The sequence below is a fragment of the Lepidochelys olivacea genome (genome assembly GCF_965140295.1).
Source record: "Lepidochelys olivacea isolate rLepOli2 genome assembly, chromosome: 1".
In the NCBI taxonomy this organism is placed as follows: domain Eukaryota; kingdom Metazoa; phylum Chordata; order Testudines; family Cheloniidae; genus Lepidochelys; species Lepidochelys olivacea.
Window position 1 is genome coordinate 225,602,142 of NC_140411.1, and position 121,896 is coordinate 225,724,037.

At 42.5% G+C, this 121,896-nt stretch overlaps 1 protein-coding gene across 4 annotated transcripts; it reads left to right on the forward strand.

The window, feature by feature from the left end:
• The first annotated feature begins 21,663 nt into the window (after positions 1 to 21,663).
• On the forward strand, positions 21,664 to 120,201 carry DUSP16 (dual specificity phosphatase 16). 4 transcript variants are annotated; one of them, XM_084617302.1, is made up of 7 exons: positions 21,664 to 22,096; positions 70,229 to 70,822; positions 72,039 to 72,177; positions 97,470 to 97,633; positions 109,147 to 109,306; positions 111,305 to 111,428; positions 115,933 to 120,201. In XM_084617302.1, exons 2-7 carry the CDS (start codon positions 70,592 to 70,594, stop codon positions 117,110 to 117,112), a joined length of 1,998 nt encoding a protein of 665 aa, XP_084473428.1. In that variant the 5' UTR covers positions 21,664 to 22,096; positions 70,229 to 70,591; the 3' UTR covers positions 117,113 to 120,201. The 4 variants fall into 4 exon arrangements, with proteins under 4 accessions (XP_084473428.1, XP_084473431.1, XP_084473430.1 ...); XM_084617305.1 differs by lacking the exon at positions 21,664 to 22,096 and adding an exon at positions 22,269 to 22,341; XM_084617304.1 differs by lacking the exon at positions 21,664 to 22,096 and adding an exon at positions 44,706 to 44,785.
• The last annotated feature ends 1,695 nt before the right edge of the window (positions 120,202 to 121,896 follow it).

Genomic DNA, 121,896 nt, shown 5'->3' on the forward strand with positions numbered 1-121,896 from the left:
ATAGACTCACTGGACAACAGACAGCTTTATTCCAAAGAAGAGAATTTATGCAAATGGAGATTGAAAGTTTAAAAAGGGAGATTAGTGGTGTTAAAACACATATGAACATATTGGTAGAAGCAGTGATACAGGATAAGCAAAGCAGCCACAAATGGAGGAAATATCAAGGACAAATTTGAGTGAAACGGCGCCTGAAGAAAGTACAGGAAATACAAATGATTTGTTGATTGAAATCATACAGAGTGTAAGAAACATTGAGCACCAACCAGAGCTACCATGCATGAAATTTGTAGATGAGCAAAGACTGGATAATACAGTGCAAGCATTGAATGAAGCGCTTAAGGAAGCTTAATGAATATTAGCCAGATGAATTACATAATTTATGCTACAGCAACAGTTATACAGGGGTGCTGTAACTACATGTACTCAGGGTGTGGCACCACCCCCTGGCTTGAAGTGGTTTATATCATATACAGGGTTTATAGTTTTGTTCAATGGCTTTTGGCACCCCCCTACAAAAATTGTTCCAACACCCCTGCAGTTACAGCTCATCAGCTTAACATCAAGACAGCTGAAGAAGTGACGCATCAGAAAATTCCCTGTATTCAAAGAATCTCCATGGAACAAAGGTTAAACCAGAAGGTTAGGTTTTTATATCGCGATATTAGCCTATTGGATGAATTTGAGAAAAATCATTTGAAGAGAGAACAGAAGCAAACAACCCTGGAGATAAAATATCCACTGAATGAATGGAATGTGAGAGTTGAAAAGCAAAAATGTAAACAGAAACTGATCAGACAGACTCAGAGGACTGAAAGATATTCAGCAGAAAGCTGTCAGTATCAAGAGAACAAACTATTTGTGAGAGATCAGAAGAAATTCTTTGATCAGATCAACAGTAAAGGCAGAATAAGAAAAATTAGAGAGCCAATAAATAATGTGGAAGAGTTCCAGTGCTACTGGAAGGAAATCTGGTCTGAGGATGTACAACGTAAACAGACAGTGGACTAACAATATGAGAGAAAAATGTAAAAACCAGACAGTAAGGGAATATATAGGAATATCAAAGAAAGAAATAGATGATGTACCTAGAAGGATGAAAAATTGGGTAACCTCTTGGGGTTTAGAGAGCACAGCCCCTTTAAAACCTCATCCTGAGGCAGAGGAAGTGCTGGTTGTTCCTGGAAAAGGGAAGTCAAGAGACAGAGACAGTGACGGGGCATGTGTGTGTCTATAGCTTCAGACAAGATGTCCTACAGCAAGCAGGCCCTTACGTAGTGCAGCCCCTGAGAACCAGCCAGAAGCCTGGGAGGGACAGAGCGACCCCCGGGGGACACCCTAGTACGGGAGCCAGGAGGAGCACTGTGCCAGGAAAGAATCAGCTGAGAAGGACACACCGGAGCTGGACCCAATGTCACCACCACACAGAACTGTGGGGCTGTGAGTACTGGGGCTTGTGACTCTGCATTGGGAATAAGGAAAGAGGCTGTAGCTAGCTCAGTGGGAGGTTGTCGCTCTGTGTAGGTTTGCAGAATGCAGCAAAAGAGGGCACCAGAGGGGTTTGCTGGGGAAAGTTTACTAGTACCAAAGATGACCAGGAGCACCCAAGACTCACTGCCGGATTGGAACTCTGCCTCCTGAACTCTGAGTCTAGATGCAGCGCTCAGTGTCTATCCTTTCATATTGTGGAACCACTGGGCCTGTGGGTCCTTGTGTTGGATGTAACCCGGTTCTACCACTCCCCCTATCTCTTCCCCCCTGTTGTTTTACTCCATTCATCTGTCTGTAAATACGTATGTCTCTTTCCTATATTATCTGTAGTATTCTGGGGGGGTATGTGTGTTTATTCTGGGGAGAGTTGGAACAGGGTTGGAACAGGGTTGGTCGAGGGGATTTTCCCTGCTACATTCCTGAGTGTACCTTTTCTTGTCCGGAGATGCCCCATAGAGCAGACTCCATCTTGCCCAAAAGGGCACAACTGGAAAGCACACAAACCAAATAGGGTGCGGGGATTCTGGCTGAAATGCCTAACTTCCTACAATTGTTTACATGAATAACTTAATAAATGTTTGAAGAACAGATGTCCAAGACGGATGGTGACAGGGACAGTGGTCCTCATACAAAAAAAGAAAGAAGGCCAGAATGATCCTATGAATTATAGACAGATCACATGGTTACCAACTATGTGGAAACTTCTCACAGCAATTCTGGGAAAGAAGAACTAGATAGTGCTAGCTCACAATGGAATAGTGCTTCCTGAGCAAAAATGTTTCATAGTAAACATGAAACAGGAAAAAAATCTCCTCAAGTTGAACAGGAGGATCACAGAAGATGCAAAACAAAAGAAATATTCAGAGATGGTGTGGACAGACTACCAAAAAGCATATGACAGCTTCCCACACTTGTGGATCATTGAGACACTGCAAATGCACAAGGTTCATCCAAAGACAGTTTCCTTAATGCAGCAATCTATGACTAACTGGAACATTGGACTCTACCTGGAAAGGACTCTCATTGTTGAGGTCCAGATTAGAAGAGGAATGTTTCAAGGGGATTTCATAACACCAATGCTGTTCATGGTAGCGATGCTGCTGCTGACATGGACGTTCCTTGAGATAAACTGTGGTTGTCATAACAGCAAAGAGCAGCAAGCAGGTAGCCATTTGTTATATATAGATGATCTGAAACTACATGGATGGCCACAAAAGGAAATACAGAGATTTATAATATGATAACATTGAAAAGTTTGGTGAAGATACAAAGCTATGGGTGGGCTTGGATAACTATATGTCAGCATCTGTAAAAAGGAGCCAGCTGCTACAGTCCGATGGCATACAAGTTGACGAAGGTACTATCCAAAATGTCTCTTAGCATGGCCCTGGAAATACTTTGGAATCAGGAAACTGCCAGTATTTCAACATAAGGAATTCAAAGAAGAAGTGAGGAAAAAATATTACAGATGAATAAGAAGTACTCTAAGGACAAAACTTAACTCAAAGAATTTTACCCAAGTCATTAATACGTGGGCAATACCAGTAGTACATTTCACAGCTGAAGTGATCAAGTAGAATCAAGAGAGGAAGAAAAATTTGACATCCAAACAAGAAAATTCCTGGAGATACATAGAGTAATGAATAGCAATTAACACGCGGACAGGTTGTACATCTGATGATGTCATAGGGGAAACGGTCTGCTATCTATGAAGGAAGCAATTCACAATGAAAAATATAACATCAAAATATATGAGGATATAGCCAGAGTAAAAGATCATCTGATTGCGATAACAAGTGATGGCTGAGCATCAGGGCCGGATTAAGACCTTTAGAGGTCCTAAGCACTGAAAAGATTATGGTGCCCCCCCATATGTAATTCAAAATAAAAACAATACTATACCATAAAATAACATTTTATTTTTCAAAATGACACAAAACTTACATGTGTGCTGAAATTAAAATAGCTTCTTTTTAGATTTTCTGATTGCAAAATTCTGGATAAGTTCATCAAAGCTGACTCGACGAAGCATGTCTGCTTCCATACACAATAGGGAAAGTGAATCAAGTCTGTCCTGACACATTGTTGTTCTCTGAGGGTTTTTTATTCTTTTCAGCTGAGAAAAAGAGCCTTCTGCGGAGCAGTTAGTAATCATCAATGTTAGAAAAATATATAGTGTGATCTCTACATTTGGAAATACACGTATTCCATCTTTCAATATTGTGTCATGAAGATCAATGTGACTGAATTTCATTTTTCCTGTTTCATTAAACTTTGCATGCATATAACAGTGGAACTGCCGTACTTCTCCACAGAGATTCATGTTCAAGTCAGCAGGGTATGAGTCAACTAGCTTTTGGGAACCTTGTGAATATTGTTCGTCAAATAAGTCCATATCGTTTAGAAAAGAAAATCTACTTGATGCTTCTTTGTACACTTCACCTCCCTCTTCATATGAGCTTCAAGTTATCAATTATAGCGTTGTAAGTAGATACGCAAAATTTGTCTCTAGGATTCAGTGATGTTTCTGTTGCACTGCTATCATTTGTTTGTTTTTTCCTGATTCACTTGTGGGACTGGGCTTCTTTGTAGTTAGTATCAGGCAAGATATCTTTTGATATGTCTTCAGATCTTCCGAAATCATTCCTCAAAGTGTGTAAGTAGTCTGCTAATGATTGACAGAGGCCTGCACGTGTTTTCAAATCCAATTCTTTTTCTTGGAGAGCTTAACTTGTGTGGTAAAAGTGTTGTAAAATTGCATTCCACATAGTGAAAAGAAAACAAACTCTAGTTCTTGCATCTTGTTTGCAATGTTTTCTGCTTCTTGTATAGTTTCATTCTTTTGTGATTGGTCTTCAGCTATACTTTCTAATGCATCCACAGTCTTTGAGTAGGACTCCAGAATTGCACTTGTTGCCACCGCATGTGCCTCCCAGCGAGTATTAGAAAGAGATTTCAACACACGATCATTGCCCAAATATGTTTTAAGAACTGCCCATCGGTGTGTTGAGGCAGAGAAAAATGTATAAAGTAACTGGACTGTGGAGAAAAAACTTACTGCCATGGACAACAATCAATAGGACTGCGGCCAACAAGATTGAGAGAGTGTGCAGCAGCTGGTATGAATATGGCATATTTATCTGTTCTAAAAGCTTCTTCTGCATTCCTTGATAACGCCCTGACATGCTGGCAGTGTTGTCATAAGACTGACCTCTGCACTTTGAGAAATCTATTTTCAAACTTGGCACAGATAATGCAGTACTTGATTTGCCATTTCTTCACCAGCGTGGCTTTTCAAATTGAGGAATGTTATAAATCGTTCAACTGGTTTTCCATCTGTGGGAGACACATATCTCAGTACAATGCTCAATTGATCAATATGTGAAAGATCAGCTGTAGAGTCAACAGATAAACTGAAGTACCCAGCAGTACTTATTGCATCCACAATAGCTGAACAAACTTTGTCACCCATTAGACCAATGAGTTCATCACATATTGTCTTGGATAAGTATGATGGGTTACCTTTGCCAGCATTCCCATATTTTGAGATATGGCCTGCTAAAAATGGGTCAAACTGAGCCACAAGCTACAACAATCCCAAGAAATTTCCATTCTGCAATGATCCAAATGTGTCATTTGATCCCCGGAAAGGCAGACCACGTTCAGCTAATGTTTGAATAACAGCTATAACATGCTGCAAGACATGTTGCCAGTATTCACACTCCCCTTTGATTTGTTCTTCCCATTTTTGTGTCAATCCAAAGCCCTGTCTTCAATTTAAATATGTCAACATTGAATCTCTGTGAGTAGTGCTATTTTCATGTTGTTCAATTAAAACAGTATTCCGCCAGTCACTAAATCCATCTGCAGCAAACCAGGATGTTGAAGGTTTATATGCAAAAAGTTTGCAAACAAAACAGTACACAGACCCTGTTGACAGTGAATACAGTAGCCATTCTCGAGTGTATTTCTCACCATTCGCTTTCATGCCGAAAAATATTTTTTGTGGACAATATCTTGTTTGTTTGCGATTGGTAAAAGTCCAATGTGATTTCTCCAGTGGCCCAGTGTGGTGTTGACAGTCATTTGGTCCGCGATCTATCCAGTAAGCTACATCATCAGTACTGAAATCAACCCACATACCAGGATCTTTTCTCCTATTATTTACAGCATGAGCAGATTCAGTCTTTGACACATCCACACCTTCTAGAACAATGTCTGTTTTACCACCAGGAGTAAGATGACCAGTTACAAGTCTCTGACACATCCACATGTTTTGGAATGGTGTTTGTTTCACCAATAGAAGAAGGGTCAGTCTCTGAAACACCTACAGGTTTTGGAACGATGTCTGTGCTACTGAGAGAAGATGTTGCTTCTTATGGATTCGCTTTGGAAAATGATGTCAGCTTTGGAAGATTTTGGAAAATTTCACTAGTTTTGTTTCTTTTCTTCCACCAGTTTACGTTTCTGTGCTCCACTCAGTTGGTTTTATTTCATCCTGCCCCTTATCTCAGTTATCTGAACTTAAAAAAAATAAAAATTACACAATATAAACTATTTTTATGTATATATATAATATAAATATAAGAAAGAAAAAAATGAACCAAGTACGTATAACTCAGAAGAATATATCAATAATAAAACATACATTTATTGCAATACATGACAGGATCTGATTGCTTCGCATTATTTCAATCTACATTAGTAGAACGCCCCCCCCCCCCCCGGTTTAGGTGGGGATAAGTAATAAAAACAGAACAGAAAAATGGGGGAAGAGTGTGTAGTGGACTGTAAGGAAGTCTAACAAAGTTCTGATTTTTCCCATGATGGCTACTTTGATGCTTTTTTTGAAATATCAAATATCAATTTTTTTCAAAAAAAAAATCTCATTTATTTTGGTGCCCCCTGCTTTGCTGGTGCCCTAAGCACGTGCTTAGTCTGCCTATTGGGTAATCCAGCCCTGCTGAGTATGCATCCCAAAGAAGCATAAAAGAAAGGAGAAAGCGAATCTCTGAAGAAAAACTCAAAAGATTTACACAGAAATCAATACACAGACAATGGTGGCGAGAGATCAAACCCACTGGTGATCGAAGATTAACAAACTCATGGCTGGCAGATGGATATCTCAAAAGAGAGAGAGAGAGAGACTCATTATCAGTTCACAAAAGCAGTCCTTAAGGCTTAATTATGTTCAAAATAAAATTGACCAACAGAACTGCTCCCCGAAATGCAGAACATGTTCTGAAGGAGAAGAGATCGTGAAGTATGCATTGAGCACCCGCAGGAGCGTGGCTAGGAGAGAATATATGAACTAACAATGAGGTAGCCAAGTGTCTGCTTTGGAGCATCTAGGGCAAGTATGGATTTAAATGCACCATGAGGTATTATGACCACTGAATTGAAAGTGCTCTAGAGAATGAAGAGGCTAAGATTTTATAGCATCTGGCAACTGTCACATACCAGATAGTGCAGGCAAACAGGCCAGGCATAATTGTTGTAGAAATGAAGACAAACAAGACCACGTTAATTGATATTGCCATACCAACAGACAGAAAAATCGAAAAGAAACAAGAAAAGAAGATGGCAAAGGATAAAGAACTCTGCCATGCAGTGCAACAATTACAGAAAACTCGAACAAAGACAATCCCAGTGATTGCTGGAGCACTTGGAGCAATCCCCAAGGGGATGAATGAGTGGCTCAATAACATGGTAGGACCACAAGCCATCATGATCATTGACCTCCAGAAGATAGTAGCAGAAGATAGTAGCACTAGACCTACCACAGAACCACTAACCCAGGAACCTATCCTTGCAACAAAGCTCGTTGCCAACTGTGCCCACATATCTATTCAGGGGACACCATCATAGGGCCTAATCTCATCAGCCACACTATCAGAGGCTCATTCACCTGCACATCTACCAATGTGATATATGCCTTATGTGCCAGCAATGCCCCTCTGCCATGTACATTGGTCAAACTGGACAGTCTCTACGTAAAAGAATAAATGGACACAAATCAGATGTCAAGAATTATAACGTTCATAAACCAGTGGGAGAACACTTCAATCTCTCTGGTCACTCGATCTCTGACCTAAAAGTCGCAATATTACAACAAAAAGACTTCAAAAACAGACTCCAACGAGAGACTGCTGGATTGGAATTAATTTGCAAACTGGATACAATTAACTCAGGCTTGAATAGAGACTGGGAGTGGATGAGTCATTACACAAAGTAAAACTATTTCCCCATGTTTATCCCCCCCCCCCTCCGCCCCCACTGTTCCTCATACGTTCTTGTTAACTGCTGGAAATGGCCCACCTTGATTATCACTACAAAAGGTTTTCTTTCCCCCTACCCCCCACCCCGCTCTCCTGCTGGTAATAGCTCATCTTAAGTGATCACTCTCCTTACAGTGTGTATGATAACACCCATTTTTTCATGTTCTGTGTGTATATAAATCTCCTCACTGTATTTTCCACTGAATGCATCCGATGAAGTGAGCTGTAGCTCATGAAAGCTTATGCTCAAATCAATTGGCTAGTCTCTAAGGTGCCACAAGTACTCCTTTTCTTTTTCCAGAAGATAGTAGCGCTATTAGGCACTGTGAGAATTTTCAGGAAAGTCAAAGGAGAACAAGTGCACGTGAGCACCTAAAATGCAGAAATTCTGCAGCGGGTTTAACTGACTACTCAAATCTACAGAGTCCGTTGGTGGGCAGGATTTACTGATGACTCGTGGGGAGAAATTTTAGACAGTAGCCTAACACTTTGTATGCTTAAAGATCTTGTACGTTGTAAAGGCTTTTTGTTGTTTGTCTGGGGGGTTTTTTTTTGTTTTTTGTTTTGGTTGATAAATTGTTCTTTTTAATCCCCATGATGTAAACTGAGGGATCCTAATAATAAATGACTTTGGTCTCATTTGTGGTGATTTTTCTGGGCTGAGACTAGCTGACCTTCTTGTCCACTCAGATAATTTGACAACATAAACAGAGCTGTTGCAAGTTGTAGATTGTTAAGCAGAGAAATTACTTGTAAATTAAAATCTCTACATTCTGCAGCAGGAATTAGCTGGTTCACACTCAGTAACTAGCTACCAGAAGCAAAAAAGCAAGGGTCAGACTCTCCATTGCTTTGCAATTTTACTTATGCAAGTGTAAAGTTGGTGTAAACCACAATCATTCTGAGTAAAAGACAGTGGTGAATGAGACCCAGCCCAGTGGTGAATGAGCCCCTTTGGAGCTGTTAGAGAAAGACATGTTACTAATGTGGATTTTGTTAAGAATTGAAATTACTCAAAGATAATGAGATAAAGCAAAGAACAAACCAAATCATTGATGGAAAGGTTGGTAGAAGGGTGGTCTGAAGCTCAATGAGGTAGTTAAGGGAACAAAAAATTATCTCATTGCTGAAACTACAAACAAAGCAGAGCAGTACAATATGCCACATTCAGGAATGTCCTGGCCATGTTGATATGTGTATCTGGCACTCAAACAACAGAGAATTATTGCGGCTGATATGGTAATTGCAGAGGTATAGAAAAAAGTGGGTGGGTCATGTGAAATTCATGACATACTTGAGGTGAACTCACAGCAGAAGTATTAGTCACTTTTTAAATTGTGTACACGGATCTCTCTGTGTGACTTGTTTTGTAGAAAGCATATTGTTCATTCTCAAGAGGTTTAAAAATCTGCTCCATCTCAGTGCTGTTTTTTGTTCTAGAGATATTTTGCAACATGCTTTCACTCCTTTGGCCTACGCTGACAAATATGCCTACATATGCATACCTATTAGTGCCAGAGAAAGTCTGTGGTCTGTAACTGGCCCTTTCAGTACTAGTGCTTGTGGTTGTATTGTAACCATGTTTAAAACTATTTTTGAACAGTTTTCCCAAACATGGTTTATGTAACATGGGCTGTGTTTACACTCAGAATATTTACAAAGCCTGAGTCTAATATTGCAATCCTATCGAAGGACATGTCCAAGATTTCTATATGGTTTGGAAACAGAGTTAAGGCTCCCTCCATACTACAGGATGGAGCTGTGTTGTAATCAGGTCATGCCATATTAGGCATGCCTTCACTAGGAAATCTTACCATGGTTCTGTACTGTTTGTGAGGAGAGGAGTAATGTGGAGTAAATGCTTAATGTAACTTGTCTTTGTCTACACTGATTAGTCCATCTTAATGGGCATCATGTCAGTGTGAACTAGACTCCTTGCAATCATGTTTAAGCTTGATAGGATTTCCTTGCGAAGTCAAACCCACTGTAACTGTGTCGCCTGACATGACGGTAATCGTAGATGAGTCCTCATCCATGGGATTAAGCCCTGCTGACATGAGTAGTCCATTGACACCAATGGGACTACTGATGCGAACAAGGATTACTTATCTGGTCAACACAGTATTACAACCATCTCCGGAAAATGTATTGATTTCACTGCAAGTAGCATCTGACATTTAAAATCACCAGTCAATTCTAGCTTCCAAATTGTCAGATGAAAAAGGTAAGATACAAGGAAAAAGAAGTACTAATGTGAATAAGTATCTGTTAACTTTATTTTGTTCTCTCTTTCTTTTTTAAATTGATTTTAGCCTCCAGACTGTCTGAAGCTTGAAAGCATAACTAATTTGCTAGAGGTGTATTTTCAGTTTTGGGGAGTTAAAGGTATAAACGCAAAATAAATTTAAAAAAAAATGGTAAGCAACAGTGAAATAAACCATTTGATTTTTTTCTTCTTTTCTTATCTAAAAGGACCATATTTAAACCAGAGAGTCAACTGTGGAATCACTTTTGACTTTTCAAAGTTAAAATACCCCTAACTGAAATTTCAGCCAAAGATTTGGTCAAAAGCAGGACAGTAGCCTTTGCCAAAAACTAATGTAATTTAGAATAAAGCTGCCTGGTTTTTGATTGGTGCTGTCTTACCATCTGCTTCAGGAGAATTTAAGAAAGGCACATTTTATTGGTGTGAAGGGGCACAGAAAAGTCATCAAATGATCTTACTATGAGCTCCTAAAGGTGTCCAAGTTTAAGAACAAAAATATGCAGAGCCCATTACACCCACACTGCCCACCATGTGCCAGGTAACTCAAGGTCAAATTGCACACAGTGTATCTGCCTGCAGAAGAGGCTCTCTATAGCATTTCCTCTGGATCCTATGGCGGGTCCAGCACCAGGAACTGCATATGGAGAAGCTTTAGTAACTCCTGAATGGATCCCCTTCTGTATGGTGTATTCCCATACCTCTGCTCCTTCCCCACCTCCACCCTGCCCCCCCGCCACACACACACCCCATATGAAGGTACCAGAATTACTGCCCACAAGGAAATAGGGAGCTGGAAGAAAGCTAAAAGGTTCCATGAGACAGTGCAGAGGCTCAGGGCCTATGCATTGATGGTTTCTTTACCCAGAGAATCCCCTGAGACCCACACTCTGGTGGAAGAAATTGGAGGATGCTCCCACGCTCTCATGGTAGAAATTGGGGGATGCTCCATGGATGGAACTCACTGAGTTTTCTCCATGGATCTTTTCACCAGTGTGGGGAAAGCTGGGCTTGAGGAAGGAGCACACCACACACGTAGAGTGTCACTCAGTTGTCACTTCAAATACTTCAAATGGCCAACTTAAGAGGATTGCCACCAGTCAGATGGGTATTTTGCAGTAAGAAATACAAGTAGTTGTTTTCTCTTTTTCAGTTCTTTACTCAAATGAGCTATTTATTAACTGACCACCTCATTGCTACAATGTCCAGTGTATAAACATTAACCAAGGAAGTGATGAATCTACCCAGTTGCACAGTTGACTGCTGACTTTTCAGCTTGAAATGTTTATCGTTCATACAGTATCTGCCAGGTGAAGATATACAGTATCCTCATCCAACCGAAATAAGAGCCAACCACGTAGAGTTGCAAACTTTCCCATTTTCAGTGGAACCATTCCCTTTCTCTATAAACTTCCTAGAAAATCCTGCCTATTTTAGACAGGGAAGGTCCCATTGCTAAATCTCTAGCAGTCCTGCTATGGAAAATTCTCCCCTGACCCTCTCAGAAATGTCATTCAGAGTCTCTCAGATAGCTTTCAGCATTCTTAAGGGCGACACATTTCACCCTTTTTTCCCCCTGTAATATTTAAAGCGGACAGGTGGCAACCCAACTGGTGGCAAATTCCGAAGTATTTATATCTTTTAACTCACAAATGAAATGAAGATGTAATTGGAAATGTCATGCATTGAGTGCATGAGTAATGTGCCCACAAATCAATCATCCAAAATAAACTGGGTTATTATGTGCATTTGTTTGTAGTGCACAGTAGCTATTTGCAGACAGACAAGCTGAAAGCACTGGCCTGATTCTCCGTTGCCCTGCCCCTTGTGTAGAGATTTAGAGCCAGATTCTCTGGTCTGCCTAGTTCACTTTGTGCCGCTTATGCTATGCTCAGGCACAGTGGAAAATCTAGCCCTTATACCAAACTGGGCATAAAACGCTTCCAAGTCAGAATTCTGTATTCTATTATATCAGCATTTTACACCCACTTTGGACTCAATACAAGTGTAAATGACTATGCTAGCTACAAGGCCGTGGAGAATCAGTTCCAATGGGCCAGCTGATGTAAACTGGCATAGCATGTGGCCCAACCTGTTTAAAGAGAGTCAGGATTTTAAAAATGAAATTAAAAAAAAACAACAATAAAAAAACAAAAAAAACATGCTTGTGTTGCTAATTTAATGTTCAATTATTAAAATAAAAAGAATTCACCAGGTAAGGCTGGTAGTTTACTATTTTGCACCTCGATCAGCTTGGATAATGAAACGGGAGTTGTCAGTTGATTTTATTTCTAGTGTCTTTCACTTCCTGCCATTGCCTTGATGTTCAAAACGTGTCAGGAATATTTTTTTTTAAATGTTTTCATTGGCAATTTAAAAATATATATGCAAACATTCCTATTTATATGATGTTTTGTAAAATCCTCTTTTGTTTTCTTTTGAAACCCAAATTTGAAGTCAATGGCTCTGTTCCCACAAACATGTGTGTGCTTCACTTTAAGTACATGAGTAGTTCCACTGCAGCCACTAGAAACAAATACTTAAAGTTAAACCCATATGTAAGTGTTTGCAGGATTGGGGCCTAAAATTGCTGGATAATGCCTCTTTAAAACATTTAGAACAGCCTAAATGTCTTACAAAAATCATCTTCATTTTACATAAATATACTATTTTGTTGCTTCATGTTTAAATGTATTTAGCTTATAAAGCACACCAATAGACTGAACTCTCATTGTAAAACACTAAAGAAAGGGGCCATTTTCTAATTTTCACTAAGGCCCTTTTACACCATGCCAGCAGTGTAAAGGGGCCTTAAAGTGAATGTAAATATATAAGAATTTTATAACCATTTTAAAGCCCCTTTATACTGCCAGAGTGGTATAAAGGGGCCTCAGTCTAAATGAAAATTAGGCCCAGAAACTCTTTAGATATGCTAATGATGTCTATATAGTAGACTAAGCCCACTTTACACCACTCAAAGAGAGCCCTTAAAGGGGATATAAATATAATTTACTACCACTATCAGGCCCAATTATAAAACACAAGAAGTTATATTGGGCCAACAAAACCCAGGAACTACACTACATGGTAGAGATGCCACAAAGGAAAAAATATGGAAAAAAATCTAATGTGTCTTTAAAAATCAGTTTACTCTAATCTGGAACTACTAATGCTAAAATGGTTTATTCATCATTGTATGATTATTGCATAACTCACTTCACTACAGAGTTAAGGTTGTCTAGCTGGGCCTTTATTACCTTAACTAGTTTGAATTTCATTTATGTATAGATTTAACTCTGCATTTTCTGAGTTTATAATGCTTGGTTTGGGGATAACAACACCATCCCTGCAATATTTTTTTACTGTTAAGTTACTGGTACATACCTTCAACCTTAACTCCATCTTAACATTGTTTTTTGTCTGGAGGTTCTGTATATATCTCCTGTAACCATGCTGTAACATTTGGTAGGTAAATATTATTCCCATTTTCAGGTGGGGAAACTGAGGCATAGAGTGAGTAAAGGACTTGTCACAGGTCACTGAGTGAGTCAGTGTCAAACGCAGGAATAGACACAGGAATCCTGATACCCAGTCACCTGCTGAAACCATTAATTAAACTTTATTTAGGATGCCAAACTCAGTTATAACAATGAATGGTTTTTTAAACTTGAAAATATGACATCGTTTGACATAGCTCCTTCTATAAAAATAAGAAGTGATTCAACATGCACTTACTTGAAACTAATAATTAGATGAGACCATCCCAAACATTTCCATTAGAGAATTATTTTTCCATTTATACTTTGGGAGCCAAATTACATTTAATTTACATTTACATTTATATTATTTTACTAAATAAATTACATTTACTTTACTATTCCAACTGATTTGTACACGAACAGGATTTATCCTTATAAGGGTATTCTTTGGTGCATCTGCTGACTAGTCTAATTTTTTTTAATGTCAACGGTTCCCAGGAAACACCTTAAAAAGTCCTTATCCTCCAGCTGGAATTTCCCATCTTGGAAATTCCCCATCCCCAGTTGATTTCATGTTACTTTAATTAGGATTTTTGATAATCACAGGGATATTAGTCAACATATTTTTATCTGGAACTCATCCTCATATGGTCAGTGGGCTGAAATGAATTTTCAATGACTGGAGAGTCAATGGACAAATTCAGATCTGAGGTAAGCATGTGCAACCCCAGTAAAGTAACTGGAAGTCTATGGAAGATCCAGAAATAGAAGATAGAGCTCCTAACTTCCAGTCCTGTACTTTAACCTTAGGGACATTTGGGACATTCTTTCTCTTCTCTTTACACCCAAAACTCAAGTCAACCCTTTATAAGGGTGTTTGTTTGTTTTTTTTTAATAAAGATCTACTTTTGTACCCCACTGTTTTTCACTTTTTAACACCTCTGCACTTTTTGGTTCTAGCCAGAGATGAAAATACAAGTATCACTATACAACCAGGAAGACTTCTCTTGATATATATATATATAGCCTAACTGGAAGCAGGGAGTACTGAAAATCTCTTGATAAAGTCCATTCTTGTGAGATTTCCAACCCAGCTTTCTAGCCACTAGATAAGAGTATCTGTTTCTAATACAGAGGAGTAAAATAGTTCCTGCACATCTGAATGGCAATCAAGAAGAGAGAGTAAAAATAAATGATCAGTCCTTCACCCCACCTCCACCTTAGATTTTTGAACTCTTGAATGTTTCTAAAATAGGCATGAGTTAGCCTTGCACCCTGAGAAAAAAAATTCCAGGCTCCAAAATCTTCACAAGCTTTTTTTCCATGTAACCTGATATTTTCACCTGTCTTTCCTGACATGCTCTACTGTCTGTTATTAGCAATTGGTCTGGCACCAAATTGAAAATGTTCTTGCTGGTGCATTCACACAATGAGGTGCTCTTCAGAGAGAACAGTGACCTTTTCTTACTGTGTTTTTGCTGCTGAGGTCATAATACTGATTTTTGGGTGTTCTCTCCTTTATTGTTTATACAAATGAAAGCATACAAATGAAAGCAAGTTACTGTTCAGAGGAATTCATGCCTTTCTTTCCCACATTAACCATGAACAGTAACTCGCTTTTTTCTTTAATAGATCTGAGGTTATGTCTACACTACAAGCATCGCAGTTGCACAGCTGCAGCACTCTTGTTACGGGGCTATAGTGCTGTAGTGTAGACACTTCCTACAGCAACAGAAGGAAGCTTTCCATCACTGTAGTAAATCCACCTCCTCAAGAAGTTGTAGCTAGGTTAATGGAAGAATTCTTGTATTGATCTAGTGGTGTCTCCACCAAGGCTTAGGTCAGCTTAACTATGTCTCTCAGGAGTGTTAATATATTTATCAGGTGACAGTAGATTTATTTCCATAAAGTACTTGTATATGCTGATTCTTAAGAACAATTCTTTATTATGCTGTTCTTTGTAAATAATGTTTGCTATACTCTCCACCTTCAAATGCCTTCTCCAGATGCAGTTGTGCAGTTATACCTACAAGAAACCATGATGTTTGATGGTGATTTGACTGTTCATCAGTCAGAACAGATGATTTTATTTTATGTATTTATTTAAAAATCTAAGCTAATAGGGAACCATTAGGAATCCCCATAGTTAACGTATAGAATCACGTGATTTTATTTTCTTTAGCCTCATCCTCCCTCCCACCTGCAGTTGTTTGTCACACCTACATGTTGTTTCTTGTCTCAGATTGGCCCTGATCCTTCAAGCACCTGTTTAAATGCTTAATTTTATTAACATTAGTAATCCTATCAACTTCAATGGGACTACTCATGCAAATAAAGTATGCATATGCCTAATGGTTTGCAGGGTGAAGGAATTTAGTTCTTCAGGGCACAGATTGTCTCTTACTGTGCTATAGATGCTGTCACATATAAGTTGTTATAGTGCTTTAGATGAATGTTATTTTAAATGCCCCCAAAACACCGTTAACATAGGGTTACGGTTGCCCAGTGGTGCCTCGTGCCCTTCCAGAATGTGGGGAGTGGCTAGACTTAAACCTCTGAAAACCAGGAAACACAAAGTTAAGCTACACGCCACCTTAATTCCTCTCCTTGGAGCTGGCAATAACCCCTGGGAACGGGTCAGTAAGGAGAGTGTCACGATAAGTAGATAGGAGGAAATTCTAAGAGAATGTGCCATTGTTTGTGTGGCGCTCCATGGGTTTGAATTCCAGCATTTATCTACATGCATTCCAACTCCCTTCACTGTGTTAGGTGTAGCTGTAAGGAAGGGTGGAGGGATTAGTTGAAGCAGCTTGATAGAGCTGTTACTGTGACATTGCAAGCGGTGTATGTGCATTTCGAAGGATTGAATATTCCTCGTTTCACCACTGAGTTTTGTAGATCTGCTGAGGTGATCTTCTTGCCATGGAGATTGGTGGCAGTCCAATGGCACACAGGACAGTGGTCTCCAGGGTTCAGTGATGGGTAAGTGAAGGCAATGTCTCAGCAAGAATCCTTTAGGCAAGGGTGAGGGCATGGTAACATTTATCAAGTCTGGGGTGGTATGTGAGGAGTAGGCTCAGCATCTGAGTATAGGCCAGGTATAGGTAGCTCCTGTTTGCTATGCCTGACCTAAACCAAAGTTTTGCCTTTGCAAAGAGAAGGTGTTAGACTGTGTTCTATAGGGCTCATGTGATCTCTTCCCAAAGTGTTATGTGTAACATCTGCGAGAGTAGAGTACTAGCATGTGTGTTACAGATGTATTGGGGCATTGCTCAAAGAGGGTAGACTTAAGGTTGTGTTGTGGGGGTGGTGTGTAACTTAACTTTGTATTTCCTGGTTTTCAGAGGTTTAAGTTTAATCACTCTTCACATTCTGGAAGGGCACCAGGCACCACTGGGCAACGGGGCATTTAATTTCCTTGTTTTCTAAAAAATGCTCTCTCAGCATCCCCATTTACCACAGCCCAGCTCTCCCCCTCCCCGGCCTCTGGCTCCCTGGCAATGATTACCCTGGCCACAGAATGAACTGGCTGCATGTTAGTCCCTTCACCACCCCTGCATTATCTTCTTGTCTCCCATGTCTCTTGCCTGTCAGGCACAGCCTGGTTCTCCCTCCCGAGCTGTCCTCCCCACTGACAGGCAGGTGCCAACGTGGCATACACCGACTGAGGAGTGGAGGAGAGGCTGCAGGAATTCTGTAGGGAGTAGCATGGAGTCAGTGGGCACAGTTTTTGAAGTGGGTGGGGGCAGACATCACAGGAGCATGAGAAGAAGGATGACCCGGTAGGTAGGACCTGGGGCTTGGAAAACCTGGGTTAAATTCCCTGATCTGCAACAGACTTCCTGTGTGACGTATGGGGATGATGGCACTTCTCCACCTTAAAGGGGTGTTGTGAGGATAAATACATTACAGAGTCAGGTGTTCAGCTCCTATGGCACTTGGGGCCAGCCACCATATGAAAAAGGAGCAGCTGTCATTTGTTGATGGTTGGGTACGTTAGACCTGGGGGGACAGATCTGAAACCCCTCCAACATCTCAGCACAGCTCTGACCACTTCCTCTCCACCCCACTCTTCCCTGCACTCTTCCAACACTCCCTCCCCCGCACTGCTCCAACCCTTATTTGCCCAACAGCCAACCCCAACAGCTCAGAAACCCCTGTCACTGCTCCAATTCCTCCAACAGTCCCTCCAACACGTCCATTGCTCTGAGCCCCTCACGCACAAACTGCTGCTGCACGTCCCACTCCCACATCCCGAGTGCTTTAAGCCTGGCTACACACTCCAGCTCCTAACCCTCCCACCTCCCCAACTCCATTCTCCTCACCACTCCACACCCCTGGTAAGATTGGAGGGACCATAGGGTGGTGGTGTCACTAATCCCCTTCACTACCCCTGCCACCACCCCCATGCTATCGCTCCCACTTCCTCGCATCCCCATCCCTTCCCCCTGACCTGAGTTCCCCCAACTCCTCTCCCTCACCACCCTTTCCAATTTATTCCTCTCCCTCTAATCCCTTCCTTTCTCTTCAATCGCAAATCCCTCTCCCCTTATTCCCTGCTACTCCCCCACTCCCAATGTCCCCCCCTCCTCTCCCAACCCTCACACTCTCAGCACTGGTCCCTCAGACACCCAGTGCTGCTCTGTCTCTTCCATGTTCCCTAGCTTGGCCCCCAAAAAGGTATAAGAATTTAAAAATGTTATGAGCATCTCATGTTAAGGGGACTGCGTATCAGGAACCGCCTGACTCAGTTACATTGTTCATTGTACATTGTATTTATTATCTTTCAGAAAATAGTTAGAGCCTCTTCTAAATTTGCAGTGCAAAGTGAAAAACCCAAACCCTTAACAGAAGCAGAGAGTAGCAACATTCAGGCTGCCTGGAAAGCATCTTGCTGCAGTCTTGTTGCACATGCACATTCAATCTCTCTGATTCATGAGTTTTAGCATGTACTGTTCTCAAGAGCTAAATTCTATGGTCAATAACATTTTCAATATTGCTTCGCCAAAGGGGCAGTGGCATGTGCTAGTGAGATAAATGTCAAGTAACTGAAATCAGTTGGGGGACAATCAGACATATTTGGAGCCCAGATGTGTGCAAAAAAAGCATTATAACTTAGAAGAACCAATAGTTTTTATAAAATGCTGTTCTTTCAGGGGCTTTATCTCAGGAACACCTTGCTCAAATGACCCCCCAAGTCTGGACCACTAACACTACTAAGCACCCCTAAGAGACACTGAAAGTTTCAAGACAATCCAAGTAAGCATGCAGATTTTAGAGTACTTAGAAGTATCTACCTCTAAACAGAACCTGCTGCTCAACCTGGACCATACAAAGCTGGTGCTTCAGTATAATAGAAGATAAATTAGGCACTACTGTTGATTTTTTTTAAGAACATAAGAATGGCCATATTGGGTCAGACCAATCGTCCATCTAGCCCAATGTCTTGTCTTCCAACAGAGGCCAGTGCCAGATGCTTCAGAGAGAATGAAGAGAACAGGGCAATTACCTGGTGGTACATCCCTTGTCATCCAGTCCCAGCTTCTGGCAGTCAGAGGTTCTGGAACAAGCAGAGAATGGGGTAGAGTCCCTGACTATCTTGTCCATTGACCGACCTACTCTCCATGAATTTATCTAATTGAATCAATGTTGCAAGAGACCATTCAAAGGTGAAACAAGCAGTTAACATCTCTACTGTAATAGGACAGAGGAGGGTTAGTAGGTTACAAATTGTTGTAATAAGCTGTAAATCCAGTGTCTTTATTAAGACCATGATTTTTGGTGTCTCGGAGAGTTATGAATTTAAGTTCCCAGGCTTATCTTTTGAATCTGTTGCACAGGTTTTGTTTGAGGACGAGGACTGAGAGGTCAGATATGGAATGATTGTTTTGTTAAAAGTGTCCACCCACGAGTGATATGGTGGTTTTGTCTTTTATTATTTTTCTGTACGAATTCACTCGAGAGCATAGTGATTGTCCGGTTTCACCCACATAGTTGTTACTGGGGCATTTAGTGCACTGGATGAGATACGCTACACATGGTGATAGGCATGTGTAGGACCCTTGGATTTTGAAAGGTGTCTTGTGGGGGTTTTGATCATCAGAGCAGGTGGTATCTGCAGGTTTTGCATCTGTTGATACAGCAGAGGTGTGATGTGTAATGACTTTGTGTGATATAAAAAGTATATCTAGATGTTCCAGCTTAACTTTCAATTTCTTTTCCTCAAGGTTTTATTGTTGTTGTTTTAAATAAGGAATTTTTCTTTAAAGAAAAGTATTTCTACGCTCTTGGCCCTGATCTTGCAACGATGTCAAAAGGGCTCCCTGCAGACACAAGGATGCTCTACTGGGAAGTCAGCTGAGGGACCAGGAGCCTTGTGGCTATTTTTTTGTTTTACTTATAATTTGATGTAAAATCATTTGAAATTGATAAGTACACATTTTGAAAAGTCACCTGAAGCGATTATTGCCAGGGAGAACAATTATGATTAGTTATCATTTATCTAGCACAGCGTGCAGTGTACCGTGAGGTTATTTTGAATTTGTTTTGGGACCTGTGTCACAATAAAACAATTAGTTTAAAAAATGTGAAGAATGAACAGAAAAGGGAGGGGTAATTAATTCCCCCTTTTAGGGCTTGATCCTTGTTCATGCTGAGTTGTACTTTTACTCCATGAGTAGTCCCATTGAACCAATGTCTACACCACCTTGTCTACACTAGGGGCTTGTCTACTAATTCAAATTAGAATGCTGCAGCAGCACAAGTGTGCTACTGTAGCGCTTCAGTGAAGACACTACCTACACTGACGGGAAGGATTCTCTTGTTGGCATAGGTAATCCACCTGCCCACGAGATGGTAGCTAGGTCAGTGGGAGAATTCTCCTGTCAATCTAGCGCTGTCTACACCAGGGGCTAGGTCAGTTGAACTGTGTAGCTCAGGGGTGTGGATTTTTTACACCTCTGAGTGACGTAGTTATACCATCCTAATATCCTAGTGTAGAGCAGGACTAGGGTTCCTGAGCATGGCCCAGTGGTTAGGGCACTGGTTTAGGATTTGGGAACGTTTGGGCTCAATTCATTGCTCCACCACTGACTTCATGTGTGACCATGGGCAAATGACTTAGGGCTGATCTACACGAAGAACTGACATCGGGATAGCTGCGTCTCTCTGGGGTGTGAAAAATTCACACCCCGGTGAGATGTAGCTATACCAACCGTACCCCCAGTGTAGACAGCACTAGGGTCAACAGAGGAATTGTTCCATTGCCTTAGCTACTGTCTCTCGGAGAGATGGATTCCTTATGCCAACAGGAGAACCCCTCCCATCAGCGTAGGTAGTGTCTCCAGTGTTACACTACCACAGCTGCAGCAGCGTTTTAAGTGTAGACATACCCTTAGTATTTCCATTCCTCATCTCTATGATGGGCTTAATAGCAGTCCCCTGCCTTACAGGGGTGTTGTGAGCATATAATACAAGGGCTCCTGCTTGTGTTAAGGGTACCGTTGAATTGGGGCTGGGGCTGGTGATAAACTTCCCTAGTGTAGACATGGCCCAGCTGACACTTAGCAGGGTTGGTTTCAAGGGGCCTGTGAGGGAGAGGGCGGGAAAGGGAGACAGAGGAGGATGGAGAAGGGGCTAGATAAAGCCCAGGAGAGAGAGAGAAGAGGAAGGAGAGGGGGAGGCAGGGAGAGCAGTAGGCGGGCAGGAGAAGCAAAGGGAGAGAAGAAAGGAGAAGGCAGGGGCTGGGGAAGACGGTAGGAGTGAGAAGGGAAGGATGGAGAGATAGCAAGGAAAGGAGGCGGGAAAGAGGGAGGGAGAGGAGCAGCCGCAACTCATTTGAATAGCTGCCTCATTGTATCGCGGCTCTCCAGGCTCCTCCCAGGGGCTGCCTCAGAAACCAAGTATTCAAACAGGAGTCCAAGGGGAAGAAATGTGAATCCCGCCCCCTTTCAAGCCGAGAGAAAAAAGCCAGACAGCACTGCCGTGACACCAGCATTAGGTTCACTTCAAGCATGTCCTGGGGGTGGGGGGGAGACACAGCAGAGTTGGGGTGGGGGAGAGAGAGGGAGAGAGAGAGGAGTCGAGGCTGCTTTGCCAGAGGTGGCTGCTGCTGTCTCCTTATCCTGCTCCTCTGCCCCCCCCCCCCGGCTGAGTTCATTCACTGGGATTGGTTTCAAATGACGCCATCTCTTTATTTTTACACCAATGACCTCATCCCAGCAGCTTGAAGTTTACTGACCAGCAAAACTCTCTCTCTCTCCCCCCCCCCCTTGTGTCTGTTTGTTCTAGCCATTTATTAGTAATTGTGTGGTTCCTTTTGGAAACCTCAGCCTTTTAAACTTTCTTTTCCCTTCGCAGCTTTTTTTCTTCTTCTTCCCCCCCTTCGTTTTCTCAAGCCATCTGGAGGGGGGGGGGAGAAAAGATCCAAACGTTTCCTCTCTCTCCTCCTTCCCCCCCCACCCACCCCCCCCCCTTAAATAGATCAGAATAAAGTTTTAAAGAAGAAGAACAGCCTGGAGCTTCCCAGCGGCTGGAAGGAGAGAAAGTTGGGTCTGGCAGCAGCTCCAGCAGCGAAGAAGCTGGTGGTAACTTTTTTTTTCCTTCTCCAGGAAACAAACCGGGGGGGGGGAGTAAGTGTTGAAAAGAAAGTAGAGGAAGGAGGGGGCTGGCAAAAGGGTTTGGGGGAGTTTTCTTCCTAGGTTCCTAGGGGCAGCCCCGCACAAACAAAGGTCACCCCCTGTTTAGCTCCAGTGCGATAGGGACACCACTCTAGGGTGGGCTGAAGATGCGATCTGTGATCTCTTTGCAAGCGATTTTTAAGATCTCCGAGGTGGGTTGCTCCTCTTCCCCAATGTTTTGCTTTGTAGTTTTCTTGACTTGTGTTCTTTTGGTGGTGGTGTGTATGTTTCAGCGTGTAGGCCCTAGGAGAAGAGAGAGATAGCAGTTCAGTGAATTGGGGTGAGGGAAGGTGGTGGAAGCTCCTAATAGTGATGGGACTATGGTATTATTTCATGCTCTCTCCTCATCTTCCCCACAATCCTTTTATTCCCCCCTCTTTTTTTTTTTATTGGAAGGTTTGTTTATCTGGCCCTGGCAGTCCCCTTCCCCACCTCATATGGGAAGAAAGGGGGGACAGATGAGCTGCCGGTGAGAGACACTTTTTAGGCTTTAAAAAAGTACCAGATCCTAACTGTTGTGGGGTTTTGATTCTCTTAAACACTGCAAGCTGTTTTGTGGTTGTGTGTGGTTTGGTTTGTTTTGTTTTTAAATTCACCTTTGGAAAAAGTACATAGCCACCTGTCTTAAATCCCAGATTTTAAAGGAGAGGGACAGAGAGAGAAAGCAGGGCTTCCTTTTGTGTGAGGAAGGAAAAAACATGATTTTTAAAACAAGCAAAAAATTAGGTCATTTGTTTACATTAATGTGTATTAAATAAAACAACCTTTTAGGGCTGTTTTGGGAATTTGTTGACTTTTTTTGTTTTTGCTTCCAGGAACAATAAGTGCTTCTGACCCTTTCAAATTTAGTAAACAGTATTTTGAATTCATGATTTCAAATGTTTTTAATTATTTAAAACAATGAAGTTTAAAAAAAAACATCTTGTTTTACAGTACTATCCAAAACTTTAAAAATGAGTGAAAGTACTGCCTTGAACTTTACTAAATATTTTAAGTAAGCAAGCCAACAAAATGGAGGTTGATGTAGAATCTAAAAAAAAAATTACCTGTGAAACGTTAGTTTGATTCCATTTTAAATATAGTGATTTTAAAACGAGCTTGATTGGTGTTTTATATTACTTCAAGCCCTCCCTGGAATCTTTTTCTGAATGTTTTAAGAAGCCCTGGGAGAAGGAAACACCTCCACACATCAACATGTGCTGAATAAGGTGTATGTGACAAGTCTATTGCATAACCTGACCAGCAGTGGTGTTTTCAGTGTTCAACACTAGTAAACTACATCTAAGATGAAGGGCACTAAGCTGTAAAACAAACAAACAAACAAAAAACGTAATATGTTTTTGTACGTTATTTCAGTTCAAATTGATTATACATGTGTTCTCTTGTCCCTCTCTTTCTCTTCATCTTCCCCCACCCGCCAGATGAAAGGGGCATCGCTACTACATTTTACTGTTTCAGCTATGGCTAATTGTTGCTCAAACATTCGGTGTATATCCATTATAACATAAATATATATGCACACTTTAAACTTGCTGGAGGCATTTTGAGCTGTTTCTCATTGAAAAGATGTTTTCAGTTTCTCTCTGTGATTTTTTTTTTTTTGGGTGATCTTGCTTTTAGAATGTGTTTCTGTTCCTGGCAGCATATGGTTTGGTGGACACAGACTTATGAAGTGACAACTGAACAAGCAGGAGTTGGATTTTAAATGGGTGTATTTTTGGGGAGGGTGGAGAAATGTTAAGGATTAATTTCTTTGTGTGGTTGGTGTTCACCTTGCTGGCTCACTTGAAATTGGAGCGTTCACAAGCCTATTCCTGAGATGAAATATGAGGGAAGTGTGTATGTTTAAAAAGCATATAGAGGTTTTTTGGTGGTGGGAGGAATCGGGAGGAATCTCCCCCCCCCTTCCCCCCCCTTCAGCTTTTAGAAACTGGAGACAATTTTAAAGAATATGCTATCCCAAAGAGTTCATATAATGACCAGATATGCTTGTTGGTGGTGGTAGCAGACATTCCATACAAAAATAGAAATTTGCAAGAGGTTTAATGTATTCTATGCAGTAAGCTTCCTATTACAGTGGTGCTTGCATGTATCCTGATAGAGTGAGTGTGTTTGTGTTTTTTTTTTTAAATACAGCAAAAGTAATGGAGAAGGAAGTGTAAGTTCTAGGTGACAGCAGCAGGATTTTGTGGGGCGGAGTTAATATTAAATGTGCTAATGTCTAAAAAGACCGTGCAAGTTTCTAAAAATCCAGTGTACTTTATTCCTTCTCTAGATCAGGGTTTTGTGGGGTGTTTGGTTTTTTTTTTTGTTTGGTTTTTTTACTCAAAATAAATATCTTTGACGGGTCCAGTTTTCTGTTTCTAAGTGGAAGTATTGGGACAAAATCAGTCCATAGTTACTCTGGTGCAACTGTGGAAGTAAATGGGCTTGTTTCATCTCTGACTGCGTGAAGTGCACACTCTTGGTCCAGTGGGGATGGCTATCCTAGCAGGGGCATTGGACCTTGGTAGAAAGTAGTTTTAACCTTCCATAGGAGCCCATCTGTCAGGGGATGTGCTACCACTGCTGGGCACACTGGATGTCCAGCCAAAACAACGCACTTTCTCGTCACTGCCAGTCACAGGCCCTTTGGTGGAGTTGTGGTTATAGCTCCCCTATGCAATTGTAAACTCCAGCACCAAACATGCTTTCTGCCGTGAGAACCCTGTGCTTCAGTTTCTTCCAGCAGAAGCTGGCGGTACGCAGGGTGAATGGAGCCAAGTAAAGTTTCTGGATTTACACTGGTGTAACCAAGAGCAGAATATGCTCCTCCTTCTCTCAATCTAAATAATTCAGCTCACTAAGGCTTTGGAGGGCTAATTTAGGGTCCCTTTAGGATCTCTGGAAGCCTTATTATGTCTCAAATGTACTGTCCAGCTGATAAACTAATTTCAGCTAATTTTCAGGCTCCTGTACCTGCAGGTGAGGCAAAATCCTGTTGCTAAGCAAACAAAAACTTGGTGTGGAAAAGTGAAATGTTGTTGTTTACTGCTATAAGGCTCGATACTGACCTGCACTTAAAAATTGTGGCTATGGTGACTGGCCAGTACCTTTGCCCTCAGGCTGAAGATGAGAAGTGGCTTCCCCACCTCAGATTCCATGTAAACCCTACCGAATGGCAAAAGAAACGGATCATTTCCCTCCCTAGGTTCTGATCCTGAAATGAACTCTAGAACTTGGGATTCTGCCCCGACACAGCCCATTGCACCATTAGGGTATTCTGTTAAATTATTTCTCTGTCTATACTCAGTCCCGTGCATCCCCATGCTGCATTTTGAGAAGAGTGGTTAATTAGTGATGTGCCCCATACTGTATTGTGTGATTGCAAAACTAGTGTTTGGCAGTGCTCACCAGGAAACCGAGGCTGGGGAGGCCAGTTTTCACTCCATTATTGCCTGGTGCTGTACTAACAAGTGGGAAATCATGGGCATTGCCCTGAATGCTGACCACCACAAGTGGACAAATCACATGACAGACCATGGAGGTTGTTAGGGCGAATCAAGATCACACCAGGTGTACTGGTTCAGAGTTATCTTCCTTAGTTACTCGTGTGGCTTGGTTTATTATTAGTAGTTGTTGTTGTTGGTTTTTTAAAATCATATAACCAAGGGAGCAACTAGCCCCAGAGCAGAGCTAAATGAAGTAAGGCAAGCTAAAATAAGTGCATTTCTGAGGGAGACAGGTCCTGGCAGGGGGTGGCATTGTCACCTTTAAGTCATAAGTCCCAGGCTGTCAGTACACCTTTTGATTTTAAAGTACGTCAGATCAGCAGCTTCCTCTTCTAAGAGGGGATACAGAACATAACTCTCACCCCCATTTCCCCCCACCCCCCCGCCAAATAATTCATTTGGACTACTTAAAAAAACAACAATAAACTGAGAAACATCTTGTCCAACAATGAGATTGGGCCAGATCAGATGCCTTTATGAAAATGCCTATATAGGAACCAGAAAATTCCATGTAGGAGAGTATCTGAATTCCCTCTGTATTCTTCTACTGGGGGAGTTTGACCAGTGGGTTGGGGGGTCAGAATTTGCACATACCCTCCCCTACTACACAGTGAAAAAACCTGCGTTCTGTCCCACGAGCCACATGGATTGTGTACAGAGGGGCCCCTTAGTATGCCGATCCCAAGGGTATAATCTAGCTCGTGTCTGTCTCTATTTTTTATTTTTAAATCTCTTGCGTCCTTGTGGCTATTTTGTTGGGTGTTGCCTGGCCATGCCCTGGTTTTCTAGATGTTTGTGTAGGAAGTAGCATGTCTCTGTATGTTAGAGTAGAAGATCATTCACCCCCTCCCCCCCAAGACTTCTGGAGTGCATTTAATATGTTTGAGATAGAGAGTTGATTGTGTGGAATATGCAAATATCAGAAAGTGTTTTTGCATTCCATGAGCTCTATGAAGAGAAATACTTTGAGTAAACTGATCATCAGGTAATGGCAAATTCATTTTTCATGACTATTAATTGTTGGCCTAACACACGTGGCATGTGTGTAAGTCTGCATAGTCCTCCTGCATGAATAAAAGTTGGGGTCAAAAGATGTGGATATTGTGTGACACTCTGATATAAAGCCTCTTGTGTCTGGCTCTGGTTTCAACCCAGCTGAGGACAGTAATGTTTGGAAGTCATTGCCATCTCTCTGAGGTGGGTGAAGTGTGAGTGAGTGGTCTTTGTCATGTTTCTAGTAGATACCTGAAGGACCAAATCCTCAATTCTGTTACATCAGTTTTATATAATAGTGTAGCTCCATTTATTTCAGTAAAGTTACCAGAATACAACTGGTGCAGCAGAGTGGAGAAACAGGCTTGGAATCTGAACTGCCTTCACTACTAGAGGTGGTTCTGAGTTGAAGCACATTGCTGGGCTAAGGATGTTCCCACTACTGCTGACCTTGCTGTATCTCTGGATAGACATTTTTGGTCTTCTGGGCTCTCTAGTACTTTCATTTAACGTCTGAAGAAAAGGAAACGTATTTTAAGGGACAGTTTGGCTCCATCCTTTATAAATTTCTGTAGTTTAGTCAGAGCATCTCTTAGTTTGCTTAGGGATATGGCTTGTTGGCAGCTGCTGGCATCTCTAGTGGTGACCTTGTTGGCCACCAGTAAGTTATTTTTCCTCAGTGCCAGAAGCAAGTCGGCATCTAGAGGAGGAAAGAGGGGGGCAAGGCCTTGAGTCTCCTGCTGCACTCTGTAGTTTGCTACTGAGCCAAGACTGACCTACTCAGAATTGGCTCTGAGAAGATTGGCTTTGTTCCATTTTGTGTCCCTATGAAATGCTCCTGTAATTTAGAAACAAAGTGTAATAATTGGGCAGGCTAGAGAAGCAGGGAAGAGAGAGCGAAAGAAAGTTGCCATTGGTGCTAGAAGGTTTGCTGTGACACTGCACTGTGTGGTTGTATCTTTTTAAACTTCTGAGGTGCAGTGAGGTAGGCAGAATGATCCTTTCTTAGTTTTGTTACCCTTCCTCCATCTTCCCAGTCCCACACACTGCAGTTCTTCTGATTTTTCTTCTCTCACACTGTGTGAACTAACTGAATCATTAGCTATAGCATTTATGGTCCATAAATATGCCAAATTAATTGGTGAACAGGGTGCTTTAGCTGAGGAAATCCTTAGTTAAATCTATGCCTTTATTTGACACAACACGAGCCGTGCACCTTCAGCAAACTTTTTAAACATTTCTCTTCAGACACAATATTAGAATTGTTATATAACAGATTGGGTAGATATAGTTTTGATGATCCTTCTTCAGTGACTTGACTAAACCCCCTACACATAGGTTCTTTCAAATGTGTTTTCACACCCTTTTGTTTATAATATTTCACGTTTAAGTTAAGACTTTCTCAGTTTTCTTTTTACGTGTAACAAATATTGATCTGTTTTTGTTCCATCTCCTCTGACATAATAGTTTTAATTTTTCTAGATAAAATGATAGTACAAAATACAGCCTGTTGATTTCTTATGATAAATCTCATTTAAAATATTGAATGATAACCTACAAAAATTAGAATATGAAAGACATTCTCCATAAAACTATAACTATTTTAAGTTAGGTCAAATTTCAGCCCTAAACTACTGGACAAGGTCTCCTAATGTTGAGCTCAAACTATTGATAATTAGTTTCATTGTGCTGTATTTCATTTTGCTCTGTGCATGAAATGGGGCTGTTTAGTGACTAAATTACAGTTTAATGTGTTTCTGCACATATGGTCTTTCATTTAAATGCTCTTGCGTATTTGTCTTCAATGTTTTATAGTATTTAGTGGTGATGGGAGGCAAAAAGATTGACCTGAGTGCTAAATGGTAGCAACATGTGACTGAGAACTTTTGCAGAGAGCATAAAATGAAGAGGACAACAGAGACTAATTGAATGAAATTCCTTTTATGCACACATTCTTGGGTTTGAATGACTAGTATGTATTCAGCCTGCTGGATTAGAAGGCTTTGGCTCTGCATGGATAGCATAGATGTTGCTCTCAAAATAGGAGAGAATTTGTAGGCAGCTTCCCCCCACCCCTTACTCCTGATAATTTAGATTCTATACTTCATTTTTCTTCAGTTTTTCCTTAGTTTTATAGTAAGGCTTGTTTAAGGCTAAATCACTATTAATTACTGGAATAGCGACATCCTATTGCTAATATTTTTTTTAATTTTTGGACTGATCTGTATAATTCACTCCTGGTTTGAAAGGCTCCTGTTTCATGCCAGGATTTGGGTTTCAGGCCAATGAAGATATTGCAGTGTACTATGCATGGGGGAGAGGTAGGGCTGGGGGCAAGTTTAGTGCCACATTTCAGATAAGATGTTAAGGTCCTGCTTGGCTCTGGGTGTCTATAAGTAAGAAGCTGCTGAGCCCCCAGCCGGACCTCTTGACCCTACCCGCCCACACCAGGATGAACCAGCCAGTGATACTGCTGATGCTGCTGGAACCCCCCTGCTGCAAGGTAATGAGGACACCATCTACCTGCAGTATCCCCTCGCTGCGGACATGCTCATCTGCCTCATCTGCTCTCCGCCCCAAAGCTTCCACCTCCTCGGTGGCGTCACCAGGCACCTGAAGAGATGCCACAGCAAGCGGGTCGCCTTCAGCTGTGCCCTCTGCAGCCTGCCCTTCGAGACGCAGAAGCAATGCAAGACGCACCAAGTCGCCTGCAGGAAACGCCTCAAGGGAACAACAGAGTCTCCTGCCCTGGCTCCCAGCCCTCCTGCTGCACGCCGGGCCGCTGCTCCTGAGCTTCAACAAAGAAAAGCGACCTTGCAAGAAGCCTGCCCCTGTCGCCAGGCCAGCGGAACGGGATGCTGCGATCGAGAAGGTACCAGCTGCCTCAGGGAACATCACACAGGTTCTCGCCAGCAGGAGGCCCGTCTCACCCTCTCATGTCGCCAAGCAAATCTCCATACTGAGACGACTCAGTGCTACCTTGCCACCTGTCCAGCACGTCCCCATCCCCAGAAGGATCAGCGCCCCACCGCACATAGCTGCTCGAGATCCTGTCGCCGGAAGAGCCAGCGCCGCCCCTCAGACCGCCCTGCAAACTCCAACCACCAGAGGAGCCAGAGCCACACCTCAGACTACCCTACGATCTCCAGCAGCCAGAGGAGCCAGTGCCAAGCCTCAGACCACCCTGCGAGCTCCAGCCATCGGAGGAGCCAGCACCATGCCCCAGATCGCCCTACAAACTCCAGACGTTACTGGAGGAACCAGCCCTGCAGCCACAGCAAAGCACCGGGCCTTCGTTGCCAGACGGCCCAGCACGGCCCCCAAGTCCATTCTGCAGGACACTGCCTACAGGAGATCTCACACTCCAGCAGCAACCGCCCAGGCAGCAGCCACTCATAGAAGGATCAGCAGTGTCCCAGCAACCTCCGAGCCAGACTGCGTCTCTCCGACCTCTAGCAACACCAGCATCCCGCCAGAGATCCCGCCCCAGCACCCAACCGAAGGGAATCCTGACCCATGAGATAGATGGCAGGCTGACCACGCAGGCTTTGAGCCTGCACCAGATGAGGTCGAGGACCATGAGGGCCAGCAGCCGATGGTGAGGGCTGCCACTCCGTGGCAGACTGCCTGGACCGAGGAGCTACAAGCGGCAGCTTCCTTTGACTACTTCGACCTCCTCATACACAGGCTCACCCAAGAACTGTCTGCAGAAATCGCTCCCAGGAGAAGTTCGAACCAGGAGAACGCCCCACCTGCCCACAGAACGTCTGATGCAAACCACAACACCACCACCAGGGGAGCAGAAGTAGAGCCAGCCGCCGCAACGATCCAGTAGCGGCTTCAAGGATCCAAAAGCTGTACCGGGCAAACCGCTCCAAGGCCATGAGAGAGATCCTAGATGGGACCTCGCCCTACTGCATGATCCCATCTGAGTGTCTCTACAGCTACTTCAAGGATGTATTCGACCACATAGCCCGGAATGACGTGCAGCGCCCAGAGTGCCTCTGCCCCCCGCCCCACGTCGACAAAGCAGGTGTCCTGGAAACTGACTATACGCCCAAGGAAGTGATGGCCAGACTCTCAAAAACAAAAAACACAGCTCCTGGGAAAGACGGCATCCCCTACAGCCTCCTGAAAAAGCGAGATCCCGGCTGCCTGGTCCTTGCCATGCTCTTCAACCAGTGCAACCGATTCTGCCGTACTCCCAGCTCCTGGAAGAAGGCCATGACGGTACTGGTGTACAAGAAGGGCGAGTGGGATGACCCCAGCAACTGGCAGCCCATCTCCCTCTGCTCCACGATGTACAAGTTCTATGCCAGCTGCCTGGCGTTGAGGATCACGGAGTGGTCGGTGAGCAGGGGAGCCATCAGCTCCATCCAGAAAGGCTTCATGTCCTGCGAGGTCTGCTATGAACACAAATTTGTCCTCCAAACCACCATCGAAACAGCCAGAAGGGTGCGGAGGCAGTGCACGATAGCGTGGCTCGACCTGGCTAATGCCTCTGGGTCCATGCCCCACCACCACATCTTTGCCACGCTCCAGGAGTTTGGGATGCCAGCAAAGTTCCTTTGTGTGATCCGAGAGGTGTACGAGGGATACAGCACCACCATTCGCTCGGTCAAAGGGGAGACCGCCGAGATCCCGATCTGGAGCGGAGTTAAGCAGGGCTGTCCCCTCAGCCCCATCATCTTTAACCTCGCCATGGAGCTATTGCTGCGAGCGATCTCCAATGTCACAGATGGCTTCAATCTCCATGGTGAGAGAGTGAGTGTCCTGGCTCATGCGGATGACCTGGTCCTGACTGCGGATGATCCAGAGAACCGCCAACATATGCTAGATGCCACCAGTCGAGCTGCCAATTGGATGGGGCTCCGCTTCAATGCAAAGAAGCGCGCAACTCTCCACATCAACGGCAGCAAAAGGGACTCAGTGCAGACGACAGAGTTCCAGATCCAGGGCGAGCCCATCATCCCCCTGGCAGAGGGGCAGGCGTACCAGCACCTCGGCACGCCGACGGGTTTCCATGTCCAGCAGACACCCGAGGATACCATCCAGGAGATATTGCAGGATGCCACCAAGATTGAAGCCTCCCTGCTAGCACCGTGGCAGAAGATAAACGCCTTGAACACCTTCCTCATCCCCCGCATCTCATTTGTCCTAAAGGGATCTGCCGTGGCGAAGGTGCCCCTCAACAAGGCAGACAGGATCGTCTGGCAGCTGGTGAAGAAGTGGCTGTTCCTTCCCCAGAAAGCCAGCAACCAGCTGGTCTACATCACCCACAGGCATGGTGGTGCCAATGTTCACCGCATGGGCGACCTGTGTGACATCGCGGCGATCACCCTCGCCTTCTGCATGCTGACGTGTCCCGACTCCATGGTAAGGAACATCGTGGCAAACGCCCTCCATGACACAACAAAGAAGTGGATTGGCAGAGCCCCCTCCAACCAAGACACCGCCACCTTCCAGAGCGGTTTCCTGGATGGCGAATTCGGACGGGACGGGCGCAACATCGCTTCACTGTGGTCCTGCGCTCGCAATGCCATACATCGCCTGGGGAAGCGCATCGGCTGCCGCTGGAAGTTGTGCGAGGAGTGCCAGGAGCTGGGAGTCCTGGTGCTGCAGATTAGGTCCAACGACAATTGTCACCCCGAGCACCAGGGGCATGCTGGAGGGGACCCTGAAGGCAGCCATCCACTCACTGTACATGGAAACCCTGAAGTGTAAACCGGACCAGGGTAAAGCCTTCGAACTGACCAGCAGGTGGGATGCCAGCAACCACTTCCTCGCCGGGGGCGGCTTCACCCGTTTCGCCAACTGGTGTTTCATCCACCATGCCCGGCTCAACTGCATCCCGCTCAATGGAGCCGTCCGCCACGGGAACTGACACAAGCGTTGCAGGAAGTGCGGCTACTCCAACGAGACCCTGCCCCATGTCCTGTGCAGCTGCAAGCCCCACTCCAGAGCCTGGCAGCTGCGCCACAACGCCATCCAGAACTGTCTGGTGAAAGCCATCGCACCGCGCCTGGGGGAGGTCGCCGTGAACTGTGCCATCCCCGGTACTGACAGCCAGTTGCGACCTGACGTGGTAGTCACCGACGAGGCCCAGAGGAAGATCATCCTCGTTGATGTCATGTCTCCTTCGAGAACAGGACCCCGGCCTTCCATGAAGCCCGAGCTCATAAGCTGGAAAAATACGCCCCCCCTGGCCGACACCCTGAGAGCGAAGGGTTACGAGGTGCAGATGGATGCCCTGATCGTCAGAGCCCTGGGCGCTTGGGACCCCAGCAACGAGCGTGTGCTGTGGACCTGTGGGATCAGTCGACGCTATACACGGCTCGTGCGGCGCCTCATGGTCTCGGACACCATCCGATGGTCCAGGGACATATACATCGAACACATCACCGGCCACCGACAGTACCAGGAGGTGTGAGCCGGTACGACATCATGCATCAACTGAAAGGGAAAGGGACTGAGAGGCTTTTTCCATTGGACCATATGAACTGGAACCATAAACTCACTGAACATTAAATCCCACCAAATGAGGGTAAATCTATCCTCCTCATCGTATCCACTCCTTAATACTCCACACCTGAACATAGCCATTATATGAACAACATACCCCCATATCTCAATGTCTGTACTTTGACCCATTAAACTTTTACCCCCAATCGGAGAGATTGCAGATTATGTATTCCTTACGCCACCCGTTCCTAAACTGAATTTCGCACCCCTTGATAATCTGTACCTTATTCCCTGGTAACCAGAAACTTCTATGCTTAAAATCTGTACTGTTTTCTTTTTACTTCAACATTATCTTAATAGAATAATAATTCTAACAGTCTAGGATAAATCTGACTGTTCTGACTAACTTGCTCTCTTCCCCATTGAAACCGGTTCTAATTCTGAAGGCTGTGTGTGAGAACTGTTTAAGAGCCTCTTATGACTTCAGTGTTTCCCTAAACATCAACAATGCTACCAATTTTCAGTTTATGACTGTAATGCTTATTTGGAATATATGAAAGGTACTATATAAAATCTAAATTGCACTCTAATTCAAATTGTATAAAGAGACATCAGTTAATGAGAAATAATTCTATAAAAAGTAGATGTGCTTAATGATACTTTCGTCATCCTCCTTCCTCCTTTGAATTCAATGCAACCAATTGCTAAAAGAAAAACTAGCTGTGGCTACACTCGATTTAAAAGTTGATGTCTCCGCCTTACCCCACTTAGACCATAACACAACAACGAATAGACAAGTAAATTAGGAATAGATACTTCCCAGAGCAAAAGAGCATGGCCAGCAAAACAACAGTATCCTAGTATTATCCTATTACTCTTGTTAAAAGTATTTTAAAATTACAAAGTACGTTAGAGCCAAAATTTTAAGAACAGCTTAAATTTAGTCATCACAATTGATATTTAAGAAGCTGCCTGACTTCCTGTAGAGCTGTCAATCCAATGGCTTCCATTCATGCTGGATTTTGGTCTTCTAGGCTCAATGTTTCTTATTTGAAGAGGAGCCAGACCAGAAGGGTTGGTTAAGGAACATTTATGCTTCCTTTCACTTCCCAGAAATATCATCTCATTTCATTGTGTCACTCACATATTGTCAGTTAAACCTGCTTAGTCATTGTGCTGCCTTGTCACTTTTTCTTAAGAGCCAGAACTTTAAAATTTTGCCTTGGAACAATCAACTTCCCTTGTGATGACAACAGAGTTGAAAAACATATGGTGCCTTCCAGAATATTTTTGAAGAGCACTACGTTCATTGTCCGTTCTGGATTTTGTAATGATCCTGGGGAATCTGTTTTTGAAGGCTTTCAGCCTTTTTGTCTGATTAGCAAAATAGTTTGGAGAAAAGAGTTAGATTTGATGTGTGCCCCCTCCCTCCAAAACCTTCCTTTGGTAGTGGTAGGTATGTTCCTCATCAGTACATTAATTGCCCTCATTGGAAGAGTTGCACTAAAATTGGAGAAAATTAGAGGTATCTTCCAAATAAAATGGTCAGAGCAAAGAGTATAAACATGAACTCAGTTTAAAAAAAAACCAAACCAAAACTACTCCCTTCTCAAGTAACTCATAAAGCTGTCCTGACTGCTGAGCAAGGGAGAAAAACATTTAAGAGAAAATATAGATGCCCAGTCTTAGCACAGAGGCTTAACATATTGTGAGTTCCATATAACAGTCCAAAGATCAAATCCAGAATAGCAGAAGACAAATGGCAAATCAGCTATTCATACTGTAGAGCAGTAGGCACTTTGAAAAAGTTTTGCCTGGGGGTGAGATTGTATTGATTCAGCGAGACACACGTTTTGGGCCTAAACAACATAATCCAGTGGCTTTCTTTGTTTTGTTTTGTGTGTGGTGGTGGCTGGTTTTTTGTTTTGTTTTTGTTTTTTGGACAAACTTGAGTAGCCCTTAAATCTTTTTTTACCCAGTGAACCAATGTGGTATGATTTGACAACACAGTGCAGGTGTGACCTATTCTGGTATGAGGAAATGCAGAGTAATATTCTATCAGCTGCTTTTGTTGAGATGAAACCTATAGAAAAGCAATGGGGAAGTTTAGGTATTTTGTTTGTCTCTAACAATGTTATGAGTTATTAATGACCTCTGCCTGTTAAGGGACAAAAAAGTTAATGGCAAGTCCTTTGTGTGCTTTATTTAATGGTGTAGTAACCAAGCACATTTAGCTACTTTTGTCCAAACAGTCTGTATGGCAACATCTGATTTAGGTGGGTATGAAATGTCTGCATTGCTAAATGAGAACACATATGTCCTTTAACTCAAACCTTGAGAGGGGGTGGGGTGGGGATGTAGTATTTTGAGAATTTTTTTCTCTTTGAAATTATTGAATGACTAACCTCTTTCTAATCCAGCTGTGGCACAAATATTCCAGATTTTACACAAAATAGGCAGGATATTTCTTGATCCATTGGCTTTTAGGTCTCATGTTCAGTCTATAATTAAGATTTTGTAGAGTAGGAAAGGATGGGGGGTGATGGTGGTGAAATCTTATCACTGACACAACTGAGAGCTAGCCTCCAACCCTTATTCTAATAAGAAACCTCTGGGTTGTATTGCTTGGAGTTGTATGCACTTATGAGGCCATCACTTAGCAGCACCTAAAAATAGCTGAGTATAGTGACATTGTTAGCAAACACTAGTTTTAAAGAGACATAATTGTTTGTTTGGGGAATTTTAAAGAGTACAAAGTTTTCTTTCAGAACTCCATCTGCTTTGCCAGAAAAATGGCCTTTAGGGCATTTTAAACCAGGGTGAAATCTTTAAAGGCTTAGGTTACTAAAATTCTTTAATTAAAATAAGCAATTTTTGTGCGGGTCTGGGTGAGGGGTTTTAAAAATTCCTTAGCAAGAGTCCATCCTTAATATGGACAAGTGCTGTCTCTGGCCTTAATTCAGCAAAACATATAAGCTCGTGATTAACGAAACAGTGCTCAAGTCCTATTGAAGTCAGTGGGTTTTAGGTATAATAGGCTCTTTACTGAATTGGTGTATCTTTTAAAGTTTGAGAAAATGTTGTTTTGAGATGTATCTGAAAATAAACAATGCTTAGGGGGGCAGGACACAGATTTTTGGAACATTTATGTCAGAAATCCCTTGCACTGGTGGATTTTTCTGTGTTGTTTGTCCTATGTGGTAACATCTCTTTTCCGGAGGGCCAGTCATTATTTTTAGTGAAATATTTGCTGCTTTTCTGTTCTCTCTCTTGTATTAATATGGGGGCAAATAACTCTCCCCCCCACCTTCCTGAAAGATCTCTAATTGCTGTCAGAAGTTGGCTGTCATATGCTACAGTTAGGCTTGAAAATTCTACTTACCTGTGGAAAATAGGAGTTTTTAAACAATCCCCCCCCTCCCCGTCAGATACCATCCGCTTTTGCAGAATGTAAGCTACAGTAATTAAAAACAAAACATCTGCCCTCCCAACAAATCAAAAACACAAACAAAACTGCTACCACATTCTTTTACCTCCATTTCCCCCCCCCCCAAAGCTTTCTAGCCATTATGGTTGTGTAGATAACTTTGCAAACATATTTAAGTATACCTTGATGTACAGTACTATCTTCCCATGTCTGCAGATTGAGCTTCAATGCCTCTGCTGCTGCTCAGATTGTTGCCAAGCTTCAGTGGGGTGGAAATGGCTCAGTATTTCCAGTTTCTTCTGTGGCTGTCCACAACCAGGTGGGCCGTGGTGAAACTGACAAAAATAAAGCCAGTTTGACTTTGCTGCTGCTGTTTAGGGTAATGGGGATGAATTGGGTGGGAGGAGAACAAGTAGGGAACACAGTTTAGAGGAAGAGAGGATGTGATATAAGTAGACCAAAAAGAAGAAACCGACAGTGGAGACAGTGCAGGAAAAGATGCACTATGATCTAGTACGGGAAAGAAAAGAAGAAAAGTAGAGTGAAAGCTGGTGGGCAAAGGAGAAAAAAAAAGCTATTAAAATGGAATGTTGTTTGAGAGTGTTGTCATACAATTGGGCTTTGTTCCTTTAAACTATAGGGAGTGTGGTTCTAGGTTGGTGACAAGGCAGGTATTTTCATTCTGATTAGTAGCCTTGTGCTAGTAGGTATCGAGTAAGGTTGTATTTCTCCCCCCCCCCCCCCCAAAAAAAAACAAACCCAACTTTGGTATGGTATTTTAACATAGGTTTTTTGCAATTAATATATGGTAGTCACTAGATGTAGTCCAACAATATTTGAGGAAGTATAGGAAAGTACAATTTCTGATAGGATCAGTATTGCAAATACTACAGGTCCAACTAGAGAATGTAAGAAAACTTTAATACTAACTTGCTTTGAGTGGGAGTTATGTTTAAGAGCATGCCGTTTTTGTAATCCTAGTTCAATTTAAATCATCATAATATAATAGGCACACTCAAAATCCTGCATGTGGAATTGGGATATGTGATTGCTCTTGGGGAAGGGTGTATTTTTTCCTTGTCTTGTGATATGGATTTTAAACAGTAAAACTTAGAAAGGCAACCAACAGATTAATTGCATTTCAAATGCTACACCATAAAAATAGCCTACCTCTTCATCATCTGGAGAGGCCTCTATTTATTTAAGGCCCAAGGACAGTAGGCCACAAATAACTTGCTCTCAGGCACCTGTAAAGAAGTGTCATAGATGCACCTTGGGGGGGTGGAATGTATATATCAGTCTTCACTAATTGATTTCTTGATGAATGCATGATTTACCTCTCCCCCCCCCCCCTTCACTTATCCTTGGATGTTTACATCTGTACAGAACATAAGTATGTGGTTAGTTCGGATGGAAGAGAAATTTTGCCTTTAACATGACTTAAACTTTAAGTGATACGGTATATGTGACTAGTGATCTGGAGTGCTTCTAAAATATCCAATCCAGGAGACTGATGCCCTCTAGACACAGCAGGCACAGTGGTGCTTGTGTTAGCTTCCACAGACCACCCTGCTATTGTTTATTTAAATAAAAAAAAAACAATCTAGTATTATATTGGGGTTCACACTGAGTGATGTACAAACACATAAAAGAAATGGTCACTGCTCCAAACAGCTTTAATCTAAACACGCAAAACAGAAAAATTTTGATGCCTTATAAGCAAAATATCAAAGGTATAAAACTTCTCTAGATGTTAAAATAAATATTCCTCAAACCATTCTCTCTCCCTCTCTGTTCTGATCTCCAGCCAGCCTGCTCTTCTATTGCTGACCAAAGATCAGTGGGCAAGATTTTCAGCTGAGGTAAATTAACTTAATTTCAGTGCACCAGCTGACAGTCTGTCCTGCTTTGTCTCTAGTCTGTCCTGGAGGGACCATCAAGGCATGAAAGGTTTCCCCTCTCCAAACCTATTCAATGCTTGCCTCTCTGCTGAGACAGCCAATAGTTGCAGTTGTGGCTTTGTGATTGGACATGTCTGCTAGAAATGAGACAGAAACAACAAATTCATTTCACATATTTCGTCTAATGGCAGCTATTATTGGTCACTACACACCAGGACTGGATTGAACTGGCTGCTTTTTAAAGTCTGAAGGGTTCTGTAATCCATTTTAAATCTCTTGGTCTCCCAAGAGTTAAGAAATTACAAATAGTCTCCACATGAGGATGAATTTCAGTTCCACTGCCTTAGTTAAAATTACTGGCATTTTCTTCTTTGCTTACCATATGTAAAGCATGTTGGAATATTTTGAATGAGTGCTATATAAAACCATAGTCTAAATAGATCTAGGGACAGCACGTTACAGGAAACTGTTTAATATTAGTTTATTTAAGCTTTTTTTTAACCGTCTTGCAGACCTATCCTTTTGGGCTGTGTTTTCTTCACATTTCACAAGCTGAGCAGGGTTGGGCTGAGATTCAGACAGCACTTGGATATGGGGTCTCAAAGGAACATTTAGGAAATGGTGCTGGTGATTCCATAGATAGAAACACAGAAATTGCTGTACTGGATCTAGTCACTCTAATTTAGTATCTTATTTGTGAGTGTGGCCAGCACCTGATGCTTCAGAAGAATGTGCAAGAAACCCCAGAGAGGACAACTAAAAGTCTTTCTTTTTTAGATCCGACTTGATTTGACTGTTCATTTTCATTCAATCTCCCTGTGTCCTTGCATTTTGAGAATAGGTAAATAGGAGTGATTGACTTTACCTTGTCCATACCATTGTTTTGTATACCTGTAACGTGTCCCCTCACCAAACAAAATGGTACTAGTCTTTTTAGTCTCTCTTCATATTGAAGTCTTTCCATACCTGTAATAACTTTTCTTACCTGACTCTGACCATATTAAAAAATATAGTCAGAGACAGACTAAAATATTATTAGATATAGCTATAGCCAGAGACTTAATATTTATCTATAAAATATTGTGCGCGTGAGCGAGAGAAACCAGAACTGAACACAATACTCCAGGTGAGGCTATGCCATTGATAATACAGTGGTATAATATTTTCAGGGTGTGTGTGTGGTGTTTTTTTTTTTAATCTTAGCATTTAGTTTTTGAATGCTGCTGCATTTGATTAGACATTTTTCAGTGAGCAGTTCCACAATGATGCCTGGATCTCTTTTCCATGAGCAGCCACAGTTTAGAAACTGGTCATTCAAATTATTCCTTCCAACCTTGCTTTTGTAAACACTGACTTCAATCTGTATTATGCTGCCCATTTACCTAGGTTGGATAGGAACCTTTGAAGTTCGTCACAGTAGCCTTGTCTAATCTAAATTTTGTCACTAGCAAACTTTGCCACCTCACTGCTTGTCCCCTTTTCCAGGTCATTAATAAATGTTAACCAACATTGGTCTAAACCAGAAGTATGTGGCAAAAACATTAACCCTGCTGTTAACATTTTTGCTAAGTTAACTACTTTGTCTTGTCTCTTTGTCTCTAATCTGTGGTGATATTTTATCTCTAGCTCCATGATTTAGATTCCTTCTATAGCCTTTTGTTAGGGACTCTGTCAGATTTTTTTTGGAAAGTCCAAATAAATCCCATCAAATAGTTTTTTTTTTTTTTTAGACACTTGTTGACGTACTCAAAATCTAATATGTTAGAGGGGCATGATTTTCCTTTGCCAAAGCGGTTTCGATTTATCATGTTCTAAATGTTCTATAATTCTGCTTTTAGTTATTTCAGCAAGTTCACTTGGTACTAAAGTAGAGCTCACTGACTTACTTCTCTGGATTACTTTTCGTACATTTGCAAATATAGGTACAACATGTTCTCTCCAATCCTTCTGAAGTACCCGATTTTAAGGAGAGAGTGCATATTTTTCTCAGCTCAGTCACTTCATTTTTTACTTCCCTCATAACTCTTGGCTGTAGATCCTGTGGATACGGTGACTTACTACTAGTTAATCAGGTTTCAGAGTAACAGCCGTGTTAGTCTGTATTCGCAAAAAGAAAGGAGTACTTGTGGCACCTTAGAGACTAACCAATTTGATGAGGCTCTAGTGTAGATCAGGCCTAAAATACAGGAGTTTCTGGTTCCTGCTATTGTGCTCACACCACACCTGTCAGGTTTTACACAAAAAATAAAGCTGGTATGGGAGGGAAAGAAGATGGGTGAAGTGGAACTTACATGGAGGACATACTTCCAAGCTTTAGAAGTAGGCTGGATGATTTAAATTGACTTTAAATAAATTTAAAAAGGTAAAAAAACAACAAACCAACAACAACAACAAAAACCTATACTCCATTTGTGGTGATAGATCACTGTTTTGAAAGGACTTGGAAGATGCCAATAAAAACCCCCCACCTAAACAAAAAACTCCACACACTGCACAAAGCAGGTTCCTTCTCCATTCCCTTTCCCTATAGAGAACCAGACACACAAAAGAATCCCACCCCCCTCCAGAGAAACCACCCCTAAGATTTTACTTAACATTTGCTCATACGGGGCCAGATCTTCAGCTAGTATAAACAGGCAGAGCTCCATTAAAAAAAAAAATATCAAATGACTACATCAATTTACGCCAATTGAGAATCTGTCACCCCTAGCTACTATGACATCCCAGTGTGGAGATGCAGAAACAACGATGACATCATAACTAAATTATTTAGAAGCTTGTGTGTGTATTGGACAGAGTGCCACCTCACACAGGCAGAAGACAGAGACATAAGGAGGACTTGGAAAATTTACGGTACCTTTCTAGCCTGAGGAATAAGCCTACTAAACCCAGGGGAAAAGAAGTTGCTTGTGCTGATCACCCTCTCCCCCACCCCAAAATTCATAACAGTGCAGCTGAAAAGGCTATATGTGGTTTATTCTGTACTATATTCAATTCTATTTAAACAAATGTTTAAAAAAAATACGAGGGACTGTCAGATAACTATTTCAGTGTAGGAAAGGCTCACGGACAAGAGGGGAAACAGACTGAACAGACAGGAGAAACGAACTACAAACATTGCACTGTCAATGCACACAGTAACCACAACCGAAATGGATTTTTCTAAACAGATAGTAATCGTAAGTGTTACTTTGCAACAACTGATGAAAAACCTCAGACTTTTTTTAAAAAAACTGGACATGTCTCTTTAAATAGGGATCCCTGTACAAGAGAAGTGACACAGATTAATCAATAATTCATGCCATGTTACTGCACACACCTAGTTCTGGGCTCTCATTTCCCTATCTGCAAAACCTGTGTGTATGCATGCATGCAAGATTGTCTCCATTTCCTCCTCCTGGGATAGCGATCAGGTTTTGTCAGTGCTCAGCACACCTACCAGGTGACACAAACTGTAGGTTACAACAGCAGTTAAAGATGCTACATGATGGAGGTGAAGTGACATTACAAATGCTACAAAGAAGAGATGGTAGGGAAATAAAGTGTGAAGATTTTCATAGATGAAAGTGTAGGGAAAACCCCAGTCTCTTCCCACCTTGTCTAGTGTGACTGGTAATCCCTGCTTCAGGGGAGGGAAAGAAGGAGTGCATCTGAATGATTTAAAGAACACTGTGTTAACCTGCACAAGAACTAAGAGGTGGTTTCAAATGGTTTGGAATCTTGTTTCATTATGATGTATAAAAGACAGCCTGAAAGGTTGTGGGTTTTCCCCATTAAAAAATTCATGTTTTATCTATCCTGATTTCCTGAAAGATTATGGACATCGTAACAGGCTTATGATGCCACAAATACCAACCAAATACCCCCAGCCAATTAAGAGAAGTGATTTTTACACATACCATTTTAAAAAAAGGGGGGGGGGGTTGCACTATTTAATTCCTATGATTAACAAATAGTTTCTTCAGTTAGGAATGACAGTGCCCTCATGTCATATCTCTGGGGCCTCCAACTGACAGCTTCAGCAAAAAACATACTAATTTTTAGGAGTAAAATGTGGGGGTGGGGGGGAACACACAGACACACAAACTTTCAAACCTTCTATAAATCAAAATGAAGCAAAAAAAAGTGGCACAAATCTGCTCTTCCTTCATTCCCTCCCCCTCCCTTTTCAGGTCACCTTCCAAATTGGCTTCAAAGTCAATATGAATAAGCTGGGAGAGGGGTCACAGTTCACTTTAGTTTCAGGCAAGGTTGGGAAGTGATTACAACCAATTCATTTAATTAAGGCTTTTCTTACAACAGAAAAGCTGTAACATAGGGGGAGTTTAATGCCATTCAAGAATGGTTTAACAAGCTACAAGAGTAAGAAAAATCTGCCATGGGGCTGGTGATTTTTCCACATCTATGCTCAGAATAGAGGCAAGTCTCTACACCTGCCTACTGATCCTCATGCGATTGTTTTGCATATTTTGCTGTTAGTTTACCTCTCCACCACAGTGCACACAGGGCTCAACATACTAACCTAGTAATTATAAACTACCCAATTTCAAAACCATTGTCTCATGACCTGCTTGTAACTTGCCGTATAGTCGGAACCTTACCTAGGGCTCCTGCATGACAGCTTGGTTTGGAATTTTAACACATCTTCATTACAAATGTAGTTAGTTGTGTAATGGGGGCCTTGACTCTTCTTTTTTTAGCAGCATGGACTGTTCAATCTCTTTTCTTTACTCTTTCACCACTGCCAGACTATTCACATCTAGTCACCCTGCAGAAGAATATCCTTTCTAATTAATGGAATGTCAGGGTCTACTAGCTAAAGCAATTTCCATTACAGAGGAAGGCTTCTTGGTAAGGGGTCCCTGATATCAAATGCATTAAACACCACAAATAAAGATGGAGCTATTCTGGTGACGGTGCGGTACAATTCTATTTTGAACGTATGAGGTTGGGAAGAGATTCAGAAGTCAAAAGTGAGGAAATTAAAATCCTTAGTCTCAGCATGGAAGCTACTTAAACAAACCATAAGCGTTACAGAAGGTGTGCATACCACTTATCAAGAAAAGGAAGCAGGAAGGCAAGAGGGGAAAAACATTATGGTTAAATAGCAACATCCAAGGGGTTATTCATGACAAATGAGTATGCCTCGGAAAATGGAAATCCAAACCCAGTGGAGCAAATAGAAAGGAGCATAATTCAACCATGGCAGGTGAAATGGAAGTGTAGGAGACGAAAAAGTTAAAGATATAAAAACACTAGCATGAAATTCTTTAAGTACACAAAGATTAGAGAAACAACAGTTGCACTGGACCACAAAGGAGCAGTTAAGGATAACAACAGTATTTCTGAGAAAGTGTGCGAGTTTTTTGAAACAAGCTTTACCACACAGGACACTGGGAAAATTCTTTCCTGAAAATAGTAGGCCCAAAGTAGGTTAGATGAGGTACTGTTAGACATCAAGGTGTTAAAACAAATTGATTAACTAGTAAAAAGAAAAGGAGTACTTGCGGCACCTTAGAGACTAACCAATTTATTTGAGCATAAGCTTACACTAAGCTTCATCACATTGAAGTGAGCTGTAGCTTCTGAAAGCTTATGCTCTGATAAATTTGTTAGTCTGTAAGGTGCCACAAGTACGCCTTTTCTTTTTAGTAGAGCCTGACTTATACATAAAGTTGCACTGGTTTAACAAAAGGTGTGCTCTGCAGAGCAAGATAAACAGCTACAGGTTTAAACCAGTTGAACAGTGCCCAGGCAGGGATTTGCAACAGTTTAATTAATCCTTTTAAAACCAATTTAAGTTTAAACCTCTGCAACTTCTGTGTGTAGACACACACACACACACACACACACACAAAAGAGTGTGTGTGTGTTGGCTAACAAAATTTTAAGCATCTTTTAGCACCTACTGTAGACCGGATTTAACACCATCTTGTAAAAAACATTCTAGATTTTTTTTTTTTTTTTTTATTTAGGTCAGAAGGGACCATTATGATCATCCAGTCCGACCCCCTGCACAACACATCTTCATTAGATGCTCAGTAGTGTTTAAAACCTTGTTTGTTGTTGTTTGTTGGTTTGTTATATTTTGTAAAGAATAAAGAGAATCCAAACCCTTCAGACACACCTAGTCATGGTAGACACCCCAGTCTAGATTAGATTTTGCTATTGATTCTGACACAGTCTCTGTGCCCTAGAGTAAGTTGCTTACCTTTGGTGTCCAGATGCCGCCTCAGTGAAAAAATGGGACAAGAAATACTTCGCACAGCTACCAAGGGACTGACTGATATTTGGAAAGCTCTGTGAAGATCAACATTTCTAGGTATTTGTTATTGTTAAAAAGTTTCAATCACTGTGTAGTAACTTGCTTTCCTTAGCAGATTTTTCTGATTAACAATGGAAACTGACCATGGTTCAGGGAACTTGGTAAATGAAAACATTCTCCTTGCTGCTTTTTCGCACTTAATGGCTCCTCTTTGCACCTGATTTGCTTTGACTTTGTTACTTTCACTGTGGGTTTTTTCTTTTTTTAAAAGGATTGTGTCTTTTCAGCTTTATGACACTTAAAGGGTCTCTTCCCACTCTCAAAGTGGGAAAACTCCGATTGATTTCAATGCTGTGTGTGAGGTCACACCACACAGAGGATGCCATTTTGAAGAGCACCTTGCCAGCAGGACCTCGTGTGTGTGTGTGTGTGTGTGTGTGTGTGTGTGTGTCTGTGTGAGGTCCTGTCAGCAGGAGCAGGGCACTTTTCAAAAGGGCGTCTTCCATGCATGTGACCAGATAAAATCATGTTCAGTTTTGTCTCGGTACCAGACGAGGAACAAACGATAGAAAAACAGGACTCCTCAGCTTAAATCAGGATGGATGGTCTGCCTACTCCCTTCCTTCAGGTGAAACGGGGACTCTTGTTTCATGACACTATCACTCAGTCACCACCCAGCCCTCCGTAGTCAGTGCAGGCTGGGTCTCTTTCACAACTCCCTCCTAGGTCCTATGGAAAGATAATACAGCCCAAGACTACATAAGCTTTTCTCCACCATGTGGTTCCCTGGAAACTGTGCCGCCAGATGGTAATCCCTGCTATCATGACTCCAATGGATCTGTGCTGGGGGTGGGGGGACAGAGCCTGTGACTTGAGAGACCTGGGTTCAGTTGCCTGCTGTGCCACAGACTTCCACTGTGACCTTGGGCTAGTCACTTAGTCTCTCTGTACTTCAGTTTTCCAAATGTCAAATGGGGATAACAGCACTTCCATACCTCACCAGGGGAGTTGAGGATAAATGCATTAAAGACTGTGAGATGCTCTGATACTGTGGTAAAAGGGGCCAGATATGTACCTTGGAGAATGGAGGGGGTGCTGCAAGTGACCAAAGTTGGTGCAGGGCCTCCATGTATGTTCCTGGTATCCCACAGATCCAGGGCGGGGTGGGGGAGGGAAAGGGAGATCTATCAGGTTAGAAAGAATCTTGTCTACACTCCACCCCTGGCAAAATAGTTTGAGGTAATCACCGCAAGAAAGTCCATGTAAAAAGCACCCACCCTACCACTGCCGCTTTTGAAATGGAAAGACTCCTTTGGGGTTTTTTTTGTTTTTTTGTTACCACTTGGGCCTTGTGTAAACACACAGGTTGTACCACTTTAATTATATGGGTATAGTTAATGCAGTACAAAGCCCACCCTTTAGCGTGAATGTAATTGCAGTGGTGTACTTATGCTTATACTGGTACAGCTTATTCCCCTTCCCATACAGAAATAAACTACATCATTAGAGGCACATGTACGCCAGTATAACTGCATATTATTTAAAAATCAAGCCAGTCAACCCCCCCCCCCCGCCCCGACACAATTATACTGGTACAAAAACTGTGTGTAGACGAGGCCTCCTTCCACTCTGAGGCTTAATTAACACTGCGGAGGGGGGGGGGGGATGTTTTTGTTAAATGCAATGCAACACATGTGCTCCTTCTCAGGCATGGAGACTCACTATATACCTCTCCTGAGGAACCCCTCCACTCTTAAGAAGTTCTCCAGCAAAACCAGGGAAGAACAGACTTGTCATTCCTGATATTTCTAGTTATGTTTTAAAAAATACCCCATCTTGTTTCCCTGTCTTTTGAAGGGGATAAAATAAAGTTTCTAGGCCTAGTTTATATACACACCACACTTTATTATTATTATTATTATTATTTATTACTATTTTTTTTAAAGTTTTTTTTGTATTTTTTTTGTTTTTGTTTTTTGCATATCACTTCTAAAATCAGTGGGACTGAAATTTGTCTTTTAAAATTTGCTGTGTTTTGAAAATCGATTTGAATAAATGTGTGGGGCTGGAAATTTTTTGGAAGTGGGGCTACTAGACTACTATGTTATGAATGGCTATGATGAAAACCCCTAGTATCATAAAACCAATCCTTTCAAAATGGACCTGAGCTAAATATAGCATTAATATTTGGTAGGACTCCCAAAGTGTTAAATAATTGTTCAGATGATTGTGTTTGGGGGGTATAGATATTACTGGCTTTGGCCTCTAAAGCTGATGTTACAAGTTGTTGGTTTTTTAAATGTGTATTTTCTGTATGTTCCTTTTCCATATTATGTGTCTATTAATTTAGCACCTATGAGCCCTAGCCCTGGAACAGGACCCACCACTGTGCTAATTGCTGTAGAAACACAGAACAAAGATGGTTCTTGTTCCAAAAAGCTTATGGTCTTAAGTATGAGATAACAGGGATACCGACAGGGCAGTAGGGGGAAACAATGAGACAGTATTGGTCAGCATGATTAGTAGTGGTCTTTGCATACCAGGAGCCTAACCATTGTCTCGTTTTTGTAGGCCTCGTGGCAAAGGAGGGTTTTAGGTAGAGATTTTGGAGGAGGAGGAGGTAGCCCTGTGGATGGTTGCAAGGAGCTCCTCCAGCATGAGAGAAAGCACAAAGGTGCTCATTTGAAAATGTAATAAGTGAATGATGAAGGCTGACATCACTGGCCGATTTGGAGGCAGGAGCTGATATCTTAATAGTGAATGAAAGATGGTGGGTTGAGTGGGGGTAGGCCAGGAAGAGCATTGAAAGTGAAGACAATCAGCTTACTTTTAATGTGATAAAGAAGGGGACACCAATAAAGGTATGCAAAGTCAGGGGTGATATAATCCAAGTGACAGCTAGGAAAATGATCTTTGCAACTGCATTCTGATGGATATGGATTGTATTTGTCAAGGACAGAGAAAAGATTGTTGCAGTAATTAAAGATGTGAGTTGATGAGAGCCTGGACAAGAGGTTTTTAGATGTGTGGATGGATAGGAAAGGCCATATTGTAGATATCTGATGCAGAAAGAATTGGCAAGATTGACATAGCCTGGCTGTGAGGACCTAGAGGGAGTTTTGAGTTGAGTTGATGTCCAAATTACAAGAAAGCAGGTGGGAAGGGCTATGCAGAGCTGTGGGTCTTCCGTACAGAGATGGTAGCTGAATTTGTGTTTGCGGATGAGATTACCCAGTGGTAAGGTGTACAGGGAGAAAAGAGGGATCAAGGGACAAAGCATTATGGAACCCTCCTCCCCCAACCCCTCCCGTCCCTGAAACTTGGAAGGGGATTGAAAAGGATTCTTCAAAGGACACACAGAAGGAGCAGTTTGAGAAGTAGGAGCAGAATTAAGAGAGGATAGAGTCACAGAAGTCAAAGGAGGACAAGATTTCAAGAAGAGGAGCATGATCATCTGCATCACTTGTGCCTGACAACTTTAGTCAAAGAGGATGATGCACTAGTTCAGATCTTTGGCTAGGAAGAGGTAGCTCAAAACTTTGAGAGACGTTTTCAGTGGACTGTTAGGGGTGAAAACCAGATGGGAGCGTGTCTTGGATGGAACTAGAGATTGGAGAAACAACATGTTCAGTGAGCTTAGAAGTGTAAGGGAAATGGGGCAATAGCTGGAGAGGCAGGTGAGATTTTGAAGATCTGATTTTGAGATGACAGTATGCTTGTACTGTGAGGGGAAAGAGCCAAAGGAAAGTGAGTGTTAAGTCTGAGTGCTGAATGCTAAAGATTAGAAACAGGCCTGACTGCAGATTTAATGACCTCTTTTATACCTAACTGTGACAGAAAACTTTGAGATAATGGTGATGTCATTAGCTAATGAAATAATTCTTTTAGATTGGCCAGTGATCTCAATCTTGTTTTTTCCCTTACCATCTTTAATTGCAAAACAACTGGATGATTAAACATCCAAAAGAAGTGTGGGTTTTTTTTCAATGGTACAGTGACTATTTTCACCACTCTCCATTAGTTAACAAAGGGAAACTTTAGCAAAAGTTGGGAAAACTCCCAACAATTTACATGCATGAACTTCTAAAAGATTTATGTTCAACATCTTTTTTTAAAAAAACATCAACCACAGTTCATGCAGTTAAATCTTGTCTTTCCATCAATCCTTCTTCCAGTCTGTTGTTGCAAAAAGTGAACGTGTCCTTAGCCAAATCCAGTCTTGTGATATCTGGTTGTTACAGAGCCAGCTTTTGAGACAGTCTGATAGCAATGTCACATGGGGCACCAAACCGTAAAGGGCAAATTTACTACCAGGCTCCAAAAAGTAGCTTGTGAGAACTTGCTTCTGTTGCACATGACCTCATCTCTTTTGGGTTGTGTTAATATCATATATTTTTGTGGTGCATAGATTCTGTTTGGGGAGTGGGTTGTTTTTTGTTTTGTAAGACTCTGATAGGATGGCATATCTGTGGGCAGAATTGAGATGAGTTAAGCCGACTTTTCAGACCTTCAGAGGCTTGGTGAATTGAATGAACCTTGGCTCTGAATTTCCTGTCTTTCCGACTGCCCTTTTTTGTTGTTAACTCCGTTTTTGAAAGAGTTACTCAGAATCATACAGGTGCATCTGCAATTCAACATTACCTTAATGAAGCTTTTTGTATGGTACTCTGTGGTCTCATTTGTTTTGCTCTATATTCCTGTCAATTGCAAAAGCTTTGGCTGTTTGTTTAGATTTATAACTGGTAAAAGTGCTAGTCTCTAAAGCAGATCACTTTCTCAAGTACTAAAAACAGACTGCCAAATAATGCAAATGTCATTGAAATTACTAGGGCTTTGGAACTTTAGCATCTCTTATCTTGTATGGCTCAGTTGATACCGTGGTATCTTTAATGTGAGTGCAGAGCAGATGGGTCCTTGGTTGCATAACCACCCATGCACTGAATTGGGCAGGGTTCTTAGTTTAATTACATGATCACATACTACTTTTCCTATCATAATGCATATGCACAAGGGGGCTGAATTAAGGTTGTATGGAGAACCTTAAACTGTGACATGGCCTAACTTCTGAATGCTTGACTTTACAACTGTATTATTTTTTTGATGTAGATCTCTTAAGTAATTCCCAGGAGCAGCAATTGCAGGGAAAGTCCTTGCTCTTGATCTGGATGATGGTACAAATAAATAACTACTGATTTATTAAAAAATCAGCATAGTATAGCTGCCATGGGTCTTCTACCTGCTTGCAGCTCTGTGGGGCATACTCAGACCTATCAATTGCTGGCTCAGGAATATACTTTTTTTTTTTTTTTTAAACATGGGCAAAACATACTTTTCCCCTATCTTGCTGAAGAGCCGTCTCATTTTGTTCTGCATCCACAGCTGCAGGCGGGTTAGCGAGACCTCCCTCTGGATTGAAAAGTGTTTTTTCTCTGAACTTAAAAACAAATCAAAATCTTACATTTCTGATGCAATTTGGCTTTAATTTGGCTGGATGTGTGCCAGACATTCAGCTTGTGGTGTTTGGGTCATTTAATTCTTGGCTTCCAGCAGCATGTGCCCTGGCATGTTGCTTCTCAGTCCCAGTATGGTGGACAAACAAGAAAAGAAGCCTGAAGGGAAAAACCTGCTCTTTCTGCACCTCTTCCCAGGGAAACCAGACAGTGAGCTTTGCTGGAATTGTGGCTGAGGGGAAAATGACTCCCCCTTCCCTCCTGCATATCTTGACCCATTCCACAAATATGTCACCTAGGCTTCCAACCTCTGAGTCGGGGGAGAGCTGAGCTGAGAAGACAACCTCTCATTTCCAAGAGGACCTCATCACCTAGACTTTCCCATCCAAAAGGCATCTGGCATTTATAGGGAGAGACTGGTTCTCCCAGTGTAACACCATTTTTCTTTCCCCACAACCAGCTGACAGTCACTGCTGGGGACAGCAATCTTGGACTTTCTATCCTCTGCAAAATTCCCAGCAGAAAAGCCCAGGAAGATATCTGAATAGATGGAGAGCTGTCTAGCTGATATTTTATTCACTGGATCTTGGCCAACTACTTCCAGGGTACTTATCTCTCCTGTAACAATTTAAAAGGCATACCTTTTTTTTTTTTTTTTTGCTCCCATGTACTTGCCCTTGGAAAATCTGTCTTGCCATTTGGTTTGTTTATACTGTATAATGAAGCCTTGAAACAGAGAAAAACATGAAACATTATTAGTTTGGAAGAGCCAGATTATTGGGTCTTGGTTTCCCTCTATTCTGTATGGCTAGTTTTCATTTCTTTGTATTCCGCTATGGTTGGAGCTGGTCAGTTTTTCAGAAGAAACAAGTATTTGTCAATTCACTTTTGTGTGAGATTTTTTTCAGAGAAAATACCACTCCCCCCCCCCCCCCCCCCCGAGCAGTCCTAGTTATAATGTAGTTTAGCAGGACCACAGTTTTTCATTGACCACTCTACCAATGAAAGAGAGAACTTAAATCTTATCCATGCTGCAGCTGACACTGGTGCTGGAAACAGCCCTGATCAGCCTGGAGTTTTCCGCATATAGTGGGAAGGGATATTTTCCCCTCCAATTGCGTGCTAAGGAACCCATGCTATAGCATTGCACCACAGAGTAGACTATGGTATGGATTTATGACATCGTGTCAGGAAAAACAAACCTGGACTAGCATCACTTCATTACTAGTGTGGACCCTGGACAAGGTGTTTAGTAGACTGTTCTATTGCACTTTCCTTTACACTAGGGATTGGCAACCTTTGGCACATGGACCATCAGGGAAATCCGCCTGCGGGCCGGGACGGTTTGTTTACCTGCAGTGTCCACTGGCCAAAAGTGGTTCGCTGTTCCAGGCCAATGGAGGCCGCGGGAAGCGGTGTGGGCCGAGGAATATGCTGGGCACGGCTTCCTGCAGCCCCCATTGGCCTGGAATGACGAACTGCGGTCAGTGAGAGCTGTGATCGCCCAAAACTGTGGACGCTGCAGGTAAACAAACAAGCCAGGTGCCAAAGGTTGCAGATCCCTGCTTTACACCCTCATGTATGTTTCAGTGTTGGGAGTCTCTGCTTCTTTTGTCATTAGAAATAAATAAATCCGTTTTTGTTAAGACGCCTACAGCAATAGATAATTCCCCCCGCTTCCCTCCAAAAAAAAAAAAAAATTGCTACTTTCTTTGTAACTGGCCAGATACCCAAAGTATTTTTCCGCCTTAGGGCCTGATCCTAAGCCCACTGAGGCCATTGGGAGTCTTTCCATTGACTTCAGTAGGCTTTAGATCAGGCCACCAATGACCAAAGTTTAACTGTTAAATCCGAACTTCACAATATACCTGCAGCCACATAAACCATCCCTTATGCCAGAATCCCCTAAGTACTTTACAAGAACCTGGGCAAGATCTGTGTCTGAAACAATAAAGATAGAAAAACTAAATTTGTTTTTTGGTTTAAAAACATTATATAATCAACTGAGTTTGCCTCTTTTTCTTTTTTTGGGGGGGCCTGTATGCAGAGCGTCTCCAAACTAAGGGCCTAATCCTGTGAGATGCTGTGTGTCTTCAAAACTCATTCAGGATTTTGCTAGATCAGGCCATAAAGGTTAAAAACAACTGGAAGCACCTGCTTCCTAGGTGTTCTAGACTTGCAGTTTAGGTTTAAGTCAATAAAGCACTACCAAAAAACCCCCACCAACCTCTCTGTGCAATATTTGAGAGGAAGCCAGCGTAACTCCCTCGAAACTGAGGTGGCATGCCTGAGTCAGCTTAGTATGAGCTAAGCATCTGGCAGCAGTGTTAAGGTTGAAAGAGGCTCTCAGGAAAGCTATATGCTGCTAAATGTGGCATGTTTGAACAGGAGACTGACATCATTCTGAGTTCATAGTCACCAAAGAACAAAGTATCAGCCATAAATTGAACTGACCTATTTTTAAGTCACTTCTGAAAACTTATTAGTACAGCATGAAGCTTTTGTAAGCTGCTTATTTCCATTCTAGCCTCTTGATTAAGCAACAAGTCATCCATTTCTCAGAGAACTTTCTAGTTTCTTTTTTCATAGGTTTTCTTCCTTGCCATTCTAGCCTCTTGATTAAGCAACAAGTCATCCATTTCTCAGAGAACTTTCTAGTTTCTTTTTTCATAGGTTTTCTTCCTTGATTTTTCCTATTTTGGCCTCATTCTCCAGATGGAAGAAGTGATTAGAATGACCACTTGTGGTATACCTGATATTCCAGGATCAGTCTCTAGGAAGTAGAGACTGGAGGTATAACAAAAGACATATGCAGCTCATACGTGCCTATCAGCTTCTTAGAGTGAAACTAGAAATCTTTTTAAAAAGATGTAAAATATTCCCACCTTTTGTGAAACTCAAGAAAAGTTTGACTGAAATGTAACTGGCTTATCGTAAATACCTTCTGAGCAAGTCAACTAGGCAAATTTTAAAATTGCATTGTCAAAGAAGCTCTTTATCTTCTTAAGGTTTGTAATGATTCCTCTGGAGACTTAACTCTGAAATGTTTCTGTCCTAAATTTTGTTTCCCTTCATCATAAATATACATGTTGATAAATACACATGAATGTTGGCACCGGTATTCTGGGATTTTTCTTTATGAAACTGCTTTTGGGTTTTGTTTGCTTTTGTTTTTTAACTTATAAAAAGTACACTCTTCCCAGGATGTTCAGGTCATGTGTGATCAAGTTAATAAAATGCAAAGGTATACGTGAGGTAGCTTTAGAGAGAGTGAAAAACTTGCCTCTCTCTGGTGGTGAACAACCAATCCTTCCCCCATTTGCTAATTGCCTGCTAAGTTGCTGGGCCTGGCAATTTAGGGTGAGCTTTTCAAAAGTGTTTTGCATTGGCCTTACTCTGCTTCCATGGAAGTTAATGTTTACTTTTTTTTTCTTTCACTATTTTATTTGTTCTTGTAGAAGTAAAACATTGAACTACTAATTATAGCATAGAACTATTATTTATTTGTATTAGCATTGCACCAAGGAGCAGGAGTCAATGGATCAGGACTCCATTGGGCTAGTATGAAGTCCAGTATACTACTTCATTTGTCATTGAGAACAAATGCTCAACAAAATAACAGCTGCTGACCTACAGTTGCTATTAAAAAGGGATCTGTAAAATCATTCATTGTGTAGCTGGAGGAATCTGAGTAAATGTAATTAAATCCAATGTTTTTGTTTTTAAATTCTTTTGTATATATATTTTATAGATGGTGTAGACACTTACAGGCGCACTTCGGACAATGAGTATGTCATGTAAATGAATAATAGCCCACGTTGTTCCCTGCATCTTCAAAGCTCTGTGGCAACATTATTGTGTTATCTGCTGCAAAATTATATAATCCCTGTGGGTAATAGATGCTCTAGAAAACACTACATTTGAAAATATTAAATGCTTCCAAACTGAAAGTGTAGTAAGGGAGCCCGACAGATATTTTGAGGGGGGAAAATTGTACGGTTATGGCATTCTTCTATATGTATCTGTTACTCTATAGAGAGATAGATAGACTTGGCGAAATTCAATTTGTATTTTTTGATTAAATTGAAGGATAATAGCAATGCTTGTTTTAAAGTTTATTTTTTATTAACTTTCACAGTTGTGGGAAAGTATTGGTGGTGGTGGGGGGAAGGGTCAGACAGTAAAAGAGCGTGACAAATGTTTCCTGACAGTAGGTATTAAAATTCAGAAAATTAAAGCTTTATGACAATTTTGTGTTTTAATGGTTAACATCACATGTCAATATACAAAGTGAATATCCATTAAATCAAACTCTAAGTTTCTTTGGTAACAGAAATTTGTAGATAGAGAATGGAAATATTTTGTCTGTGTATGCCCAGTGAAATAAACATTTACTGATTAAAAAAATGTAATCCTTGCAAGCCTATATATATGGTGCCATAGAGAGTTGCAGGTGGGGAACATAAAGCAGAGTCATATGGCTGGAAACAGTAAACCCCTAAAAATTAAATACAAATTCTGTGTTTTAGCATTCTGACTACCTAAGGGACCTGCCCATTGTGCCATGTGCTCTGGCAAGTTAAATACTGTAGTGGCTTTGAGACTACTGCTAAACTTGAACCCTAAATGCAATACCAAGTAAGGTCCTAGCACCTTTCATACAAGCATCTCGAAGCACATTACAATAAGTACATGCTGTGTGCTGTCACAGCCCTCTGTATATCCATTGTACTCACAGATTTTTCTATTACTGATGTCATTCAAATGACAAATTGGAAGTAAATGGCTGATGGGGAACAAGAAGTATCCCTACAAATGATGTGCATGAGGCTAAACTTGCCTGGAAAATGTTTTCAGTTCTGATTTTTCTGAATTATCCTCTCAGAAGTGAGTGAGTGTTGGTGGAAGGGGCAATGGTAGGAGTTTGGCCCCTAATCTTGCATCTGAGGACCCTCATGTAGACGCTCTCCGCATTGCAGCGGTGAAAGTAAAATTGATCTCTTACCGGTACGGGGGTCAACTCCGGCTCCCAGAAGGGACAGGGCAGAAGGGGTGGGGTTGGGGGTCAGCGTCCCGCAGCCATCCCATCCGCGCTGCCCGGCCCGCGCCCCCGGGGGCTCCAGTAGCGATTTAAAGGGCCCAGGGCTCCAGCTGCTGTCGCGGTAGCGGCAATGGTGGCCTGGGCCCTATTAAATTGCCGGCCCCGGGGCAGCTGCTCCTTTACGCCTGCCCCCACCCCAAACCACCAACGGGGGAGGGCAAAAGGAGCAGCATTTTAAGCAGGGTCCAGCTTCATTTCTTTGCTTGATAGGGATGAGCTTAAGCACATGCTTAAGTGCCATTGCTGGACCCAAAAATATCCCTTCAGATCAGAATGGCACATACTGGTAGGGACATCTTGCAGTAGCTGCTCCGTTAACAGAGGGCTTCCCCTGGACTCTCCCTAACACTTCGGCTTTGTCTACACTAGCACTTTTGTCGGTAACATTTTTGTCGTTCAGGGGTGTGAAAAAAAACACACCTCCAACTGACATAAGTTACACTGACAGAAGTGCTGGTGTGCACAGCGCTCTGCCAGCGGGAGACGCTCTCCCGCCATCATAGCTACTGTCGCTCGTTGGGGGTGGTTTAATTCTGCTGGGGGAGAACTCTTTCCCGTTGGCATAGAGTCGGTACGCGAGAGATCATGTGATGGCACAGCTGTGCTGCTGTAAGCTCTCTAGTGTAGATGTAGCCTTCGCCTCCGTTTTAAAAAAAAATTAGAACAATCTTCATTTTGGGGTAGACTTGTGGAGTGTCTTGAACTTTGTTAGCTATTAAATGTAAGTTACATCTTATTGTCAATCTGAAACGTTACTTGTGGTAATAAGATTGCTTTTTCTTTTTTACATATATTTTTGGGTGCCGTTCCTAAGAGCTGACTAGACACGTGCAATACTGTGTTTCCAAACACAAGGAGGAAGAAGCAAGCTATTAAAGCTGACCTACTATTTAAAAAAAAAAAAAAAAATCCCTGTAGCTTTTCTCATGCCCTGGTGTGAATGAGTTGAATGCTCGTTGCCCTCTGAGAATTAGTTCACTTCCTCAAGTGGGTGAATGATCATAGAAATTAACCCACTGTTTACCACAGTGACAATGTTTAATGCATTTTTCAGTTTTTAAATGAGGCCTGCTTCTCTTGTGAAGGTGATACTTTGTTTAGAACTATTCCTGAAAAGTCACCCCTCCCCCCAAAAGTTATTCTATTTTTCTCCCACAATAAAACCACCATTATGCCCTCTAGGCTACTTGGTGAAGAGTTCAGCACCATCCTTCCACTTGCTCCCTGAAGTGGCCACAGAAAAAGATACTTTCTTTTGCTGGATCATTGCTGGGGCTTGCCTCTGATTCACTCTCTCACAAAACATCCATCCATCATTACACTTGCCTACAAGGCTTTTTAAAGAAAGCTAATCACAACTATAAGCTAATCACAACCCTTTTACTATACCTGCGATCCTAATCTTAAAGGGGGCAGGCATTATCTAAATTCTCTGGGGTCATGCTGGATAAGACAGACTAGTGAAAGAGGTGTTGTACTGGATAAAACTGGAAATACTGTACTTAAGTTTTTAATTTAGCATTCTTCCGCAATCCACTGGCTTTTTTGTTTTTAACTTGTTCCCTAGTAAAGATGTTATATAAAATCACCGTTTACACTGGTCTACCCAATTAGGGTGGTTCTTGTGGAGCAGTTGTATGCAATTTGATTGTATTGCTTATATATAAAAACCTTGAATGCATTGTAATTGCCCCCATGTTGTAAATGAGTGTGTGGTCTATGCTGCTAAGACATAGGAGTTACTGAAATATAAAGAGCTCAGAGCTGCAGAGTAGTTGGTAACTCTAGTCTGTATTTGTGCATTTTAGGTCTTTGAATCATATGCTAAAATTTTGAGATGATAAACCACAGTGTTACATTTTTGGAATGTATGTGGCCAGTCTCCACATCCTGTGGGATCGCATAAATGAGACTCTCTTAAGTATTCTATGTAGGGTTTATAACGGGAAAGAGGCAACTACCATCGACCTCCCAATTTGGATATTTGAGGGTAGCTGTAAATCCTTAAATCCGCCCTACATCCTGTAACTTAGGTCTCGAAAGTATTGTCTTTTGAGAGGAGGATTGTGTGGAATCAGGCAGATAAGTCTTACGGCTGGGTCATTCTGCTCCAGCTAAACAGTCTGACCAACTTTATATCAGACCCTTACTAGGCAGAGGATTAAACCTACATGGACCAAGACAAAAGATGACCGAGCTCATTGTTAAGAGGCAGTGCCCCTCTAGCTGCGAGAGGAAGAAAGGGTGCTGGGATTCCTACAAGGGTGCTGTCCCTGAACCATGCTAGAAGGCTTGGTGTCTCACATCAGCTTTTAGTTAGTGACACATTTGAAGCCACACCATTCAACCCTAGTGGCTGCCGAAAGAGAGAGGAGAATTCTGTCTCTTTTTGTTACAAGATTGCAGCACAGTAAAAACTGACCAGCTTGGGAAAGCTTTGAGTAGCAGCAGGGTTGAAAATATCCAAATTTTTGGTGCAAGATACAAGCAGAACATAGTACAGTAGAACCTTGGAGTTATGAACACTTCGGGAATGGAGGTTGTTCGTAACTCTGAAATGTTCATAACTCTTTCAAAAGTTGTTCTTTCAAAAGTTTACAACTGAATGTTGACTTAATACAGCCTTTGAAACTTTACAATGCAGAAGAAAAATTTCCTCTTCTTATTTTTTTTGTCTGTGTTGCTGCTTGATTGTGCATTTCCGGGTCCAAATATGATGTGTGATTGACTGGTCAGTTCATAACTCTGGTGTTTGTAACTCTGACGTTCTATTGTATTAATAATAATTTTAAAAGGCTTGAAGGGTTTTCTTATGTACCATAAATAAGCAAAATAATAAACTTATGTTTTACAAGTCACCTTTATTTACTGTGTATTAACTTTTCTAGTATCAGCAGAAAAATCCCTCCTTGTCCCAATGAACAAAAACTATTAAGTGTGACTAACTGAAGTTTGCATTTTAAACTCAGGGGTGTCTCTCACATTTTGCTTAATTATAATATAGCATCCTCCCCTCCCTCCCCCTCACACCAGGCTCAAGAGGAGAATAAAATGCTTCCGAAAATTACAGGAAATGTCTGTTCCTGCAACAACACTGCCAGGGAATTTCCAAACGCACTTAAGTGTGGTTATGAACGTTGCCGGGGCCCAAGCAGTCTCCAGTCATGAGCAATTCCTATTTTAAACATGTTTTACTGGAAAGAGGTAAAGTGCTTTGAAACTGCTAAGTGTGTCTGTTTGTTTTTTATCTGGTGTTCTGCAGAGTGCATGTTGTCTAGGTGTAGAGTGGTACGCTGGAATTCAAGAGTTCTCTGTTTCATTGTATATGCCTGGCCAGTATACTTAGCGTCTCTGTGCCTCATTGCCCTGTGTGTAAAATGGGGAGAATGCTAATCTAGCTCCGCATGGTGCTGGTTAGGTTTAATAATTGTTTGTGAGGACTTTGAGGCCCATGGATGAAAGACACTGTGTATGTGCCGAGTGTTACTAACTACACTATTGTGATGGTTATCTGAGGCATTGTGAGGGAATTTGCATAAGAGGGATTAAGTCAAGACTTTGGCAACCACGCACCATGGCAAAAGGTGTCCTGGGACTATTCCAGTACTGACTCTAATAAAGTTTTCTCTAAGCAAAACCAAAGGTGTGTGAAGCACTAGCACCAATTATTAATAGGCTGTTTCTAGCCAAATGCTGAACCAAGACTGCACAAAAAGCTTTCACTTCTCTTGCCTCTGTCCCTACCCCACTGCCTTCTATTGGGATCCCACGTGGTGGGGAAGAGGGGGAGCAAAGGGAAGAGATTTGCAGGTTTAATTCCTGTGGGGGCTTCAAAGGAGCTCTGCTGGAGCGAGCAGGTGTGAGGACATGTTAAATTGGCACAACACTGAATAGATTATCTTGTGCTGCTGCTCTTGGTGTGTACTGCCTTTCTTCCCCCTTTTCCCCGTTACACACGTGTATGTGCATGCAAGTGTTGCATCCTTAGCCTGGAATTGTGGAGGAGTTTCTGCCACCAGGGAACTTCTGCTGGCATAAATTCAGCCCTTGGTGGCTAACATACTTTTATAAAACTTACCTACCCAGTGCTCCCGCGGACAAACTACCTGCTAACAAAACAAGTTAGAGGTTGTGGGTATTGTTTTACTGTATCATGTGCAAACATGTCATATTTTTCAAAGATTTTAATGCCTGTTATCACAAAGTAGAGAGGTCATTCCTGCAGGTCCTTCCAATGCAAGATGGCATTAATTTGAGAGAATCTGCAGCATCTTTCAGAATGAGCTCTGCCCTCTTTTGTGATGACTCCTTATGGTTTTGTTAGATTGTATATGCTACATGGTTGAGAACCACTTCTGGATTTCATAATAAGGCAATACTTGGCAATGGTTTGTTATGACAATTAAGTAGAGTTGCCAACTGTAGATAGTGATTTTTGTTTTCTTTAGCCTCCCAGGATCTGTTGAGTGTGGAATGAGCATTAGTGTCTTTATTTTTACTTCGTTATGATCCTTACTTCCACTTAATCATCTTTCAATAACCACAGGTACTTGTAGAGTTTATACAGAAATTAGTACATATGCTTTAAACTCTGAATAAGCTAAATATTGGTTCTAGGTAGTTTCCGCTATTGGACTAAGTTGCAACGTGATGGAATTGGGAGCAGTTAGTTACCATTTCATATTCATCTGTAGCCAAAAGACTGTCAGTTAACTTTATTAATAGACATTAAACATGCACCTCTGTGGGCCCTTGTAAATGTTTATATGGGATGCAGTTGTACCGGTCTGAATTTAAGAACTTTCCAGCAGGAAGGTGGGTCAGCCCACTGTTCATAAAGCATTACATTTGCTTTAATGTCCAGCTTTTCATTGTAGTCAAAGGCTAGGATGTTTGTCTCTAGAAAATAGCAGTTGAATCCCCCCCTAATCTCTTCCATTTTAATGGGAGGAAAAAAATCACATTTCTATATCTACAAGTGTTTTTTAATACAGAGAGTTGTGGGGAGGGAGTACTGCAAATTATTGAGAGTTGGAATCATCATGTGTGTTTGCTTTTGACTTTGTTTTATGTTTTAGGTACTTTCTTCTCAATGATGTGTAGGGTGGGGGAGTATCCCACCTGACCAATGTAGAAATTGGCTTAGATTTGGGTAATCATTGGCAATTGCAACATCCTGATAAGTGAATTGATGATGTTCATACCACCTCTTGACTTCTTACATTCTTTTAAACTTTTTCATAAATTGTAACATTGCCAGGTGAAAGTGAATTGGCTCCCAGGTACCTCTGGTGTCTAGAATGAGCTAAATTTTGAATGTTCTTATGTTTAAAGATCATGTTGGGCTAGTGAAAATCAGTTGTAAGTCTTTGCTGGTTGTCTGCAGTTCCCTGAAGATGGGAAGCTTAAAAATTTGTACTCTGACATTTGGCGTTGAAGCAGATTAGATAAGCTGTCAGAGCAAATGACACATGCTCTCACCCAACAATGAGAAATGTTTCCATCTGGAAACAACTTATTGCTTGGGTGGATTTGGGGAGGGAGGCCAAGAAATAAACTGGGTGTGTGAGCTGCAGATTATTGAGCGAAGCACTATATCAGCAACATTCTTCAGTGTTTCCCATGACTTCATATTATAGCAATCAGGTTTGTCTGCTATAATAAACACTGTAAATAAGCCTAATTGATCTTTGGAATGAAATAAACAGCTTGACTTCTCAATAAGAGCAAGTGAATGATAATCAATTATGGCCACTCTGAGTTGGTATTCGTGCATTAGGAGGCCTCTCAATAACATTACACATGGATTGAGAGATAAATAGGACAGTAACAGACAGTTGTTGAGAAGCATGCTATGTCACTTGTGAAACTGTTTTAAATGACATTTGTATAGTGCGCAATATCCCACCATTGCTTAAAAGTAAACTCCACCCATCTTGCTTAGCTCAGCTGTCTGAATCTGCTGGTCGTGAAAAGCACTTCAATGCAGAAATCAGATGAGAGGTATTTTGAAAACAAAAGGCAAGACTTTGCAGACTATAGACCGCAAGGTGACCCGAGTGTGAATTTGAGTGAAACTTTTCAGCTGATCCAGGTAAAATGAAACAGTTCACAAATTCGTGTTAGTTGCGGCAATCGTTTTGGTCAAAATGAAAAAAGAAAACATTCAGAACTGTCAATGTCAAAACGAACCACTATCAAAGCTTTGATTTTTCAGGCTAGATTCACAAGGGGATTTGTGCACCATTCACAAAATGTAGGCGATGGTAGTGGTGGAGGTGAGGTACCCCCTTTTACCAAACGACCCTGTGGTTAGGGCATTCACCTGGATGGGGGAGAACTGGGTTCAAGTCCCTGCTCCAGCTATTCTGAGGCGAGTCCCTCTCAGTCTCTCCCGTTGAAGCTGTTCTATGCTTTAAAAAATACTTAAATATTAATTGGAGCAGAGACTGGAACCTGGTGTCCAGTACTCCATGTACTCTATACAAAGCAGAACAGCTTCAACAGGAGAGATCGAGCAATCCCCACCCCAGAGTAAATGAGAATTCCAAAAAGCTTCAGTTTGACCCACACCAATTTGTGTTCCAATTTCTGAAATTGCCAGCTAACCCAAAATTTCACCTCTACACAGGAATTAGGCACTTTGTAAATCCTGTCGGGTGCATATCTGCATTGTTAGGCCCGAACAATACTTTTTAAAACTCTAGCGCCAGGTCTAAGGTTTGTAACTACAACTTTCCAGTTAGTGCTGGTAATGGCATGCTTTCTGAAAAACGATATTGTTTGGGGCTTCAGACTGCAGCATGTGAGACTAACTACATTTCCAATAAATACCCAAAATAAAAAAGAAATTGTAAGAGGTCTTTTTTAAATGTTTCTATTCTGCTTTCTATAAAATCCAAAAATTTGGACAAGAACTTCATAAATCACTGATGTAATGCTCTGGAATATGGGAATTTATTGGCAGGAGAGTCAGGCATACAAATTATAATTTTAAAATATAAATTTCAGATACATTCTGCATATTCATGCAAAGAAGGTGCTTTTCCTCCATCCCGGTCTGAGCTGGGCAGAACAAGATTTGTCCAAAAGTCACTTAAAACTCCTAATCACAACTACTAGCAATTACTGATCAAAAAGCATGAAGAACAATTTGCTGAGCAATGATGCATTGACAGAAAAGTGTCTGCAGAGCATTTCCGCAATGAATTGCATTTCCCTTTATCATAAACAAGCATTCTGTTTATCAGGTAATCAAAAATGCATGCTATCTGCATTAGAGTTGAGCAAACATCCTGGGTTTCACTGCAAAATCTGCCAAAAGGGGGAAGTATTAATTTAAAAAAAAAAATGCACAGCATCAAATTTTCACTTATAGGCACCCTCTGTTCATGCAAGCCATACCACTTTACTAAGACAGACAATACAGGTGAGTCGCATCATACGCGCATTTAACTTACACAAATTCAACTATACGTGCTTGACAAAAAAAAAGAAAAATAACAAGATACCTGTAAATTCTGGCCACCATTACACTCAATGAGTGTATGCCCCGGAGTGAGCGTGAGATGGGAGACGTGAATTGGCTGTTCCCTCAATCGATCTCCGTTCCCATGTGCCTCTCATAATATGAGCATCTTACCGTGCTGAGTGTGATTCTAGTGGTTAAAGATTTGTATTTTTCATACAACATGGCCCCTAAATGCAAGCCAACTACTTCATCTGGTGCTCAACTGAAGAAACAGCGATCTGTTCCAACGCGGGAGGAAAAACTGGCTGTGATGGACTTATTGAGAGACAGTATGTCGGTCTGCAACGTGGCGCGTAAATATGGCTGCAACGAATCTAGCATCCATGCCATCAAGATTCGAGAGAGAGAAATTCATCAAGCCATATCATCAAGTGCTCCAATAACTGCTAAGATGAAGAGCCAGGTGTGTGATAAGATTTCAGTGAAGACTGAAAAGGCATTAAACTTATGGCTGGAAGACATGAACCGTAAACGTGTGCCTATCGATGGCAACACGTTGCTAGAAAAGGCTCTTAGCCTCTACACGCTGTTCAAACCTCCCACCGAAGAGGGACAGCCTTCTGATGAGAAGGAATTCAAAGCCAGCCAAGGTTGGCTAACAGTTTTAGGAACCTCTTCAACTTCAAAAACGTGCAGACTACTGGTGAAGCTGCATCTGCCAATGAAGAGGCAGCAAATGCCTACCCCAAACAATTAAAGAAAATCCTAGAAGAAAAGGGCTAGCTTCCGGAACAAGTTTTTAATGCTGACGAGACTGGGCTCTTCTGGAAAAAAAAATGCCCAACCGCACTTACACTTCGAAATCAGAAAGACAAGCCCCTGGCTTCAAAGCAGCTAAAGACCATGTGACTGTGTTGTTTTGTGGCAATGCAGCAGGACATTTGGTAAAGCTGGACTTGCTCTACAGGGCCACAACAGCCTGTGCCCTAAAAGGCAAGAACAAAAATCTCCAGCCTGTGTTCTGGCAATCAAATAAAAAAAGCTTGGGTGACGGCAGCATTATTTCTGGATTGGTTCCACAAGTGTTTCATTCTGGAGGTCAAGCGGTACCTCGAAGAAAAAGGACTTGACTTTAAAGTGTTGCTGATCGTAGACAATGCTCCTGGCCACACTGCGGCACTCCGGTTTGTGCATTGACGTTGAAGTCGTCTTTCTCCCCCCTAATACCACCTCCATCCTCCAAATCTCGACCAAGGCGTGATTCCCTGTTTCAAGGCCACATGCACGAGGCTTATGTTCTCACGGATATGTAGTGCTATGGATGCTGATCCCAGTCTTAATGTGATGTAGTGTTGGAAGTCCTTCAACATTGCCGATTGCATCACTTATATTAAACAGGCCGTGTATGCAATCAAGCCTGAAACAGTCAATGCATGTTGGTGAAACCTATGGAAAGAACGTGTGAATGATTTTAAGGGCTTCCCGACCATTGACAAAGAAGTGAAACGCATTGTTCAGGTGGCCAGGCAAGTGGGTGGTGATGGCTTCGTCGACATTCTTGAGGAAGAAATTGAAGAATTAATTGAGAGCCATAGAGAAACATTGACTAACGAAGAGTTAGAGGAATGGATAAAATCGTCTACAGAAGACGAAGATGATGACTATGACGAACAGGAAGTCAGCAAGTTCGAATCTTCATAAATTTGCTGAAGTGTTCCAAGCAGCGAAACACTTAAATGATTTAATTTCTGAATATGATCCCTCTATGGAACGACGCACCAAAATCACACGTGGTATTGAGGACAATTTGAGACCATATCAAGAAATGTTTGAGCAGCTCAAGAGACAACAGCGACAGTTGCCGATCACCATATTTTTCAAGGAAAAACAACCAGCAGCAGATGAGCCTACAAAATCAACTTCTCGAGCTGAACCAGAGCCAATCACTTCGTCTACGACTCGCTCTCCGTCACCCAAGCTCTCTGTCACCTCCGTCTCCTGGATCGACATCAAGCCCTGACAACCCCCGTAATTAAAAATACAGTACTGTAAAATTATATTTTGCATATGTACTCTATTATGTAATGTACATTACTGTATTCATATTATTGTACAGGGTTGTATACACAAACATGTACAGTATACTGTACTTTATGGGCGATTTAAGGGATTTTCAAGGGTAATTTTGACTATACGTGATTTTCGCCTTACGCACTGACTTTAGAACCGAACCCCCGCATAAGATGTGATTCCACTGTAATGCACTTGTATTCTGGCTCTAGATGGTTCCAGACATGAATTGCAGATACACTGGAGGAAGGGCAGGCAGGAGCATGTGAAAGTTTTATCTCTGTGCTCAACCACAAGTGCCCAAGTCACTCTTGAAAATAGTACTTGGGTTCTGTGGGCCTGAGATGCTTTTGAAAATTTTTACTTGAGGTCCTCTCTCTCCTTGTCTTCCTTACTTCTCTTTACTATTAGACCAATTTAGAATGCCCTAGTGGGGTAGGGCAAAACCTACATCTTTCCATGCTCTGTGCTGACCTTAAAGCTTAAGTTGGCCTGTTGTATTCATTCTCTCTGAAGCATCTGGCACTGGCCACTGGCAGAGAGAGGATACTTGGACCATTAGTCTGTCCCAGTATGGCCGTTTTTATGTTCTTAAGAGGTGAGTCTGAGTAACAATGGTGTTGCTTGGGTCATCTGCAGTTATTGAACCCAGGCCCTGTAGGTCTAAAAGCATGAGCCTCTACTACTTGTTCTAATGGACCTAGTCCTTTAGGTCACAGGCAACAGCAGACTCCTAAAAGTCTATGGGTTCATCTATACTACAGCATGGACGTTTTGGCTCCAGCAGAGACTTGGGCTAGTCAGACCGGTGAGTTGGATGGGCTTGAGACCCCAACCTGCTGCCTGAGCCACAATGCCCATGCTGCTGCTGTTTAAAGCGCCCTAGCTCCCATTGGAGCTAGTGTAAGTCTGTCTACCCGAGCTGGGAGGCTCACTTTCCAGCTGCAGTGTAGACATCCCCTCTGCGTGGTCTAGGCAATGGGAGGAAATGGAGAACCATAACTTGTTAGCATGAATTTCATACGTGACACACAGACTTTCTGCTCTTTTATGCAGCTGGCCTATAGAGTTAATATGTTGTATCTTGCACCATGGATTGAAGTTGATGGGAGATTTCCCACAGGACTTCCCTTTGAGCAGGATCCCTTATGCTCCACTCCTCACTGGAAATCATCCACTCCTCCCCCACATACATACAGCTTCTCCCTACTGGTGGATAACAATCCGATCTAGCCGTTTACTGTTGTTTCTGTTGGTCTTGAATTGAAATATACCTCCAACTGTATGGGTAATAGACTCCTTTCCAGAACAATTTTCATTCCCATTTTTCTGCGGTCAGTGTGGGGAGACCTCTAGTTGGTATATGGCCCATAATTTGAAACTTGATTTCGATGCAGTTTTGCTTAAACAGCAAAGGTTTTTGCCTTGAGTATTGGAATGTCTTGTTCAGTCCCCAGATAATCTCTTTAGAATGCTGTTGATCACGTGTCTAGGAGAGAACTTGTAAAACAGGTTGCAGAAAGTGGAATTTACCCTAAAACCTATAGATGCCTGACCTCTGCCCATGTATTATTTTGTTTGGATCCATGACCAAAACTAAACCTCATTTTTTTTCATCTTTTTGCAAATGGCAACAGGAGAAAATCCACTTTTTAAAAAAAAAAACTTTTTGAAACGCCTTCCTTACACAGGTTTCAGAGTGTTAGTCTGTATTAGCAAAAACAATGAGGAGTCCTTGTGGCACCTTAGAGACTAAAAAATTTGTTTGGGCATAAGTCTCTAAGGTGCCACAAGGACTCCTCGTTGTTCTTCCTTACACAGTTCTACCACATGAGCAATACCTGTGATCATCCTGTAACTTGGGTTTTCTAAGATGTTTCCTGGTCCAAAGATCAGCAATATAATGGCCTGCTTTTGACACGTTAATTAAGTGCAGCCTCATGACGTTGTCACTTATGTTGCAATGGAGCACAATGAATTGACAGTCACTCCATGATGCAGTTTAGTACATGAAACTGGCAGCCATACATGTGAGACAAAACTAAAGTCAAAGTGCTTGTAACATTCAGATTACCACTATGTAAACACAGCCAGAAGTTTGCAGATTACAAAACTGTATTAGAAAATTTACTAAAAGGACTCAAAGAGAGCCATACCTCTTAAAAAGGGGGGGTGGGGGGAGTCCTTACAATCAGATTTTTAGGGTCTTTGAGAAGAATTTGTGGCTTTAGAAAAACTCACACTGTGTGAGAAGGGGCTGACTGTGTCAGCAAGAGGGAATAAATTGCCTGGGAATATTGCTTTTTTTCATAGCCTCTTAATTTACTTAATAATAATCCTTTTCTGAAGGAATGTTTTTAAACATTTATAAATCAGTAAAATTAAGAATGTTGAAAGTTCATGAAACTTCTTACCTACTGTATTTCTTCTTTGTTATTCAGACTTAAACTCAGCCCTTTACCCATCCGAGCAGAACATCTAGCTCAGTAACGGCGTGATCCAAATCCCATTGTAGCTAGTGGAAAGGCACCCATTAATTTCATCAAGCTTTGGATCAGGCTCTAGTATGTCTGGGTACAGAGAAGTGAATCCAAAATTCAGGGTACAATATATTAATACAAATCTAAACATATTTTTTTCTTGCGGTTTTAGAAATTAGGCATAACTCGCTAGGCTAACAAGCTCTAGCCATGCTTTATGTTCTTTTGTAACAAGATAGTTTAAAGCCTGTTAACTAGTTCAGCTTTATCCCCTTCAGCCTACTTTTAAAATAAGCGTGGACTTCAGTGAACATTCTATGTAGGAAAAGCATCTGCTGGTCAGATTGCATAGATAGGATTTCGCTAGTTCCTAAAGGTCTGCTATAGTAATTTTTCCCACTACTTTATTTTGGCCTCTAGAGAAATATGTATTTCACTAGGTCTGAATAGAAATGGTGGCAACTTGCCATGAAGCAGTGGGGTCTTGGCAATTAGATAAACAACATTTTATCAACCCAGTGACTGCTTATGTACAAGTCTGGCATGTTTCTTGTGCTGGTAAATGCAACACTGTTCTCTTTAAAACATGAAACAAGTTATTTATCCTAGGGTTGGTTGGTGTGTGTGTGTATTTTAAGACTAACTCTTGCTGTCAGAGTGAACCTTGTTCACTTTTCTGAATTGAGATTAGATATATGCGGGGGGGGGTACGTGTTTTGAATAATCTTTGTCTAATTAATGGAACACCTACTGCTGTGGGATTTCCCACTGCTAAACACAAATGACCTGTTACTATAACAGAAACCATGTATACAACCATTTCTGAATTAATTTGAATTCATGAGCTTATCACAATAAAGATGTTGTTTTCTTCAGACTTGACTCCGCAAGGTGTTAAGTGCTTCCTGGAGGGTGCTGAGCTCCTTTAACTCCGCTTGTAATCAGTGGGATTTAAAAGTACTCACCACCTTACACAATTGGAACCCCTGTTCATTATGCTTGCAGACCAAGGTGCATGTGCTACTTTAGACCCTGATTCTGCCCTGGAAAGTCTGCAGGCCCATCCCTACCTCTGCGCTGTTTGTAGTTCAGGATTAGGGCTGTAAAATGTGTTCTACCCTGGACGTATTCTGGCTAGATTTAGATGAAGACTTAAAAGAAATCTGAGGTAAGATTTTTCTTTTTAAAAAAAATCCAACAACTCAGTATTGCAGATGGGGTTGTGTTCAAAGCCTCTTATCTTTGCATGTGCATTGTATACTAAATTTCAGAAATATTTTTTTGCAAAAATTAGTGCTTTGAAGTTTACAGAAATGTTCCAGTGTTTAATTTGTATCCCCCAAAAGAGACTGATCGTTATGGGGATTTTAATAATTTTTTTTGAACCTCGTCCCTCTGCCCCTTTTCTCTAACAATCCTCATGGTTGGATTGCCTTGCTTGCCTATCATCAGTCTGGTATAACCACTAGCAAATTAAGATTGCCTGGGTTGCAGGTCAGATGCTACGAGCCTAGGCTATAGCTAGCTGACATGACAAAGAGCTGCTAGATTTGTACTTTGTTTTGTATCAAAGAGGTACTTCAGTTTTATATATGACATTTCCCTAAACAACAGAAAACAGCATTACTACACTGCAGAACCACTTGTAGCTGAGAAGGATATATTGGACAGATTTAAGCACAAATTGTTCATTTTGGGTATGTCTACACTGCAATTAGATACCTGTGGAGGGCCCATGCCAGCTGGCTCAGGCTATGGGCTGTTTAATTGCAGTATAGACATTGAGGCTCAGGCTGCAGCCTGAGCTCTGGGACCCAAACACCTACACTGCACTTAAACAGCCCCTTAGCTCAAGCCTTGCAAGCTTGTGTCAGCTGCCATGGACCAGCTGTGGGTTTTCAAATTGCAGTAGAGACATACCCTTTGTGGTCCTGCAAGCCATGCTGAATTTCTGGCAGGTTTGCCCTTGTCTGTTAACCCTAAACTGTGTCCATTGCTGTGGCCTCTGAGTACATATCCCACAGGTTCCAGAAGCAGTGCCCTCTGGGAGACTTCAAAAAGCAGCTGACCGACTGTATTGGGAGGACAAGATGAACCATTTCATCTAGTTTGTACACCACTCTGGCACTAAAACTGTTTAAACTGGATTGGTTGAGGTTATATCAGTATTTAGCTCTGCTGAAGTCACCTCCGAATGATATTTAGCAGGCATGTAAACTGTTTGTAACACACCTCTCACAAGTGCTCCAATTAGACTGAACAAACATGGTGAATTTCTCTAGTGTAGACAAGCCTTATGTCATTGATACTGTACGTTGAAAGATAAACCAAAAAGTTTGGGTCCTGAAGGCAGCATGTTGCTCTTGTGTGTTCTCTTCACCCACCTTCTCCAACCAGGGGAGTTGATATGCCATTTTAGCTCCTGACAATTTCCACTCAAATTTTTGCCCTCACTTTAAGGTGAAACTTTGAAGAAAGACCGTGCACAAGCTCACACAAAAAATCCTTTTCAAAGCATCAAGCTTTTACATTTCCCTAATAAATTGTAGATCTTCTCACTAAATCTGCTGCAATGCACCTAGAAGGAACACCAGTGCTTAGAGCAGTGTTGCATAATTCTATTCTAACGCACAGTCTTATGAAGCGATTGTTCCAGTGACAACAAAATTCTTCAGTTAAGACTGACTGACTGTATTTGCCCCAACAGGGTAATTGTACAGCCAGGATAGTTGGAGTAGAGTCAGAGCCCACTCTTCCAGATATTACCCCTAGCTCTTTGGAGTGTACAGCAAAGAAAATGTGAAGTTTTAAGTGTATATTAAAAATGTAATGTCTGCAGAGCATGGGCTAGATTGTGAGAACGTCAAATACTGTATACTGCAAGCACTTTTCTTTTCTTTTCTTTTTTCCTTTTTCTTTTTCTTCCAGGCCCTCAGTCCGGTGCAAAGCTGGGAGCATAGGTAAAGAATGATGTAATGCAGTGGCAGCCCAAAAGCATCTTTTGTTTGAATTGTGAAATGGCTACTCCATAGTAGTCTCCTGATGAATCAGATGTGAGGGGCTGCTTTGTGGAATGAGCCCTTTGTAACAGCGCATCAACTGGAAGCAGAAGGAGACATTCACTTGGAGGGCTCTTTCTGAAAATGGGTTTAACTTTTCTTTTGCCAGTCACTACCAGCATGACCTCATACACTTTCAGTACAATGGAGTGGCTAAGCCTTTGAGTACATAGCCATTACATCATCTCTGCAAATTAGAAAGGGAGGTGGTAAAAGAGGCCTTATTGTTGTCATGGCTGATGAGATGATCAGGACTCAACTCGTGGTTGCTGAGAGGTTGGTGGCTTTACTGGAAAGTGGCACAGAAAAATTGCTACTGATTGATAGCCGTCCCTTTGTGGAATACAATACATCCCACATCTTGGATGCTATCAATATCAACTGCTCCAAGCTTATGAAGCGGAGGCTGCAGCAGGACAAAGTGTTGATTACGGAACTCATTCAGCATTCAGCAAAATACAAGGTAAGGATGGTTCCCCCCCCCACCTTTTTTTTTTAAAGGGTGTGTGGAAGTAAAACTTTAAAATAAAATTAACTACATTGTAGTGAAATGAGTAATGATGAACTGCAGTCTTCCACAACTTTATTATCTAGTTCTCAGGAGCTACAGTAAATAAACTACTGGTGAATTTATGCTTATAGACGATACAGTAATGTTTAAGAATTTAAGATTACTGAAAATCTCCCCATCAGTTTACTTTTCTATAACCCTCTTAAGGGTTTTTCATGTAGTATGGTCCCTGTATGTAGCTAATTCTTATTTCAAGTGTATGTTTTTGCAAATTAAACTTCAAACATCTTGGTGTATAAAATACAGTGAATCCCATGGTAAGGAGCCCCTTGAGAGACCACCACAAAAATCCAGTTGTTGGAAGTTTTTTTTTTTATACATGTGGAACAGAACTATATTTAATACTTTCAAGGATTGTTTGGGATGGTCTTTTTTTGGGCAGCAAGGATTGCTTATTAAAGGGTTTTACTGTACGTTGTGGAAGGAAATGTGTAAATTCGAAAAACCCCACCCATTCTGGCTAACTCTAAAATATCTTTTGTTTGGATTAAAAGATAAGCCTTTCATAGTTAGGCCAATGAGAGAGAATTTTAAGTGAATCTATTTGTGGATTTTATTTAAGAGGTCTTTCAATGTTTCCAAAATGTTTTGGGTTGGGCAGAAAAGACTGGGGGGAGGGGGAGAAGAGAGTGAATGTCTGCATAAACTTTTTGCCACAGGTTGACATGTTATACATGGTGTAATCTGGAAAGTCTAATTTTCAAAAAAGTCAATCAAGTTTTATAGATGTAATAAAATATACTTGTAGCAGTTCAAGGTCTTTGGATAGGTAAATAGTTTGGGAGAAGAAACTAAAGGTTTGTTGCTTTTACATTTGAATGCAAAACACCTTAATTTCAGGTAAACTTTTTTTAAAGTGGCTCAGATTTGCCCAGTGGATGAACCTCATGCAACAAGCTTCAGCCCTGATCAGATAATCCATTTACTAAACCCCGAAGCAATACAGTACAGTCAGGTTTACTAAGAGGTGTAAAAATGTCAGTTTTATTTAAACCTGTATGTAAAATCCAGATACTGGAACCACTGTACAGTAAAGATGTAGGGTCTCTTAATTCTGTTTGGTAAGGTTTCCTATCCTTTCCCTTATTTGCAATTATTTGCTTTTCAGATTGAGATTGATTGCAAGCAGGAGGTAGTGGTATATGATCAAAGTTCCAAGGATGTTGCCTCTCTGTCATCTGACTGCTTTCTTACTGTACTACTGGGCAAGTTGGAGAACAATTTCAACTCTGTACACCTGCTTTCAGGTAGGATGCAAGAAAATCACTTGAGCGAGGGAGGGTGTAATTCTTTATATGTAAAGAGTGCACACTTTCGCTTTTTTGCCTGTATTAAGAAAAGCGTTGTATTAAACCTGCTGTAGTCAGGTCACTTAAGTTTATGCATGTAACTGTAGGGTTTTAAAAAATAGTTACAGTACTATGTGCAGATAGATGTATATGCTGCACATGTGAGCATCTCTATAAAGCTTAAGGTCCTGACTTCTATTTACACTAGGGCTCTTTACACTATTCTGGCTATGTAAAATGAGAATTGGGTTCTAGGCTTTTTACCTAGAAATGCTGATTATATTTGACCCGGAAGCAGCTTTAGGAGTGCAGTTCCTGGCTCTTAAAGCCTTGTATACACTTTGGGGGGGAGGAATGTCCCTCCATTGCTGAACTGGAGCATAGAACTAAAATGTCCACACTGGGGAAACAAACACCATATTCTCAGTCTTGTGTGGTTTTTATATTTTTTCTCTCCCCTTTCCCCTGCTCTCAATTCTCCCCAAGTCTGAATCGGAGAAACAGAAAGCTATAATACAGGGTTAGTTTTTGTTTGGGGTGTTTTTTGGGGGGGAGGGTTGAAATGGAGGGGCAGCAGTTTCTCCTATTCAGAAGGAGATGCAGTAGACACACACATGATACCAAGTGAAGGGGGATAAAGTGAAGCCAGTGGTGGGAAGAAGAGAGAACTGTATATAGCAGTGGTTCTCAACCTGCGGCCTGCAGGCCGCTTGCAGCCCAATCAGCACAGAGCTGCAACCCATGTGACATCCTCAGGGCCATACAGGTAGTATTGGATGAGACCCACATAACACATTGAAAGGAGGAGACTGACAGTGTGGGGTAAGTGGACCAGTGGGAGGCACGCACACATCCGTTTCGGACTGAGTTTGGTCTCTGGGCCAAATAGGGGTGAGCAACACTGAGGATGCAGCACACTCAGCTTTTGGAGATGCTGCTTGTTTCTCCTACTCTAGTTCCCACATCCTTATCTGGCCCAGTGAGGGAGAAGAGTTGGTAGGCTAAGGAGAAGGGAGCTGAAAGAAAGGTTTGCAGGGCTTCTTTGGCAGGGGAGGGAAAATTTCAGAAACCTGCCCTCCAAAAACAAAACACCAACAACAAAAACCTTCAAAGAAATTACTGTAGTCATTGGGAAGGGAAAGGTGCATAGAAATTAAGGAGAAAATGGTTATAAGAAAATGAAATGCAGAGGGAAGGGGGAAAGGGAAGAAATTCTAAAGAAATGTTTCCTTGTAGCAGGAGGCTGCATTTGAGGTTTTTCAGTGACTTCATCCAACAGTGGTGGTGAATTGCATTGGTTGCTGATAGAAACTGAGAAAATTGCCCAATTTGAAAGTGGAGTGTGGGGATCTCAGGGAGATATTCCAACAGAGAGAAACTCAACTAAATGCCTGTTGCTAATGATGCAGTGAGAAGTCTCGAGTGCTTGAAGCAAAATGAAGTTATAGTTATTTGACTTCAGTGGGAGCTATGCACAGACACAGAGTAGATTTGTTTAACTGTGTCGGGGTGCTCGGAGACTAGTTTTACTTCTTGACTGTCTTATCAAGAGTTATGCTTCTGAGCTTTAGTTTCTGTCTCTACAGCCAAGTAATTCTTCTTGTGTATGAGACCCCCCCTCAACCTAATAAACAGAAATAGTTTTACCCTCAGGCACTGGATACATTTAGAGAGAAATGCTGAGAGATGTGACTAATGCTTTATTAAAATTGAAACTGTTTTTGTTTACAATGGACTTGTTAGAAGCAGTTCATGCCACATCATGAAATCCTTTTTCTGATCAAACGTTACAAGTGTCTAACTTGTCCAACTGGCTGTGTTGAGGGTGCTTTTTTTTTTTTTTAAATAACGTACGCTGCATTGTTGCATCATGCCACAATACAAAGTATTCACACTTAATGCACCCAGAGGGAAGACGTACCAAATTCTTCCTCCTCGAAATGCCTTACAGCTCCGTAATAATTAAGGGACAGATCACCGGCAGAGGAACCTGAAGGAGGCAGCCAGAGAACTCCATGAGGCTCACCTCCCAGCATTTTCAGGGCACCATTATCCTCTAATGGGAGTGGGGAGATCAGTCATGGGATCAGTGAGGAAAAGACACCTAAGTTCTGTGGAGATTGACTCTCTGCATCTATTGTCATTTTCCTACTGGTGAGCTTGCTCATGTCAGTTTTGATGGAGGCACAGTAGGACTCAATGCTGCTTTGGAAAAAGCATTAACTCTGTGTGAGTGAATGGACGGATAGCTGGGTGCTGAGCAGGGGAGCATGTTCAGTCTCCTGCTCTGCTTTCACCTCCATGTGCCTCCTAATCTCCATGGAGAGAAGACCCCAAAGAGCAGCACACAGACTCTTCTGTGGCGTCGAGGAGAAGAGTGAGTGACCGTGCAGAGGGAAAGCACCCCAACTCTCCATGGCCACGGCAAATCCCACTTGTGTAGGTCATGTTTACACTAGGAAGAAAGGTTTGTTATTGGCACGCTAGTTACGTGGTTAGGCCAGACCAGGCAAGTTTTAATTTTAACTATTAAAGTGTTAGCTGATCAACATAAACCTAGGCTCCCCACTAAAGTTGAGCCCCGACCAGCTAGTGTGTGACTACCCTAGTGTAGACAGGACAATATATACTTTAAGTTGTATTTAAAAACCTGTTTTCTTAGTGAAGGGAAGGCTGTAGAGTCACCCTCACGTAAAGTGGGGATAATCTGGTTTTTGTTGTTGCAGAGTATAAACATAATTGAGAGGTGGAAATATTTACTACATGTAGTAGATTAATAACTGTGCCATTTCAGGAAAGATGAGCCAAATAAGAAACTACTACGGAAAAAAAATTGATAACTATTAGTATACTCAGACTACACTGCTTCATCTCCAAGTTTCCTTCTTTTATATCCAACTTCCTCTGTTTTTAGTATTTGTATAGGAAAATATCTTGTCCAGTCTAAAATGCTGTTTGTTTTTAATAGAAGGTTAGTAACTAAAAAAGGAGCAAGTCTTACACAAGTGGTGGACAAGGCTATAGATTAGGCCACAGTAGGAAATGTAATCTTAGAAAAGTTGCCTTTCCTGCTTGAGTATTTTAAGTATGAGTCTAATGGAATGAATCTTTTTTTGCCTGTTTAAAAAAAAAATTGTGTAAAATTTAGTGTTTAAAAAAAAAAAAAGGCAATAGCTTGCTGGTGCCTTGCTCTGTAGAAGACTGGATAAAATTGTTCTTTCAGCAAGTTGATAACAAATCCTTGTAAAACATTTATGGCTAATAACGAGTTTAGGGGTCAATGCACCTTGCAGAAAGGGAAAAACTTAAGTCTAAAGGTTTTTCTTAATCACTGTGTAGCTTATTTACAACAATGACCTGAAATAAATGTGTTTTGGGGGAGGGAAAAAAAGTAAGTCTCAACAGCAGTTAATAGACTTCTTGGGAATGGTCTCACTGATCCCCATTACTGAGGGTTCAATGAGTTGTTTGGTTGTGTTTTTTTTTTTTTTAATTGAGGCTTAATATGAAGGCACACCTCCCCCTTGAAGATTACTTTTAATTGAAATTACAGATGGAAAGCTCCTTAAAGGGACACTATTAGCTAAAACCCTGGATTTGACCTAGTAAAAACACTTGAATCTTGTGAGCAACATTCTTAGGATTCTAAAGGTCTGTTTTGGCTTTTAAATTTACTACTCATGATATTGAAAAAGGGCACCCACTGCTTATCCCTATTCCCAGCACGCCCTGAGGGAAGGAGGTGGTGTGCAGAAAACTCTGTGCAAGCCTGGGACCGAGCATCAGGCTGTTTACTCCCTCTGGATCCCTCGGCTCAGGTGGGAGGGGGCAAGCAGTTGTCTGGGCTGGTGGGGCTATGGCTGGCCTATGGGTGGGTTTGGGGGTGTGGATATCTGGGCAAGAGGGGGGCCTTGCAGCTGGCCTTGTGTGGAGAGGGTGCAGGTATCTAGGCTGGGGAGGCCCTGTGGCTTAGCTCTGAGGGGGTTTGGGTGTATTGGCTGGGGGGACCCTGCTGCTGGGCTCAGGGGTGGAGGGCAGGGGTTGTGGGTGTCTGGCCCCCGGCTGGGCTTGAGGGGAGAGGGAAGAAGGTAGAGAAACTGGGTTGTCATAGGGGTTTCTTTAACTCTCTACTCCTGGGGGAATTTTTGTGTGTGTGTATTGTTACAGACATACTTGCTGACAGGTATTTTGAAATAAATTCTCAAAATAATTGAAACTGGTGTAATTATGTAGTGCTGTTTTGACAAAAAAAATTGCAGGATTTTAAAATATTGTGTGCAGGATTTTTAACGTTTTGGCACAGAATGTCCCAGGAGTAACCCATGTACCACTATAACTAGGATCTTACAGCTTACACTAGAGCTCCCATCATTTCTATCGCAGGTGGAGCTGCATCTGCAGTAGTGCAAGAGTAGGAAATTTTAAGAAAAAGCTCAGTATAGATACAGCCTGTCATTGTAACCTATCTTTAAAGTGAATAGGGCCACTCATGTGAGCGAAGAGTTACAGAATTAGGGGAACAGGTTTCAGAGTAACAGCCGTGTTAGTCTGTATTCGCAAAAAGAAAAGGAGTACTTGTGGCACCTTAGAGACTAACCAATTTATTTGAGCATAAGCTTTCGTGAGCTACAGCTCACTTCATCGGATGCATACTGTGGAAAATGTAGAAGAACTTTTTATATACACACAAAGCATGAAAAAATACCTCCTCCCACCCCACTCTCCTGCTGGTAATAGCTTATCTAAAGTGATCACTCTCCTTACAGTGTGTATGATAATCAAGTTGGGCCATTTCCAGCACAAATCCAGGGTTTAACAAGAACGTCGGGGGGGGAGGAAAAAACAAGGGGAAATAGGTTACCTTGAACCCCGACCTGGGATATTGTATCTACTACCCAAGATCCATAAACCTGGAAATCCTGGGCGCCCCACCATCTCAGGCATTGGCACCCTGACAGCAGGATTGTCTGGCTATGTAGACTCCCTCCTCAGGCCCTACGCTACCAGCACTCCCAGCTACCTTCGAGACACCACTGACTTCCTGAGGAAACTACAATCCATCGGTGATCTTCCTGAAAACACCATCCTGGCCACTATGGATGTAGAAGCCCTCTACACCAACATTCCACACAAAGATGGACTACAAGCCATCAAGAACACTATCCCCGATAATGTCACTGCTAACCTGGTGGCTGAACTTTGTGACTTTGTTCTTACCCATAACTATTTTACATTTGGGGACAATGTATACCTTCAGATCAGTGGCACTGCTATGGGTACCCGCATGGCCCCACAGTATGCCAACATTTTTATGGCTGACTTAGAACAACGCTTCCTCAGCTCTCGTCCCCTAACGCCCCTACTCTACTTGCGCTACATTGATGACATCATCATCATCTGGACCCATGGAAAAGAAGCCCTTGAGGAATTCCACCATGATTTCAACAATTTCCATCCCACCATCAACCTCAACCTGTTCCAGTCCATACAAAAGATCCACTTCCTGGACACTACAGTGCTAATAAACGATGGTCACATAAACACCACCCTATACCAGAAACCTACTGACCGCTATTCCTACCTACATGCCTCCAGCTTTCACCCTGACCACACCACACGATCCATCGTCTACAGCCAAGCTCTGCGATACAACCGCATTTGCTCCAACCCCTCAGACAGAGACAAACACCTACAAGATCTCTGTCAAGCTTTCTTACAACTACAATACCCACCTGCAGAAGTAAAGAAACAGATTGATAGAGCCAGAAGAGTTCCCAGAAGTCACCTACTACAGGACAGGCCTAACAAAGAAAATAACAGAACGCCTCTAGCTGTCACCTTCAGCCCCCAACTAAAACCCCTCCAACGCATTATTAAGGATCTACAACCTATCCTGAAGGATGACCCAACACTCTCACAAATCCTGGGAGACAGACCAGTCCTTGCCTACAGACAGCCCCCCAACCTGAAGCAAATACTCACCAGCAACCACATACCACACAACAGAACCACTAATCCAGGAACCTATCCTTGCAACAAAGCCTGTTGCCAACTGTGCCCACATATCTATTCAGGGTACACCATCACAGGGCCTAATAACATCAGCCACACCATCAGAGGCTCGTTCACCTGCACATCCACCAATGTGATATATGCCATCATGTGCCAGCAATGCCCGTCTGCCATGAACATTGATCAAACTGAACAGTCTCTACATAAAAGAATAAATGGACACAAATCAGATGTCAAGAATTATAACCTTTATAAACCAGTCGGAGAACACTTCAATCTCTCTGGTCACGCGATTACAGACATGAAAGTTGCTATATTACAACAAAAAAAACTTCAAATCCAGACTTCAGCGAGAAACTGTTGAATTGGAATTCATTTGCAAATTGGATACAATTAACTTAGGCTTGAATAGAGACTGGGTGTGGCTAAGTCATTATGCAAAGTAACTTATTTCCCCTTGTTTTTTCCTACTCCCCCCCCCAGACGTTCTTCTTAAACCCTGGATTTGTGCTGGAAATGGCCCAACTTGATTATCATACACATTGTAAGGAGAGTGATCACTTTAGATAAGCTATTACCAGCAGGAGAGTAGGGTGGGAGGAGGTATTTTTTCATGCTTTGTGTGTATATAAAAAGATCTTCTACACTTTCCACAGTATGCATCCGATGAAGTGAGCTGTAGCTCACAAAAGCTTATGCTCAAATAAATTTGTTAGTCTCTAAGGTGCCACAAGTACTCCTTTTCTTTTTGAGAATTAGGGGAAAATTTTCAAAGGCACATATGATAGGTGCCTGATTGCTATTTGAAAATACTTTCCTGAGGACATCGTTACTTTTGCACAGCCTTGGTAAAGACCTGTGTGCTCTCTTAAGCTTCCCTTAGTCTGTCTCTTTTGGCCTCTCCGGCACACAGTTCCTAGGCATGCTCTGTTACCCCTACAGAGAAATAGGTCGCGCTGGCCTAGGCCCCGGCCCCTAGGATGAGCGCTGTACAGCATCCCAGACAATGGGGCCATGATCTGATTAGGAGCCTTTTACTCACTGCTGTAATATAATGGATTTGTTTTTTAATCTGCTCTAAGAACTCAACAAAATCTGTGTGAAGGGACCGAACAGGAGAGTGCAAGGAAAAATAATGCTGTCTGCTGAAATGGCAGTGTTCCTAACTGAGTGAGCTGCATGAGCTTATGTAATGGAAAATGGCAGGCATCCCTGTTTAGCTGAGCTGGAATGCATGAATTGTAATGATCTGAGTAGATCTGCAGTTCATTTAAACAAGGTGGAAACATGGCAGATGCATAGAAGTTCAAGGCAGAAAGCTGACAACTTTATTTTCTTTGGTACGCACAGGGAAAAAACTGCTGTGGCGTTAGATAAGCATTTTAATATGTATGGGGGGAAATATGGAATGGGAACACAATTTTGAAGGTGCTACTCATAAGCCACAATTGAAGAATAGCTAATCTTACATGAAGCAAAGTACTGCTTCACTAAGCTTTAGGTATTTGTATACTTATGGGTTTTTATATTAATACTGCTTCATTTTGTTATTGAATGGTACATAAGGCATCTCTACAACCCCCCCACCCCCTCAGTCTTAGTTAAACTCTTGTTTGGAGGACAGCAACTTCTTCAATTCTAGTTTGCTCTTCTGGTCTTTGGTTCTAGGCTAGTCTTTTACATGGTCTTCGCAATTGTGCTGAAACAATCCACAAGTGAAAATAGAAATGAGGTAGATAAAAATAGATAAGTTTGCATGAGTTAGACTTCGTTATCAGGCAAAAACATTCTATAAACAATTAGAAACATTGATACATAGCTTTAATTTTTTAATGGACTTTTTGTTTGAAGAGGTATTAGTCCCACTTTATACAATTTACAAATGGAAGTGACCCTAGCTGAGGAGGAAAAAAAGAATGTCAACCTGAAGTTTTTTGGTTAAGTGGGAAACCTTTTATCTGTCAAATGATCTCTTGCTGCTTCTCTAGTGGATGCTTGCACTTGGTTTTTGGTCTGTCACCTGGGATTTAGACTTTACTGTCTCTCACTTCCCATGCCTCCTGACCTAAAATCAGTTAAGTGTGTTTATATGTGTGTATATATATATGTGTGTGTATGTATATGTGTGTGTGTGTGTGTGTGTATATATATACACACACACATACATATATATAGAATATATAAACACAGAGATTGGGAATGGCTATGCATATCATCTAAGTCAAGAGTGGCAATGCTGAGAAACTGGCAGAAAGATGAGTAGTTTTTCTTTTCCCTCCTGTCCATGTTGACAGAGTACAGTGAAGAAAACTTCAAAGAGAAGTTCTGCCTCACCTTTTAACTCTGATAATCTCTAACAAGAATCCAAGTTGGGAAGGGCAGGGAGGTTGTGGAAAATCAGACTGTTTGAATGACACTAAAAAGGGTGATACAATCTTTGTAACTGCTTTTCTTGGGTATCCCCACTATGCATTGTTCCTGGGCTTCTCCAACAGGCCTTCCATCCTTTCAAACAGACAGTTACTGACTGATCTCTGGTTTCAATTGAGTAGCTAAGGAAGGAATTCTTCTGTGAATCTTGCCATGTAACCATATATCTGGCTTTTGGTTTTCCAGCAGTATGTGTTTGTCAGACTGCTGGGAGATTGTGCTAAATATTTCACAAGAGAATTTTTTTTTTTTTTAAAGGATGTGCTGTTTCTTTGGACTTCATTTAATAGGCGCTCTGCGTGGATTTCCAATACCCTCAGTCAAACCACTAAACCAGGGATAGGCAAACTTTTTGGCCCAAGGGCCACATCGGGGTTGTGAAACAGTGTGGAGCGCCAGCTAGGGAAGGCTGTGCCTCCCCAAATATTCTAGCCCCTGACCCCCATCCGCCCCCTCCCACTTCCTGCCCCCTGACTGCTCCCCTCAGAACCCCCTTCCCATCCAACCCCCCCCGCCCCTGCTCCTTGTCCCCTGACCGCCTCCTCCCAGGACCTCCCGCCCCTAACTGCCCCCCCCAGAATGCCACACCCTATCCAACTCCCCTGCTCCCTGTCCCGTGACTGCCCCAACCCCTATCCACACCCCTGCCCCCTGACAGGCCCACCGGGACTCCCAGGCCTATCCAACCTCCCCTGCCCCCCTGGGGCCCCACCCCACCCCACCCCCACTCAACCCCCCCCACTCCCTGTCCCCCCTGGGATCCCACCCCCTATCCAACTCCCCCTGCTCCCTCTCCCCTGACTGCCGCCTGGGACCTCATGCCCCTTATCCAACCCCCCACCCCCTTACTCTCACCATACCACTTAGAGCGGCAGGATAGGCTTATTTGAAAGCCTGGGAGGTGGGCGGGCATAAGCCATGCTGCCCGCGTGGTGGCATAACTGCAGGGGAGGGGCTGGGGCTAGCCACCCTGGCCAGGAGTTCAGGGGCTGGGCTGGATAGTCCCACGGGCCAGATGTGGCCCATGGGCTGTAGTTCGCCCACCCCTGCTCTAAACCAAGGGTTCTCAAACTTCCATTGCGCTGCCACCCCTTTCTGACAACAAAAATTGCTACACAACCCCAGGATGGGGGACTGAAGCCTGAGCCCACCCAAGCCCTGCCACCCGGGCAGGGGGGCCAAAGCTGAAGTTCAAGGTGTGGGGGGCCTATAACCTAAGCCCGGGGCAGTGGGGCTCTGGCTTTGGCTTCAGCCCCAGGCAGTGGGGCTCAGACTTCAGCCCTGGGCCCAGCAAGTCTAATGCTAGACCTGGCGACCCCATTAAAACAGGGTTGCAAACCACTTTGGGGTCCTGACCCACAGTTTGAGAACTGCTGCTCTAAACTGTGGTATCTGAAATTAACTTGGTCTCTGTAAGTTGAGAAAGAGACAGCTTGAACTCCATTGATGTTTTAACCTCTCACAACTGGGGAGTCTCATTATAAAGGTCAGTTTTCTCTGACCCGCCCCCAAATAAAATTTCTTCCCTCTTCCTCTCCTCCTGGGCTTCTGGGGTTGTCACCCCTCCGGGTTTTACCCAGACAGTCTGGTTTCTGACTTCTGTGTCCAGATGCCATTTAGGGTTGCCAGGTGTCCAGTTTTTGACCAGAAAGTCCAGTCAAAAAGGGGACCTGGTAACCCTAAATGGCTCCCAAACCACAAGTCCGGTTACCACGGGGTGGGGCTGGGTCATTAACCTGCACCAGGCCCTGCTCAGCCGGGGCTGCCTCCTACCTGTAGGCAGTCTCCTTGAGACGATCCAGTGAGCGACAGGGTGGGAGGGGTCCCCTGTTATCAGCAATTAGAAAGGTAGCAACCCTACAGCTCCTCTACCAGATTTTTGGCAGAGGAGAACTGCATTGGGCTCCCTTCAGAGCTTGTGATGTTGCTCCTTTTTGACAGAAGTGTGAGGAGTAAATTAAGTGAGGAGTGGAACTGTCTGTTCTTCTTACTAACTTTTCATATTTCAAGTTCAATTTCCTGACAGTCTCAAAAATAAGGAATATTTTGGTTTGTGAGGAGATAAGATATTAAAACACACATCTGCCCACACACACACATGCACGACTCTTGCTTTCTTGTGCTTTGTCCATGTTTTCAACTCACTTAAAGAGGGCACTCACCTTTAGACACTTATGGGAAAATTTCAGTTGTTGTGTCCCTAAAGCACTTGAGAGCATTAAGTAATTAATCTTCTCAAAGTAACTTTAAAGGGATGTTAGGAGGAAGGATTATCTAGTGGTTAATGATTTATTTGAATTGTAGTTATATCTAGAAGTCTGAGTTCAGGACAGGGCCCTATTATGCGATGCATGCATTCATTGAAAAGACTAATTCTGCCCCCAAAGAATTGTTTATTGTCACACGCTTAGATTGTAAAAGATGGATACAAGAGACAGTGGGAGTGCAAGGTAACAGCTAGACTACTCTGATTAGTGTAACCATCAGCGATGACAGCCCTCCAGCTGCCTACTCATTGTTGAGTATTTTCTAGGCATCACAGCAGAGGTGAGTTTTTCAGAAAGATTTGAAAGAGGATAGCGTAGTGGTCTTGTGGAACTTTACAGAAACTTCACAGGAACTTCCTTCCATGCCAAAGGGACTGCATGGGAGAAGGGGCAACAGTGAAATTGGACTGCTGGGCAATGAAGGCTGGCATCACTGGCTGAGCAGGAGCAGAGATTGACCACTTATGACCAGGTAAGAGAGGAGTTAGGGCAGGGCTAACCCAGTTATGGACTTAAAACTGAAGATGAGTAGCTGGTGCTTGTGGTGAAAATGGGGAGTTTAAGGTAACTGGAGACCAAGAGTTATGACATCTGGATCTTGAGTTATAACTTACTGCCAGGGACTTCCTGTGTGATCACTGTGTCTTCGTTCCCCATATATAAAATGGGGATAAACACCTACCTCATGGGGTGAGGAGCCTTTATTAAAGGGCTTTTGAGCTTCTCTCAGCAAACATACTATGTAAATTAAGTATTTTTAATCAGAACCTGCTAGTGTTTAAATTTTTGCTGAAATCTTCCTGGTTATCTTTCATCAGCACACCCGTTGAAGTGTGTATGAAGGCCTAGCTTGATCCAGCTGAAGGAACTAAGGTGTGAATACTCAAAATAAGGCACTGGAACACAGTCTGCGGAGAGGAAGCTTCTCATTTTCTTTTCGTAGTTTAAAATGCCTTTGCAGTAGGATTCCATTTTGAATGGTTGAAATGGGTATTAGATTGTACTGATAGAGTATTTAAGTTACACATTTCTGTGATTTGTACTTTACAAATCCAGATCATAGATCCAGAACCTAGGAGAATCTTTTTCTATAATAGAGGTTATTGTCTCTCTTTAGTCAAAGATGCTGGTTTGGTGGCCCTGGAGAAGGGAAATTCTCTGTCTACAGAACTGATATAGTATCTGCAGCAGCAACCAACAATATTTTTCCCAATGTTATCAAACTACCCCATTCTGACCTGGCGGGACCAAAATTCTAGGATTGTGAGAGTAGCTCTGTCTCTATGCCTAGTCAGTCTTTGCATGTTAAACAAAGCAGTTTTAAGGACCTGTCTCAGTTTTTTCTCCTACAAACTAGTTGTGACAATTAGCCGTGCCAACTTTCCCATCGTTTGGGTACCCCGTGGTCGAGGTGTGTGGTGCAGGCCTCTCTCTGTGCCGAGATGATAATGAATTTGAACAGGAAAATAACTCCGCCTGAAGGAGTTTGTGAAAACTTTATCCCTTCTAGGTTTGGCCCTATATTGTTTCCTGAGTTAGCTAGGAAGGGAGCTGAAACGCCTCTGGTATTAGGATTCCTTAACAATCATAACACATATAAACTGTATTAGGAATCTTGAGTGCTTTGATCAAAGGGAGGTTGAGCAGCCACCACTTTTCAGATCCATAGCAACAGGGTAATTAAATAGGAGACTGGATTTTGGCAGAAGTCTGTGAATGGAAGTGGAGGCATGTATGCAAGGAAAGCTGGCTTTACAGTAAAGATCGGGGGGGGAGCACACTGTGTTTTCTGCCACCCACAAGCATTTTGGGCTGCTAAACCACTGAAGGCTTTTGGCACCATAACGTAGTTTCATAGAAACTCCATTTGAGAATCATAGCCACAAGTAATGAACTAAACAAGTCTGCACTAGAATGCACTGTGGTACATCAATATGTGTTGAGTGCGCTGACCGCTACCTAAAATGAACAGATGTTGATGTTTATTTAAAACTGTGAACTCATTGAGGAGAATCCAGTTCATTCTAACAAGCTACCTAATGAATTGATTTAGGTTTAGCCAATTATGTCTAATTGTAATTTCTTGTAGAGTTGTATCTTCTAAACTCCGTTAATAAGTTTACAGAGCCAAAACAAAAAGCTGAACTATAGTGGATTATTTTTTTCAGATAGGTACAGTCCAACTGACTTTAATGTCAACATCCATTTACCAGAATTTTTTTTTTTTTTGGACATCTAATATCTTCTTCTATAGGACCAGACCTTTCTCCAAACCAAAAAAGAAAATTGCCAAGGCTGAGTGACATTTTTGCAATTATTTGGAGCTGAAAAGTGAACTCCATTATGCATCTCACTGTCTGTACATACTCTGCAAATAGGTTGCAGTGAAAAGCCACTTTGACAGTACAATAATTGACATTAAGTATTCCCTTGGAACTGGCAATCATTTTTTCATACAGTAAATAAGAAATTGCAATTTAGCTTTGATGAATAGAAACAGTTTGCCATTTAGTTTGACATGAGGTGAACTTATCTGTGTTACCATATTTTTATTTGCAGGGCACAGGTAATCTTTCAAAACCTTCATTTAAAAAGACCTTCAAATTTCTGCACTTATTGGAGGGATTATTGGTTGTGTTTTGAAAAGAGAATGAAAATAGCGCACAGTTTATACTTTTAGGAAATTCTCCCCTTCTGCCCCCCCGTCCATAGTTTTAAAACAAATAGAAGAGAAGAGGCTTTGTTTTGTTGAAAGTCAAAAGACCAAGTTGTTTGATTCCAATTTCACAATAAAGCACAGAAGAACCTGAATGGCTCAATAAGGCTATTTAAAAACAAATATTTCAAAGTTCTTCTTGACTTTTTCAGTCTCTCTAATTCCAGTCCATTGTGCATTTGGCAGTTGCCCTGATTGCTAGGGCTACAAAGAATAGCTTGCCAGATATTTCAAACAGAGGATTATCCTTGTGGTTTAGGCACCCCTGGCTAGAAGGTGAACTGAGATTTACCAAAACTTGCCTAGGAGGTTAGGACCTAGGCCCAGTTAAGTTTATCAAAAGCTTCAGTGAAACTTTGTTAAAACTACTAGCTCTGATAATGACCTGTAGATCTTGCTACAGTTTCAACATGCCCATGTGATTGATTTACTATTTGCAAGGGCTGGAGTGGTAGTGGAGAATGGGTGTTGTTTAGAAATGAGTGCCAAAAGAAAAGCACATTTTCTCTTCCTAAAACAAACAGCAGGGTGCTGCAAATCTGATCTTGCCACTAGCCTAGTTCCAATTTAAGTAGTTATGGAGATGATTTAGAGATTAAGTTTGCCTTGGCAGAAAGGTGATGCACATGTTATAAAAAAAATAAATCTATTTCTTCCCCAGTAAGCTTGAATGTGTGATTCTTTTCGAAGGCAGGGTTTGTGCTTTGTGTCCTCATCTGTCCACTAAGTTAGTTTTCCAGTTACCTTTACAGCAAGACAGTAGGTAGTATCATTAACTAAAGCTCTGTTCTTGCATAGGAAGATGCTTATATTAGGGGCATGCTAGTTTTCAGCCTGCAGGTACTCTAGTATGGAACTCAACCAAGCTTTACAGCCAGAGATGCTTGAAACAAGATGGGATACTTTTTCACTATCGGAACATTTTTATGTAAAACTTCAGTATTATGATTCAGTATTTCTGATGTCAAAAATCAGCTAACAAAAGTATGGACGGTGCCAGATCTTTGGGCTGGAATTTAGTTTCACTCCTATGTTGCAGCTTAAAGTTATGGTACAGATAGATATTATTTGTTTCGAGTTCTTGATACTATGCTCTATATTTGGATCAGAAAGTCTAAACTGAAATTGTTGCATTTCCTCGTGACAGCTGTCAATAGTTTTACTTTATTGAGGCTGTGTTTGTGTGGATAATGGCTGCTGTTTGAATTGGTCTCTGCTGTTGTGGGGAAGGAAAAACAGAAGGTATTTAACAGAAGGGAACTAAAGACACATTCATTAAGATGTTGCATCTGACTTTAAAGGAGTGTGGCACATTAAAGGTAGACAAAGTAATTAAGAAATAAGGATTGGTTCTCACACCCTTTGAAGGCAGTGGCTCTGTAGAAGAGTGTACTCACCACAGGCACACCGCCTCATGGCTGGGCAGGACATAGTGGCTTCTCCTTTGGCAGCCCTTGAGCTTCAGCCCAACTTCAGGCTTTGTGGGCCTTCCAGCAACTGGCTCCAGGCTTTTTGCACCACTGCCTTAGGTGTGCCCAGAGGGGAGCCCAGGCCCACACTCTGCTCTGGATTCCAGACCAGGAAAAAGAGAGAGTCTGTTTCTTCAGACCCTCTCTTCTGTATCCCTTGGCTGCTTCCTACCATAGTCCACAGCAAGGCTCTTCTCACAGCCTATTCCTAGGTTGACTCTCTTCTGCAGATCCACCCCCAAAATGGGAACCAAACTAGTTCAGGGGAACAAAAGAAACATAAAGGTCCTGCACCAGGCCTGCCTGTCTGCCCTCAGGAGGCTCTGAGACTTTAGAGGCTCTGGTTTGGCGCTGGGCCTTGCTTTGTGAAGCTAGCCTAAAAGGTCCTCTCACAGTCAGCCACTACTGGGCTGGAATCTTCCTCTTTTAACTCCTCCCTCCGGACTTGGCATGTCACACCTGTAACAAGGTGGGGCTGATTGGGCCTCTCTGACTCTTGTTAACCCTTTCTTGGTTAGTGTGGAGTCTATGTACCCCATCATAGGCTCCCACTGATGCCAGTGGGACAGAATCAGGCAGTGATGTACAATGCAAGAATTAGGAAAACATTTAAAGGAACTGAAAGGTCTCTGACATGAGACTGGGTGTAGGGAGAGTCCATTAACAGAATGTCAGTGGTATCTGGATACTCGGGGCGAGAGTGAGGGTGTCTCCCTAATGATAAGCTCTATTAGACTAGGGAATAGTATCCCAGAGGAAGTATTGGAAGCATCATCAGAAGTAGAAGACGATAGTTTGACTTTGTTTAATCTTCCTTCTCCTTTCAGGTGGGCTGCTGAGACTCTGGCCCTACAACATCTTAAATCAGCTACATCTAAAAGTCTTGACCTGCCACATAAGTGACTAAATATTCAAGAATCTCTTTTCATAAGAGGGAAGAGTTAAAGCAATATCTGGTACACGTTAAGAACTCTGTAAATTATTTGGAAAGGGCCACAGTTAGTCCACAATGCATTGCTCAACATATTAGTCAAAGGACAATGAATCTCTCTTCTCCAGAATGGAGATGAAGTAGAGTAAAATAGGAATTATCTGGGATGGGAGCCTAACTAATAGGAACTCTTGAAAACACTGAAACCATGAATGCTTTGCTTTTCTTCCCCCTACTCCAAGTGGATGACTGAATTATTTTCCTCATCCACTCATGGCTGGAACTTGCTGCTGGAGGCTAAGGGTATGTCTACACTGGCAAGTTTCCGGGCCACAAGTTATACCACTTTTATCAACACGCTGGAATTAAACTGCTGTTGCGTGTCCACTCTGTGCTCCTTGTGACGCTGGAGCGCATCCATGTTAGCCGCTCTTGCAACAGCAAAGACAGCAGTGCATTATGGTAGCTTATGTTGAACTGGCTGCAGGGTGCTTTGGGAAGGGTTTGCAATGCCCCATGGGGCGGGCCCAGCATCACATGATGCAGGTTTCCCAATCCCATTGTTCCATGGGCATCCTATTACATTGCCAGCTGCTTTGCAACTGAAGTGTGTGCGGGGGTGGGCGGGAAGAGTGAGTGAGTGTATGTAGGGGGGAGAGAGACAGTGTGTTTTGGTGGACAGAGTGTGTGTCAGCATGCTGTCTTGTATGTTCAGACAGCGGCAGGAAGCAACCAGTCCTGAGGCAACGGGAGAGGGAAACCCTGACATCAGCAACGGCTGTCAGAAACGGGGGAGGAGTGTATGTCTCCAGGGCAGCCAAGTTCAAAACAATGAGCAGAACGGTCATTTGAGGCATTGTGGCATAGCTCTGGAGGCCAATTACTGCGCAGAAAGCAATCAAGTGTCTACACTGGCAATAGAGCGCTGGAGCCTTTGCGCAAATAGCCTTATGACTCTCGTTGCGGTGGCTTTTTTGCAGCACTGCAACTGAGGAGTTTCTGCGCACAAAGTGGCTTGGCAGTGTGTACGCATGTCTGCAGTTTGAGCGCAAAAAGCTGCTTTACTGCACAGAAACTTGCCAGCGTAGACAAGCCCTAAGGGAATACCATCAATGAAACTCTTCTAATGTAAACCTCTCTTCAGCTGAGCTTGTTACCGGCAAGTCATTTGGCGTAAAGAATAATATTTTGGAGACTAACGTTTAGCGCTCAGTTATTGAAGACTGATTGATTGAGATCTTTGGCTAATACTCTCTTCCTAACATAACAAAAGGGAGACTTCTCTCTGGGTAAAGGGATAGATAAATCTGTAAATAGAATTGTTTCCCATAGTATTTTGTCCTGCTGAGTTACTTTTGGATTTTGCCAGACATATTTTGCTTTTCAGATACATAGGAGCTGTTAAGAATGTGACTGCATTGTAAGACACGGAAATGCTTTGAAAATCTGAAGTAGATGGGATTTAATTTTTTTATTAAACTAAGGGCCTGGCGACACGTGCAGATGTAGAGCGCTGTGAGTTAAACCAGCCCTTAGAGAGCGCAGCAGGGAAAGCGCTGCCGTGTGTTCACACTGTCAGCTGCAAGCGCACTGACGTGGCCACCTTTGCGGCATTGGGAGCGGTGCATTATGGGCAGCTATCCCACAGAGCACTCTTCCCATTCTGACGCTGTGTCTTGTGGGAAGAGGGCGGTGGGTGGGGTGCAGGGCATTCTGGGTCCTGTCCCAACACCCCATGATGCATCGCTTTGCATCCCAGCAGTCCCTGTGCTTCTGTCCACATTTGGTGCCATCTTTCAACATTTTTTGTACTGCGTGCTGTAGGAATGGATCCCGAACTGCTGAGGAATATGCTGATGGTCTCACCAACACATCACAAATAGCAGTCAAATTACTCCTCAAGCTACTGTAGCTACTGGACACCCGCTCGGGCCCAGAGGGGTTTAAAATAGCCCTGGGAGAGGGCTGGGGCAGGGGAAAAGCTGGGCTGATTGGCAGAGCAGCCGCAGCTGGGGGCCATGCCCCAAACAGACCCAGCGGGCCATATAAAAGCCAGGGAAGCCAGGAACAGAAGAACACTCTCTCTCTAGCTCTGAGAGGGAGGGACCTGGCTGCAGGAACCTGAATAGAGGATCTAGTTTGGAGCAGGGCTGGGGAAAGGCCAACGGAGCTGGGGAGCTCTGGCCTAGGAAAGCCCCAGGCTGCAGGCCTGGGAAGGCCTATTAGGTATGGGGGTTGCAGGGGCAGCCATGGGTAGGCAGAGGCAGCAGGTCCAAACCCAACCTTGCCTGTGATGAGTGGCTCATACTGCAGTCTGCCCCAGGGAGCGGGAGCTAGCTGGTGACTGGCAGGAGCCTACGACTGAGGTGGGAGGGGGAGACCCAGAACTGTGACGGTACTGCCAGGGGGCAGCGCCCAGTTAAGGGGCACCAGGGTCCTGGGAGGGACACAAGAGCCAGCAGCAAGGCGAGACACCAGCTGACAGAGGGCGCTCTAGAGGTTGGAATGTTAATTCCCTGAGATGACCAGCAGGAGGTGCTGCCGGTGTGTCCGCCTAGTTACACTACAAACTGATAGTGAGGAGTCCGACAATGATGTCGACTCACATAACGCATATGACACAAGATTGCTTGTAGCATTCACGGACATGCTCACCACCGTGGAACGCCACTTTTGGGCTCAGGAAACAAGCACTGAGTGGTGGGATCACATCGTCATACAAGTCTGGGATGAGGAGCAGTGGCTGCAGAACTTTCAGATGAGAAAAGCCACTTTCATGGGACTGTGTGAGGAGCTCGCCCCCACGCTGCGGCGCAAGGACATGAGATTGAGAACTGCCCTGACGGTGGAGAAGCAGGTGGCTGTTGCAATCTGGAAGCTGGCAACTCCAGACAGCTACCGATTTGGTTGCTAACTAGTTTAGAGTGGGGAAGTCGACCGTTGGAATCGTGTTGATGCAAGTTTGCAGGGCCATTAATTGCATCCTGCTCAGAAGAACCGTGACTCTGGGTAACGTGCATGACATGGTGGCTGGCTTTGCACAAATGGGTTTCCCTAACTGCAGAGGGGCGATAGATGGCACGCATATTCCAATTCTAGCACCAGCCCACCTAGCCTCCGAATATGTTAATTGGAAGGGGTATTTCTCTATGGTTCTCCAGGTGCTTGTGGATCACCGTGGGCGTTTCACTGACATTAACACAGGCTGGTCCGGAAAGGTGCATGACGCATGCATCTTTTGGAACGCCGGCCTGTTCAGGAAGCTGCAAGCCGGGACTTTCTTCCCAGACCAGAAGATCACTGTAGGGGAAGTTGAAATGCCCATTGTGATCCTTGGAGACCCTGCTTACCCTTTAATGCCGTGGCTCATGAAACCCTACACATGGAGCCTGGACAGCAGCAAGGAGCTGTTCAACAACAGGCTGAGCCGGCGCAGAAAGACTGTGGAGTGTGCTTTTGGCTGTTTAAAGGGCCGCTGGCACTGTCTGTATGGGAAGCTGGACCTGGCCGATGACAACATCCCCACGGTTATATCCCTGTGCTGTACCCTCCATAACATTTGTGAAGGGAGGGGTGAAAGATTCAACACCTGGAGGCTGAATTTGAACAGCCAGAGAATAGGGCTATTAGAGGGGCCCAGCACAGGGCTGCAAGGATTAGGGATGCCTTGAGGGAGCAATTTGAGACTGAAAGCCACCAGTAATGTCTGGTGCCCTGCACGGGAGTGAAGTGCAGTGTTTCCAGTGTCAGTAGGAATTTGTATTTGCTGCACTGACTTGCAGTGCCTGTTGCTTTCCTGGGCTAAGGTATCTTTTACTTAATGCAATAATAAAGAATGTTTTCAAAGCCAAAAACTCCATTTATCAAAAAGAAACACAACTGCTTGGGAAACAGAAAGGGCAAGGGGGTGGGGTGGGAACGGTAGAATCACAGATTTGCGTATGTCCTGTGATCATACTCAGCCTTCCTGTCTGGAGTGCTGTGCAATTAGTGTTGCACTTCTGGCTGGCTAAAATGCATGGTGAGGGGGGTTGGGTAAGGGTTGTAGTTTTGCAGGGCTGCGTGGTGAAGCTACAGTTGTTGGAAGCAGCTGGTGGCAATAAGAACCCGGATGTTGGGTAAAGTGGGTTGGAGGTGACATGGGGGCACGAGAGAGTTTTGGGACAAGAGCTGCAAGGGGTGGGACAGGAGCAGAAGTGCTCCGCTTGCATGGCTATGAGTGCCTGTATCGAGTCCGCTTGGCACTCCATAATGCTTAGCAGCCGCTCCGTACTTTGGTGCCGGCGATCCGCATTCTGCTGGTGGACCCTCCTTTCGCTCTTCCGCCACTCCTGCGCTTTTTGATTTTTCATTAAGGGACTGCTGCATGACTTAATAGAATCATAGAATATCAGGGTTGGAAGGGACCCCAGAAGGTCATCTAGTCCAACCCCCTGCTCAAAGCAGGACCAATTCCCAGTTAAATCATCCCAGCCAGGGTTTTGTCAAGCCTGACCTTAAAAACCTCTAAGGAAGGAGATTCTACCACCTCCCTAGGTAACGCATTCCAGTGTTTCACCACCCTCTTAGTGAAAAAGTTTTTCCTAATATCCAATCTAAACCTTCCCCACTGCAACTTGAGACCATTACTCCTCGTTCTGTCATCTGCTACCATTGAGAACAGTCTAGAGCCATCCTCTTTGGAACCCCCTTTCAGGTAGTTGAAAGCAGCTATCAAATCCCCCCTCATTCTTCTCTTCTGCAGGCTAAACAATCCCAGCTCCCTCAGCCTCTCCTCATAACTCATGTGTTCCAGTCCCCTAATCATTTTTGTTGCCCTTCGCTGGACTCTCTCCAATTTATCCACATCCTTCTTGAAGTGTGGGGCCCAAAACTGGACACACTACTCCAGATGAGGCCTCACCAATGTCGAATAGAGGGGAACGATCACATCCCTCGATCTGCTCGCTATGCCCCTACTTATACATCCCAAAATGCCATTGGCCTTCTTGGCAACAAGGGCACACTGCTGACTCATATCCAGCTTCTCGTCCACTGTCACCCCTAGGTCCTTTTCCGCAGAACTGCTGCCTAGCCATTCGGTCCCTAGTCTGTAGCTGTGCATTGGGTTCTTCCGTCCTAAGTGCAGGACCCTGCACTTATCCTTATTGAACCTCATCAGATTTCTTTTGGCCCAATCCTCCAATTTGTCTAGGTTTTTCTGTATCCTATCCCTCCCCTCCAGCGTATCTACCACTCCTCCCAGTTTAGTATCATCCGCAAATTTGCTGAGAGTGCAATCCACACCATCCTCCAGATCATTTATGAAGATATTGAACAAAACCGGCCCCAGGACCGACCCTTGGGGTACTCCACTTGATACCGGCTGCCAACTAGATATGGAGCCATTGATCACTACCCGTTGAGCCTGACAATCTAGCCAACTTTCTACCCACCTTATAGTGCATTCATCCAGCCCATACTTCTTTAACTTGCTGACAAGAATACTGTGGGAGACCGTGTCAAAAGCTTTGCTAAAGTCAAGAAACAATACATCCACTGCTTTCCCTTCATCCACAGAACCAGTAATCTCATCATAGATTAGTCAGGCATGACCTTCCCTTGGTGAATCCATGCTGGCTGTTCCTGATCACTTTCCTCTCATGCAAGTGCTTCAGGATTGATTCTTTGAGGACCTGCTCCATGATTTTTCCAGGGACTGAAGTGAAGCTGACTGGCCTGTAGTTCCCAGGATCCTCCTTCTTCCCTTTTTTAAAGATTGGCACTACATTAGCCTTTTTCCAGTCATCCGGGACTTCCCCGGTTCGCCACGAGTTTTCAAAGATAATGGCCAATGGCTCTGCAATCACAGCCGCCAATTCCTTCAGCACTCTCGGATGCAACTCGTCCGGCCCCATGGACTTGTGCACGTCCAGCTTTTCTAAATAGCCCCTAACCACCTCTATCTCCACAGAGGGCTGGCCATCTCTTCCCCATTTTGTGATGCCCAACGCAGCAGTCTGGGAGCTGACCTTGTTAGTGAAAACAGAGGCAAAAAAAGCATTGAGTACATTAGCTTTTTCCACATCCTCTGTCACTTCATGCAGCATGTCCTCTTCCTAATTCTTTGGAGTCTTTCGGCTGTTGATTACAAGGACGGCTGAGATCTTAAGATTGTAAAGGCAAAATGCAACACTTAACAGAGGCAGCATTGTTCACACCAGACAGAGCAATGATTCGGCCATACTTAAAGCAAACAAGCACAGTCTACACAATAGCAGAAATTGCCCATCCCAAAGTGAGCACACATAACCCACAAGAGTCCCAAAATTGTGAGTAAGCACAGGGGCAAGGGTGACTGATTGTTTCAGGGCTGTACTGTCCTCCGGGGTCCTGTGCCTTGGGGAGAGCCAACAGCGGCAGGGGGCCCCTATACTGAACACTTTCCCCACATTTTCCACAGGAGTTTGTCTGGGAAGATATCTCACTTCCAGGAGGGTGACTTGGGAAGCAAGGGAGGGTCCTCTACTACAATGGGACTTCCACCCTGGCCCATGTGCAGCTTGCCTGTGTGCAGCAATGGTCCTCACGGCACAGTGGCATGGACATGTTAGCCTGACTGGGACAAGGAGCACAGTAGCACTGCCAAGGAACCTGTGCCAGCGGATTGCCCAGCTTCTGCATGAGACCTTTTGATGAGATCACTGAGGCCGATTACCATGATGTGAGAGACACATGAATGCCCTATTCACCATCTAGGCAAGCATGCAGCCCTAACCCTCCTCACCCCAAGAGCCTGCACTGAACAACTTCCTTCCCAAAATAAAAGCCGCTTACTGGGCACCCCCTCTGGTGTTTGTTCTTCCCCAAGCACTGGCCACCATGACTGGTTACCTTCTTCCTGGCTTGAGAACTGTCCTGGCTGCATGCGTCTAGGGATTCCGGGGTGTCTTCCTCCGCCTCAGCACCCTCGTTCCCGCTTTCCTCCTCGTCCTGCCTTGTTGAACTGGGCTCTGAAGTGTCCATGGTGGTACTCAGAGAGGAGGTGGGGTCGCGTCCAGCTCTTTCTAGAAAGGCAGGTCGTGGGGGCAGCACCGGAGTGGCTGTTTGCCTCGCAGGCTTTGTGGTAGGCATTCCGCAGCTCCTTTACTTTAACCCTGCACTGCAGTGCGTCCCGGTCATGGACCCTTTCCAACATGTCCCTTGATATCTGCCCAAAGGTATCGTAATTCGTACAGCTGGAGCACAGCTGGGACTGGACAGCTTCCTCCCCCCAAATACTGATGAGGTCCAACACCCCGCCATTGCTCCATACTGGAGATCACCTGGAGGCATGGTCACCTGGAAAGATTCGCTGAGAACACTCCTGGCCTTGCTGACCAAACAGGAAGAGGATTTTCAAAATTCCCAGAGAATTTAAAGGGCGGGTCTGACTGTTGGTCACCCGAGGGAAGTGCAGTAGAGATCAAAGTGATGACCAGAGTGGCTAGAACAGGCATTGTGGGACACTTCTGGAGGCCGATCAGAGCGCATTAATAGACCAGGGCGTCCACACTGGGGCTGTGGCGCTCAAGCCAGGGCGCATCAAGCGTTATGCTTCTCGTCGAGGTGGAGTACCAGGAGCGCTCCAGCCGCGGAGTCCGGGCGCTCTACGTGCCTTGCCAGTGTGGATGCGTCATGAGTTAGGGCACCCGGGGCTGCTTTAATGCGCTCTAACTCGCAAGTGTAGCCATGCCCTAAATTTTGGTAAAAGATGTCAGATCTGCCAGCAGTAGAGACTCAATTCCTATATATCCAGAGAACAGATACAACTCAGACAGTGGCAGGACAAGCTTTTTGTCAAAAACAGTATAATTTTGTGAATTACTTTATTTTTTTGTTACCTGTTACTGCAGTTTGTAGTGTTTGGTATATTTAGCACATTAATACTCTATTTTCTAGATACAAAGGATTTAGGGGCATTTATAATTATAATCTGTTTAGGATTTTCTCTCTACTTTCCCTACTTGTAATTCTGTATAAGATCCCATGGGGAGAGAACTGGAGACTCTTATCTTGATTTGTATCATACTTACTGTCTAATTTTGAATAGCATTGGCAAATAAACATGTGCACTGAATAAGTGGCTGGGTACTTTTTAATGGTAATATGTAAATTGTTCATGAGGCATGAGAGTAAAAAGCCCATGCTTTAGTTTAATTTGGTTTCTAGCATGCTAGCTAGCCAGATTTTGCTAGCACATGTTTGCCAACAACTATGTTGAATCATGATTTTTAAACTCTGTAAGGTCAGTGCAGATGGAGCATATAGCGTGGCTTTTTAACACTAACACAGTTCTCAGGGGAAACCTGTCCACACAGGAGAAAGGAATCGATCTTGAACTGTGCTTATATGTTTGTGGCTAACCATCTTAACCTTTGTCTGCACTAGCATTTATCTTCGTATTTCCTTCCAGCAGAGCTACATTAATGGTGGGAATGCTAGTGTAGACAGGTCAGTGGTAACCTCTGGGATTTTAGTCCTAGCATCAGATAGATCTTCTTTGAGCAGACTTAAACAATACTGTGGCTAAAACACTAGCAGCCAGTCTATACATGTGATAATGCAATGAGGGGAAAACTTCAATAAAAATACTAGGATAACCATAATGTGAAGAGAATCTAAAGCATTAACCAGAATGATTGAGAGACCACTTATTCAAGGTTCGTGTTATTTTTTACTGACCAGCTGCCAGGAGAATCCCAGAATCTAGATTTTAATTTTTTCTTTCTTTCTTTCTTTCTTTCTTTTTTTTTTTTAAAGACCGAAGTTTCTACTTGTTGCAGCTTTGAAACGTAAGGTCTACAGGGAGACTGGCTGAATTTTTTTGTTGGGGCACAAGGCTAGGATGACGAAAAATTCTGCAGTCAGTGTTCATTCAGCTAACAATGCATTTTAACACTTTTAAAAACCCTGTACTGATGACACATTCTTCACTGCAATCGCTGTCACAGCAATGGAAAGGAGAATTATTAAAGCCTTGGCTCAAGGGAAAAGGGACAATGTCATTGCTAATTCTAAGTGATCGGATATCTTTGGGGGGGTAGGGGGGTGTTGTCTCCATTCCACAAGTAAATATTGAGAAGTACCTCAAGTTTTTGAGGTAATGAAGAGAAGAAACATTTCAGGCTTCTTTTAGATCGTTATATCATTGGTGGGGGGCATATGAAGCAAGACTCTGTGCTGGATTACATACTGAACTTGGCAGTCACAGCAACTCTGGAAAAGACGCACATGCAGCTCTATCAACTTGCTTCTCTAGGGTTTTCCAGCTGCATCCCATCACCGCCTCCCACCCCCAGAATAATTTTTTGTGTTTGATATTGGGGGTACGCTAAAATACTTTTACATGGCTTTGTCTTACACTCTCCCCACTGCACTGAAACTCAGGTTTTTGCTTTTCTTAGGTGGGTTTGCTGAATTCTCCAGCTGTTTCCCTGGCCTCTGTGAAGGAAAATCTGTTCTAGTCCCTACTTGTATTTCTCAACCTTGCTTACCTGTCTCCAACATTGGTCCAACCAGAATCCTGCCTCATCTTTACCTTGGTTGCCAGCGAGATGTCCTCAACAAGGTGGGTACTTTGAAATTATTATTTACGGCCATGGATGTGTAGTTTTCAGGAGTGGAAAGAGTTGCTTAAAAACAAAACAAAAAAATATACAGATCACGCTTTCTGAAATAATTGCGTCTCAGTGTTTTTTGTGAGTGCATTGTGATGTTGCAGCAGTACAAATGCAAAACACCTAGAGTAAATGCAACTGACAGCCTTGTGTGGCTTAACCTCAATCAGCTATGTGATGCCTACTTCAGCAATCTATCAACCAATGGAAAATTTAATAATCTCTCACTGCAGAAGTTGAACAGGCTTCATGTGTGGCTCCAACTAGTTCTTCTGGAAAACATACAAGTTATGAACACAAGTGTACTGATGGCAACTACAGGACAAAAAAAATTGTGTTATTTCATGTATTTTCTATAAGTACTAGGAAAAATCTGTTTGAAACACTGGGCATCTTGTAAGGAGATATTACTGCGCGTATCTTTCTTTAAAGTCACCTTTGTAAAATATACAGTCTTAGACAGTCCATTGGGCCTTTTAAATTCATCCGTACTATAGCACTGTAATCATGGTAAAACACTGATCACAAGTATAAATAAGGTTAATAGATCGCTGTTCCTTTGCTGCTTTCCTAAAATCAGCAGCCCTGCAGTGTCTTTAAAATAGCCAATTACACCTTCTGTTGGGGAACTAAATGATGTTCTTGCAGTGGGGCAGGCTCATGATTTCTCTAAAAGCTTCCTGGTTTGAGCATTGGCCTGCTAAACCCAGGGTTGTGAGCTCAGTGCTTGAGGGGGCCATTTAGGGATCTGGGGCAAAAATTGGGGATTGGCCCTGCTTTGAGCAGGGGGTTGGACTAGATGACCTCCTGAGGTTCCTTCCAACCCTGATATTCTATGATTCCTCAATATCTAATTTCTGTTGCCCTGTGTGTACACATCAACTATCTACATGCCTGGCTCATGCGTCAGCCCTCCTGTCACCTCACCAGGTAATCACTTTTTTTTAATGTTGAAATGAAGGGGTGGGGGGGGACCTTCCCTCTTTCTCAAAATTCCAGTTTATTCCCATTTGACAGCTGCTGTTTACAAGGTGTTTAAATACTGAGCTCTGAGAACTATCTAAGACCCACATAAGGTTCCTCCACTCCCACCCCACAACATGTTAGTTCTTCACCCAAGTAGGGAATGTCCAGTTTCATATGCATATGTAAAAACTTGTGTGTGAAGACATTTCTTGTTCCAGTCTTAACAGGCTTGTAATTCTATCACATTCAGATCCCTTTACCATAATTAGATTCTTTCCAGTTCCTTCTGTTTCTCTCTGCTTTCCAGTCTGTTTTTAATAAGGTATTGTTCATGGCTTTTTAGACCCATTATTTTAATGGAGTCCTTGCAGTACAGACAATTTACTAGATACTTTTTTCCACAGCACATAAAGAAAGCAGCCTGTATGGAGGTTAGTCCATGGCGATTATATTCACTTCAGATATTTCTTTTAAAACTTGCACATATTTTACTGTGCAACAAGCCAGCAGTTTAGACCCGACTTATTTTTGGTGGATGTCCGAGCAATTTATCATTTTTCTTAGCATGTATATTCTTAGTGTCCCCAGGACAGTACAAATCAAAGATTTTTCTTTTCTCCCTTGCCACAAACCCATAGAACGTCTCCAAGAAGCTTTATTTTCTATTCTGATTATTTTAAATACACAATGCTATTCTGGTCCCCAAGGACGGTCATGTCCAGACATGACAAAGTCCAGCTGAGCAGCCCCCATCAGGTTCCTGATCAATGTCCCTGCATTCAGGATGAGGGACAGAACTTTTGCTCTCATGTTATCCATCTGGTTCTGAGGCACTAAATGTTTGCCATTTGATATGCCTATAGTGGCCCCTAGCCAGTGAATAATCCTGGAGGGGAAAAAAGAAGCTCCTCTCCACACTTGCAATAATTTAATGCCTGTAAAGGGAGGAGAGCACTTGCACAGTTGTTCTATGTGTAATCTTCAAGGATTCATAGATTCATAGATATTTAGGTCAGAAGGGACCATTATGATCATCTAGTCTGACCTCCTGCACAATGCAGGCCACAGAATTTCACCCACCACTCCTAAAAAAGACCTCACACCTATATCTGTGCTATTGAAGTCCCCAAATTGTAGTTTGAAGACCTCAAGGAGCAGAGAATCCTCCAGCAAGTGACCCGTGCCCCATGCTACAGAGGAAGGCGAAAAACCTCCAGGGCCTTCCAATCTGCCCTGGAGGAAAATTCCTTCCCGACCCCAAATATGGCGATCAGCTAAACCCTGAGCATATGGGCAAGATTCATCAGCCAGATACTACAGAAAATTCTTTCCCGGGTAACTTGGATCTTACCCCATCTAAAAACCCATCACAGGCCATTGGGCCTATTTACCATGAATATTTAATTACCAAAACCATGTTATCCCATCATACCATCTCCTCCATAAACTTATCGAGTTTAATCTTAAAGCAAGATAGATCTTTTGCCCCCACTACTTCCCTCAGAAGGCTATTCCAAAACTTCACTCCTCTGATGGTTAGAAACCTTCGTCTAATTTCTAATCTAAATTTCCTAGTGGCCAGTTTATATCCATTTGTTCTTGTGTCCACATTGGTACTGAGTTTAAATAATTCCTCTCCCTCTCTGGTATTTATCCCTCTGATATATTTATAGAGAGCAATCATATCTCCCCTCAACCTTCTTTTAGTTAGGCTAAACAAGCCAAGCTCCCTGAGTCTCCTTTCATAAGACAAGTTTTCCATTCCTCGGATCATCCTAGTAGCCCTTCTCTGTACCTGTTCCAGTTTGAATTCATCCTTCTTAAACATGGGAGACCAGAACTGCACACAGTATTCCAGGTGAGGTCTCACCAGTGCCTTATATAACGGTACTAAAACCTCCTTATCCCTACTGGAAATACCTCTCCTGATGCATCCCAAGACGACATTAGCTTTTTTCACAGCCATATCACATTGGCAGCTCATAGTCATCCTATGATCAACCAATACTCCAAGGTCCTTTTCCTCTTCCGTTACTTCTAGTTGATGCGTCCCTAGCTTATAACTAAAATTCTTGTTATTAATCCCTAAATGCATGACCTTACACTTCTCACTATTAAATTTCATCCTATTCCTATTACTCCAGTTTACAAGGTCATCCAGATCCTCCTGTAGGGTATCCCTGTCCTTCTCTAAATTAGCAATACCTCCCAGCTTTGTATCATCTGCAAACTTTATTAGCACACTCCCACTTTTTGTGCCCAGGTCAGTAATAAAAAGATTAAATAAGATTGGTCCCAAAACTGATCCTTGAGGAACTCCACTGGTAACCTCCCTCCAACTTGACAGTTCACCTTTCAGTAGGACCCGTTGTAGTCTCCCCTTTAACCAATTCCCTATCCACCTTTCAATTTTCCTATTGATGCCCATCTTATCCAATTTAACTAATAATTCCCCATGTGGCACAGTATCAAACGCCTTACTAAAATCTAAGTAAATTAGATCCACTGCGTTTCCTTTATCTAAAAAATCTGTTACTCTCTCAAAGAAGGAGATCAGGTTGGTTTGGCACGATCTACCTTTTGTAAAACCATGTTGTATTTTGTCCCATTTACCATTGACTTCAATGTCCTTAACTACCTTCTCCTTCAAAATTTTTTCCAAGACCTTGCATACTACAGATGTCAAACTAACAGGCCTATAATTACTTGGATCACTTTTTTTCCCTTTCTTAAAAATAGGAACTATGTTAGCAATTCTCCAATCATACGGTACAACCCCTGAGTTTACAGATTCATTAAAAATTCTTGCTAATGGGCTTGCAATTTCTTGTGCCAATTCTTTTAATATTCTTGGATGAAGATTATCTGGGCCCCCCGATTTAGTCCCATTAAGCTGTTTGAGTTTCGCTTCTACCTCAGATATGGTGATGTCTACCTCCATATCCTCATTCCCATTTATCATGCTACCATTATCCCTAAGATCCTCTTTAGTCTTATTAAAGACTGAGGCAAAGTATTTGTTTAGATATTGGGCCATGCCTAGATTATCCTTGACCTCCACTCCATCCTCAGTTTTTAGCGGTCCCACTTCTTCTTTCTTTGTTTTCTTCCTATTTATATGACTATAGAACCTTTTACTATTGGTTTTAATTCCCTTTGCAAGGTCCAACTCTACTTGACTTTTAGCCTGTCTCACTTTATCCCTACATATTCTGACCTCAATAAGGTAGCTTTCCTTACTGATCCCTCCCTTCTTCCACTCCCTATATGCTTTCTGCTTTTTCTTAATTACCTCTCTAAGATGCTTGCTCATCCAGCTTGGTCTACAACTCCTGCCTATGAATTTTTTCCCCTTTCTTGGGATGCAGGCTTCCGATAGCTTCTGCAGCTTTAATTTAAAATAATCCCAGGCCTCCTCTACCTTTAAACCCATAAATTCTTCAGTCCAATCCACTTCCTTAACTAATTTCCTTAATTTTTGAAAGTCAGCCCTTTTGAAATCAAAAACCCTAGTTGCAGATTTATTTTTGTTAATCCTTCCATTCAGTTTGAACTGAATTAGCTCATGATCACTTGAGCCAAGATTATCCCCTACAACCATTTCCTCTATGAGGTCCTCATTACTCACCAAGACCAAATCTAAAATGGCATCCCCTCTAGTCGGTTCAGCAACTACTTGTTGAAGGAATCCATCAGCAAGGACAAAGCTTGGGTTAACTTTGATGAGAAATGGGTGTGGGGGAAGGGGAGTGAATCCTGTCAGAGTGGAGGGGTTGCTATAACCACAGTGGCTGTCTGTGGGGGCCCTGGGTGGCTCTTTTTTTGTTCAGCAGAAGCAGGGGACCATGCAATGAGAATTTCTGATCTTGATGTAAAGGTATGTGGCCGCTATATTGATCAGTCCTTCAGTTGTCCATGACTACAGTTAGAGTAGGACCCTAGAATTCCATCAAATCCTGCATTTCTCCATCTATCTGTTGAGGGAATTCATGTCTAAAATCACCATCCACTTTCCATTTCCTTTGGAGAGTCACATAAAAGGTAGAATAAAGTCTACAGAATCTCTCTCCCCCACAGTTGGTTCTTCTGTCCCAGTCCTGGACAGATTATTTAATTTCTTCATTTATCAGTTTGCTAGAAGTTCTAGCAGAAACTAGGAACCTGTCTTTTGGGTTTCTTATCAGGTCCAGGGCAAAGCTGCATCTTATGATCTCAGACCTATTTATCCATCATACTTTTTCTTTCTCTCTGAACAAAAGGTGGAAGCCTCCTTTTGTGAACTAGGCATCTCTGACGGGGCTTACACTGCAATAACTAGGTAGTTTTAAGGGTATTGATGGCCCTTGGATGCTTATTGTTCTGGTCACTAGCCTCTTCTGACAAGTCTATACCATGGCTTTCACCTTGAATATCTGTAGTCTTTTCTGCCTTGTCTATGTAGCTGTGAGAGCAAAAAGAAGATCTCTACCTCTGGAATCCCACTGACACCTTCCCAGGTGATTTAGCAGCAGAAAGAGACTTTCCTTCTCTGTGGTGGGAGATGCCAACAGCCTTCATTTAGCTTTCCTGAGAACCTCAATTTTCTGGCAGTCTGCTAATACTAACTGTGAGGGACACGTGAGGCACTACGTTCCACTGAAGAGGTTAGAAGAGGGCTCACAGTGATAAGAACCTCCAGTGTTTGATCCTGCCTAGATCAAAGGACCACTTTCACCGCTTCTGTGAACAGGATCTGACTGTTGAGAGAATGCGTATAGGGAGAGCAATATAGAAGAGACGGATCATTTTAAAAAAATGTTCCAAGTGGATGAAAGTGAGGACTCTCTGCTGGAAGGAAGGAAGGGAACCAAACTTAGTGACAAGTAGCAGAAGAACTTTCTCTGAGGCAGCCATTAGGATTGCATGCCCCTGACTGACCACTTGGCTTCTGTCTCTGCTGCTTAGGATAAAATACGCTTCTTGTTCATGTTTTTAAATTATGGAAAGTGCAGTAAAGTGTATGGGCAATTCTGCAGGAAAATTCTATAAAATTCAGATCTCTATTGTCCTTGCTTTTGCCTTCTAAGTGCTCTCTAATCATCGATTGTGTTGTGAGCAATCCTAACCAGACCAACTGATCTCCATATCACCGAAACTTATTCTGCAAAATGAATTATAAATCAGCTGTGGATATTGGAGCCTGTAGATGATTCAGTCTAGTTTATGGGGCTGGAGGAGTCTCTGACACATCACTTGGCAAGCTTGCTGAGTGTTGTCCTCTGCGGTCTTATGTGAGACTCCTGGGAGAAACAAAACATTTTATCCTGTTGCAGAAGTTTTTGTACCTTACAATCTGAAGTTACCAATAATCCCCAACCTAGACCAATTAAAACAATATTCACAATGTTTCTGATTCATATTATAGTTGGTATATAGCATCACTTAGGAAAAGGTAAGGCACGCAGAAATGTGTGGTTTCAGTTTTTGTTAGTCATCAAAATTTGCAACTTCTTTACAAAGTCCTAGGGATTCTTTACATGTTCACTGTATTGACTTAAAATATTTGTTTAAAGAAATTGTAAAGAGAACACCTATTTCTGTTTTAGGATTTTATATTGGATAGCTTTTTAGTATTTAAATTAGAAATAGGTACAAAGTTCAGAAATGCTTTTCGTGGACCCATTATGAATTTAGTACTTGAGCCCTGGCACTGGAAATATTTAGGCATTTAACTTTTTGATGGGTCTACCCATATGAGTAATCAGTCAGACTGCGCATGCAAGCAAAGTTGGGTATAAACGTTTGTAAACTCAGGCTCTTATTAACCATTTATACTATTAACTTTCTGTATTTTTGGATAATGAAAATTGATGAGTCAGTTCCACTTTCTGGGTCTCAAAACATTTAAGACAAAGTTGAGTATTTGCAAAAATGTTACAAGGGAGTATTTAGGTCCAAACACACTCTGTTTTTGTTGATCTTAAAATTTTGTGTAAGGACACAACCTACATTTTGGGCATATGCTTACCTGACTGTGTCCCTTTTAAAGGATGGCATATAACGTACAAGTTTTTTTATAGTCAGTGTTTTCAGGTGTAGGCAAGAGTTGCTCAGGCTCATGTATATTTCATAAGCACATTTTACACAAGTTACTGTAAAACCTTTTGCTTTGCTCCTTACAAAACTATTTTGTTTTTCTAGACCTGGCTTTTGTGTCCTGGAAAAATATGGCATTTTTGGGTAGTCATTAATTTTAAGATTAAACAAGTCGCAAAAGGTAAATAACTTGATAAAAGAGCATTTACCTCCTTTTCACATATTGTTAGTATTAGGATTTCTGGATCTTCCTCCCATCATAATTCATTTCTTCCTCTTGGGTGCCTTACAGTGAAGTCACTGTTTTCTGGTTATTACATTATAGTCTGCAGCTCTGTGAATGATTTTATATCCCAAACACAAGGAATCATAACTTCTTTCTTTAGGCCTAGTCCCAAAGATGAGCAGTAACTCTTTTTTACTCAAACACACACAGGCTTGGAATGTGCTGTTTTATGCCATCCTCTCCATTCCAATTTACATAATCAGTTCCTCACCAAAAATCTTTGTTTGCGCTGAGGTTCTTAGAGCGAGTGGCCCACCAGCACCATATGAAAAAGCTAAGAAAGAAGCCATTCAATGCCCCATCTACATTCACTCATCAGTTCCCCTTCCACAGCTCATATATCTCCTCCCTCATCCTGAACAAACAGTCTCAAACTCCAGCAATGGTTGTTGGCAATAAGTTTGGGGTTTTTTTCCCCTGGTGGGCTTTCATAAATTACATTGAGTATGGTTCTGCGTGTGATTTTTTGTACAGGCTTGTGAAAGTGAGGTACACTGTCAAACTGCAAATGGCAACAGTGTTCCTGTAACATTTAGGAGAACTTACGTGAGTTGGTGATCTGTATTATTTTTAGTGATCTAAATTTGGTTATTGATTTGATTTTTTTTATAGTATTCACACACAGATTTCTACACTGTTACACTGTATTTATGGCCAGAGTTAAGGCTCCATGTTGGTTATTCAGGATGAGTTTGGAGATATGTGAACTGTGTGTGGTTTAACCTTTTGTATTTTTTAGCATTTGCATTGATGGGAGTCAAGCAACCTTTGACTCAAACTTAAAAATATTGCGCCCACCCCCACCAAACCCCATTCCCAACCCATGGCACTTTCTGTGCACAGCTCAGATTAGCCCCTACATTCCTTCCATATTCAGATTTAAACATTTGCGTATCAATATGTAATAGCTAAATGTGATATAATGGAGAGTGGGGGAGCATGTTGCAGAGTGGTGCTGTAGAAGATATGCGGGAAGCAGGATTGAGGAGGACGGGTGCAGAGCCTATGTGTGACGGAGAGAAATTAGAATTGGGGCTTGGCCTGTGATGGGGGTGGGGAGGAGAGAGAAGCTGTGCTGTGAATTGAACTCCTATGGAGGTGTTGGTAGTGACTCTATGGTTAGGGTAGCATTGAGTTTGGCACTCACATCAGAACTAAAATGCCTGTTTCATGTTGGAATGACTGACTGAAGTAACTTCCAGATTTGGCACAGTAACTCTTCAGAGGACAAATGATTTTTCTGTGTGTGTTTTAAGCAAACTATTTATTGACTCTTGTAGAGGAAACATTTATAAATGCTCCCTGTTAAAGACATTGTGCTGTATTCCTCACATTTCTCTAGGTCCCTGGCTATACAAGATTCTCAAATATAGCAGTAAAGAGGGTTGTATGATCAATAGTTAAAGTGTGCAACTTGCCAAATATGTGTTTGTGTTCTGTTAATCCCTAAGTAGTTATTTCCTTATACTGTGCCAAAAAATACAAACAAACACACACACACACACACACACACAAGTTTACTACTGCCAAACTGATTTCTTTTTTAAAAATAGAACTGGATATGCAAACAGGAAAAGGGAGAAATAAATTTAATGGACAAAAGATCAAGTCTGCAGACATCTTAAGAGCCAGCTGTTTGGGAAGATATAATAATGGAGAGGTGGGGGCACTAATTGCTGTAAACTGTATATTTTTAAAATATTTAAATTGCTTGAACCAACATTTTTCTTACTGAATGTGCTTACATGTAAATCCCAGCCTTAATGTGACAGCAGTATCAGTTATTTTTAAACAAATATAAAGCTGTGCAGCAATTAGTCTCACGCACACGCGCGCACACCCCCAATCTACCTTTACTATTGCATTTTCCCATACTGAGGGCTGTTAAGGAGGTACGTGCCTAGACCTGAATTTCAGTAGAAGCTCAGTGCCTAATTCCCCTAGGGTCCTTTTGAAAATCCCAGCTGGAAGGGTTTGAATGTGCTTATAAGTGCATTGCTCATCACTGTTCTTTGGAGAATATACACCCTGCAGCAGAGAGCTTGCACAAGTCCTGAAGCCCCACTTACAACTCATGTTTAGGCTGAATTTTACCCACTGAGTACAGCAAGCCAAAATGGGGGGAAACTTTCTCTTTAACTCAAACTCTTGCGCCTCTAGCCTCCAGACAGTTCTGTTGGAATAAGGTGAGTGCATCTCACACACACATACACTTTCCCTCTCTGACACCCCCCCGCATCTCTCTTCAAATCTGGTCATGTGCCAGATGTCTTTTGCGTAAGGCCCAGTCCAGTTGGTAAGCAGTCTCAGAGCATGCCTGATTGGGCCCTGCAGGTGAGATAGGTGTGGGACCACCTACTTTGAAATCCCCTGGGGTTTAGGCATGAGCTAGAGCACCAAGCAGCTCAGCAGCATCAGGATTTAGGCAGGCTTGCACAGGCCCACCAGCAAAAACTTAGGTTCATGGCGACTTTAAGTGCCTTTTGGTTAGGCAGCAGCTGAATGGGAGTTTTGAGGATCTTAGTGCTTGGACTTGGGTGCTTAAGTCCCTTTGTGAATCTAGCTGTGGGTGACTTGCCCAAGCTCACAAAAGAAGTCTGCGGCAAAGCCAGGAAGCTAGGATGAAGAAGCCCCGATTCTGACAGATGTTGGGGAAAATGAGTTCCAAATCAGGACCTTTAGCTCTTCACTAACCAGGATAGACTGATTTACCTCTGTGTCTGGAAGTATGATTTATATGCAGAACCTACCTTCATACAACTCTCAGAAGCCAGAGATATGCCAATCGGGGAGGTGGTTAACTTACTGCTTGGTGATGAAAGTGTTTGTTCGTTCGTTCTAGCGGGGATGTTCTCACTTGCCATTATTAAGGCTAAGATTTTGTCATGGTTAGTTTTAGTTAGTCACGGACAGGTCACAGGCAATAAACAAAAATCCACTGAAGCCGTGACCTGTCTGTGACTTCTGCTGCTGCGGCTCCATGGTTTCTCCCACCACTGTGGTGGCTGGGAGCTATGGGGGGGTCCCCCTCCGCCCGCGGCGGCAGGCAGGGTCACCATATTTCCCAAAGAGAAAATGGGACACCCCCAGCCACTCACCTGAGGCATCCCCCTCTCCCCCATCCCCGCGCAAGGCTGTTGGCCGTGGCTGAAACCCCCAGGAGGGCCCCCTCAGGAGTCTGTCACCTTTCGCTGGAACTTTGCAGGGGGCCCCCTGTTGCTGCAACCTTGTCAGGGCCCTGCTGGTTGACAGCTCCAGAGTCCCACAGCCCCTGGGGCTGAAGCAGAAAATGTCACGGAGGTCTCTGGAAATCACAGATTCTGTGACGTCCGTGACCTCCATGACAAACATAGCCTTAGCCATTATCCATGCAAAAATGCAGAGAATATTGACTGCAATAACAAAAAGCTGGAATTGCTAATAAGTTACATGCATTTTAGGGATCGTTCTTCTATTGCATTAGCACTATGGGAGCTATCAGATTCATTTCACACTTTTCAGTGACCCCTCTTTTATACCCTCTCAGTGAGGGCAACTTTATTCTGGGACGGATAACCCAGAACTACATATGTGGTAAGTAAGCCTGTTAATACTGGACCTGTTGAGAGGGCCAGTTCTGTTGCTACCAAATGAACATATATTTTAACAAAAGTGGCAGTGAATCCCACCTGTCCTATTAACAACACTTTACACTTGAGAACGGGAAGGGTTCCCCCCTCCTTCTTTGTAAGTCTCCCCGATGAGTACGTAGTCATTCCATCCATTTAAGTGTGTCTTGAGTGTTCAGATGGATTTTAGCAAGATAATCCAACACACAGAAATTTTGCCAGAAGCTGGGAATGGATGACAGAGGATGGATCACTTGATGATTGTCTGTTCTGTTCAATCCCTCTGAAGCACCTGGCATTGGCCACTGGTCAGAAGACCAGATACTAGGCTAGATGGACCTTTGTTCTGACCCAGTGTGGCCGTTATGTCTAACATACAGTTAGAATTATGCAAATAAGAATTCTGATCTAGCTTCCAGTTAAGTAACATTCCAAGTAGGCTCAGGTTTACTTTTATTTGCTTAATTTTCTTACCTTGCAGAGATAGGGCTGTATTTTTTTTCACTCTTGATCTTTGTCTCTTTTATAGGAGCTGATGCAGCAGAATGCTATTGGTTATGTATTAAATGCAAGCAATACCTGTCCAAAGCCTGACTTTATCCCAGAGTCCCATTTCTTGAGAGTACCTGTGAATGACAGCTTCTGCGAGAAAATTTTGCCTTGGTTAGACAAATCAGTTGATTTTATTGGTAAGATGAGATAAAACAGTTCTATGCTAATTATGCCATTTTTTAAAAAAAAAGCGTTTTTATCCATTTTAATTCTTTGATTTTTTTTGCTAAGTTTCTCATCTTTTATTATGAGAAAGTAACCAGAAGCACCTGATCTACCTTCCATATTGCAATTGTCATTTTATATACCACTCTTGTGTCCCTACTCATACATCTCCTCTCTAAACTCAACATTCCCAAACCTTCAACTTCTGCTCCAGCTCAGGTCTCTGTGTCTAATTTACGTTCTTGTCTATCTGTGAACCCCTTTCATTTCTGCTATACTTATTTTGAGATAGAATGAGTAGATCGGAACATGCTATTCAGAAACCATCATCTTTAGCACAATAATATTTTCATTATTTTTGTTCATTCTCTATGTATATGGACATTTTGCTTATTTGGCGGGGGGAGAGGGGGAGCAGTGCTACACATGGACTAGATGGTTTTTATGGAGTTGACATCGAAGACTTTCTCCTGCCTGGTTACAGTTACTTTGAAACGTTGTTGGCTTTTAAAGTAGTTCAGTTGCATTTATCAGCATAAAAGGCAGCACCACATACAGGAAGAAAATTACATGTATAAATATAGGTGTGCATGTGTGTTTTAAAATATATGCAACCATTCTGTCATCAGAAAACATTAGTTAGCTGGTAATCTTTGGAATAAGTAATGCTGTACCCTCCCTAGATGGTCTCTCTGTTGGCTAGGAAACGGCCTGCCTCTCTACATCACATTAACAGTTAAGAAATCAGCAAAGGTACTTCTGCTGACAATTTGTAGAGGGGATTTTGAAGGTCCTGGAAGCAGTAAGAGCATCAGCACATACCATAGCAGTGCCATAAAAAGGGAAGTAGAGTCAAGTGCCAATTGCAGATTCCTGCTGAACACACATGTAGCGTTACATAAATGTCAGGTGTGAACAAAGAACTCTGTCATAATCTTTCTTAAAGGGAAATGGGTCAAATTTGGCTTCAGATTCAGCATTTTGTAAAAGTAAGCTTATCCAAAAGCTGAGAAACGTAACCACAAAGTTTATGTACAATTTGACGGAAGGCTTTTAACAAATAAACAATTTTATAGTGACTTAGCAACAGCATTGTAAGGTTTTCTTTCTCCAGCACAGATTAAACAGACAGTTGACACCGACTTATCTTTTGCATATGTCTTAGCCTAGATCATAGAATTTCCCCCGGTCACATACTATGTGATATAACTAAAATTTTTAAATCATTGCTCTAAGTATGAGTTCAGTATAAATGTAAATTTTGGCTTCAGAGGAAACGGAAAGATTAAAGGTTTGGGCTCCCCTCTTTTCCCTTCTCTTGTATCATGTCCTCCCTGATCCAAAACAAAGGTGTACGTGTGTGTGTGTGTTTGTAAATATTACAGGTTTCCTTTTAAAAAAAAAAAAAAATCTGCATGAAGATCTTGAACTTTCCAACACATTAAGGATTAAGCTTCCATTGAGTTCATTGGGTGGAGGATCAGGCTACAACAAAGCTGCTGCTCCATCCGTGGGTTTTTTTTTGTTTTGTTTTGTTTTTTTAAGGAGAGGGTGTTGTGTTTAGAGCAAGAGAGCTGCACTTTCGGGTCCTGTTCTCAGCTTTGACATTGACCCACCACGTGAACGTGAGCAAATCATTTAATTTGTGTTACATTTTATTCCTATACAAAATGGGAACAAATCCCCCCCCCCCCCAGTCAGGATTATTCTTTAATGCATCGTGAGATGGTAGTTTCTGTAAGGCTGTTTGTATATAGTAATATTCTTAATACAAGAACAGATCAACATGGATACATGCAATGAAAGACAACAGATCAGTCATAACACTGATTTCTGCTCGAAGCTTCCATGGGATTGGTAATAAAGAGAGAACTTTAAAGTTCTGTCATTTTCACAGGGAGGCTTTGAGTATTTCATCCCCCTGTGCCATTGACAGTGACATGTCTTGAATTTTTCTTTTTGTTGTACAGAGAAAGCAAAAGCCTCAAATGGGCGGGTTTTAGTGCACTGTTTAGCAGGGATCTCCCGCTCCGCCACAATTGCAATTGCGTACATCATGAAAAGAATGGATATGTCCCTTGATGAAGCCTACAGGTAAGGACAGACTTTTCCTTTTAAATTAGCTTTTGTGCTTGTCAGCTTGAAACTCATTAACATTATTTCATCCTGTACTCTTTCCTCTTCATCCAAGAATGCCTGAAGTCACTCTTGCTTTAAATATGGGCTGCCTGCAGACTCAGCCCTGTCGTTGTTTGTAGGAAGTAAAAACCTAACATTGATGTGGACACAGCTGCAAAATGAGGACAGCCACATGCATGGAATGAAGCGACATGCTGCAACTTGCATTAAGTTTTAATATACAGATGGGGCATTACCCGCCCATCACCCATGCTCTCCTATACCAGGCATTTAATTGGCTCCTGTGTGGGGGTTACAGGGCTCCTTACCATATAACCCATAACATGGGGTGGCTTTCTTCGGCCGACCTCTTCCACCCCCCTGCTCTGAGTCCCAGCCTCCCTACCTCTGACAAGGGGACAGAGGCTGCAGAAGGCTTGAGACCTCGACCCACGAGGGCCCCAAGGTCTGACCTATCACAAGAGCCCAAGGCCCATCACCAAAATTCCCGGTATTCTACTTGTGGGAACCATTAATTTTATTCTCTTAACTGCACTGGAAATGGGCTGCAAGTTGCAACAAATAAACTCCACCTCAGTACCTTGGTTAGGTACTCAGCACATTCCTGTTTAACCCACTGTGGCTTGAAGGTGCCACAAAGAAGACAAAAACTCCCTGGTCCTCTGCCAGTTGGCCCTTGAGAGAAAAAAATCCTTCCTGATCCCCTAAACAGGTGATCGCCTAGACTCTGTTTAGTCTATCAGCATTTGTCAGACCGGGTTCCCATCCCTACTTCAAGTGGGTAGGGTGAGCTGCTGAAATGGAGCCAAAAGAGGCTCCATGTGGCCCCTGTGCTGAGCTGAATCCTGAGAGCTGTGGAATGGTGGCCAATCAGCACCTTTCTCACCCATCTGGCCAATGGGTGCCAGAGACCCCAGTGGGAGAAGCTACCTATTGTCCCTTGGTGAGTGTCTCCCTCCCTTGCTACTGGGACTGTCCCCTTTTCACCACTGGCCCCATCAAGTTCCCCCACCCATTGATGTGGGTGTGTGGCATTTAGCTCCCAACTGCAGAATATAGTCTTGGCCTCTGCTCAGAGTAGGTAAGGGGTAGAATGTTAAATAATAGTAATAGCTAGGAAGAAATAGAATATGCAGATGAGACCACATATAGGCCACCATCTAGTAGTCTGTGCCAATATAAGCCACAAAGAGAGAGAGGAGAGAAACCAGAATAGCAAATGTTGTTTATATAGTGTGTGCACTTTGGAAAATGCCAGATTGAATCTATTGATTTACTGGTGGTATTGGATGATAATCACAAATGGCTGTAGTGAATGTCTTCTAGGAATTAAGTAAACTGAAAGATGAATAATTTGTTGCCATTGAAGTCCGTCAATGATCATTCTGAAAATCTTTTGAAGTAACAGTTCTTTGGGCAGCCCAGGGTTTTGTACAAGAATTGAGCTCCGTTTCACACGAGTAGGCAATTTTGAAATCTAGTTTGACTGTGAATGCTTTGGGAAGGTTGAACACAGACTTGTTACCACCATTTTTGTACTTCATTTGACAAACATTTTGTTCTCAATGCCACAGAAAGCCAGGCTGGCTTTGTTTTTGTTTACTTCTGAGGAGGTTGTTATCTGTAACGTGTACTGTAAGCTCCCAAGAACATAATTTTGAACAGCTGCTGCTGAGCTGGTTAGACACATCTTGCCAATTACCCTTCTTCCTATCACAGCAACACCTGTAGTATTAGAAATCTGCCTGGGATTAACTTCTATTTGAGTGGCAGAATTTCTTCTGGATCTAATCAATATTTCATTAGACGGGGGATAGGAACTCTCGTTTTTAAAGGCTGCTTTTTACAGAATGTGGGAGATGTATCATGCAAGATCTGAACACTGCACCTCCTCAGAACTAGTTAGGAACCTACTAATGCAAAGGAACTTCCATTAGATATGGTGAAAGTGGCATAAATAAGGGATGCTGATGAACAAACTAGGAATTAGACAGGACACAGACAAAAAATACATGGTTTATGTGTAGTGATTACCTGTGTCACAAGGCAGACTAAGATTTTGTGTTACAATCACTTTAAGCTGGCAACATTAAGAGAAATGAAACTGGAGTTGTATGAATGACAGAAGTCCAACACCTTTTTCTAATGAGATTTCTCATTGGCTCTAAGCACTTGCAGTCAATTGAACTTTTGCAATGAATTCTAGCATGTCACTGTCAATCAAGTCAAACTTCTGTGCAAAGGTGTGCTAAAGGACTTTTTTTAAAAAAACGCAATTGTTTAGCATTGTTTTGGTGCAAAGCTTTTAAAAACGAAAATCTACGAAGGGCATATTTTATTTTCTGAATTAGTGAAAGGTAGAAGATAAACAACTATAAAATAACTTGTCTGAAACCTTAGCTTTACATTTGTTACCAGTAAAATCCAAGTGAAGGATCAAAGTATTTTCTCTAGTTTATTTGGTACATCTGACAACATGATGGAAAGAAGCTACTGGGTTAATCCCACAAGGGCAACCAGCAGAGAGGAAAACAATTAGAACAAAGATGGTATGAAATCAATGACTGACTTCCTGAACACGTTAGAATGAATGCTTCAAGTTCCTTGCTCGGGAGATTCCGAGATGGAGAATTGTCTGCAGGATGTCCCTTTCTCCCAGCTGCCAGAGAATAATATGGATGCATGTGTAAGGGTGGTAGAGTCAGCTGCCATTTTATGCTTCTTGTCTGATCTTCCCATTCAAATTATTATTATTATTATTATTATTATTAATTTGCCCGTTTTCACTAGTCACAGGATTAGCACTGAAAGGGTTAGCATAAACTGTAATCAGAAGGTTCCAAGTCCTCTCCATGACTGGTAGCGGTGACTACTGCAAACCAAACCAATCTCTTGCGTTTTTGTAGTTCTTTATTTGATGGTTCTATAACTTAGTTATATGGATTTTTCTGTTTTAGTCTGACTGGAACAGTTTCTTGTGGATACTTTTTTTGTGTTTAGCTTTTTTAACGTAGTATAGTTTGAGTGTTTTACTTTTCCACATGTGCATGTTTGTAAGAGAAAATTACTTTCCTCCTAGAGTTCACTAGGGCTTGATGGTTTTTGCTCCTGTTTTAATACTCTTCCTCACCCCATTTCCCAGGATATTCCTAGACTTCCAGATATTTGCCTTTCCCTGGTGGGTTTTTATATTTTTTCCTCCCACCCAAATACATGATCACAGGGACAGATGCATTTGCTGCCACTTCCACTTATACTGGCTTTTTGTGATTGCACCTGCCATTTTGTTACCTGTGTAATTCCAGGAATGAAAACACAAGGGTGGGAGGGTGGGGTTGGACTCCTATGCTGGCACGTACAGTAACAATGGTAACTTTTTAGAGCTTATAAAGAGCAGGTAGTATTCATGGGCTACAATGCAAATCAAACAAGTTGTCAAGATGTTACTGTATATAACTTCAGAGGAAGTGCTTGCCCAGACTTCAATATTGAACCTCTGTTTACTTTTGGATTCTAATTTAGCAAATGTACTTTCTTAACTTTATATATTTTAAGTTCATCCGGTTCAATACTGGATGCTTAAATTTAAGCATGTACATAAATGCCGTTGATTTCAATAGGCTGTAAGGACTTGTTTCAGTGCTTTACCCACCGGGCATGAAGCAAATTTTTACAAAATTGTCAGCCAAGGAACTGGGGGGAATCTATTTCTGAGAAATTCTGAAATGTTGACATAGCCCAACTGTGTTGCATTTTTAGATTTAATTAATCAAATTATATAAAAGTCAATTAATTTTCAGTTGGCTGAAGACCAAACTGATGCATCATAGAAACCAGTGGTCCTTGTTGCACAAATTAGGCCCAACATATTGCAGATCAGGCTGACCCTGCCTACAAGAAGATAAAAACAGGATAGAGAGAAGATCAGAAAATGCTAATGTTAGCAAGATAAACTAATTTAAAATATTGAGAGAGAGAGTTAAAAGTGACCTACGAGGGAGAGGGGCGAAAAGAATGAAGAACTCTTTTCTTTAATATATGAAGAAGGTCTGAGAGGCTCTTAAAAAAATCCAGCAGAACAGGGTATTCAAAACCAGATAATCTGAAGTAAAAACTTGCACAGAATAACTCCAAGCCGCTGTTAGGCTTTCTTTATATATAATGAGGAAGAAAAAATAAAGGCACCGTTTCCCCCCTCTTCTTTAAGAAGAGTGGTGTAAACTGTAAAAAGGAGAGAGACTATTTTGGGTTGTCTAGTTGCTTACCTTTGAGTCCTTCAATTCATTGATGTCCCTGCCTTTCCCATGCATCCATTAGTGGTGCTTCTTTGAACCTGAATCCAAATACCTTAACAAGAATCAAGACCCCCCAAGGACTGTAAGCCCAGTACTCTTAGTGGGAATATTATTCACATTTTAACCAGTAGGGTTTTTAAATAATTCTTGCTTTTCCCCCTTAGATTTGTGAAAGAAAAAAGGGCAACAATTTCTCCCAACTTCAATTTCCTGGGCCAGCTTCTGGATTTTGAGAAGAAGATTAAGAACCAGACTGGGCAGCCTGGACCAATGAGCAAGCTGAAACGTTTGCATTTGGAAAAAAGCAGCGAGCATGGACTGGTCCCGGAAAGTGGACAGAGCAGTGGCCTCTCCACTAATCAGCTTGGCCCTAACTCTACCTCCGAGCCTGTGGAGCAGAAGCTGATGGACTCTGGAAGTCTCCCGTACTCGCACTTGCCAGCGTTAGAGGACAGCCCGCTGGTACAGGGCATAAATGGACTACATGTGTCCTCGGACAAGGTAGAAGATAGCAACAGACTGAAGCGCTCATTTTCTTTGGATATCAAATCAGTATCCTACACAGCAAGCAGCAGCTGTGTGGCTGCATCGGTGCAGGGTTTTGCCGCATCCGAGGACGCTTTAAAACAGTTGAACGTCTGTAGCATTCTAGACGGCGGCAACAAGCTGTGTCAGTTCTCCCCCGTCCAGGAAGTTTCCGAACAGACGCCAGAGACCAGCCCCGATAAAGAGGCGGCAGATCCCCCTGAGAGACCGCAGAACGCCTGGCAGCTGGACAGCCAGAGCAAGCGGCCGCATGTGGGGAGAACCAGCAGCGGCAGCACGACTCAGAGGTCGCTGCTGTACCCACTGCATCGGAGCGGGAGCATGGAAGACAACTACAGAACAAACTTCCTGTTTGGCCTTCCCACCAGTCAGCAACACGTGGGAAAGTCTGCTGCTGGGCTGGGCCTCAAAGGCTGGCACTCTGACATTTTAGCTCCTCAGACATCCACCACGTCCCTTACCAACAGCTGGTATTTTGCGACTGAATCCTCACGCTTCTACTCCGCTTCCGCAATCTACGGGAGCAGCGCCACTTACTCTGCTTACAGCTGCAGCCAGTTGCCCACGGGCTGTGACCAGGCTGGCGCTGTGCGCAGGAGGCAGAAGCAGGGCGACAGAGGTGACTCAAGGCGCAGCTGGCATGAGGAAAGCTCCTTTGAAAAGCAGTTTAAGCGGAGAAGTTGCCAGATGGAATTTGGGGAGAGCATCATGTCAGAAAACAGATCCCGAGAGGAACTGGGGAAAGTGGGCAGCCAGTCTAGCTTTTCGGGCAGCATGGAAATCATTGAGGTATCTTGAGACATGGCAGACAATTGTGACACTGTAGCTGGCTTATTTTTCCCCGTTTAAAACAATTCCCTGTAAATCTGAAATTTTTTTAAAAACTGGGGCTTCAGTGTGAAGGCAGTGAATAGATTTATTACCAGACATGACAAACTAATATCTGCACGGGGGAGAGCCGCTGTATTTTTTTTGTTGTTTTTCTCCCCCTCCCCCTTAAGATGGAAGGCCAGATGTTTCAGAAGTTTTCCCTGACAGATGAAGCGATTATATGCGACAAATTGCACATCCTTTAAACGAAGCTTTCTTGGTGATAGGCCATCTCCCTGGTTCCACTGACACACATTACTAAAAATCACAAACAAATTCTAGTGCCCCTCTTCAAACCCTTCCCTTCCCCCCCCCAATCAACAATGCACCTTAGCTCTGAGACTGAGCCGACTTCTGCAGAGAGATCCTTTTCCTTAAGGACAGAGACTGGTTATGAAACCAAACAAGTGGTGACTGATCACAGCAGGGCTGGGCTAAAAACAAAGCTCAGACAATGTAAATATTGACATAACTATCATTCTCATGGACAGGTTTGAGGTGACTTGCCAGAAAGCTGCTTTAGAGCAAAACCCATACCTCAAAAAATAAAGAAAGCTACAGCTTTCATGGCGACGTACTCTCTGGTAGTCAGCTTGTAAGCAGTGTGAGTAGATGACTGGCCACACAGTGAGACTGATTAAAGCAGTCTACGCACAAGTTTCTCAGTTGGCTTAGAGACCAGTGGTAGAATTTAATCTTCTCAAATGTGCTCAATCCCCAGTTCATTTAAACACAAAACCAGACAGAGTTTTTTAGTGTGTGATTCTGAAGTTGGCTCTTGAGGTGTGAATCTGTCACCTCTAAACCTGATACTAAAGGAAGAACTGAATGCTGATAGCATGAACGGTGGATAATATTTAGGGTTATGTGCAAGAGAGAAGTGGCTGGGTGAAAGTAGCACCATCCCTTTGTCTGCTGAAAATTAAATAGGTGATAGAGCAGAATTTTTTTAATTTTTTTTTAAGAAAATGAGTAGGAGCCTTGGATTTGACCCCTCAAGTATAGTAACAGTGTGAGAATTGCCCCGTCTGTACTTTTCCCTTTTCCTAAAGGGGAAGGCTTAGTCTCTACTTCCAACCTTTTAAAAGAAATAAAAGTAATTGTTTCCATATCCTTGCCCAAATCCTGAGGATTCGCACATCCCTAGGCATGTACACATCCCTTCTTTAATCCTCAAACCTTGTCGGACCCACTATCTTCAGATGAGAAGTGGAGTAGCCTGTTAAGATCAAGCCTCAGTCATCCAAGAGGGACAGAAGGTGTTCCACATTACTGTCCTTCAGGAACTGGGGGTAGAAGATAGCATTTAAAGAAATAAGATTTAAAAAGAAAAATCGAGACCAAGTGCTGGAGATAAAAGAATTTCCCATGACATGTTCTAAGCTAACCTGAGAATCTGGCCATTGCAGTTCTATCTCTATCCCCACTGCAGGGCTTCTATGCTAATACAACATAGTTTTGCTGATGGCGAGAGTTGTAAATCCTGCCACAGCTGCTCTTGTTGTTGCTGGCCAGTACCTGTTTCAGAGCCTTAACTACCTATTGGAGATTCCTGCTAGGGAAGATCCTGTCATTTCCTTGCTGCCAGAGGGGACAGGGATAGGGCTCATTCATTTATTGTATTTTTATTTATTCTGAGAGGGAGAGAACCAGCTGCTTTCTCTCTCCAGCCTGTGATTCTTGTGGTACTCTGGCTGCCACTTCATATGCCTTGTTAGAGGATTATGGTATTAAAATAACAAACGATACGCAGGGGTCTAACATCATGCTTCGTTGTTCAGTCCAGCATTGTGACAAAGATCACAATTTGAAAATTCTCCAGATCCCTACAGCGTCCTGCAGTAGGCCCCCCTGTTTGTACAGTTTCAGTGCAGGCAGCTGAAAATATAAAATACTTTAAAATGATTTAACTGCTTTTTAAAGCAGTTGGCTGAGGTTTTGTCAGTTAAGATCTGGTAGTCACTGAAGCCCTAGTTCAAGTCAGCAGCTTGTTTTTGTTCTTTAAGAGTAGCTAGTTGGTGACTCAAATCTCAGGTTTTACTATATTGAGAAATGGACAGGATTTTGTCTTTTTTGTTTTATTTGTGGCTAGGATGTGACTTAAATGTCCTATGATGGACTTTTTTAAAACTAGCACTGAGAGAAAGCTACAGAGTTGATTAACTTGATCCTAAAGAGTGTGAGACACACAGACTGCAACTGGAATGGTTGAATCCATAGACTGTGTTTGTTATGTGTGTATGAAATGCAGGAAGGGAGGGTAGTTTCGGCAAGCATGTAGGTTGATACCACATTGTAAAGCATATCAGGTCTTGGCTAATCACTACCCATGCTGCCACTTGTTTTATGTAGCAAGTGAAAGTGACATTGAGCATATAAACACACAATGTTTGTAATATACAGGACACATGTGATCCATTTATCAGATCTCATGTATACCAGATTTCAGTTACAACCACTTTTTTTAAGTAATAGTTGAAATCAAATATTTCACAAGAAGGGGGTTTGGAAAATATTTTAAAGACATCCCTGCCATCAGAAACAAAGCTGAGATCGTCCTGGCTTCTGCTAGGAGACTTTTTTTTTTTTAAAAAAAAAAAACCCTTTCTTGGCAACTGAAATCTGGTCTCATTGCAACTCCTCATCATTCCAAACATCCTCTAATCAACAGTTAAGTCATGGCTGCAGGATCAGCAGGCTATTGGATTGGGCTGTTGAGTGCACCAGCATGGGAGAAAGAAGCCTTGGAGCCTGTCTAGTAGTGGTATCTCCTTATCTCATTTCTGTACTCGTATCCTGTACCTGAGAGATGCTAGAAAATGGGTTTAAGAAGCTTGGAAAGTGAGACGGAGGCTGGGGGGAGCAGTGTGTAAATGTTTAATCTGAATATAATGTTCTTTGGTGTATGGCAAGCTGTTTAAATGGTTCAAAGATGAGTTTCTCATCTTGATGTGTCATGAGCATTACTTGTATGTTATGATGAAATAAAATCAGAAGTGGTACCTGTTTCTATAGAATGGCTGAGAGACTTTTTGCAGTCAGCTGCAGAGCATGCACCTACCGGCTTGCAATACAACACAGTTCCAAGCAACCAGGAGGCTGGATCTCCTGTATGCTTTGTCAGCGGCTGCTGCTGGTCATCTACTTATTAATTACAGAATGGGCAGCTTTGCTGAAGTGGAGGCAAACGAATGTTGAACTTTAACTGAGCTTAGTCACACTTAGCAGTCAGTCGTGATTCTACATCTTCAATAATCATTTGGTGTTTTTGCCTGTCCCCACACACCCTCTACCCATTAGAACAGCAACAGCTGTTGTATCCGTGTGTTTAACAATAATTGACGGTTTAAAAGGTTAACACAAATGCACAGTGGTACTTGCTTTACAAGGCAATAATCCAGTTCCCCAAGTGGATACACTGAGGCTTTGAAGAACAGCTGTGCTACTGGTCTTGCTGCAACTGTTTCAAACTGTTTAAATTACCTAGGAGCCGGGGGAGTGCCTCTCATGCTATGCTCTCGTGCTGCCCTTCCCCTAGTTTGTTTAGCATGACTGACAGATGCTGCATGGGCAGGTGTGCGCACACAGTGCCTTCTTGCTGCTGAAGGGGAGTGACACATGCGGGGACAGTGGACATGCCAGCCTGGCCTCGCCTTTCAGACTCAGTCGTAGTGCTTTCTTTTCTGGGAAAACCTAGTAAGATTAAACTCTGACCGTACTGAACGGAGGATGTTTCTTTGGCTGAGATGTCAGCCTACCAGCTGGTGAAGGCATTGGTGCTGAAGGTGCTCCTGCACCCCCTGGCTTGAAGCAGTTTCCATCATATCCAGGGTTTATGGTTTGGTTCAATGGCTCTCAGCATCCCTGGATGAGCTGTAGCTCAGGAAAGCTCATGCTCAAATAAATTTGTTAGTCTCTAAGGTGCCACAAGTACTCCTTCTCTTTTTGCGAATACAGACTAACACGGCTGCTACTCTGAAATGGGTCAAGAGTGATAGTACTGGAGGCTATAATGACTCCTACAAACCCTTGCATGCCAGCTTATTAAAATCATTCCTAACTATCCACCCAAAATTCAGCAGTCTCTTCCTTTTTTTTTTTTAAAAAAAAGTTCCATTTATAATATTAAAAGGGAAAGGGCCAAACGTTTCTGTATTTCCCCTTCCCTAGGAGGTAGTAGCACCATGTAACTTGCAATCTTACTTTGTGTTGGCTTTCTGAAAACAAACTACCAGTGCTAAATAACTGCTTGAATCCAATACAGGAAAAAAAAAATATAGGGCAAGAGCAACGTCTCGTCTAAACTGCGTCATGTTCTTAGATGAAGAAAAATGCCCATTTTGAAAACCTCCGTGCAGTGTCTGCCCTCACGTGGCTTCACTCTGCCCCCAGCAAGTCAAGTTCTGATTTAAATAGAACATTTTGCACTTGTTCTCCTTGAGAAATAGACCTTAAAAGGAACAAGAGTCTAGTTTCAAAATGAGTCTCCTTATCTTCCAATTGTTCCTCACCCCCACTCAGCTGCATGCCCCACCCAGCCTTTCCATGATTTACCGTACTCCTCTCCCCACACCCACCCTCCTGTGCTCCGTGCTGGTTCCATCAGAGCACTGCAACAAGAGACCCCAAACCCTCCCTGGCGGAAGGGAAGGAGATGAAATACAGTTGGACTCACCATAACTTTGTTAGCTGCATCAGCAGCTTGCATGCTG

What these genes read in the sequence shown, in the direction of transcription:
- DUSP16 (XM_084617302.1), top strand. Translation starts at nt 70,592, where the DNA reads ATGGCTGATGAGATGATCAGGACTCAACTCGTGGTTGCTGAGAGGTTG. An exon ending in CTCTGTACACCTGCTTTCAG is followed by an intron (nt 72,178 to 97,469) that starts GTAGGATGCAAG and finishes TGCTTTTCTTAG; the next exon opens with GTGGGTTTGCTGAATTCTCC. An exon ending in TCCCTTGATGAAGCCTACAG is followed by an intron (nt 111,429 to 115,932) that starts GTAAGGACAGAC and finishes TTTCCCCCTTAG; the next exon opens with ATTTGTGAAAGAAAAAAGGG.